Source organism: Acinonyx jubatus, chromosome B1 (assembly GCF_027475565.1).
Source record: "Acinonyx jubatus isolate Ajub_Pintada_27869175 chromosome B1, VMU_Ajub_asm_v1.0, whole genome shotgun sequence".
Lineage (NCBI taxonomy): Eukaryota > Metazoa > Chordata > Mammalia > Carnivora > Felidae > Acinonyx > Acinonyx jubatus.
This window is the reverse complement of record NC_069382.1, coordinates 106,533,705-106,677,883: the sequence shown is the minus strand read 5'-3', so window position 1 is coordinate 106,677,883 and position 144,179 is coordinate 106,533,705. Positions and strand designations below refer to the sequence as shown.

At 37.3% G+C, this 144,179-nt stretch overlaps 1 protein-coding gene across 2 annotated transcripts; it reads left to right on the top strand.

Moving 5' to 3' along the window:
- The first annotated feature begins 48,731 nt into the window (after positions 1 to 48,731).
- UGT8 (UDP glycosyltransferase 8) lies at positions 48,732 to 133,969 on the top strand. Of its 2 annotated transcripts, none has more exons than XM_027063362.2 (6): positions 48,732 to 48,963; positions 78,474 to 79,297; positions 124,558 to 124,700; positions 126,401 to 126,477; positions 129,100 to 129,319; positions 131,310 to 133,969. In XM_027063362.2, exons 2-6 carry the CDS (start codon positions 78,476 to 78,478, stop codon positions 131,671 to 131,673), a joined length of 1,626 nt encoding a protein of 541 aa, XP_026919163.1. In that variant the 5' UTR covers positions 48,732 to 48,963; positions 78,474 to 78,475; the 3' UTR covers positions 131,674 to 133,969. The 2 variants fall into 2 exon arrangements, with proteins under 2 accessions (XP_026919163.1, XP_026919170.1); XM_027063369.2 differs by lacking the exon at positions 48,732 to 48,963 and adding an exon at positions 48,971 to 49,045.
- Positions 133,970 to 144,179: the final 10,210 nt, after the last annotated feature.

Here is a 144,179-nt window from a genome sequence, read left to right as displayed (position 1 = left end):
GAGTTCAAGCCCCCCGTCGGTTTCTGTGCTGACATCTCAGAGCCTGGAGCCTGCTTTGGATTCTGGATCTCCCTCTCTCTTTGCCCCTCCCCTACTCACACTCAGTCTCTCATGCGCTGTCTCAAATATAAATAAACATTTAAAAGAAAAAGAAAAGCTTTTTCTTGAAAAAAATTATCGATTGAAATAGCATTCATATGTTATTGAAAAGGAGACCTACTTCCTAATTAAATACTTAAATGGCGAGGATTTAAAATAATCAAGGAGTATTTGGACTCAAAGGAATAAATTCAGGCCAGTCTCAGTTTTATTTGAATGTTAAAAGCTAGAAGAATTTTTATGCATTTTTGGAAGTTACAATCTTCAGAAATCTGCCTGTTTTGTTTACTCCTGTAACCTTAAAAAACTGGAACAGAGTCTAGCACATAGTAGACAGTAAATATTTTAACAAGTGACTGAATGAATAAATAAAAGTTAGTTGCCCATGATGCATGAAGGCAAAATATTGTTAAAAATTTAATTTTACAATCATGCATCCTTCTTGGACAACAAAAGAAACCTTTAACATGGTACTTTAGCAGATGAAAATATGTACTGTGATTAATATTTTGAGCATTGAGAAGTCATAATATCAAGTCAACCATCAGTGCAGATAGTGGCATGAGGGTTGGGCAAAATCACCACTGTAGACAGCCACACTAGTGAAACCAGAAGTTGGTGGACAGGTTGCTTTCTTCTAGTTGAAATATTGAAGCGAATAATCTAATTGTGAGTTTCTTTCACTTTTTATAAACCTAAACTGTAATTGCCACACACACACACACACACACACACACACACACACACAAATTCTCTTGAACTGACTCAATTGATTTTTTAAAGGAGTCAATTCTGCTATTCCTGGAGAGATGCCACACCCTTTACCCCCTACACACAGAATGGGAACATACCAAATTGTTCTTGCATATAAAATATTTGGGGTGAATTATTTGTATTTTTTGACTGTGTTTTCTGACTTTATTTTATCATGCATTTATATTGAATGATTTTTTTGGAAAAATAAATACAAAATTACCATAGTGGTATGTTGGCCCCTGGTGGTTAAACATCAATGGAATGTGTAAATGAAAATAAGAATTCAGTTTTTGTACTGTTGAAAAAGAATAGACTCTTCATTTGAGAGTCCAGTAAAATACTGAGAAGACAAACGTCTTCTCTTTTATACATGTTATGTTTGATTTTCACAACTGTCTAGTCATATCTGAACAAATTTTCTCTAAGTTGGCTATTAAACTCCTCATTATATCTTTCTGCCAAATCAACAACTCAAATTAGATCTTGACCCTGCATATTAGCTCCTGGTTCCCTGTTTCTTCCCCATGCCTGAAAAAGCCATCACTGACTTTCATAATTCAGGCCACTTTCTAGAGTCTTAACTCGATTCAGCAGATTTGCCTGAGAGGGAATGAAGCGTGGAGATTTAGATGGAACTGTCTAACACAAGAACATGTTATTCTATCATTAATGAGAAAAACTAAGTCATTGGTTCTGCTGTTCCCTGGGTTTCAAAGTCAATTTGGTTTTTCTGAAGGTAACTGGCAAAAGTGAGGAGTCAAATTATTAATTCACAACAGGAGACAGTCGCATGTTATTTGTTACACAATCAGCCTTCGGTGTTCTAAATGATGCACTCAATGAAGATGAACCAAAAGAGGTCACCTTCAGATATATTATTATAATGAAAATTATTGATCTGGGATCAGTGGAACAAGATTATACCAAAGACCCCTTTCTTTTGTGAAATACAATTTTTCAAATATGACAAGAACTACAAAATAAGATTAATGTTTTCTAGAGGAAAGCAGATTCTTCTGATCCACTATTTTGGATTGTTTACCTCTGCATCCATAGGCAGAGTTTTAGCTCTATGTAACAGCAGAAGGATTGAGAGGGCTCTAGGATGTTATTGTAACTAAGTAGTTACTATAGGGGACAGGAAGAAATTCTTTAGCTAGCAGAAAATAATTAGCCACCCAGAGTTTGCATCCAGGTAACAGAGTTATCTGCAAATTTGTTCCAGTACAGAAAAGCTAAAAGAATACAACCAACACCCATAAAGATGGCTACCTATTATGAGAATAATATTGCAAGTTAAAAATAGTTTGGATAGAAGAGAAAATGGTTTCAGAAGTGGTTCATCAACCTCAATGCAAATTTTGCACAAAGAGGAGTGCACTGTTAATCCATCATACTCCACTATTGCCTTTCACTAGACTTTGTTTCACCTTGTCAAGGAAATAGTTAAAAAACATGAAAGACCTTGACTAGGATGCCAGGCTATTAAAGCCATTTTAAAATTATCAAGTTTCCATCGAGTGATTATCAGAGTGAGTGGAAATGGGCCCTTGAGGAACCACATTTCAGTGTCAAATAGTAAAATTCAGTGTTGTGTCCTAATAAACCATTTAAAACCTTTAATAACTTAATGTGATCATTAAGCAGATGAATACACACTTTTATAGTGTAGAAATTAGAAAAAGTGGCCTCTGCTTTGTTGATAATATAGTTCATCTATTTGTTCAATATATATTTGAGTACATATTAAATGCATTGTAAAGTTACCAAGGCACAATGTGACATTTACTTAAGGTCAGATATTAATTAATTAGTTATTAAAGTTTATTTATTTTTGAGAGAGAAAGCACGAGTGCAAGTGGGGTAGGGGCAGAGAGAGAGGGAGCGAAAGAAAATCCCAAGCAGGCCCTGCACTGTCAGTGTGGATCCCGACGTGGGGCTCAAACTCACCAACTGTGAGATCACGACCTAAGCCAAAGTCAGACACTTAACCGACTGACCCACCCAGGTGCCCCTTAAGGTCAAATATTTTAATCAAATGTTGATTTTGTTACTCAGCAATTTTATTTAATGTTATTATCTCTAGTAATTTTTTCATAAATTATTTTGGGTTTTCTTTGCAGAAAATCATAAAATGTGCAAATAATGACAATTTCATTTCTTTATTTCCAATCATTTATTTTACTACTATTCATTGTTTCATTTTACTATAATTTACTTATGAAAATTGACAGATTTCTTTGGCATCAATTTATTCCTTCACTTTTCTTTCTTTTCATTTTTGATATTTTTAATGAAGTATAATACACACATAGAAATGCATGGAACAATGTGTATAACTCAAATTACCACAAATAAAGTATCTGTGTAGCCATCACCCTGATTAAGAAGTAGAACTTTACAAAAATACTGGAAGCTCCCAATAGGCCCTCTCAATTACAACCTCTTCTTTCTCCCAAAAGAGTAATTGATAATCTGACTTTGAACATCATAGTTTTGTTTTCTTGTTTTGAATATTTTGTAAGTGAAGTCAATAGTATGTTTGTCTTCTATTGCTCCATATTATATTCATTATTTATTCTTGTTTTCATTTCTAAGTAATTTTTTCATTTTAAAAACTGTTGTATATAATATTAATATAACATTATATATATATATATATATTTCTGCTGATGGACATTTGGATTGTTTCCAATTTTTACTTATATAAGAAAGACAGCTATATACATGATCACATGTGTCTTTTAGTGCACATGTGCATATATATACATACATATATATGTATGTATGTGTATGTGTGTATATATATATATATATATATATATATATATATATATATATCTTAGCATATGTCTGTAAGTGGAATGAATGGCATTAACAGATACTGATACTCCATTTTCCAAAATGGTTGTACCAATTCATATTTCCATCAGCAGTGTAAAAGAATTCCTATTGCTTCATATTCATGCCAGAACTTGGTATCATCAGTTTTTAAAATTTTGCCATTTTAAAATTTGTATAGTTGTATCTAATTGTTTTAAAAAATTGTTTTCCTGAATATTAATGGGGTTGGTCATCTTTTTGTATCTTCATATGTCAATTAGATATCTTAAAGTTTTATTTTGCCTTTCACATTTAGATCTATAATCCACCTGTAATAGATTTTTATATATAACGTGAAGTAGGGGCAAGATTCTAATTGTTTCAGCACTACATACTTCAGTTCTATCTTTATGTAAATCAAGAATTAATGCCATTAAAGTTATCTTACTATGTTCTGGACTTTTTACATTTCTATATAAGTTTCATAGTCATATGCCATGTAAAAAAATCTTGCTGAGAATCTTGAGATTGCATTGACTCTCTAGGTCAATCTGCAGTGAATTAACAACTTCAAATTTTGATACTTCCAATCCGTGAATATAGTATATTTATCTACTTACTTTATTTTTCTCTTATTTCTCTGAACATTTTGCTTTCTATTTTTTTATTTTCTAAGTATTTTCTTGCACATATTTTTTCCAATCTGTTAAGTCCCTAATAGTTTTCAAATATTGTTAATTTTTAAAATAATTTTCTGTATATGGAAATCATTTTCTGTATATGGAATTAAAAACTGATTTTTGTACATTCATTGACCTTGTATCCAGCAATCTTGCTGGATCATATATTTATTTTACCTTCTCTTGTATTTTTCTAAACTTTTGTCACTTTCTAATTCATTTTCAGTGTTTCATTCTAATTTTTTTTAATGTTTATTTATTTTTGAGAGAGAGACACAGTGTAAGCAGGAGAGGGGCAAAGAGAAAGGGAGACAGAATCAGAAGTAATCTCCAGGCTCTGAGCTGTCAGCAGAGCCTGACACAGGGCTCAGACTCACAGACTGAGACATCATGACCTAAACTGAAGTTGGACACTTAACGACTGAGCCAACCAGGCGACCCTTCAGAGTTTCATTCTAATTTACATTAGAAATTCATAACTTTCTCTCCAGTTGTGTCTAATTGACTGTTAACCCATCCATTGAGTTCCTAATTTTAGTTACTGTATTTTTTAGTTCCTGAATTTGTCCCTAGTCATTTCTTTTATAATTCTAGTTCTTTGCCAAAATTCTCCACACACACACATATATATATATATGCGTATATGTACATATATATGTACGCATACATATATATGTGTATTTATACACACACATATATATACATATATATGTATGCATACATATATATGTGTATTTATATACACACACATATATATAATCTATGAACATATTAAGGATAATTATTTGAAAGTACATTTGCTAATTCAATTATCTGAATTCACTGAGTTTACTTCTTCTTTTTAAAAATTCTGTTAATGTTTATTTTTTAGAGAGAGAGAGATGGGGTGTGAGCAGGAGGGGCAGAGAGAGAGGATGACACAGAATCTGAAGCAGGCTCCAGGCTCCAAGCTATCAGCATAGACCCCAAGGAGGGACTTGAACTCATGAACTGTGAGATCATGACCTGATCCAAAGTCAGATGCTTAACCAAATGAGCCACCCAGGTGCCCCTCACTAAGTTTATTTCTATTGTCTGTTTTATCTCCTTGGTTTTGGCACAGTTTAGCCTCCTGCTTCTTTAATGCCAGAAATTGTGCATTTAATTTATATTTTATATTTAATACCAAATATTTTAAGTAAAGAAAATTATAAAAATATTAGAAGACTTAGAATGAGAACTTAATGCTATCTTCCTCCAGATGTTAACTTCTTCCAGAAATTATCTGTAGTTGTTTTTTCCCCAGGAGGCTAGAACCAATCTCAGACTACCTCAGACCAATTCTGGAACTGAAATTATTATCCTTACCCCTGGAGCTGAACGCTTTTGGATGTATACCAAAACTTGTGAATTTCGTAGTACCATTCTCCCACTGGCAGGCTCTGAACATCAATTGTTTTTAGCCTCAGTCCATTGAAGATGTTGATTTCTTCAGTTTCTCGTCCTCTCAGTTTTCTTTCCCAGGATCTGCATATATCCCTAAGGAAAAATTGGCTGCAATGCCACATTTACTTAGATGCATTTCCTTCTTTCTCCTTCCAGATCTTATTTCCACAATTTCTCATTGTTTCTTTTGTTGCTGTTGTTGTTTCAGTGTTTTCTTTTTATTTTGGGGTTTTTTTTGTTTTTTTAGTTCTGCCAATGGCTTCAAATGTGTTTCTTGTGTTGGTCTACTTTATCCAGTTATTTTCAGTTTAAGTGTGGAGCTTAATTATTTAATGTTACTCTGCTGAAATTTAATATTCTTTCTTTCATTCCTTATTTCTATTCTAGCTCTGAAAGAAAATTATGAGAAATATTCAACAAAAGGGAATATATAGGAACATCTATTGTCTGTTATGTGCCTCACTATCAGCTTATATTTTCATTAATCATCTCCAAATTCTGTGAAATCATTACTTTTTATCTATTTTTCAAGTTTAACAAAGCAAGAAAAACAAAATAACCCCAGGAAACAGTGGCTAGAAATTCCACCCCATGAGTGCTTGTCATATATTAACGGGGATAGGGTTAAATGCGGTGCTTAATTCAGGAGGTCTGGGATATGTCTTGAGACTGTATTTCTTATAAACTTCCGGGCGAGGTTGTTGTTGCAGTTCCATAGATAATTCACTAAGAAGCAAGGGGCACCATCATACCACCAGAATGGTTTTTCATCTTTGCCTATAGAGCCTTATAATTCTTATTAGCCCTCCCCATCTTCCAGAAAGTGTATCATCTCTTTTCCTCTCCAATACTCTCCTCCTTTGTATCCTAAAATGACTGCTCCTTCCCTATACAGTTGACCCTTGAACAATTCAGGGGATCGGGTCACAGCCCCTGCACAGTCAAAATCCATGTATAACTTTGACTCCCCAAAACTTAACTACCAAAAGCATACTGTTGACTAGAAGCCTTACTGATAACATAAACGGTCAACACATTTTTATGTTCTATGCGTCATGTACTGTATTCTTACAATAATCCCTAACTTTTTCTTAAATTTTTTGGTATTTCTAGGCTATACACTTCATTTGCAAATTTCTTCAAATTGTCACAAATCTGAAAAAAATTTCCAGTGTATTTATTGAAAAATACCCACACAGGGCGCCTGGGTAGTTCAGTCGGTTAAGCATCCAACTCTTAATTTTGGCTCAGATCATGATCTCACAGTTCATTAGTTTGAGCCTTGATTGGGGTTTGGCTCTGACAGTTTGGCTCTGACGGTGTGGAACCTGCTTGGGACTTCTCTCTCTCTCCATCTCTCTTTCTGCCTCCTCCACTCATGTGCGCTCTCTCTCTCTCTCTCTCTCTCTCTCTGTCTTCAAAATAAATAAACTTAAAAAGGTAAATAAAAAAAAAAAAGAAAAGAAAATTACCCACGTAAAAGTGGACCCGCACAGTTCAAACTGTATTGTTCAAAGGTCAACTGTATTTACCTGCAGTCATATTCTAACTAGGTACCCTCATTCCTCATTTTAAAAATCATCATTTGAACTTACTCATTCCTGAATCCCACTTCTCACTTCCTGCTGTTCAACCGTTAATCTGCTTCCTTCCCTGCCACACTCTCATTTTTATTCAAAATTTTCATCAGCTGGAATGATTGCAGCCTTACATATAACTTAGTCAACAGCTTTTTAGCTTCATGCTTTCCGGCCTTCAGTTTTTACTTGTGTCTTTCTCTTCATTATTTATTGCTGTCCAGTAAATGGAGATTGAGTATTAACATGCAAAACATAAAAGAGGAAGAGCAGTAATCTTTCTAAGTACAGAAACCAAATAGAAGGAATTCTGAATAGTATTTTCCAAAGTGAGGCTCATAAACTTCCGTGCTCACCCAGGTAGGCTCTTGGTAATAGGGGGAATATTGAAATAGTTGTGCCTATCATAGAAAAAGCCTAAGGAGACTGAACACAGAGAGTAGAAAAAAGGACTACTAGATATTTATTGTAGGGAAGAGTCACTAAATGGGGTTTGTGATAAGGGAAATTACTTATATTACCATCACCTTTAGATTAAGCATGATTTCTTAGTCTTCTTTCTGTCCTATGCTTCCCAACTAAACCCATTCTAAAATGTCTGTTTATTTGAGTCATACAGTAATAAGTGAAAGGAAGAAAATTGTGTCAGAGGAAAAATTAACTTTATATGATCTCATAGCAAATGCTTTCAACATGTAATATCTAACCTTCTCTTCATTTAGCATATAAATAATGGCAAGCTCACTCTCCTGGGGGAAAAATAAGATCGTGTTATTATTATGTAATATTAAGAATACTCATCATTTTATTTTACATAAATTTTAGTTTGAATATTGATTAAATATTTAAGTGATTGTTAAATTTGATGCTAACTTTGCAGGGCTTCAATCATTCCAAGACTTCTAAGACTTGTATGGTGGTTTCTGAAACAAAAGAAACAAATTACCACTGAGTTTACTTGAGAATCTTATCAAAGAACACAAAATCTTTATTAATAAAATTTCTAGCCCACTCAGTTAAAAATACCAAATGTCACTCTTGAAGAGATATATGGGAAGACTGAGAGGATAAATGTGTTAAGGATAGAAAGGATAAAAGATAAAGATTAAAAGATTAATTTTTTTAAGTTTATTTACTTATTGAGAGAGAGAGAGAGAGAGAGAGAGAGAGAGAGAGCGGAATAAGGGAAGAGAGAGAGGAGAGAGAGAAAATCCCAAGCAGGCTCCACAGTGTCAGGGCTCAAACTCAGGAACCATACAGAGATTAACAAACACTTAACTGACTGAGTGACCCAGGTGCCCCAAGGTTAAAAAGTTTTAACCTTTACTTCAGTCCATGTTTTTGTGTAATCCTTTTCTACTAGAAAACTTAGATCTCAGTGAAATGCTACCTAACAAGTTATATATTAGCAACAAGGTCAATTTTACTTTAAAAGCAGTTAATTTTTACTTTATTTTGATTCTATTTTCTGAATTCATACTAATAATATCTGTACTATAAACAGTTGTGTGAGCTTAAATATTTTAGTTGCCTTTCCTTGATTAAAAAATAATGGTGTGGGAGAGGGAGAATAAAGAATGCAATTTAGGAGACAATCAGCCAAACAAATTTAAATATACAGTCACTGACTTTTATTTCTGACTCTAATCTTTATTCAAGTTAATTTTCATTGCTTCCAAATGGCACTGCAACTTTTCTAGTAGAGTAGATTTCTCAGTTTTTAAATGTTTCTCAAATATAGATTCTGATGGCTACTTCTGATTTAAAAAGCATTAAGAGTAGTCATTGGTTTCCTTTGGGCATATGTAGCCCATGATAACAAGTGGTCTATTCATTTATTGGTTGGAAAATGTAGATGTACCTACATCTTAAAAAGGCAATACATATTAAATGTGTGTATAATACATATATATAATAGGATAGGCTGTATATATAGGATAAGAAATAAATTATAGAGTAATAAAATATAAAACCTGTCCACATAAACAAAATGAATAAGCATAAATAGTGTTTTTACAGCCATCTATATATATATATATATATATATATATATATATATATATATTATATATATATATATATATATATATATATATATATATATATATTGCTACTGGCCTACCCAAACTGGAACTTTATGTATCTTCCAACCATCAGTGTTTCAGTGCATTTAAAGGGGATCAAGTGAGAATGTGTTTGGTATAGCAAAGCCACTCCAATGAAAGGGAACACTAGCCAAATAAGCATCTTTATGATGGCGTGTGGTCAAAACCTAGTAATTTAGGAAACCCAGCTAGTCAGTGGGAGTAGTAGAAGCATCATAGGCAGTGCTGAGCGCTTAGAAGGAATAAGTTAGTAGGGAAATACCAGGAAATTCCATGTCGCTGACTCTAAAAAGAAGTGAGTTGGTAGAGATATAAGTCTATCTTCCTCTGTGCTTTTCTCTCCTTCCTTCTTTTGACAGAGTATGAATAAAAATTGGATGGCAGTTTGGACTAAATTCAGAAAGAGACCACGGTTAGCACCCAAACTAGCTGACTTCCAGACCTCTCCAGAAAGCTCCCAGGCATTTTCAGAGTGCAAGAGCTGCTGATTTGGCAAGTTAGCTGAATTTCCTGGTTTGTTTTGTGACCGTCCCTCATCCTTTTCTGAGTCCCTCTCCAAATTGCCCCTTTGAGCCCTTTTACCTCCTCCTCTTTCTTTTCCAGACAGCCAAAGATCAAAAATCACAAAGCCTGCTTTTTCCCTGTTAAATCACCTTTTTTTCAGCAAACAAAATCATAATTAAATGTGAATATAAGGATTTTCAGTATGGTTAAACTGATGAAAATTCACTGTAGGGTATATTCGTCCATTCCTGCCATCCTCAAAGCATATAATCTCTACTCCGCTCCTGTTTCTTCCCACTTGCCTAGTTAACAAGAGATAAATCACCATCAAAGCCAAATAATTTCATTGCTTGTTTTTCTCACTCTTGATAGCTGCAGATCCAAGAATTAAAGCATCGTTATTCAAATAATTTGGAATTTTTTTGGCAATTGTTGTTATATAATATGAAAAGTAAAAAAGAAGATTAGAGCACTCCTAAGAATCTGGTAGATGAAAAATGCTGCCTGAATCTCTAGAACATATTTATTTTAACCAGGGCAGTATTTGCATCATTGTGGCTGTTGGACAATGTCCTGAGTGTTATCAGATATTAGTGACTGCTAAGTCATTCTCTATATGAATGTTAAGACAGGTACTCCAACACTAAATCATACAATACTGTCAAGATAATGTAATTTAAATAATATACCAAACTTTAATGGCATCAGAATGACATTATTATTTGAATAAATTTGAGTCACTATAACCAAGAAGAGATTTTATCCAAGAGAGGTGAAGTCTAGCTGTAGAATGTTGGAAAACAGATGGATGATCAATAATAATAATAATAATATCTGGTTTATTTATTCAGGTGTCACTTTACAAAATAAAAAAAATAGGGTCAAAATGTTGATGGGTCCAACCAATAAACATTATTGACTCAATTGCAAAAAGCATTTCTTAGGTATCTTAGGTTGGAAAGTTTGCTGGTCACATATTGTACCCTTTTGCCAGGCTTACACAACATATTTTATGACTATATGTATTAATCTAGGATGATTTTGGAGTAATTAAAAAAAAATGAAGTTGGTTATAACGGTAGGAATAGGTATTGGTTAATAGAATTGAAAATCCAAAAAGAAGCAGGCTTTCAGCTTGGCTTATCTGGCACTTTTAGAAGGTCATCAAGTCCCAGATTCTTTCTGTGTCTCTGCTGGGACCTCCACTGTCATCTTTTTTCCTGAGATTGATCCCTTACAGGGTCTTAAAATGGCTAACGGTTATATATGAAGATACTTGAATATTTGTTCATGGCAAATGTAAGAGAGATAGTAGCCTCCAGAAGGTCTTCCAGAATAGTGAAGAGAAAATCTCCCATAAACTCCCTACCAATCACTGTTAGCATCTCAATATTGTGAATGCTGCTGATGCCCGTCTCTGAGCTAAAAACAAAAACTGGGCATGTGGCTAGCATTGGAACTACCAGGCCCACTCCTAGAGCTTCCTAGGAGGCACTTAAGCTACACAGCTGAGATGTAGCTAACTAAATAATATTGGAATTCACTTTGGAAGGAGATAGGAGATAATGGATTCTGAGTAGTGAACAGCATGTCCATGATAACATCCCAAACGGGAAAATGTTCATATATTTTTAATGTCAGTGCACATAAGAAAGAAAAAAAGTATTAGCCAGGGGCTCCTGGGTGGCTTAGTCGATTAAGCATCCAACTTAGGCTCAGGCCATTATCTCATGGTTCACAAGTTCGAGCCCTGCGTCAGGCTCTGTGCTGACAGCTCACAGCCTGGAGCCTGCTTCAGATTCTGTGTCTCCCTCTCCCTCTGCCACCCCCCCCCCCACTTGTGCTTTGTCTCTCTCTCAAAAATAAATAAAAATATTTTAAAAAGTATTAGCAAAAGGATAATTTCCACTAACATAATTGATTTTCAGAAGTTGTTGCTGAGGAGTAGATAAGATTCAAGTTCAAAGATAGGCTTGTAAATGGGAATTTCCTGCCTTGCACACCGCAGAGAGACAATCAGAACCTCATTAGCTGTCCTTCAAGTTAGGCCTTCTTTGCCCTCTTGTTCTACAAGAGCCCTGTCCCTTTTTTCAAAGCAGAGTTCTCTCTCTGATGGCATGGCCCAGACAGACTCAAACTTTTAAGTGATTGAATCTTTGAACCAGAAAGCATGTTGTCCCTTTAGCTGGACTCAAGCTCTATAGGTAATTCAATTTTAAAGGAGTTTCGCTTTTAGAACATAGTTACAAAGTTCAGATATCATTGATCAAATCCAATTCAGTTATAGTGCTTATTATGTATATCACTCTAATATGTTTACACATTAAGCAGAAAGTCCTCAAGTTGTATACCTGTATTGTCTGTACATCTTGTTTATAGTGATAAAATGTCTTTTCCTAAAAGACATTGGATCTTGCTTATTTATAACCAACACTCATAAGTACATAAAGTATAAGGCTTCCCCAACTTAATCACTTGAATCATATCTATTTCTAGGAATAAAAAATATCCTACTCTAGGGGAAAAATGCCTCAAATGGATTTATATTAGGTTTCCATTTGTATTAGTTTATGGTGAAGACTACAGCAAAGAGGTCCAAAAATGCAATGGCTCACATGGAGATAGAAGGTTCTCTCTCACATATAAAACTCCAGAGAGGGTAGTTGGACATAACTGCATGACATCACCCAGAGACCCTGGCAAGTAGGGCTGCTCTACCATCCTCTGGGGCATTGTCCTCATCTGCACATTGAAGTCTGGTCACCTCCATGTACAGTTTCTCCCAGCGGGAAGGAGGAGGAGTAGAATGGTACACTCATGTAGTGTGATAACGCATGGCCTGAAGGTGGCATGAATCCTTTCTGCTTGCATATTCCACCAGTGAGAATTCAGTCACATGTTTACTCTGGCTACAAGAGTGGGAGAGAGAGTAGCTCTGGCTGAGTGATCAACTATGGTTTTAATTCTTTGTTCCTATGACAGAACTGATTCCAAAAGACAATAGTTTCTGACACTATTCATACATATTGGTGTTTTGCATTCATTGTGTCATATATTCGAATGTGAGTAATCAATCTAACTTGAACTTTGTAAGTTTGAAAGGAAAAAATTGACATCGGATGATTGTTCATTAATTTATTGATCTTTTCCTTCTTAGCCCTGATAATATTCTTTCATGAACAAAAGTGATTTCTGAGGAAGGACAATAATAATATTTATTAAGAAATGATTCAAAGTTTCCTTTAAGCTGAAAAGTGAAATCAGCTGAGTTATAAGCAGAGTGGAATGAGTAAGCTGTTTAACCGCTCAGATACCCACCGCTACTCCTACCATGAGTGTGGATCCAGTCAGGTGCAGTGATACCTTCAAGGCAAATACTTTGGATGCACAAACCATTTCAATGTTCCTGTTTCTCCCAACAGGAGAATTGCTTTATAATTCCCAGTTCCTCATATATAATTTGGTTTCGAAGTTTAAATTATTGCCCCTGTGAAAAACACATTCTTATTGAATTTATAATTCGAAAGTAAACCACAGCAGATGCTTTTGCTCCACTAAGAAGTGAAACAGAAAGGATGAAATAATAACAAAAGTATACTGAATGGAAAATTCTGAAGAAAAATTTCATTTGAATTCAATTTGATTGGAAGAAGGGACGAGAGAGAGAGAGAGAGAGGAGGAGAGGGTTAGTAGAATCAAGGAGGGTGACAACCACACCCCCTCAAGGTGAATAAGAATATCTTTCTAAGCTATAGCAAATTGATATTCAGCCACCACTATAGCTAGCTGAAACCTTTTCAAACTTAGAGCAAAACTATGTGTGTTTAGAGGGAAGAGTGATAGGAACTCTCTCGCACAGAATTTCCAGAGTTATGTAAATCCAGAGATGATCTCAGGGTATATAGGACTTGTATCAGCAACACTATCTTTTTATATGTAGCTTAAAGCTGTGGAAAAACTAAACACACGTGCATACTATATACTTTTTTCATAATCCTTTACCTCACTAAACTTTGCTAGAGGTGCCTGGGTGGCTCGCTCATTTGAGCGTCGGACTTTAATACGGGTCATGATCTGGGCCACCTGGGTGGCTCAGTTGGTTAAGTGTCCAACTTCAGCTCAGGTCTTGCAGTCCAGGAGTTCGAGCCCCGCTTGGGGCTGTGTGCTGACAGCTCAGAGCCTGGAGCCTACTTTGGATTCTGTGTCGCCCTCTCTCTTTGCCCCTCCCCCACTCACACTCAGTCTCTCTCTCTCTCTCTCTCTCTCTTCCTCAAAAATAAACATTAAAAAGGTTTTTTAAAAAGTACGGGTCATGATCTCACAGTTCGTGGGTTTTTGCATTGGCAGCGTGGAGCCTGCTACGATTCTCTGTCTCTGTCTTTCCGCCCCTCCCCCACTTGTGCGTGCTCTCTTTCCCTCTCTCTCAAAGATAAATAAACATTTAAAAAAATAAAAATAAAAGGGAACTACCCTTCGAGAGGAAGATGACTCCCTATCTTCCTTCTAAGTCATACATTGTTGAATCACAAGGGAAGGAAGCCTAGCCTTTCTCTACCACTAGAGAAATGTTTACATTTCACACCATTCCTATACTGTGAATCCATCTCTTTGTGTTGTAACCACAGTGATGATAATGGTTAGCTGCTGTTTTTCACCTTTATGATACCATCTAAGTACCAAGTCACTGTTCTTAAGCTACCCAGCTTTCTTCAAGAGGAACAATCTCCTTTCATCATGTGATCTCTTACTAACTCATATGAGTGCGTTTGTGGCCACATATATAATAAGCTGTGTGAAGGATATAAGAACCTACAGTATCTTAACTGGCCTTCAAAGAGTACATATTTATTTCAATAATCTATTTAGAAGAGAAATATGATATAGCACCTTTGGACTGGATCCTCAGCAAAGGGAAAAGAGGGCAGTTGCTCCTGGTCTGGCATGGCTTCTGCAAATTCAAGATCTTCCCGGCTGGAAACCTACATCATATGTGTAAGACCAACTTTCAAGTTCCACACAAAACCATAAATCTTGATTGTGCTCCCAGCTGTTCCAGAAACCCTGGGAAACACAGATAGTCCTAAGCCAAGTTTCAAAGTATGAATTGGTATGGCATTTTTTTCTTTCCCCACTCATCTCATTGTCTCTTCCATCATATTTTATACCCCCAGAAACCCTATGTTCCCATCTTAGTTGTCATTTACTCCCCTCATACTATGTCACCTGTCAGAGGCTACTTTGAGTTATCGTATTGTAAAAGGAGTAACAAAGATAGCTAATTTCAAGGACTGTATCATTTGCTCTTACATATTCTAAGGCATATTCATGCTCTTACATATTCTAAATGAACACAGATCTATTGTTTACCTAAAAATGATCAAATTTAGAGGCTGGATTTTAAGCAGAAGTACAAGCAGGTAAAGAAACATCCCAGAGAAGGAGTCCTTTTTCTATAATTTCTAAAATCTAGCCTCATAGAAGGATTCTGACTTCATCTAGGCATGTATTTGACCCTGTCGGGAAAACTACCTGACTTATGGAAGGTGTGCCTCCTATCTCATGTCATCACATGTTATCTAATTTAAGCAAGCTGCAGGCACACATGAATTCCATTAACCTCTGGAACATCTTCCTGAAACTCTGGTCAGAGAAAGGATCCTGTTCCTCAAGAGAAAGCTTTTGGTAAGCCTATGGGAATTTTGACTTAGGGTCATGTTGAAATAGGTAATGGCCAAGGTGGCCAAATCAATTGCGTATTTATGGCTTTATGATTAAGGCACATATTTAGGCGAGTGCTTGAATCATAGATGCATATTCAGGCACCACTCTGAGCATAGAAGGATGTGAATAGATGGCCTGCTTGTAAAGAAAATAAAAAGGTGTTTTACAGATCAAATTCAGAAACAAATAGCTATAACAAAAACGTTCAGGAGACATGGCTTGTCCAAGAAAAAGTAATTTATTAAGTTTTTAATAACACTGGAACCCAAATCACTAAGGGGAGGTTTATATTAAATAGTAGATATGGTCACTATCTGTAAGATAGAAATTTGTAAAATAAGATATATAATAATGTGATGCAAAGACACATGTAAAGCCGATCATAGCGAGATTTAAACTGAAAAGTTCCCAAGAATGGCTTCTAAAAAGTTGCATGAAGTTCATTTCACTATAAGAAATGATGTGATAGATGACAGGTGACTGATAGAGAGAGGGTATCCTGTTTTTAAAAATACCACACTGACATCTGACAATTCAAGTAGCCTAACAGAGACTGTGTGATAACTCCTGTCACTATTTAACTTTCCATGTTGTCAAAATTCCAAGTGTGGCATAACGAAATGGACATGGAAATAGGAATGGGGACTTTTACACTGTAAAGTTATGGCAATTCGCAGTCTCTCTGAATCTCAAGCACAGGACTAGTGCGTGTAAGAACGTTTCAGCTCGTTAATTGTGTGATTTTTGTGAATATGATATACAGGAAAGCATCCCAAAAATACACCAGCCTAAAATCATAGAATTTTAAATGAGTGTTTTATGATAGTATGGTGAAAGTGTAAATTTAAAAACGTGTTTTATTTGTAAGTTTTATTTTCAACTGATAATAATTAGGTAATAATAATAAGAATTAGGTATTTCTTATGATAATTAGGTATTTCTCCTGATATTTTCACTTTCTATCCTTTGTCAAAAGAAAACCAAATATATATTGCTACAAAACTAAGACGTTGTGAATAGATATTTGAGGCAATCTGAGTCTTCAGCCCATTCTGGGGGTTGAGTTGCCTAACAGGGACCTAAATCTCTGACATCAGACAGGATAACGTCTTTATCTGTATGAGCATAAATCCCATGTCAGGAGTCTTGGAATACACGGAAGAAACACAGACATAGTGTCCATTTTTCCACATAGAGATAGATGTCTGTCTTGTTGGGCCTCACCTGGTTCACTCTTCCTAGAATAGAAAGAGCTTTGAGGCTGGAGATCTCAAGCAGCTCAAGAGAACCACTGTAGCCCCTAAAGGATAGAAATGAGTGGAGGAGATGATAAGTGTCATGAGAGCAAACCTTGCCTATCCCCTTAGCGTGTTATGACCATATTAGCAACAACAGGAAGGAACTGGCAGACAACTTGGGGATGAAGTGACTTGCCACATGCATAACATAATTCCAAGATCATCATTTTTACAAATACCATTGAGTTTTTAAAGAGCTCTTTTGGATCTTTTTAAAGATAATGTTTATCAACGTAGTATAGCTTTTTCGATGAGAGTTCAACTCTGATTTCGAGTCACACTGCCTACTGCCTGGCCTCAAAGTGCGCTTTACCATTTACCTTGAGCAAATTATTTAACCTCTCTGTGTGCCAGTTTCCTTATTGGTAAAATGCTGATAAAAACAATATGTACCTCATTGGATGGTGGGATAAAAGGAGTACTTAGCGAGTGCCTATTAGCAGAATAACTAATATTTATTAATCATTATTGTTATTATTATACTTTATGTAAAACCAACTCTTTGCTATAGATTTCTATAACTAAAACCTCAGGCATCTGGTAAATGTGTTCTTAAAATCTGAACTACACTAACATTTCTTCCTTTCTTTTTTTTTTTTTTTTTTTTTTCATTTCCTTCCTTGATAGTCAGAGTAGTTCGGACGTACTATTCCCAAAGTCTTTCAAGATTATGATTTCTCTCAGGGTGTTCATCTTCGTGCTTGTCATTCAATTTCCTGTAATTTCCACTTTCTCTCTCCTACCAGCATTACACAAAGTTGTGAAATGGGTGAAGTTAGTAGATACTAACACTAACCTTATGATCTCATATTCCAATGTTAAGTGTTTGTCCTTGCTGTTTTTGTTGTCTGTGAAGTATCCCACACATGAACTTTCTAGTGGGTTTGTGTGGACTTTTCATTTTATTCTCTCAATTATCATAAGCATTTAGCTAGTAAATATCATAGAAACCTGGAACTCTAATGTTCAAAATTTCAACCACTTTACTTTATAGATGACCAATTAAAGTTCCCAAAGAATTGAGACTGTCTTTCAAATTCTTACATATTTTCTAGCTAGTGCTGTTATGATATAAACTTCAAATTCTGTGATTTTGTTCATTTCTCTTTTTTTTTAATGCACAACCTGTCTTTTGTTCTCTTTCTTGCAGAGTTCTTAGCGGCATTCTCAAGTGAGAAATGATGACATTCGAGTTATGTCTCTTAATAGATACAACATTAGCCTAAAATAATGCATGCTGACTTCAACATGTTGGTAGGCAGAGGAAATAACAGGTTTAGATGCTAGAAGTGTCTCAGGACCATACAAATTATTATATGTAGGCACCACTTTTTCTATCAATGTCTCCAAGCAAATTACCTCTGAGTATAAAATATGTTCCTTATTGAGAGGTCAATTTTGCCTGGCATGGTATTTTACACACACTTTACAATGACTCTGCTAAGATAAGCTAGTTTTAACCTGCCATATGTTTTCACTGTAACTAACTCTCATGAATGATGTTGCTAACAAATACTGTGTTGATAACAAATCATTTTTTTAAATCATTTTAGAATCACTTACACTTTTACATAAGCTTCTATAAAAACAGCACCTGGATTCTTATTTCTCTTTTGCTTAATATCCAGCTAACAGTAAGCAATTACCTGAAAGGAGCAAAAAATGGAATTAGAAATACAATCACTCCTCTGTTCTTCAGAAAGAAGACAAGTATTTTAATAAAACATTTCTCCAGGAACTGTGGTTGGAACTAATGATATACTTTTTGATAAATTATCCTCCTTGTTTTGAGGTAGTATTTTTTTAAGTGTTTATTTATTTATTTGTGGGGGGGGGAGGGCAGAGAGAGAGAGGGAGAGAGAGAATCCCAAGCAGGTTACATGCCCAGCTGAGTGCCTGACACAGGGCTCAATCTCACAATCGTGAGCCAAAATCAGGAGTTGGATGCTCAACTAACTGAGCCACCCAGGTGCCTCTGTGAAGTAGTTTATAACCTATTAAAAGAAAATAGAAAAATCAAAAAATACACATAACCATATGTTGAAAGTACATATAATCATGTAAGAATAAAAGTGCATCCAAGGTACCAGAAGAGTTCAAATAAGGGGTATTGAATCCAGAGTATAGGAACCACAGAAGTTTTCCAGAGCAAGTGACTTTCATTGAATTTGTGTTAGAAATTAGCTAGGCACAAAAAGTGGGATCTTATTCCGGGAGCAGGAAAACAAAACATGAGCACTATCCATGAGGGAAAAAAAATGAGCCCAATGATTCCAGTATCCCGTTAGATGCTCTAAGATGGGTTGGAAGATGAAGAGAGTAGAATGGGGACCAAAGATTCATCAAGCATTCATAGATCCATGAACTGACCGTGTAATAATGAAAAATGAAAGGAGTTGAGCTATGGATCCTTTACACCATCATTGCTGTTCCCTGCCCCCACTCTGCCTCACTTGCCTCCACCTCCATGAGCCTGATAATCTCTCCACAGCTCTTCACTTACTTAAATGTCATCTCTGGTAAAATGTCCTTTAACACTATTAATGGTAGGTACTTTGGAATTATCTCAAGCTATGAAAAGAACCATAATTGACTGATAGGTGATGTAAATTCCCAAGATTTTTACCATATTTTCATTCTCTGCACTGTGTGCATCCTTTATAAATACAGTGTTGGTTCTTGTCATGTTGGAAATGTGAGCCCACTGTGACTAAGTTCATATTTAATACAAACACAACATTTTGTTGGCTCTCCCTAAATGTTTTTTTTTAAGTACATTTTATTTTAGTTTTATTTTAGAAAGAGAGAGAGAGAGCACTAGCAGGGTGGAGGGCCAGAGGGAGAGAGAGAGAGAGAGAGAGAGAGAGAGAGAGAGAATCTTAAGCAGGCCAGACATGGGCTTCAATACTACAACCCTGGGATCATGACCTGAGCCGATCGAGAGTCAGATGCTGAACTGACTGAGCCACCATGGCACCCTGGATCTCCCTAACGTTAAATATTAGTGAAAAGAGATGAAATAGTACAAGAACAAGACAGTAATTAAAACAGATCCAAACTGGGGTGCCAGGGTAGCTCAGTTGGTTGAGCGTGGGACTCTTGATCTCGGCTCAGGTAGTGATTTTGTGGTTTGTGGGTTCAAGCACCACATCGGGCTTCTGCACTGACAGCACGGAACCTGCTTGGGATTCTAGCTCTCTTTCTCTCTCTCTCTCTCTCTCTCTGCCCCCTCCCCCCCCCCCGCTTGTTTTCTCTCTCTCTCTCTCTCTCTCAAAATAAACAAATAAACTTTAAAAAATAAAACAAAATAGATCCCAACTGCTTCCACCTTCATTAGAAACATAAGGGGAAAAAGTGAACACTTCTTAAAATATAAAACAGAAAATATTTCTTGGAAAGCATGAGCTATTTAAAGTCATCAGACACTTTTGAACTGAAATTCCTTTATATACAACAAAAAAGTAGTTTCTGGATGTCCTTACATTCATAATAAGAATCTAAAATATGTTTACCATGTAATTTGGATTTTTAAACATTTTCTCCACAATTCCATTAAAGTACAAAGTTTCGCTCCTCATTGTTTTAGATAATCATTTAGTCAGGTAATGAATATCACATGGTACAGGAAAAACTATATACATATATACATTTTAATTTTAGCTTCTCTGAAACCCCATTGTTCCCTTCAGGCTGCCTTTCTGAGAGCCCTTGCACTAAACGCCTCTGGTTACATTCCATACAAGACAAAGGCATATTTTAGGGATGTACCTCTTACAAAGAGGTATTGATGGACCAGGAATCAGAGTTTGGACAAATGAACATTTCATTATAACACAGCCTAATTGTTAAAGCTCTTCTTTTTGAAAAGAATAAAAATTTCATTAGTCATCACAGTAGCTCAGCACAAACTCCTCCTCCTTTTCCGCACAATGCACAGAAAGAATGGCAGTTCTAAGCTTAAACATCTTGGAACCTTTGGTTCTTCCTTACTTTGGCTCCAAGTGTACTAAGAAGTATTTTACTAACAATGATGAAATAACTCAGTAATATTTTAAGCTAAATTTTAGAGATGGAATTGTTTAAAAAAGAAAGAAATCTCAATGATCCCATGCAAATGTAGTTCAAGTTAAGAGCTGCCTGGAGGGCCTGCTCTTCCATTTGTAGGGCCCCAGCGTGATTTTATGAGACTATTAAGGATTCATAGGGTCATCCTGAGGGTTAAATAAGATAAAGGTAGAAGTGCTTTATAAATTATAACGGTTTTGTAGCTATAAGGAAATAAAATTTGCATTGGTAATCCTTATCTCCACATAGCTTTTAATTTTAGTATCTTCTCAGCCTCTCCAGGAAAGATATGTATTGATTATTGCCCTAAGCATAAAAACTGCCACAGGGAAGGACCAAGATACAATGAAAATCACTAATTTAGAATCAAAAGTCCTGCCATTAATCAGACAATAATATTGAATAAGTCACATATTATGTTGGAAGCTCTGTGTCCCAGTGGTGAAAATGTGAAGGTTAGACTAGATGAGGACCACAAAGCATATGGCACCAGTAGTCCCGCATCTGAGTGAGAATTGCCAATTAATGACAGAAGGGTTTCTGGCTCAGAATCTTTGCCAACATAGCACCTCAGTTAAAGTTGGCTCTCTGAGTTTAAACCTACTTAACCAGTTGGGACTAGATAGTCTTTTTTTTTTTTTTTAAGTTTATTTTAAGAGAAGAGTAGGAGCACTTGGGTGGCTCAGTTGGTTAAGTGTCTGACTCTTGGTCTCAGCTCAGGTCTCTTTTTAAATTTTTTTAAACATAATTTATTGTCAAGTTAGCTAACATACAGTGTATACAGTGTGCTCTTGGCTTCAGGAGTAGATTCCCATGATTCATAGCTTACATATAACACCCAGTGCTTGTCACAACAAGTGCCAACAATGCCCATCACCCATTTCCCCCCCATCAACCCTCAGTTTATTCTCTATATTTAAGAGTCTCTTATGGTTTGCTTCCCTCTCTGTTTGTAACTTATTTTTCCTTCCCTTCCCCCATGGTCTTCTGTTAAGTTTCTCAAATTCCACATATGAATGAAAACATGTGATATCTGTCTTTCTCTGACTGACTTACTTCACTTAGCATAATACCCTCCAGTTCCATCCACATTGTTGCAAATGATCTCAGGGTCGTGAGTTCAAGCCTGCATTGAGCTCCACACTAAGTGTGTGAAGCCTACTTAAAAATAAAATAAAATAAAATAAAATAAAATAAAATAAAATATAAACTGTAATGGAGAGAGAGAGAGCAGGGGAGGAATAGAGAGCAAGGAGAGAGAGAATCCACACTGTCAGCAAACCAGACTGGACTCAGGGCTTGATCTCATGAACTGTGAGATCATGATTGAGTCAAAATCTAGAGTCAGAGGTTTAACCAACTGAGCCACCCACAGGCCCCAGGACTAGATAATCTTGTAAGTTTTCTTTCTTCTAGGTCTAAGAAGCTGTAGTTGTCATCTATGATTGTGGATAAATCACATTCTCTGCTCAAAATTTTCCAGTAGCTCAAATTTGCATTGAGGGTAAAAGCCAAAGTACTTAAATGAGGTACTATTCAATCTCACCTTTATTGCCTCTTCCCCTTCATCTCCCACCTGTCTTTCTCTCTCTCTCTTACACAACCTGGTCCCATCACACTGGCCTACTGCTTGTTTCTAGAACATACCAGGCATTCTCTTACCTCAGAAACTTTGGAGTGACTGTTCCCTCTGCCTAGAATACTCCTGAATATCCATGTGCTCACTCCCTTATCTTCCCCAAGTCTTTACTAATTTCAGCCTTCCATCTGTCTACATAGGAGTTGGCAAACACATTGGCCAAATCTTGTCCCTGCCTGTTTTTGCAAAGTCCACAAGGTAAGAATGGAATTTACATTTTTGGTTGAAAATATATAAATCAAAATTGTACACTGTGACATGTGAAAATTATATGAAATTCAGATTTTGATTTATGAATATAAATAAAATTTTATTGAAATGCAGGCTGCTTTTGTAATAAAATGGCAGAGTTAAATAGTTACAGTAGGGACTTTATGGTCCACAAAGTCTAAAATATTTATTATTTGGCCCTTTACAGAAAAAAGTTTGCTGAACCCTAAGAAAGATTTAGCAATTTGTTAAAAATTGCCAGAGGCACTGGTAATCATGATTCCTTCTCTTTCTTAATTTTTAAAAATGAAATTAATCAAATTATACCATCTTACACAAGTTCCTTATATATTATGTATATTTATTGTCTATTCAGAAGAACACGAATTCCATGTAGTTAAAGAATTTTATTGTTTTGTTCCCTGATATATTCTCAATACCCTGAAAGGTGCTTGCACATAGTAGGTATTCAATAAATACATTTTCAGAATGAATAAATTCTATGGAAGATACCTACATAAAGTACAAATAGATTAGACAGGGAAATCAGGGGAAGATGATATTTGAGGGTTAACAGGTATTAAGGACTCATTTTTCCTAGAAACAGTACTAAACAAAGAAAATTTGTGTAGGGTAGTCTGAAGTAGAGTCCATGAGGTGGAGAAAAGTAGGTTGAACCCAGGTTGTAGATGGCCTGGAATGTCTGATGAAGATGCTTGAGTTCTAATCCTATAAAGTTGCATATTTTAGAAAGATTTGTATGATAATGATACAATATATAGTATGGGATGGAATGGGTAAAATCATCATATAGCTGAGCTGAATCTTCTTTTCAGGAAGAAAGTCCAAAAGAATGAGGGTCATCAACTACATTGTTCCACAATGGTCTGGGAGATTGCCAAGTCTATAGATCACCAGGCATCCCAGTGCCCACTAAACCCAGTAAACCAAGAAGTGATGTTAAGGAAATGGACACTGGCTGATTTGTATGAACTTGTTTAATCTGTTCTCAATAGGCAACATGATTACATCAGATGATCTATTTAAGATACACCTGGATTCAGAAATGAAGTCATTAGGTTATGAATTATCTATTCATCTATTTATTTGTCCAATCAACCTTACCCATTAGCCCATTTATGACATAGTCTTCCTAAACTTTACCACCTATCTCTGTTATTCTTCCTCAACAGTTTATAAATCCTGTTTCATAAAGTTACCTGTGTTTCCTCTTTTATAGGTCAGATTTCTGGTGGATTCTTATTGCAACGTTTTAGTTTGGGTAATGTGAGATCAAACAGCTGATAAGGACTTAACCTGCTGATCCCTGAAGGACAGGGTGTGGTTGAGGATAGCTCAACCAGTAGATTGATAGCTGAAGATAAAATACAAGTGCCAGTAGATAAGATAGCTGAAGACAGATCAAGATCATAACAGAGCACTTATAATAGTACACCAAGTAAGCACTCCTTCAGATGTTTCCATTTACACAACTTGCAGTCTTCTACCCTCTTGCACTTGTCAGGCACCATATATCAAATAATTAATACAAATGGGGTTGATATTTGGGTAAATTGGACCAGAGAAACATTAGAAGATTTAATCTTTTGGAGGCAGTAGTAAAGGGCAGGATGTTTCATGAACATTAAAATGTTCCCTATAATTGTCTTTGATTCTGTCAGTGACAGCAATATTCTGCCATTTACTGATCAAAGGAATGTTTGTTGACGACCTACTCTAATAGCCAATGTGCTGTAGTTATGGATTCAATGTGAAGAAAACAGAGTCCCTGTATCATTGAACTAGGAAAGTTGTACAAGTATAATACAAGTGATAGGAAAACTGTACAGGACAGAGAAGTACCAAACCAGGCTTTGGGTTTCAGAGCTGGTTGTCTTGGAAGAAATATCATCATATAGGCTGAGACACAGATCAAGAGGTAGTAGTGAGTTGATGCAGAAGGAAGAGTCCTCCCACAAAAAAACTTTTTTCAGGAAAGCTGTGGCAGGAGTGTCAGGATTGGGGTCCCTGGATCACTTTCTAATACTTTTTCAATGTGCCCTCTACTTTCCTTACGTAGCACTTAACACAATGTGTGATTCAATATTTATGTGATTTAAAAAATGTCCTATCTTTCCATTGCCTGTTTTGTTCTCCCAGATTTTTGGTACATATTAGGCACTCAGTCGATATTTGTTGAATTAACAAATGTCTGGGAGGTGAAGGGAGGAATAGCAGAAAAGACACTAGATGGGTAGCCAGGAGTCAAACTAAGCAAGACTTTCTTGACCATATTAAGGAGTTCTTACTTCATTCTAAAGATAGTAAGAGAGAAAGTTCTCTGAGCTACATTTTGCATTTTAGAAAGTTAATTTTGACTATAATGTAAAGGAATAGATTGGAAAAGAGCAGAAGTCTGTAACTTACCTGAGCAAACTGGAATTATGCCATTGGGAGTGGACTTGAAGGATAGTTAGGAAGATAGATAAGGCTGGTTTGGTTAAATAAGGAGGGAAGAGTAAAGGAGTTCTCCAAGATGATTCATAGGTTTTGCATTGGGCAGCTAAGTGCATCATGTAGAAAAACTATGTTTTGTCTTTGTTTTGGGTGATGAAGGGACACATGAGAGGTTCATTTTTGAGCATATTAAGTTTAAAATGCCTGTGTTGTCATCTAAGAGATGTCCAGGAGGAAGTTGGATAAATATCTCTGACACTCATGAGAGAAATCTTGGCTGCATATAGAGATTTGTAAGCCAGCAAAATACAGATAATTAAAGTTGTCTTTCGTTGATGTAGCTAAGGACTCTTGTAAAACCTCCTTCCATTGACAAGCTCTTGAAGGTGTCTCTTCAAAGCCGACTCCAACCAGTTCATAAACTGGTAAATAAATCACAGAAGAAGGTTTATAACTTTGGAGAATATCAGGTGGTCTCTGTCAGTATTGTAAAGGCCAAAATGATGCGACAGCCAACAAAGTGACAGCTGGACTCTATAGGCCTCTACTCCCCAGTTCAGAATTTACTCCTTCAGCTCCCTACTGGGTAATAATTCTGGGTTGCTAGTTTATTTTGAAGCTTTTTGAGAAGGGACACACGTACCAGGGGATCGTCTGGGCATTGTTATACTACAATATTGAGTTAATCATGTCATTACACTATTTACACATACAATTGCCTTTCACCTGAAATTTAAATCGCTTTTCTTATTTGCTACTTCTCAACACTGACCTCTCATTTCAGTTATGCTATGATCCATGTAGCAGAAGAGGATGGTATGTGCCTTGGATGTATTTTGTTTGATTCTTTTGTTATACTGACATTTTTAAAGGCAGTTTAACTAGTAGGTGTTATACTTAGTTACAACACAAACACCTAAGCATGCATTGTCTTTCATCCTATTTATCTGGCGTTTATATTAAATGTACACCATCTGCGGTATTTGGTTCATGCCCCTTACCGTACAGTTTTAACATCAACAACAAAAGCATGTGTATAGCATAAAAGTAGAAGAGTAGAGGAGAAGATGAACTAACATGTGTGTCAGGCATTGGTAGGAGGAATACTTTGCCAAAAACCTTCCTGAAGAAGTTTTACAAAAATGGATTTGCTGTTTTTTCCAGGTAGACTTGGCAGGGGAACCACATAATCAAAAGCAAAACATGAACAAATGTTTTCACAAATGTGTAGGCAGTACGGTGTTGATGGTTTTTAATATTTGCAGGCAATAATGGGCCTCAAATGCCATTCAAAGGGTTTTGGAATTACCTTAGACAGTGGGGAGTTAGGAAGGTGTTTGACACAGAGAAGTATAATCCAGCTTTCACTTAAAAAAAAGAGCACCTTGGCAGCATTGCTGATCATGGACTTGAAGGAAGTAAAGAGCGGTTATGTCACTTTTCATGGCATTAGTATCTACACAAATTCAGAATCCACTAAACTACTGAAACCTTGATCTCTGAAATCTTCTAATATAACCTCCTGATCTTTTAAGTCTCCCAGTAAACACAATCCTCATTATTTTTAAGGACCAATAGCTCCTTAATCTATCTTCCTTGCCCAAGCCTAGTGTTCCTTCTTGGCTTCACTTCTGTATCCCTATTCAGCCTGCAATGCATGGATCAGCATTTCAACTGCATACTCACAAACACCTCAGATTCCTTTGCCCTTGACCTGAGCCCAACCTTTTTGCGAATCCTTAGTTCAAGGCACACTCAACCAAATACACTTGTCCTTTGTCTATGAATAATGTTCATGAAAACATATGATTAGATTATCTTTATGCGGAATCCTCACTGTTATCTTCTAATCCTTTTACTCTTTGTTAACTCCTTATCTCTTGTGTTTTCCAGTTTCTGACACCTGGAAGTTATATAAATCTCTCAAGAGCCTTGTTCAAAATTTTGGAACCCCAACTCAGATTGAGAGAAACAGAATCTCCAAGGAAATCTGTATTTTAAATATTTTAAAAAATATTTTCTAATGCTTATTTATTTTGAGAAAGAGAGGGAGAGAGAGAGGCAGAGAGAGAATCCTGGGCAGGCTCTGTGTTGTCAGCTTAGAGCCTGATGTGAGGCTTGATCTCATAAACCATGAGATAATGACTTGAGTGGGAATCAAGGGTTGGATGCTCAACCAACTGAGCCACCCAGGTGCCCTGGAAATCGGCATTTTGAAATAATATTCTGGTTGATCCTTATGATAAATTTAAGAAACAATGCATAGATAATTTCATATTTACATAGCAACTCTTCTGAATATATTTCACAAGTGTAAAGCTGTAGCTCAACTCTTCTTACGATTTTGCCTAAGTTAAACACCAAAATAATGAAACAACTTCATTATTCTTAATTCTCTTATAACATTCCTTTACTCATTTTGTCTTCTTGTCCATCTTCCTTTCAAAGTACGACCCATCTATGTGTGTTCTCTCCCCTACACTCATATGTTGGAGCCTAACCCCCAATTTGACGGTATTTGGAGACAGGACCTTTACAGAAGTAATTAATGTTAAGTGAGGTATTTATAAATAGAGACAACAGATCTCTCTCTCTCTCTCTCCTCTCTCTCTCTCCAATTTTTCTGTGACCTGACATACTTTTCCACCTCCATCTCACATGGGAAAGAACTCTTTCAAACCTACAAGACCAATCTGACAAATCACCCTTTTTGAGAAGCCTTATCTGGCACTCCCATAGCTTATATCCTCTTGAGTCTCCAAAACACTAGGAATAATTGTAATGATGTGTTTATATGTGTTTATATGTTACTAGACAAGTAGTACTCCTGTTTTTTATATCCCCAATGCCAGGTACTTACTTAATATTCACTAAATATGTATTGAATAAATTAATGAAAACAAACTATCTTTTTAATTCAATCTTGTACCATATAATTCTGTGTCCCATTCAGATCAAACTAGCATGAACATTTCTTTCTTAGCACTTCTCTTCATGCTCTTTTCCTCAACCTGAAACATACTGACCATCTCTAACATGCTTGCCTAACTCCAAAGACAGCACCTTCTTTACCCATTAAATTAAATACATATATATATATATATATATATATATATATATATATATATATATTAATGTTTATTTATTTTTGACAGAGAGAGAAAGCATGCAAGCAGGCGAGGGGCAGAGAGAGAGAGACACAGAATCCTAAGCAGGCTACAGGCTCTGAGCTGTCAGCACAAAGCCTGACGCAGGGCTTGAACTCATGAACCACAAGACCATGACCTAAGCCAAAGTGGGACGCTTAACCGACTGAGCCACCCAGGCACCCTAAACACAGTATTTTTGATGTGACAGATAATGCTGTTTTACTGAACCTAAATCACTTAGGTTCACTTAGTATAATCACTATTCTAAGTGTCTTTCATGTGTCACTAATTTAGTCTTCACAACAACCCTATGAAGTAGAAATTATTATCATCATCATTTTACAGATCAGGAAAATAGGAGACAAATGGCCAGTAACTTGTCTAGTAAAACGATCCAGACTCTCAAGAACTAAGATTTGGATCAAGGCATCCTAACTCTAGAACCTGGGCTTCTGACCAGAATGGTTTACTTTATCATTGTTTGCTAAGTCTGTGTAATCAAATCTCATACTCAATCAAACTGACCTGAAGTAATACATCAATGATAATTTAATGAGATATCACTTGATAACTTTATAAGCTCTTATTCATTTAAAGAGAAGTATCAAGATAATTATGAAATCTGTTGGAATGGAGTATCTTATCCAATGATTGCTGAAAGAGGGAACATAAAAATTATTTTTAGCCATATTTATTATTTCATTTATAGGTGTAGTAATTCTGCAAGATGGTTGCATAACACGATAGAGGAAAATTATAGGTAAGATTTCCTGGAATGAGCTATTGTGCTACCATTTAAACTATTTTAAATTGTTTTGCACACAGAAGTGGATCCCAACCAAAAAAATATCAAATTATTGTCAATATGTAGTCTGACTGCTGTGGAGTCTGTCCTACCATGTATTCTACAATGAATCAATTACTCTCCTATTTTCTGTTACTTGAACTACTGCCAAACTTTTCTTGCTGTCGCATCCTGTGCTGATATTTGGCCTTGAATTGATGGGAACACATTTGTGTTTGTGTTCATAGGTTGTCTTCCAAAAGATATAGAATGCACTAAAATTAATTTTAATTTCTCATAGAGTACTCTAGTATACCAAAGAACACATAGCAGCTGAAAAATTGTTGGCTAGATAAAAAAAACAGGCCACTCTTAGAAACACATACTCTGTTCATGAGGTCCTAACATCACAGAGGCTATGGCAGAAGTGAGATATGCAGGAATAAGGAAACAGGGTCAAAAAGAAAGTAAAATGTCTTCATTTTTTAATTTTAAATTTAGTGTAGTTAACATACAGTTTAATGTGAAATCTCCTTATTAAAGGTTACAGCACAGCTTAATACGTTGCTCAAATCTTTTTCTTTCCGACTCAGGCCATACAAGACTCAAGGGAATGGAAAGATAGAAAAGCTATTCAAAGGACACAATAGGAAGACTTTTAACTCTTCCAAATCACAACAAAAGCTCCATGCACTTACACAGTATTAGGTTTGGTTTTTTACATCTTAGAAGTGAATGAGGAGGGCTTAGGCCCCCTTAAATTACTACAGTTTAGAGTATTCAATAATAAGTAGCCTAAAGATGGGTGGCTTGAAGAGAAGACAAACAGTATGGGTTTTTTGTTTGTTTGTTTTGTTTTTTTAAGAGTCCTGGGCTGAGAGTCAGGAAGCATGGAAATCAGGTATTAACCCACTGTGAGACTTGAGGCAAATCGGTGCCATTTATTTGTTCATCAGTTTCCTTTACTTTCAAACAAAACAGTTGGACCAGGACAGAGGTCTCTGTTGTCCAGTTCAGACTTTAGGCCTTATGATCTCTGAGGTGATTGCAGAACATGATGGAGGAAATCATAGTTAAGATTTCCTGGAATCAAGCCACGGTGCTGTGCTAGTATCTGTGTTGTGGGATATCATTAAGATATTTTAGCAAGTAACATTCTATCCTCTTGGATAGGGTTTAAGACATAACCTGTCTGTTCTGCTGTATTCAATGGAACGTACATTGTGTTCCAGTCTGTGCTTTTTGGAAGGTGGAGTGGAACTTTTTCTTCTTGGGAACAAGTTACTCCACTCTGACTTTTAAAGGACTTGATGAAGATGGATTACACATTTAAACCAGGGAAAGCAATTTTAACACTACACCTTAAAAATAATCTATCAGGGAAGTATTATTTCATTACATTAGTAAAGTAGCAGTAAGTCTTTTTAAGGTGGTAACTTGTCATCTGTGTGTTTAGTCTGTATTTCATAAGAGTACAAATCTACAGTGTACATGTATGCATAAGCATGTGTATATTTAATGCAGTTGATGGTGACACAAGCATAAACAATGTAAGAATCATCAATCCCAAATAAAGAGAAACCTACTTTTTTGCACCATGTATTATGAAGTTAGTCAAATGTAGATAGTTCTTTCTTTAAATAACTCCAAATAGCTCCTTGTATATCACATGTAATAACTTCCAAGCTTTGTGTTCAAAAGAATTACCTGGAGCTGTTGCTAAAAAATACTGATTCTTGGTCACCACCCCTGACTTCCAGAATCAATCTCTAGCACAGTCACTCAAACTTTGGTTGCATGCTGAAATCACAGAGCTTTAAAAAAAAGCACTCACATTCATGAAGTAAGTCAGACAGAGAAAGATAAATACTGTATGCTTTCATAAGTATGTGGAATCTAAAAAACAAACCAAAACAACACAACAACCACCCCAGAACAAAAAACATCTATAAAACAGATGGGTGCATGTCAGAGGTGTGCATGGGGATGGGAGAGATAGGTGGCAAGTGGTGGGCAAAATGAGTAAAGGTGGTCAAAAGGTACAAACTTCCACTTATAAAGTAAATATGGGCATGTAATGTGATGTACAGGGTGATGACTATAGTTAATACTATATTGTGTATTTGGAAGTTGCTAAGCCAATAAATCTTAAGTTTGTATCACAAGAAAAAAATTGTAACCGTGTGTGGTGACAGATGTTAACTAGATTTATTGTGGTGATCATTTTGCAATATATACAAATACTGAATCATGTTGTACACCTGAAACTAATATACTGTTATATATCAATTATATCTTGAGAAAAAATTAACACAAAATGAGTTCATGCCCCAGTTGAGCCCTAGAAATTTTGATTCAGTCTGTGGTATGGCTTGGATATCTGGATTTTTCAATGTTCCCTAGGTGATTCTGTGGGGCAGATGAAATTGGGGACCACTACTCTAGGGAATAAAATCAAGAATGAACTGCTTTACAAAGGTTCCCAGGTGATTCCAATCACCAGGAAAGTTCAGAGAACAATGATCTTCAGATGATCATCTTCAGGGACAATGATCATCTTTCCAAGATGTCTTTGGAACCCATATAGATTGAATTTACACTGTGTTTTAGATCCTAACTCCATATCACACCTGTATTCTGATTCACTCTCACTCTGGTGCACCTAGCTAATCTTCAAAGCAATGATTCTGTTGCATTAGAACTTCTCAACCAGTAGTTGCTTTTGAAAGCACAAATTTTTAAGCCACACCCCAGACCTGAAGGTGGAGTTCAGAGATGTGCAATTCTAACAAGCCTCCTGAGTGATTCCTGGCTGGAGCAAAGGTTGCAATCTATAGCATTAAAACTTACCTGGAATGGAGAGCAAGAGAAGACAATGAATGGTAGAAGCTCAAGAGGCAGATATTAATATCCTGCTCTCATTTCCTCCCAATTACAGCACCTTTCATAAAGTCAACTAAGCCATTGTGTATTAATACTGAAGAAACCTTTTGAAAGTGTTCAATTTGTGGATTGAGAGAGCTGTACTTATGAAGGGTGGATATGACTTATGAGTCAGTGAATAATACCCTGGTACTTCAAAAATACAGTTGGCTACCTACAGACATTTAAGTTTGGGGGCATGGGCTAAAATCAGGGAAAGTAAGGTTATCAGCAGATAGTCACTTTGTAGCTCTTTGATCTTGCTGAGTTTTCCATGTAACTCATGAATTTGAGATAATGAATTCATTTTCCAGAAAAGAAAATCTTAAAATTTTGATTACTATAATCCAGGTGTATATTAAAAGGTTTTTTATTTTCATCAAGATCTCCCAACATCTCAGAAATAACTGGCCTAAAATTAAAGGTTAAATACTTTTTATAAAATACCCATTTGCTTAACATATATTTAACATGCTAGACTGTAGAGCAGTGCTGGAACTGGATATTCTGTCTTGTTAGCCACTGTATAACTAGTACTTGGTTCTGCACCTAGCATATAAGTGATTAAAAAAATATTTTATGATCAAATTAAGGCCATATCTGTTGTTAAAAATTCTCCAAATATGGGGGGGCACGTGGATGGCTCAGTCGGTTAAGCATCTGACTTTGGTCATGATCTCACGGTTCGCGAGTTTGAACCCCACCCACATCAGGCTGTCTGCCGTCAGCATGGAGCCCACTTCAGATCTTCTGTTCCCCTTTCTCTCTGCTCCTCCCCTGCTCAGGCTCTCTCTCTCTCTCTAATAAATAAATAAATAAATAAATAAATAAACAAACAAACAAACAAACATTTAAAAATTCTCCAAATATGAAAAGTTGGAGAAAAAACTCACTTATAGTTAGACTCATGTGGAGAACAACAAGAACAGTAGGAGAAACAATCTAGTAACTTCAATCATGGAAATATACAATAAACTTACAGTTCCTATGGCATTTATTCTGTATAGGAAAAATACAGACATTCTAATTATCCATTTTAGATGTGAAAAGTCATGATTCTTGACCCCTTCGTCCAATACCTGAAAGCCCAAATTAGATGCTGGACTAGCTAGTGCTTTTTAGCCTTATGTAAGTTATGTAGTTAATATTAGCTACATAATATAACTCTATCTAGATGGGTTCATAGATGGTAATCCAGCTAGCAAAATATATATCTATCTATGGCTGTATTAGAAGTGAAGATTATTTAAAGACCATGTGATTGCATGACCAACAGATTCCAATATGACAGTTTCTAAGCTTTAAACGTAATCTGATTTTTGTTAATTTATTTCTTTGCTCTTCTTTTATTATTATTATTTGGAAAATGATGACAAGTTAATGAAATTTCATATAGGTTAGCCTGATGATATGAGTATTTCACAGTAGATAAGAGCCTTGCCTGGTAGACTGGCCAACTCTGGTTCTTGATTATCACTTAATAGCTGTATGTATGTATGACTTTATATGGGTCAGGAGAGAGAATACCAGTAGCTTGAATGTTACCTAAGTATAAAGTTGTTATTTAGGTAAATGAAGTAGAATTCTAGATTTCTCAGAAGTTGCAAGTGCAGGATGCAACCCTCATCTCCAATACTGGGAGAACTGAGCTACAGAGTTACTGAAATTTAGAAACTTAGGGGAAAGACCCCGTGGGCAAGGGACCCTCATGCCCCCAGGAGAGGAGCTTAATGAGGCACACTTGATTCTCCTGCATCTAGAGAAAGGACTTCTGCTACTGGAGTAAGGAAACATGCAAGGCTAATTGCCCAGAGCACACAGAAGCAGACACAAAGCCTACTGGGAGCCTGCAGGAAGCAGCCAGGAAAGAGCACACCCCCATCTTCCTCCTCCAGCCTTGCAGTTGCCTTTTCATGTCCCCTCTTGGCAGAGCCTTACATAGGCCCAGCTGGAGAAGCAGAAATGGGGCTTCTCAGCCTCAGAATCAAAATCACAGCAAAGAAAGGTGGTTTGAAGCTTAGAGATAAGGTAATGACTGGGGCAGGGAACACAGTGATAAGTGTAGCATGGCAGATAAGAGCTGGGACTGGTAGGTTGCCCTTATTTAGTTTCTGACCCCATCACTTAATAGCTATGTGACCTTTGGTTACTTATCCTTGATCAAATTAATTTGCCTTAGGTATAAAATTGCAACAGTGTTAACATCTTGAAGTTTTGGAAAGTAAATTCAATATAAAGTAAACTGCTTAGCATATAGCCTGAGATAAATGTATGACAAATGTTAGGTATTAAACATTTTCTTTGTATTATATAGCAAGATAGTACCCTGATTTCTTTTAAGTAAGACTTCTGACTATATTACTGATCAGTGGTTTTCAATTTACATGTCTCCAGTACCAAGGGACACTTAAACTTATAGTCACATACCTGTAAATTAATATGCACATTTCAACCAACAGAATTCTGGAAGTATATCTACTATTATTCTTTGATTCACATTTTTCCCATTATGTACCATGCCCCTGGAATTATAGAACTTATGGTTTAGTGGAGGATAGAGGCAACTAAAGAATTCAATAAAATATTATAAAGACCAGAATAGGAATATAGCAGAGATGGGCAACTAAACTCAACAAGGTCTCAGAAGATGTCTTCCAAGGAGTAGAAACTAAAGACCTGAGTAGGCTAGCCAGGCAAAGTTTGCAGGGAAGACAGGCACTCCACATACTTCATAAAATTAAAATTAAAAATTTACAAGCAAAAGGTGTGACAACTTTTTAGTGACAATGTGAAAGCTAACATCCAAGGAACATATTAAAGATCTTCAGATTGCACAGTGAGAATGTTTAGTCCTATTTCTTGAAAGAGGACAATGTCATCTGTGTTTTTTTGTTGTTGTTGTTTTCAATCCTAGAGAACTCAGTGGAGTTCTGAGTAGATCGTCAAAGCTCAATATAGACTTGTCGGAAAGTAGAGTTCTATAGTTTTATATTATAATAGCTCAGGGTACGCCTGGGTAAGATTAGTATCTATCACATATTGAGGCCCTGAATAATCATGGAGATTATTTACAATTTTTATATCTTCTTGTTGAACTGTTCCCTTTATTATTATGTAGTCTTCTTCTTTATCTCTTGTTATGGTCTTTGTTTCAATGTCTATTTTGTCCAGTATAAGTATTGCTTAGGTGGCAACCTAGTCCATGCATAAGTATCATCCATAGATCTAACCATTTTTTCCTTCCATCTTGCAGGTTTCTTTTGACATCCATTTGCCTGATAAATATTTCTCCACCCCTCACTCTCAATCTACAGATGTCTTTAGGTCTGAAATGAGTCTCTTGTAGGCTGAAGGTAGATGGGTCTTATTTTCTTATCCATTCTGTCATGCTGTGTCTTTTGATTGGAGCATTTAGTCCATTTACATTCAAAGTAATTATTGATAGATATGTATTTATTGCCATTTTGTAACTTGTTTTGTGGCATGGAGATTACAAAATGTGAAAGGAATTGAACTGTGTTCTATTAATCCAGTTAATAACAATCTAGTTTATTTATTTGTATCTATCTCTACATACATATGATATACTTTCAGAATCCTGTATATGAATAGCTGAGCATTCCTGCACACAACAGTTATAGAGTGATGCTTCAAAGGCAGTTGCATCACATTTTTTTCCCTTTTGGACCTTTGTTTTGACTGCTGGAGAGATCAAAGAACTATTGCTGTGAATGTCTTGGCAGAGTTATCATCGTAGTGTGAAATGACTGTAGACATCCCTGATTTCTTTTTACAATTAAAATAACAATTATAAGGGATAGATTTAATTTTTGTATTTAGTTTTCATAAATGGTATTATTTGTTGTATAGAATACCATTGGCCAGGACACCTAGATCTCTTCATTCAATTCCAGACCTGCTTTTAATGATCTCTTATCCTCTGACCTAATAAATCATACTTTGTCCTAGACCATTATTACTTTATAAAATACATATGGTGTTAACAACCACAAAACAAGTAACAAAATGGCATTAAATACATATCTATCAATAATTACTTTGAATGTAAATGGACTAAATGCTCCAATCAAAAGACACAGCATGACAGAATGGATAAGAAAATAAGACCCATCTACCTTCAGCCTACAAGAGACTCATTTCAGACCTAAAGACATCTGTAGATTGAGAGTGAGGGGTGGAGAAATGTTTATCAGACAAATGGATGTCAAAAGAAAACTGGAGAAGCAATACTTATACTGGACAAAATAGACATTAAAACAAAGACCATAACAAGAGATAAAGAAGAACACTACATAATAATAAAAAGAACAATTTAACAAGAAGATATAAAAATCGTAAATATTTATGCACCCAAAATGGAAGCACCCAATACATAAAACAGTTAGTAACAAGCATAAAAGAAATAATCAATAGTAATACAATAATAGAAGGGGACTTTAACACCTCATATTTTATATCAACAGACAGATCATTCAGTCAGAAAATCAACAAGGAAACAGTGACTTTGAGTGACACACAAGACCAGATGGATCTAGCAGAACATTCCACCCTAAAACAGCAGAATACACATTCTTTTATTTTCTTTTTCTTTTTTAACTGGATTTATTTATTTTGAGAGAGAGAGAGAGAGAAAGAGAACACCTGTGAAAGAGGCAGAGAGAGAAAGTGGGGGGGGGGGGTAATACAGGGGTTAGAGAGAGAATCCTAAACAGGCTCCACATGGTAAACATAGAGCCCAATGGGGGTCTTGAACATGAATTGTGAGATCAAGACCTGAGCTGAAATCAAGAGTCAGAAGTTTAACTGACTGAGCCACACAGGTGCCCTACATTCTTTTCAAGTGAACATGGAACATTCTCCAGAATAGATTACATATTAGGCTACAAAACAAATCTCAACAAATTCAAAAAGATCAAAGTCATACTATGCATGTTTTCTGACCACAACACTATGAAACTAGAAATAAACCACAAGAAAAATCTGGAAAGACCACAAATACATGGAGGTTAAATAACATATAACAAACAATGAATGGGTCAACCAAAAAATTAAAGAAGAAATCAAAAAGTACATGGAATCAAATGAAAATGAAAACACAGTGATTCAAAAACTTTGGGATGCAGCAAAAGCAGCTCTAAGAGGGAAGTTTATAGCAATACAGGCCTACCTTCAAAGCAAGAAAAATCTCAAATAAATAACAACCTTACACCTAAAGGAGATAGGAAAAAACCCTACAAATAAAATCCAAAACCAGCAGAAGGAAGAAAATAATTAGAGCAGAAAGAAACTAAAAAAACAAAAACAAAAACAAAAACAAAAAAACAAAAAAAAAAAAAACAAAAATCAAAAACCAAAAAACAATACAGCAGATCAATGAAACCAAAAGCTGGTTTTTAAAAAAGATTTAAAAAAATTGATAAACCTCTAGCCAACTCATCCAGAGAAAAAGAGAAAGGACTCAAAATCACAAAAGTAAGAGGAAAAATAACAATAGCACAGAAATACAAACAATTGTAAGAGAATATTATGAAAATTACATGCCAACAAATTAGACTACCTAGAAGAAATGGATAAATTCCTAGAAAAATAGAATCTACCAAAATGAAGAAGGAAGAAATAGAAAATTTGAACAGACTAATTCCCTGCAAAGGGATTGAATCAATAATCAAAAAACTCCCAACACACAAAAGTCCAGGACCAGATGGCTTCACAGGAGAATTCTACCAAACATTTAAAGAAAAGTTAATACCTGTTCTTCTCAAACTATTCCAAAAAAAAATAAGAGGAAGGAAAACTTCCAAATTCATTCTAAGAGGCCACTATCACCTTGATACCAAACCCAGATAAAAACACCACACACACACACACACACACACACACACACACACACACACACAAGAGCTTTATAGACCAATATCACTGATGAACATAAATGCAAAAATCCTTAACAAAATACTAGCAAACACAATGCAACATTACAATAAAAAAATCATTCACTGGGGTGCCTGAGTGGCTCAGTCAGTTAAGCGTCCGACTTCGGTTCAGGTCATGATCTCACAGTTTGTGAGTTCGAGCCCCACATTGGGCTCTGTGCTTACAGCTCAGAGCCTGGAGCCTGCTTCGGATTCTGTGCCTCATTCTCTCTCTACCCCTCCCCCACATCTGTTCTGTCTCTGTCTCTCAAGAATAAATAAAAATGTAAAAAATAAAAATAAAATCATTCACTGGAGTGCCTGGATGACTCAGTTGGTCATGATCTCCTGGGTCACAAGTTCGAGCCCCACGTCAGGCTCTCTGCTGTCAGCGCACACTTGTTCAGGGGTCAGTTTTTGTGCTTCTGCTAAATGCATCAGGTTATAGTTTTCTTTTGGCACTCACCAAACATTTATGTTTATATGTGTGTGAGGGGAAGTTAGAAGATACGGGGTCAAATAAAAGAATGAAAGATATAGTTCATGTGCACAAGGAACACACATTCTAATAGAAATCTGACATGTATATAAATAATCACAGACCATATCATCAAGGTAAAATTTGGCCAAAGACCTATGGTACATGAAAGAAGGAGAGCATTCAGGAATGCTCACAATGGAGTTTAAATTTCATGATAGTTAGGATTTTTTAAAAATGGAAATGGAGAAGACTATGTTCCATAATTCTCTGTATTTATAATATATTTTCTCCTGCAAAGCATACATCCCTAGCTTGGAGACTGACTGGTTTTGCTCAAGTGATGATCTTACAATGGGATGTAGTCAGTTTGGGCTGTATCTTGAAGGACATAATTGAGCATCTGTAACCAGTTTTCATTTTTCTTCATTCTGTTTTTTTTTTCAACTGACCCAATAAGTTGTTTTATGTGAGTTTTTGTCATATGATATATCTTTTGCTGAATTTAGGTCCAACCTAGCAGACCATGTAAATGTATGTGTTTGTGGGGGAATTTTAGTGGAAGAAGTGAGCCTACTTTTCTCTTTCTTAACATCAGGCTATTTTGGGGAAGTTATTTGTTCTTCGTATCAGACCTTTTCTATTTCCTAAAATTCTTCATGTTCCCCTCCCCTGGAAATTTCAAATCCAAGACTGGAGTCACGTACTTAATCAGCTTGACTCTAGCTGTATTTGAAATTATGTGAACACCAGTGGTGTCACGAGCTGTCACATATATTTAGCTATGGTTCAGCTGCCTAGGGAGTAAATATTTTCATTCAGGGGCTTCTGGTACTAAGCAGCCATTCACTTATCTATTGATTTAACACAAGCATACATTTTAGCATACCTTGAAACAGGTAGTGTTCTAGGTCCTGAAGATGTAACAGTGAATTTAAAAACCAAAGTCCTTCTTCTCATGGAGATTAAATTCTAATGGTAGCTCTGATTAGCTTGAAAATAAACTAGCTATCAAATTCTGCTCAAATGTCATTTTCTCAAGAGAGACTTCTCAGACATTTTTTAGATTCTGTTCCCATATTACTCTGTTAGCTCTACTGTTTTTTTCTCCCTCATAGCAATGATTTGCTCTTCCCTTTGTCTGTCTATCCTTATTTCTCTTCTCCCTGGTCCCCTCAATAAGCTGTGAACTAGAGGGCCAAAGACCAATATCTCACCATCTTTGTATTAAGAGAAAATATATTCAATAGATCTTTATAAGTGAATGAATGAATGCAGTTAATATTTGGTAATCACTGTTTGTGAAAACATTAGGGGCAACCTCACCAAAATGTCTCTCTTGATATGTCATGGAAATTCAGTGTGTATGGATTTCTAACCACATGAACCAAACTTGATATTCCATACACTCCATTCCATGGAGTTTGATGGTACATGTTTAATTAACAATCAGCAGTTAAAAAAATGTCATATCTTGAACTTCTGGGCTATAAAACATGTGTCTTTTAAAATACCATTGTAGAGAAATGTAGGGAATGGCTCCAAATGTTTTGGAAGATCAGCTCACTAAGCTGAGAACTTCCAGAACTTGATGTTAATATGTATTAGCTAACTTTGGTCATGCAACATCATACTTCTCTTTTATTCTACTTTGATACCGTATTCTGCAGAAATGTATACAAGGAAGCTGCTTCCCAGAAATGACATTAAAATTGAGTTGTGGGGTGCCTGGGTGGCTTAGTCTGTTGAGCATCTGACTCTTGATTTTGGCTCAGATCATGATCCCAGGGTTGTGGGATCAAGGCCCCTGTCAGAAGCGTGGAGACTGCTTAAGATTTTCTCTTTCTCTCTGCCCCTCTTCCCCATTCACATGTACACGCTCTCTCAAATAAAACATACCAAAAAAAAGTGAGTTGTAAAGAAAACTGGTAGTTGAACAATCTACTTCACTTTCACCATGTCTAATATATTGGGGGAAAATAACTATTAGAACTTTAGCAACAACCTACAAGACCAGTACTGGCCTCACTTAGAGTCAGCTGTACCCAAGTTCACTGTGTCAAGGCTGTAGTCAGTCTAGGGAAAACTGATTTGACTGCTGAAGATACATGAAAAGTGAACACATTTTGCTTCCATGTTGTATATATATATATAGGGCTTCCTTAGAAAGTGGAAAGTATTACCAAAGATGTCATTTGGTGACTTATACAATACTGGAGACTTTAGAAAATTCTCTTACATCTTACCTCATTTAATCTCTACGACTCTCTAAAAGGTATTTTATTGACATTTTGCAAGTTGGAAAATGATGCATCAATAAGTTGTGTGATATACTTAAGTTCACATGCACCTAGTAAGTGGCAGTACCAGAGTGAAAGTCCAAAGTTCCAAGGTTGCCTCAGCGAGGTCATTTAATATAAAGGGAGGCATTTTAGAGGCCATAGTAAATACCAAATCAGTTCTGACAGTATACTATGCTGATAAACATGCTGGTTGAGACTGTAACTTTTTTGTGTGGAGGTGATTTTCTTCTATGAAACTACCAGCAAGTGGGGTGAAGAAAGGTAGACTGCTTTAAGGAAATAGTTAAGGGGAGGGGATTAAAGAGAAAAGAGGAAGCAAGAAAGAATTTCCTTATCTTTGAGCAATGTAAGCTTCTCATTAACTTTATATACACTGTATTAGTGCTGGCATGGTGCAGAAAAATATTTCAGCAACGAATCTTAATACTATTTAATATTCATGGGGATATTGCAATCCACTCCATTTCTCATTACCATTTCAAGGGTTTTAAAATAAACATTTGTTGTAATTAATATACAATTATTATACTGCTATTGTTCAGTTATAAGTCCAGAATCCAAATCAGGGTGAATTCTAAGATATTTCAAAGAAAATTTTTTAAAGTAGGCTTCATGCCCTACACTTGAATTCACAACCTTCAGATCAAGACCTGAAATGAGAGCAAGAGTTGCATGCTTAACACACTGAGCCACCCAGGTGCCTCTACTTCAAAGAAATTTGTATCCACAATTTATAATAATCATAATTTAATAACTTCTTTCTATTATCTCTAAAAATTATTAGAGCTAGACAAATGCTTACCATCAAAGTGCCTCAAGTTTCCTCATCTATAACATGAAGGAGTGAAAGAAATAATTCTGAAGTCTGGCTGACGATTAAAATAAAATTGGGAGCTTTTGGGGCACCTGGGTGGCTCAGTCGGTTAAGTGTCCGACTTCGGCTCAGCCGAAGTGGATCTCATGATCCATGAGTTCGAGCCCCACGTCGGGCTCTGTGCTGACAGCTCAGAGCCTGGAGCCCGTTTCAGATTCTGTGTCTCCCTCTCTCTCTGCCCCTCCCCTGTTCATGCTCTGTCTCTGTCTCAAAAATAAATGTTAAAAAAAATTTAATAAAAAAAATAATAAAATTGGGAGCTTTTGTTTTCAATAATTAAAAAAAAACCTTTTATATAGTTTTATATTTACAGCAAACTTGACGATACAAGTCGAGAGGCCCCATATCCCCATACCCGTTTCCCCTTATTAACATCATATATTCGTATGGTACATTTGTTATAATTAATGAACCAGTACTAACACATGATTATAAACTACACTCTATACTTTATTCAAGTTTTCTTACTTTATCTTATGTCCTTTTTCTGTTCCAGAGCCCCATCCAGGATACATCATGTTAAGTCATCATGTCTCTCCTTATGCTCCTCTCGGCTGTCATAGATTTTTAGACTTTATCTTTCATGACCTTCATAGTGTTGAGAAATACTGGCCAGGTATTTTGTACAATGTCCCTCTACTGGAGGTTAGCTGATGCTTTTCTTCATAATTAGACTTGAACTCTGAGTTTGGGGGAGGAAGACTGGAGATTTCCTAAAATACACATTTTTGTACTTGTTTCTAATTTGGTGCTTCTGGAGTGGGAATCAAGACTGAAATTTCTCAAAATCTCCTCAGGGTTCAATCATTGATTACATTGTCTCTTCTGGTAGGTGCTATTTGCTATGTCTAAAAACAATCTGACATGAGTTAAGGATTAAGGTTTGAGGATCTAATCTTCAATTCTCAAAAATCTTTAATTATTTATTTCTTTTTGATATTCTAGCCTTTTTTTTCTTCTGAAACTCTGTATGTATCATTGAGTTAATATATTCTCCAGGTCTCTTAACTTTTGCATGCACATGTATGTGTGTGTTTCTCTCCTTCATCCTGAAGGAATTTCTCAGAACAATCAAGATTTACTAATTCCTCTTCACAAATGTGAAGAATTTATTCCTAGAGTGAAGCTTCCACTTTCTTCATGTTCCAACTTTTCTTGAGATAGGTTTTTGTTTCACTATTTCAAAAGGAATTTTTTTTTTTATTTTGACTTTTAATAGATTTATTCCTTCATTAAGTGTGTTTTAAAGCCTTTGTCATATAGCTTCATAAGATTAATTTTATTTACAGGGGCACCTGGGTGGCTCAGTTGGTTAAGCATCTGACTTTGGCCCAGGTCATGATCTCATGGTTCCGGAGTTTGAGCCCCAGGTGGGGCTGTGTGCTGACAGCTCAGAGCCTGGAGCCTGCTTCAGATTCTGTGTCTCCCTCTCTCTCTGTCCCTTCCCTGCTCATGCTCTGTCTCTGTCTTAAAAATAAATGGACATTAAAAAGATCATTTACAAAGAATTCAGGCTTCGGGCCTATGGTTTTAGTTTGCTTTTCTTAACATTAGAGTTTTTTGTGTGTCTTTGGATTTTAGGATACATTTTATTTTAACTGGAGAGGACTTTTTTTCTTGCCTAGTTGTTTTCAGTACCTTTAATTGCCTTCACCTGGCACTCCTAAGCCACCAATCCAGAACCAAGTTTAGTAACAGCATTTTAAGGCTCCTGCTGTAGGTAAATATTGGGGATATCAAAAGTCCAGCCACTAAAGTCAGCTAGCAACTTGACTTGATTCCTAGTTTTGAGTTTTCAGACATCCATACAGCGACTGTTTTCTATGTAGCCAGGTTTCCAGCCTTTTTATTCAGACTTTGCTCACATGTGTGGGAGTCCTGGCCCACTCCTGGTTTCAAGGAGTAAATCTGGCTGATTATCCTCTTCCTGTACAAAGCAATGAATTAGTTACCAATTGCTGTATAACACAGTACCCCAAACTTAGTAGGCTAAAACAACACACATTTACCATCTCACCATTTTGTGGATAACGAGCCTGAGTATGGGTTGCCTGGGTCCTGTGACCAGGGGTTTCTCAAGGCTACATTCTAGGTGTTGGCCAGGCTGCCTTCTGACTGGGCAAGTATATACTTTAAAGCTCATTCAGTTGTTGGCAGAATTCAATTTTCAGCAGCTATATGACTGAAGACCACAACTCCTTGAGGACTTTTGGTTCAAAGCCACACTCAGGTCCTAGAAGCTGCCCGTATTTCTTTGCCATGAGGACTTCCTCAACATGGCTGCTCATTTCATCACACCTGTAAGGAGAGTCTCTCTTTGTAGGGAGGGCCCAGCTCCTCTTTTAAGGGCTTTCCCCTGATATTCTTAAAGTCACACCTACCCAGGATAATCTCCCTTTTGATTAACTCAACATCCCTGAGATTTGAGGTCCTAACATATGAAAATTCTCTTTACCTTTGTCATATTCTAATGGCTAGAAGCAAGACAAAGTCCTACACACACACAAATGGGAGGATATTATAGGAAGCAGGATGCCAGGAGGTGAGAATGATGGGGTTACCCTGGGGTCTGTCTGTTACAAGCACCTTTAGTCCAAAGACCACTAACTGTGTCCAGTTCCAGAAGTCGCAACCCTTGGCCCCAGCTTGGATCTCTGCTTTGCATTTCTGTCCTATTTCTAGTTCAAGAGGATGTTTACCTTGTTTCTTAATTCCTCTATGTCTAATTGGTATGTTTTTCCCTTCTGTATTATATCAGTCATCAATTTTTGTATGAAACAGGGGTTATGTGAAAGTATAAATTTAGAAAGCTATTTTACTCTATCCATGTTTTGATCAGGGTTAGAACAGGTTTCTGAAGCTCTAGATGTGTTTTAATGGTAAGGAAGTATTTAACCAAATTTTTTTGGGAAGAAGGTCTGGTAGACAGGATTATTTATGGTATGAAAGGATAAGTAATTGGTAAATAAAACTAGGCTCATCTAGCCATCACATTAAAAAAAACTAAAGTAGTTTGTGTCTGTTTTACAGTAAGAACCTCAGCTTCTAATGATACCCTGGAAAGACCCATACAATCTTGATATCCTCACATTATAGAAATATGCTGTTGCTGAAGTAGTTTTTTTTCTACCTGGACTGCCCTTTTTATGGGATGTTCCTTCAGACAGTTTATTTTACAACATAGTTTTTTGCTACACAAAAGTAAGGGATACAATGAATGAAAAACAAGGCAAGAGTAGAGATACTCGAAACAGGATTCCAAATATAAAGTAAAATACACACAGGTAACATGGTAAGTCTGAACACTAGGGCCAAAGTCCTTGGTTTTATTGTTTTTCATTGACATAGAAATCTACTTTCTCTATAGACCTTGGGACGGTCAGGCTTAGCGTTGACACTTATAGACAAGCATATGCCTAACAGTTTTATTTGGGAGCCAAAGTCTGAGAAAGTGACTATTGAAGCACTATAATCTCAAGAGAACCACATGAAATGAGTCACGAATAATTGCTTATACCAATCTGCCAAGGCAAGTCCCTTATATCTTTTCTGAAAACAATACAGCTAGTTTTTTATGTTAAGAGGCAGAGGATATAATCCTAAAAAAATAATAATGGATTCTGGGGGTATTTAAGCTTCCTAATAAATGCAAGTTGATTCTGCAGGTTAATTCATGTTTACTTTGGGAAGCACACAGACCATGATACCAGGATGATGGAATATAGGTTAGGAAATTTTGATATTTTAGAATTATGTATGATGGATCTGAGAGCTGCTATAGACAAGTGATAATAAAAAGATATGAATGAAGATTAGCATCTATAAAAGTATAAAGCGGATATGGTAAACATGACCACATTCACCCAGTTCTGGAATATTAGAACTGGTTGGTATTGCATGGAGCTTGCAATGTATTTAGGTCAAATAAATTACGTGCTATAATTGCAATATATTATAAAACTCTTTAGTTCCGGGAGGCATTACAGCCTAAATATAGAAAGGCTGTCATAAGTAACACCTGCAAAATGGGTGGGAAAGGAAGCTGTTGTGGACACAGCCTTACCTTTGATGTCATGCAGCACCACCTTTCTCTCCTTTAAAATCTTGGCTGGATCACTGAAACTCAATATAGGGCTATATAAGAATCCAGTATGGCAAAGTTTCCAGTTCTGAAAGGCCAAAGGCCAAAAAATTTGCTACATCCATAAGTTTTCTACAACTAACTCTGAACAGGGTTCATCATGAAGTTTTGGAAATTAATTTATAAGATTTAGCTTACAGGGTACTAGATTAGATAGCAAAGTTTCATTGATGCCATTTTCTAAGCATGCAAATAAATATTGCTTTAGAAGGACATATAGAATAAGCTAATGATGTCTACTATCATGTAATCAAAATTATTAAAAGTATAAGCTTTTTGGCTTGCCTTTTATATGAGATAGTCTTTTAGACAATTAAAAAAAATATTTTGATGAGAATCTGGAAGTTGTCAGGTGATCTAGACATCTCCGTGATTTCTACAGTTCCAGAAATCCCTCTTTGTTCCTCTGAGCCTTCTTCTGTTACAATTTGAGCCATAGGTTAAGATATTCTAACATAGTCTATAATGCATAATAAAATCAAATTATGATGAAAATGAAAAAAAATATTTTGCACACATTAAAATTATGGAAAACGGAAGAAATTAATTTGCACATATAAAAACATGGAGTATGGCACATAAGTATAGAGCGTTTAATTGAAACTGAAAGCCGGGTGTTTGGAAGGTAATAAGAGATGGACAAAAAGGAAAAAGTGAAGAAGTGATGGTGTGCCTGTTTTTATCTTACGGGCTTTGTGCATGATCTTCATTCTCTGTGCTCTCAGGTTTAGTGTTCCTATAAATACAGCAAATCAGAGTCCACAGGAAACAGGAATTAAAATAATGGCAATAATTTTAAATTGGATATATGGAGAATTACATCCCTCTTATCACAAAGCATCTTTGTACTGTGCTTGCTTATTGAGCAGTTGTTCTGGGGTAAAAGAGGAGACACAGCACAGGGACATAATCCACACACAATCTAGTAATGCATTTTCTTTCCAAAAGTCTGGCAAAATTCTCACCTGATGTTCAGCTTATATGCTTTTATTAAGCAAAGGAATGTGACACAAATTTTAGAAAGTTTTTCATAAATAAAAGTTATAGTTGTTGCTTAATTTCTAAAGAGTTTTTTTTTTGTTTTTTTTTTTACCAAGAGTTTACATGTGTAAGATCAAAACAAAGGCTTGCAATTGCTTGAACAATAGCTTGAAGCTTGACACTTGAGGGAACAGAGCTTTTAAAGTAATGCTCAAGTTCTCTTAATCAGATCATTATCTGTTATGTCTAATGTTTATTATTTTTAGGTTCTTAAAATGCAAGTTAAATAAAAAGCAAATATAGAGGACGGTAATCTCCTTAGGCCAGGTACAAAGACTGAGAACACATTTCTAGTGTTTTTCACAAAATTTCAAATTTCTAGTCTGCAAAGAAAACAGTGCCTTTTTTTTTTTTTTTTTTTTTGGAAATCGGCATTTGAAAAGTCTACATCAGTGAACATTCTTTAGAATATGGACTTTAAATCCTGGACTTATTAAATATAGGAACATTAATAAAATGAGAACAATTATGTTTATTAGCGTTTTTCCCCATTTATCATTAAGTAATAACATACAAAATAAAACAATTTCCGGTTTCTTATCTAAGTGCAGAGTGTCCCAACCTATTTCTGAAATTCGGTTCGGAGGAAGGAAAGAATGTCCTGACATGGCATTTTTTTTTTTATTTTCAGTGTTTAAACGTGTAACGCTTGTGCGCAGTGGCAGCGTGTTAGCTTCTGGAATTTATGCCCAACATGATTTTTGCTTTTCTGAAAGCAGTAACATAAACAACTCTGCTCACGTCGTATATGTATTTATTGAGTACAATGCCAATCAGGCTTAGAGAAAAATCAAACAACACTGTTAGGTTTTCCTGATTCCCAGGAAGCTCACAATCTACCATCAGACTCTTAAAGGTGCTTGGCCTTTCGGGTCTGAGGCACCGCAGGAAGGCTGCTCCAGTAGGCCTGGGTACGCAAAGTTGCTTCCTGGCCGGAACGCCAACTTGGCAAATATCTGCTCCTGGCAAACACAGATTAGTAAGGATAAAGTCTTCACAGACTCAACCAAGCAAAGCATAAATGGCCCTTTCAGCTCGAGCCTGCAAGGAGGGATGTTACTGAGCCCAGAACCCAAATTACTTTTTCCGGGCTCCCCAAACTCCAGTGTTTGTTTTAACGCTTTCGGATTCACGAGGCAGGTGTCTAACTCTCCTCCCTCGATTTCTTTCCCTTATCCCCTCTACCTCCTTGCCCAAGTTCAACTTTTTAATGGGTGCAGAAGTGCAGTGAGCTAGGAGGATAGGAAGGTGAGAGAAGTGGCGCTATCACCACGTAGATTCGTGCTGAGCTAGCGTGATGGGGGGAAGAAAAAGGCGGGCACCGAGAGCAGAGGGGTGGTGGCAGAAAGGGCACAAGGCACGCCTTGCAGGGGGAACAGGAGGCGGGGCCACGTGCCAGTCCCAGGGTTCCCAGCTCAAGCGCGAGCGGAGGGTTCCCGAGCGTTCCAGCTTGCCAGCCGACCGCCACTCCGCAGGCGAGCATCCCTATCCCAGGACCTGCCCCTCGCCCAGCCCGCGAGCGCGTGGCAAGAAGGCGCGTCCGCATCCATGCTCCAGCCCGGGGAGCACAAGGCGTTCGCAGACCCAGGCGTGTGACGAGAGGCTGAGCGCGTGGCACCCGCGTCGTGCCCCGCTGAGCCAGACGCGGGAGGAGAGGGGCGCGCTCCAGCTCTTCCAGCAGTGCGCTGGGCGGGGCGCGGCTGGGTGGGTTGGGGGGGGGGGGCGGCCACCCGCGGGGAGCAGCGGAGGAGCAGGCGCGCTGCGGCCCCGAGGGAGGGCACCGTTAAAGCTTTGCCATCAATTGTGAGCCCAGTGAGTCCGTCCTAAGCTAACACACTAACGCTACAGCCTCCCTCACGCCCCCAAACCACCGAAGGCGGCGACACCTGATCTAGCGCACAAACACGGGTCCCTTCTGTCCCCGGATACAATTACGCGGCAGACACACTCAAACTCACGCGCAGCAGCCAAGAGCCGAGGTAAGTAGAGTGAGCACGCCGTTCCAGCCGGCGGAAGGGGGGCGGGCTAGGAGGAGGAGATGGGCGTCGTTTGCTCCCAGAGGTGAGTGCTGAGCGAATGGCTACGGTCCAGGGTGCGGGGGGGGGGGGGGGGGGGAAGGGGGAGGGTAGGGATTGGAAAGTGCAGATGGGGTTGGGCTGAACAAGATAGGGAATGGGGGAGTGGGGTTGGGGGGTAGGGAGAAAGGTCAAGGTTGTGGGGCTGTGAAAGAGATTGTTCCCAGCTACCCTCGATCGCTCCCCTAGTCTTTTCCTCTCCCATATGGCACCGGTTTGAGGGTCTTTTCGAATTCGTGTGTGAACTCGGAGAGAGGAGGAAATAACTCGGCGCGGATCTGTTCGAGGACCTTGCACTTGACCCTGGAGGGATGGGCATCGGGGAGTCCCAAGGCCCGAGTCGCTGAGGGCAGCGATGGGGTCCAGGAGGTTTTGGACCTCTCCCAACAGTCTTCTACTTTGTCCTCTCCCTAAAGGGGAACTGGATGTGTTGGGGGTGGGGAGTGTCTCGGAGCTGCGCGCGCGCGCGGACACAAGCTCACACGCTCACTCACACTCTTTTTGGACCTTTGAGCTTCTGCGGGATCCCGCGCGACCCCCTAGGAAAGTACAGTGGTGGCAGGGTCGCGCGCGGTTTCCCGCGCGGTTGGGGAAACCGTGCGGCGTGTCCTCGCAGTAGAGAAGCCTGTGCAGGCTGCTAAGGTTAGAGAGGAGTTGAGAGGAGGACGCGCTGCAGGAAGTAGGGCGCCTTCCTCGGGCTGGAGGAGCGGCGAGGGGGCCTGGGATGCGTGATTTGGGTTTGTACGAGGCAAACCGCATCGGCAGGCGCAAATATGTGCAGTGCGACGGGGCAAAAGGACAGGCAGAGGTGGCGAAGGACGTACCCAATCTGTATGTGTAAATTTACTGGTTTAATTTTAGGTGTATAAAGTTGTGTACGGTGAATGTACTACTCTGCAGCACTTCCTTGGGGAGAGAGCCGCGTCTGCACATGTACCGCTGGTTCCCATCACCTTAAAGCATACCAGGGCACGGGGGAGGGAGATGGGGGAGAACGGGATGTCCCGAAGACTGACTCTTCCGAAGTCTAGGTCTTGTTAAGTAGCCTTTCTTAAGGAGAGGGAGAATCAAAAGAGGACGGTGGTGGGCGGCGTTCTCAGCCAGGAGTGACCCCGTGTCACCTCTGTATGAGTCAGTGTTAGTAATAGGGACAGCCTTTTATTTCAGGTGGGTTCCACCTAGAAAAGATCAAACAACAAACAAACAAACAACACTACACCAAAAAGCCTCAGCCCCCTCAGGCTGTCACCTTGTATGATGAATTTTTGCGTGAAGGTGTGGCTGTTTGGCTATATGCCAAACTTTACTTTTTCTGGTAATTTCATGTTCCAAAAAAGGTCTCCACTCAGAATTGCTGTGCTTTATATCTTTGGTGGAGGGGAGGGGGGGAAATGACTGCCATTAGTAGGAAGGATAGAAAGTCCTTTTAAACTGGTTTTCTAATTATATTAGGATTAATCACACTTTGTTCTCTGGAGATTTTTAAATTAATTGAAGAGTCATGCACCTCAATGTTATATGATAAAGGAATCCAGAACTTTGTTCACTGAGTAAAATCATAAGTCAGCATTTTTTTTTTTTTTCCAGTCCCAAAGTGGATTTAGTTTTCTCCTATCTCCTGATGGATAGTTTAAGGTTTTGCTTTAGGAATGGAATTCTGTTCAGCAACTATTCTAGATAATTACAGTGAGAAATAAATACTCTAGTATTGTTTGATTTGCCTGCCACCCGCAAAATAAAATTGACATCTAGCGTTGTGTGATTTATTGCTATAGGATTGTTTAAAAACTACAGTGAAGTGTATTGCCTTGACAGTTGGTAAAAGCTTAATAGTGTATAAGTACCTGGGCATAACTTAGTAGAAACAATACTTCTGACTTGATCTGGCTAATACTACTGAAGACATTTAAACTCTTCTTAAATCTACACTTCCCAGAGCTTTATGCTTGTTATGTTAATACTTGGTGCATTTATTAGGATAAGTAAACCAGTGGAGTAAAGAAAGATATTTACAACAAAATTTATTTTTTTGTAAAATCTATTGTTTGTGTAAAGAGTTTGACAGTTAACATTTAATTTGAATTACTTAAAACATTTCAAGGTACCTTATCAGCTTAATTACCACTTAAATAGTGATAACAAAGGAAGAAAACAACCATATTCCCAATTCTCAAACTCCTTTTCAAAGTTATTTATTTATCAAATAATATTGATTTGATGTTGCTTAATTCACACTAGATTTTCAGAATATACCAGGAGAATAAGAACTTTTTATTGCTTTTGTAATATATAATAATACTTAATTTATTGATATTGTTACCATCTGGGATGTTGCTTATTTAGATAAGCACATTTTCTCCATAGCTGACCTCTCACGTGATTAATTACTGAAACTTAAAAATTAAACTATTAAAACAAAAAAATAATTTCTAAATCTTACACTCAGTTGCTTCCTTGGATTTAAGTTAATTTTTCTGTTGGGTTGTCTTTATGAGCATGAATTCATAAAGAATTGAATAGTGCTATTCGTTGAGGTGTATAGAGCTGTTTTTGTTTATAGTAAATGGTCTTAGTCTGCCCAGTTGAAAAACTAGATTGAAGACAGAAGTACTATTCTTCCTTTTATGGTTTTTCTGGGTCCTCTTTCTGTTATCAGCTATCAACTTTCTACTGTCAGGCTGTGAGCGAGTCTTGCTGCTATATTATCTGTTGTCTTTTTTTCTGTGAAATGATGTGGGCTATTGCCTGAGTATAAAGCCTGTGGACTTTGTGACAGATACTTGCTGTTCTCATGCTTTATTTCTGGGCTCAATCACAAGCTATATGGTGCGGTTCCTAAAAGGATGACTTCTACATAAATGGTTTTAATGTTGTTTTATAGAATATTTTGTGTGTGAGATCTTAAGAAGAAGAGTGACTTAGTTTCAGACAGTTCAGTCTTGTGAAAAATCTTCGCTTTTCTGAGAAATTGAAGTAGCCCTTAAAAAAGTCGGTTGAATATCTGACTCTTGGATTTGGCTCAGGTCATGATATCACGGTTTGTGGGATTGAGCCCCGCCTCAGGTTGTACACTGGCAATGCAGAGCCTACTTGGGATTTTCTCTCTCTGCCCTTCCCTCTTTCTCTGTCAAAATAAATAAATAAACTTAAAAAAAAAGTTTACTGTACGCTACGCCCAGAGTGTCTTTGTTTGAGAATATGAATACAGTGATAGTTTCCATACCACTTCCTGCCACTGAAACCAGCTAGCCATATATAATATCGTTAATATTTTCCTATTCTGGAAGCCACGAGTAAGAAGTGTGGTTTGATAATCTTGTTAACCATACTTGAAGGTAGGTCAATCATTTCAATGTTATTTTGCATACCTACCTATGGAGGAACTAATCAAATTAGTTTGAATAGATTAGTTTAATTTAGTCTTGAAAACAGTAGCAATCAATATCTTCCCAATATAAAGCATTTCACAAACATTCATTCTTCTGTTCAACAAATATTTATTAAAACCACACTGTGCTCTTGTGCTCTGGGGATATACAAACACATAAGAGCCTGGAAGGGCTCTGGGTGTAAGAGGGTTAGTTAGATAGAAAACAAACTAGTTTCAGTACGTGCAAAATAGTGCCATAAGGTCTATGAGTGCTGTGATGAGGATATGCAGAGTGCCCTGAACAGGTATTGGAAGTGATCGGAAGACTAGAGAGGTTTCATAGAGAAGGTGACATAAAAGGCAGGGGCAAGGTCATGAGGGGCTGTTTGCCATCATAAGGAATATGGACCGTTTTCTGTTCAAGTCTGTTTCAAACAAAGGAGTGATTTGATGAAAAGACAGCTCTCACAGCCATCTAGAAGGGTGGATCTGAGGAATATGAGATAAGAACAGCAGTTTAGAAGGTACTAGAGTGATCTTGTTGAGGACCTTATACCATAGTGGTAGCAGTGAGATGAAGAAAAGTGTTTGATCACATAGATGTTAAGGTAGGAGAATCTAGGATTAGGTGAGCGATTAGGTGAGCGATTATATGATGGGTGACATAGGAGGATGGAATAGGGACTTTAAAAGGTTGGAGGAGCAAAGATGATAGAGTTCAGTTTTGGACATGAAGAATATGAACTACCTATAGAAAATCTAGTTCTGGGCAGAGAGGTCTTGGCTGGATAGATCAGGTAGATAAATGGATAGATGGAAGGATGGATGGATAGGTAGGTAGATAAATGCACGGATAGATGGATGGATGAATGCACTGATTTAACAGTTTTCAGTATATGGGTGGTTGTACGAAAAAAAAAAAAAAAAAGAGGAGTCGATAGGTCTTCCAGGGCAGGTACAAAGACTAAGACAGAGATAGAGACCTAGGGAGATCTTAAAGTTTAACAGTTGGGTGAGAATCAGGGAGCCAGAAAAAATGAGAGGTACAGAGTGGAAGGAAGGAGGACAATTAGGGGAGAACAGCTTTTTAGGAGCTGAAGAAATAAGTTCAAGAAGTAAGATCAGGTACTTAAATGGGGGTATCAGACAGTCCTGGTTCTGCCCCTGACTAACTCTGTGACCTTAAACTTAGAATTTAGTTCTCACCTACAAAAAGAGAACCAAAGTGCCTACACCATATGTCTACTGTGAGGATCAAATGAGATGAAGTCTAGCAAGCTCCGTGCCTAGAAGCTTACTGGTTTGTGTTCAATAAATGGCTAGCTGTTTTTATGAAAAGCTGAACTTGGATTTGGTGATAGTTTGTAGGGACTATTGCTTTCAGCAGTACTTGCTCTCAGGGTTTCAGGAGGGTGATTGAAGGTATATTTCGGATGAAAACTTGATCAGATTTACAGCCTTTGGGGAGGAAGCCAGTAGAATAGGGGTAATTGGAAATTTTGAAGGGAGCAGAAAGAGCAGTTTGAAAGCATTGCCTAAGGAGAGGGTGGGAATTGCATCAAGAGCACTGGGAAAGCCCCTGGGATACTCTGGACAAGCCACGCCTTTACCAGCCTGAGGGTCTTGTGCCACACAGGTTTGTTTGGTTTGTTGTTGTTGTTGTTTTATTTTGAGAGACAGAGCAGAGGAGGGGCAGAGAAAGAGAGGGAGAGAGAGAATCCCAGGCAGGCTCCATGCTGTCAGAGCAGAGCCCGATGTGGGGCTTGAACTCACAAACTGTGAGATCATGACCTGAGCCGAAACCAAGAGTCAGACGCTTAACCATCTGAGCCACCCAGGCACCCCGCACACAGGTTGTTTTTTAAAAGCCTCTAGTAATCAAATCATAGACATTTTAAATGTTTTGTTAAACTATTTTTGGTACCATAAGTGAGTTCTAGTTTCTTAGATAATCTAATAAGGATATGGATTATCCATTTTGAAAGAGTCTGAACAAAAACAACAAAAAAGACAAGTGATATTAAAACTGAACAAAATATTTAATATTTGATGATTCAGAAAGCACTTCTATATCTTATGGAATCTGAAAAGGCAACACTATGGGAAGCAGTTATTAAACTTGTATAATGGACTGATGCATTATTTTTTAAAAAATTAGATCTACTGTAATCATATTTAAAAATACCTACTTTTTTTCTTTAGGATTTTCTCTATTTGGATGAAGTAATGCTTTATATTAGTGATAAATATCTAAAATTAGATTTCTACTTTAATATGTGTGTACAATTTCTACCCTGTAATTAGTGGACATTTTGAGGAAATGTTTGCATGTATAAACTGGTTTGGGAACCAATCAACAATTGAACATAATGCATATTATTTACTAATTGGTTGTAAGGTATATTGGTAATAATTGGTTATAAGTAATATTGATTTTTCTTTTTTAGTTCAAATTAGTATATATGTTTCAATACTTACGGTTTCTCATTTGTCATTTGTTTATATACCATTTAGAGTACACATAGTTTTCCAAATTTCTAATAAGTGTTTTTGAGTGAAATGAAATTAGATGATCAGCATGTTTTAATTTTTTATCCTTATCCTTATCCTTATCCTTACTCTTATTCTTATTTTTTTTGAGAGGGGAAGAGGGCAGAGATAGAGAGAGAATCCTAAGCAGGCTCCACACGTGGAGCCCCATGCAGGACTCCCATCTCATCACTGTGAGATCATGACCTGAGCCGAAATCAAAAGTCTGACGCTCAATCCACTAAGCTCCCAAGGCGCCCATAAAGTCAATATTTTTAAGGTGACTCATTATGTGTGTAGTTTTCATGTGTTTTATGTGTGCAGTTTTTAATCTCTGATGATGTTCTTTACTTGAAATTCTCTAGTCACACTTTTTTTTTTTACCAGGATCTCTGTATTTTGGAGTTGAATTTTGGTGCTTTTGGTTCACTGCATTAACTTCCTCACAGTGTATGATCTCGTTCTTGCAAAGCATAGACTGTGTAGTCCCATGTTGTGTATTCACCAACTCAGTTTTAGACTATGTACTGCCCTGCTCAACACTGCCTTAAGATATGACAGATGCCAAGTTGAAATTGATTTGGACATGCGTGCCATGCTTAGGTCAGCATTTCCGAGTGCAGAGCCAGAGAAAAATGGAACCTTTGGATTTATGAATGGCGGGTATCTAGGACAGCATAGGTCAGTTCGTACTCTTTGGCTAGAAATTTGTATAAGTATTAAAACATTTGGAAAGCATGTGTAATTAGGAACATTTCAGAGATACTGTGTGTTTTGCTCTTAGCCTTGTGCTATTTATTTGTATTGTTAATAATCAAAATAATCACTATATTTATTATATTTGCCTTGACTTGAGTTAGATAATAGAAATACATCTGTAGGTATTCCAATTTACTGACAATTTTACATTATAACTGATTTGGTAAATGTTTGCTTGATTTTGGAATATTATTCATACAAAATATGTGTAAAATTATTGTGTACTTTTCAGTTTTTAAAAGAATTAATACTTGAAATATTTTCAAGATGCTGAGTCATATTTTTTTAGCTATTTCATTGGCTATAACTAATTTTAATAAATAATAACTGTAATAACCGTAGGGCTGATTTTCCCCAAAGTGAGGTGTTTTAGTTTAATAATATGTCCTCATGAATTTTTAAAAACTTTTTTAATGTTTATTTATTTTTGAGAGAGAGGCAGGCGTGCAAGTGGGGGAGGGGCAGAGTGAGAGAGGGAGACACAGAACCTGAAGGCTCCAAGAGCCCTCTGAGGGGCTCAGTCTCATGAGCTGTGAGATCGTGACCTGAGCTGAAGTGGGACGCTTAACCGATTGAGCCACCCAGGTGCCCCCTCATGAATTTTTTTTAATGTTTTCCTGTTTGTTTGTTTGTTTGTTTTTCTTAAGTTTATTTATTTTGAGAGAGACAGAGAGCGAGTGTGAGCGGGGACAGAGAGAGAGTTAGAGAATCCCAGGCAGGCTCTGGGCTGTCAGCAGTGTGGGGGCTCAATCCCATGAACCATGAGATCATGATCTGAGCCAAAACCAACAGTCGGCACTCGACTGATTAAGTCACCCAGGTGCCCCTGTCCTTGTATATTTTTAAATTATTTTTTAAAAAGGAAGTAGAATCCAGTGTATTTTTTGTATGTTCCTGAAAAGTTGTGTAAAAATCCAATTTTTATAAACGGACTCATATTTATAGAATTTAAAATAAAGGTGATGGGTATACAGATGTTTGTTAGTCTTTATACTTTTCTGTATGTTTGAAATATTTTACAGTAAAAAATGTGGACAAACGTGGACACTAAGCACATCAGTGTACCCAGAGACTTTGTTATTTAAAGCAAAATTTTATTTTCCATAAAAAGAATCCTATTTTGATTAATCTGTTTTGCAAATTCAAATTCTCCTAATCTACTTAAGGAAACACACACCACCACCACTCTGCCACTAACGTAGGCATTCTTCTGTACCACATTTTTGAATGTAGTCATAGCCACCAGAATTTCTTAAATTTCTAAATTAAGATAAAGGCTTAATGTAATCCTCATCATAAAATCCCTTATTCTTTTTTTTTTTTTTCGAAGTTTATTTACTTATTTTGAGAGAGACCGAGACCGCAAAAGTCGGGGAGGGGCAGAGAGAGACCGAGAGTGTGAGAGAACCCCAAGCAGGCTCTGTGCTGCCAGCTCAGAGCCCGACATGGACTTGAACTCAGGAGACCTTGAGATCATGACTTGAGCTGAAACCAACAGTCCGATGCTTAGCTGACTGAGCCACCCAGGTGCCCCATTATTATCTCTCATTCTAAAGGGGAGGCATCAACAGAAGGATGTTTCCGTTTTTTTACACTAGCAGTGGAATGAATGATTCAGCAGTGTTGCCTTCCTGCTTTGAGAGAGTTGTTCTAAGACTGGGCAGTTAGTGCAGGACCTGCAGGCCCTTCCCTGTGGGTTCTCATACAGAAAGGCCCTTGTGCGTTACATAGCTTTTGCATTTGTGCTGTTGTGCCTGTTGTTCATTTGTACTCAACCAGCCAATCAGGAGAGCAGGGCTTAGAGGAAAACTAGTCAAACAGGTTTTCCCCGTCTATTTAAATGGGGGGAAAAGCAGTGAAATTTGTGGATAAGGTCAAGGGTGAAACTATTTTAAGGAGTATTAATGCTAATCACTGACTCTTATTTTCTCCTGGGTTTTGAAAATACTTTGGGGGCGTATGTGAGAATATATCTTAATGGAGCTAGATTGAGCGTAAGGGAAACAGAAAGAAGTAAATAAGAAATAGGGAATTAGAACAAGGTAGAGAGAGGGAAAGGGAAAACAATAGTGGAGGGAAAAAAACCCAAGAGGAAGAGGACAAGTGTTTCCACGTCCTATCTTGCCTTTGTGTAAGCTTTGATCTGAGAATGAGTTTAATTAAAACAAGCAAACACCTGCAGTCTTCAATATCCAAAATAGGGAACATTCTACTGGGTCAGGGCTGAGGCTTGGTAGGAATATTCGTGGGAAAATGTTGTAGTTGCTATCTCTTAACACTGACTTTATCTTGCAAGTACACAGTTCCTTGAACAATAGTAAAATGTTATATTCGTACAGCATTTTTGTAGTTTGCAAATCCCTTACTCATACACTCTATTGTTTTATCCTCATTCCTCTCCTGAGCATCCAGTAGATAGTCATGTTTTACAAACCATGATCTGGGCTTGCAAAACTCTTAAGTAACTGCTGGTGGTCACTAGGAAAGGCTGTGAGGATTTGGTGTTGGAACACATGCTTCTTTCCTAGAGCTGTGCCCTGGAACCACAGCTGACCACCTGCTGAAATCTGGACCCTATAGAAATGACCTCTAAGTATGTCTTTCTTTAGGCCTCACCAGAGTCTTTTTACCCACCTACTGAGATTTTCTTCCCCTTTACCCTCTGGAATGGTGAGCTAGTCATGCTCATGGATTGGGGTTTTATTACGAATAAGTGATTCACAGATTTGCAAGTCTAGTTCGGACTTCTTAGGTACTCTCTCTTTGTAGAGTCTCCAGGTCTGACACCCTCACTTGCCTGTCTTCAGGCATAGATTTTGGTGTTATTTTGGAGTCCAACCTCTCCTTTTCCGCTTATATCTAGCCTGGTCCCTAATTCCATCACTGTCTTCACAAAGATCTTTCACACATTGATACTTTCCATTCACTTTCTGCTGTCCCTGTCGCTTCCTGACCACATCAGTGCCTCCTTCTCACCATACCCTGGACCTTGTTTTCTCCACTCTCCATTCCTCACTGGGTTGCATTTGCCTTCCACGAGTGCTGTTTGACTGTGCCATTCGTTTTCACATGAGAAATTCCAGCTTTCAGGGTTCTTACTGTCCAGCTGCATTCTGATCATCCTCCAACAGTTTTCCATTTATCAGGTTCCATTTATTCCTGGAGGTATAAATGGATATTCCTCCACCTGATTCTTCTGCTTTTGTTTCTCTCTGTACTTAGCAAAGTTTCATTCTTCACCATGTTGACCCTCAAGTTCCATCTCAGATATTGCTTCCCAGTCTCTTGTGCTTTTCTTTGGATTTCTTTTTTACCTGTGCTGATGACCCTTTAACACTTAATTAGATTAATTCTCCAAGGAGAGTATGAGCTCTTAGAAGGTGGGCTCTCATTCATAGTTGCCTCGTAATGCCGTGGACAAACATACTGATGACAGGATATTCAAATATAATTGAATGGCATCTTTAGTGACTCATAAGGCAGCAAAGAAGGTCCATTCTCCAATTTTCTATATGTATATTGTTGCTTTTGCCCTTTTGTTCTTTCCCAACTGCATTATTCAAACTTGAAATGTTCCATTATTTTATTTTTAAATGAAATATTCTATTCTGCAGAGACCACTGTATCACTTAGTCACAACAGACAAAATAAAGTCTGATCTGTTATTATCTGCTACCTCTATATTATAGGTCCTTTGAACTCTTTATTATAATATAATATTTATTATAGTTTAGTAGGTTTTTCTTTTTGAGTTTACCTGGGGCTTCTAATGGATGGAAGTACATTCACAGCCAGCTCTAGGTAAGGCTAATAAAAGGAAATAAGGACAGAGATAACTAAGTGTATTTAGTTTTTGTTTTGTGTTTATATTTGAATGTAAACACACCTGATATCATGAAACAGTAGGTGGAGAAAAAAAATGATTACACACATGAGAAAGATCTGACTTCAGAGTCATTTGAATGGCTCCCTTCCTCCCCACCCCCCAGATAAGACATTAGATACTAATTAATTCAAAGCACCAGTTCAGGCCAAGTTCTTTTTTCCCTCTTCTGTGGTTATTTCCTCCTTTGGCAATCAGCAGAATTCTCTGGTTTGAAACGTCTCCTTCCCTCTCTCTTTCTGGGTAGGGCAGTAGGAGTGGGAATAGGAATAAGAACATATTTTAAGGAATCTCTTCACTAAAAGAAAAAGAAAATAAGCAGGTTTGGTAATACTATTAATAAGAAATGATGCCTGACTCTGTTATTTGTCCGTTTTAATTTTTTTTTTAATTCTCCAGAGCTATGTTATTTTGATCAATTGGACTTTATCTGAGCATATGCTTTGGAATACTGTTTTTCTTCAAATTTTACAACTATGCAAAAATATACGGATACAGCCTCCTCTGGCTGTCCTGCTCCCTCCTTTTGCTATCTCTCTCTCTTTCTTTCTTCACCAGCCTGCCCTTCTGGAGATAATGTCCCTGTCTTTGATGGGGAATTCAGAAGAGGGATCCTAGTGATTGGGTTACAAATTGGAGGGAGGAATATTGGAGCTGGGGCATAGGGTTCTGCCCATCACTAACATAGGAGGTGGTCATTTTGTTCAAATCACCCTGTATAGGGGTGCCTGGATGGCTCAGTTGGTTAAACATCCCACTTTGGCTCAGGTCATGATCTTGTGGCCCCATGTCAGGCTCTGTGCTGACAGCTGAGGGCCTGGAGGCTGCTTCAAATTCTGTGTCTCCCTCTCTCTCTGCCTCTCCCCTGCTCTCTCCCCTGCTCACTCTCTCTCTCTCTCTCCCTCCCTCCCTCAAAAATAAATACACAGTAAAAAATCTTAAATTTTTTTTAATTAAAAAAAAAAAATCACCCTGTATAGTAGTTATCTAGCCTCTGTATGGGTCCTAAGTGCTTTTTGCTTTCTCATCATTTTTTTTACCAGTAAAAATACTTCAGCTTACAAATTTGATACTGCTTAAATGCATTTCTATTCCTCCTCATACACTTCTGCCCAAATGGTATGACATAGGAGACGTTTTGAATCAGACACGCTGGAGGACTGTATGGTATCTGTAACATACACAAATTCATTCACCCATTCATTCAACAATCAGTCTATTATATGATAGAACTCTTCCACCTTAGAGCCAAAATACATGGTGTTTTTTTAAAAATCTAGTATAAAATTTAAAAGTTTTATGTAGAAAGGTTTAAAAAGATCTTTATTAAGGCTTCTCAGAAACTGCTTTTGATTTGTATATCTCAGAATTTAAGAATAGGTTGGTCGATTATCTGACATATGACAGTGGCAACTTTTGAGAGTCTTTGTATGGTACTGGTAAAGGGTCCTGGATTAGGACTCAAGAAACCTGAGTGCTAGTTCCAACTCAGCCAGTGAGTAACTACAAACTTAGCCAGGGGATGCTAGGCGACCGCCCCCTGGAGACCTTGTCCCTTTCTCTACAGATGAGAGGATTTGAACTTGGTTATCTTTAGTCTTTAAATTGGGACTTTGACATTTTTTAAAGTGAAAATGCATACTTTAAGAATATTTGGTATCATTTCATAACAAATATATTAAGTACCAGTGTTTAAGTATATTTATATTATGTTTGCAAGCCTAATAACAATAGCAATGCTATACAAAAGACTTCTCTGGACTTGATTCATCATGCTGAATATCAGTTACCATTCTGGATGCTAAGAAGGCACAAAATTATGTTTTCACCTGTTAGTAAGAAAGCATCAGAGAAATAAGTTTTGTCTTTTTACAGAACCTACCAAAATCTTCCTCTTCTGGGGAATAATGTAATTTTGCTGTTTTATCTAATACCCTGTAATAACCTGCTCTTAGTGATTATGCTGGCATTTTATAGGACATCATTGGGAAAATTTGTTGTTAGTTAATTCTTCTGGACTTCCAAGGAATTGAACAGGGAAATATCCAGAAGTTGTTTTTTGTTCTGATTTGGTTTTGCTTATATTTGTACAGGCATTTTTGGTTCTAAAACATGTTTAAGATATCACTTGGGAATTTATTCTGTGACTCTTAATCTTAATGTAGATAATGTTAAAATCTGCTTACACTATTGATAGTAGCAAAAGGATATTATTAATAAAGAAGAGAAACAATCTTGTGATATTTTGTGATCCTGGTACATTTCTGCAGCCTTAAGAATGTCTGTATAATGATGTGTTGAAAACCTGTTTCCCTGGGGGGGTGCCTGGCTGCCTCGATGGTAGAATACGTGACTCTTGATCTCCGGGCTTTGAGTTTGAGCCCCAGGTTGGGTATAGAGATTACTTAAAAAAATAATAAAATATTTTTTAAAAACATGTTTCCCCACACGTGAATAAACCTTGAGGTGAGAGAGGATGAAAATTTAATCTAGATTTCCTCCACATTCACTGTGGTGTTCTAAGAATTAAAATCCCAATGAAAGAGAGTTATAAAAATTCCTAACGAAACATTTTAAAACATTAATCAGGCATCAGTTTTCTTTTAAGAAACCATATACCTATAAGAACTTAAAGTCTTATGCAGTCTTATTTATGAAACTTTTCTCATTTGCTTAAAGATGAGATCAGAATAAAAACAAAGAATTTCCTTTTTGTTCACTGAATGTTGATCGCATGATGCAGTTGCCTGGAGATAACTGGTACCGAGCTGGTCTTGAGGAGATGAAGAAAAAGAAACCCACACTTATTCCTGTATGATTTGTGTATATGTATATCATACATACATATTTTTTTAAAACTGGTTATGTGATAAAGATCGAAAGTGTCTTTTTTAAAAAATATTTATTGATTTAGAAAGAGAGAGAGCATGAGCGTGTGAGCTGAGGAGGGACAGAAAGAGAATCCCAAGCAGGTTCTACGCTGTCAACATAGAGCTCAGCTCAACGTGGGGCTCAATCTCACAAACTTTGAGATCATGACTTGGGCCGAAATCAAGAGTCAGACACTTAACTGACTGAGCCACCCAGGTGCCCCAAGATCAAAAGTCTCTTAATGCCACTGTTTTCTTTATTAAAAAAGAATTGCCTTTGTTAAAATTCCAGACTTTTATCTCTGTCAGTGATCCTTAAAATGGTGCCTGAACCAGCAGCATCAGCATCACCTGGGAATTTGTTGGAAATGCAAATTTGGGGCTCATCCCAGATCTATGGAATCAGAAACTGTGAGGACAGGGCCAATAGTCTTTGTTTTACTAGCTTTCCAGGTGGTTCTGATGGCATGCCAAGGTTGGAGAACCACTGATCTCTGATACTAAATATAATCAATTCAGATTTTCTGATCATTTTAGGGACAAAAGAAAAACTAGGTTTAAATTTCAAAATGCTTTCCTCTTACTAATTCCCTGGTTAGTTTTTATAACCTAAACTTAAGCTATTGTGTTTTATTTACAAATTGCTTATTTACGCATATTCAAGTATTCATAGTGCATTTAAAACACACACACACACACTCTCTCTCTCTCTCTCCTCTGTTTATTAAAAACAACAAACAAAATGGGTTGGATTAGTTGTTTACTTTTGTGTATTTTGCTATGATTTTGTGTAAGGGCAGTCCAGTGGTTCTCAATATTATAATTACTTGGAGAGCATTAAATAAAAGCAAAAAAATAAATGCTAAGACCTATGAGGTCTTATCTCCAGAAATTCTGATTTAATTGATAAGTTTAGAGGTAGTAGGCTTTCAGGCATCTCTAGCTTTTCCAAACATCCCAGGTGATTATAACGTATGGTCAGGGTTGAGAGACACTGGCATGTAGCGATATGTTCAAAGATTGGCTTACCTACCACGTAACGGTCCCTTAAAAAATTGTATAGGTAAATTAGTTCCTTTCCTTATTGTAAGCAGATTGTCTTTTGTTTTCCAGTAGGTTACTGTATTGTTGACTGGTTGACCATGTTATTAATCAGGTTTTATTGCTCTTAATTCTAACTCTTGGCTTTACCCCAAATCCTTTCTTACCAAAGTACAGTCCATGTACCTGCGTCTTTGGATAGCACCAGAGAGCTTGTCAGAAGTAAATAATTTGGCACACTAGACATACTGAGTCAGAATTTGCATTCTAACAGTATCCCTGTAAAATTTGTCTTCACACTACAGATTCTTTGTAACATAAAGCTTAAGATTCATTTTCTCAATTTTTTTTTTTCCTTAGCATCTGTTTGGTCTTAACTACTTTTATGAACCAACTCATACCAATGTCATTATACCTATTTTTAAAATTGTTTTTAAGTTTATTTATTTATTTTGAGAGAGACAGAGACAGCACGAGTTGAGGAGGGGCAGTGAGAGAGGGAGAGAGAGAGGTTCCACACTGCTAGCACAGAGCCTGATTTGGGACTCAAACCCAGAAAGCCAAGAGTCAGACACTCAACAGCTGAGCCACCCACGACCTTTTAAACCTATTTTTACATCTATTTTTTTAGTAAGGTCTTTTAATTGTAAGAGATCTCCAGGACCGTCTAATTTCATAGTCTTAATTGGCAGATGAAGAAAATTAGGCACCAAGAAATTAAATGACTTGGCCCAAATTACAAAGGCTGCTGATTTGGGGATCTATAGACACATGCCATACCTATTTTTATTTTTTCTTACATCATAGAGACTTCACTGTAGAGTCACCTAAAATGATGTTATTTTCATAGTATAAGCAACTGGAAATATGAGCTTCCCAAAAAGATAGTCTTAGGTTACCCAAGTGTGACACACAGCCAAAACCCAACATTTTAAATACACGTTGACATTTGTTTAAATTATCTATCTAGTGTGACATTGATTAATACTTTACTAATACTTTAATATTTCAAGTTATCTTATTATAATTTGTGGGATTAAATGATCATGGGAAAGTTGAATATGTGGTATTAAACTGAATGAAAATGAAAAGCTACTGCCGTGTTCTTATAAATTTCCAAAACTGTATTTGTGTGCCTGAGATATTATAGGTACTTTATAAAAGTACATTAAAAACATACACTTTGGGGTTGCTTGTTTGTTTATTCTGAGTTCCTCAAGATCCTGGGCTGGGCATTGTGACTTTTCTGAATACCCAGAACAAGTGAAATTTAACTCGGGTCTTTATATTTCAGATCCACATGCCCTTTGAATCACTTACGTATCTCTTAATGCACATAAGGATTGAGTAGTAGATCCTTGTCTCTCAATCCGGTGGTTGAACTGCATCAAAATCTCCAAATGCTTATTAGAAATGCAGATTTTGGGGGTTCTTTCTCCCCAGACTTCCTAACAGCCTGTGTGATGAAGAAACCATGGAATCTGCATTTTTAAGAAGCACCACAGGTGATTGTTTAGGACAGGAATGTTGGAGAACCATTTCATGAGATTAAATATGTGTGTTTAAAATAATTAAATTTAATCACTGTTATCAAGCATTAATTTGACCCATATTATATCCAAGGTACTAAGTTGCAATGTCTGTTGGTATCCATATTATCCTATTTTTCTTTCCCTTTTTTTGTCTTGTTTTTATCTTACTTCCCCCCACCTGATGATCAGAGAAGGGCCCCAGGAGGGCCTGGGCCAGCTATCACTGATAAGGGAAGAGCATTTGGTTTCTCCTGACAGCTTCACCATCTGTACTAGATGTCTGAATAGATACTGGTAGTGTAGGCAAGTGTTAAGTGTGGCTAACTCGGAGTGCGGGACGACAACAAAGGACAAAAAAACATTCTTCATGACCTCTCCTGCGCCAGGAGGTTTTCGTGCGCTCCTTGGCACTAGTCTAAGTCCCAGGTGCAGGATTAAAAATTTTGAATGGTTTTACTACTGGTTTATTCCTTTCAGTATTTTGTGTGTATGAAGAAAGATCTGCCTGTGTGTTTCTTTTACAAATTTATATTCATCTTGTTTTCTTTAAGGTGACATGAGAGTGTTAGGAATGTGGTGTGAATAATAGACTATTTTCTGTTGTGCCTTTTGATATTATTAGACACAAATAGTATCCAAAAAAGCAAAAATGTGTTAGAAATTTTGGCTAAAAGCTTTTGACAAGTAGCTTTGACTTGTTTTTTGTTTGTTTTGTATTTTTGAGAGAGAGTGCACAACAAGCAGGAGAGGAGCAGAGGGAGAGGGAGAGGGAGAGGGAGAGGGGAGAGGGAGAATCCTAAGCAGGCTCCATGCTGTCAGCTCAGAGCCCTATGTGGAGCTCAATCCCACAAAGTGAGATGATGACCTGAGAGGAAATGAAGAGTCAGGCACTTAACAGACTGAGCCACCTAGGTGCCCCTGGATTTATTTGTTTTTTTAATTTGTGAAATGGAGCCCAATTTCTTTCTTTGCATTTAGCATATTCCAGTTGAATTTTTGTAGTTAAATCGTGCACCTCCATACATACATGTAAGTATCTGTGATTTTTCTCAATGAGTAAAAAGCATTAATTTGGGAAAGTGGTAGTTTCGAAAATCTAAGTTATCTATCTTTATTAACGACTGACAGACAACCTGAGTGGTTCTGTTGGCAGTGTAGGGTTTTTGTTGTTGTTGTTGTTTTCTTTTCCTTTCCTTTCCTTTCCTTTCCTTTCCTTTCCTTTCCTTTCCTTTCCTTTCCTTTCCTTTCCTTTCCTCTTCTCTTTTCTTTTCTTCTCTTTTCTTTTCTTCTCTTTTCCTTTCTTTTCTTTTCTATTTTCCTCTCTATTTTCTTTTCTTTTCTTTTTTCTTTCTTTCTTTTCTTTTTTTTTTTTTAACCCAGATTGCACCCTTACTTAATTAAAAATGCCTATTGCCAGATCAACAGTTTTTGTGAGGTGGGAAGGAATATTAACCAACAATGGGTGGCCTTAATTTTCTAAATTATCTCTCCTCACCCTCCCACACCCAGTCAAGGTGTTCCCATTTCATAGTGTGATTTTAGGGGACTCCTTCCTTTTAGTAGTTTACTTGCAAGAAGACAGTCCTAATTAATTTCAGAACTCAAGATATTGCCTGCATATGAAAGATGAATGCTTAAACCTGGGCTGTTGAATAACTCTATAGCAATAAAATGGAGCCATCCCCGAGTTAGCCCACAGTTACAGTTTTCTTCAGCTTTATTTTCTTCCTCCCTTCCTATGGTGGGATAAAAATAGGTTAAAAATGGATATGAACCTCTGCAGTATGCTACATGTAGATCCTGCTCAAGTTCTTATCCTACTCAGTCTGACTATCCTTGTCTGTAAAATGGGAACAACACTTTTTCTTTGGTATGGTCTCTCAGTGTAAAATGAGATCATGCTCATAAAGCCTGTAATGCAGGGAAGGTACATAGTACAGTGGAGCTCTTTATAAGATATGCTATTTATTGATAGTTTTACATTAGGATATAAGTCACAAACCATAGAGGGACCAGCTCATTCCATTTTGTCCAGATAGAACACTGAAAGTTCCACATCCTGGAAATCTCCTCAGTTCTGGGCAAAGCAGGATGGTTAGTCATCCTAGTATGGGAAACAGAGACTCAAAGTGCCTTTAAGACAGTAGTTTACTTGTGTCACAGAGAATGGCCGTAATGAGCATAAGCAAGGAAAAGGGCTGGTATTCTGCTTCCACAGTGTGGATTCAAGTATTCTTTGTTGTTGCACTATTCCTGGTTTATACTTCTGCCTACGTGGTCAGTCCAGGATGTTAATCATTACCCTGTGCTCATTCCTGCTAGCAGGGAGGTGAAAATTGAAACCTCTCAAGGCATAACTTAGAAACTGCACATATCACTTTTGCTTCTGTCCCATGCACATGTACCAGAACTTACTTATATGGCCCAAACTAGCTCCTAGAGAGGCTAGGAAATGTCTTAGGTCTTTCTGGCTGTGAGCCAAGTAGAAGTAGAGGATTCCATTACTAGAAAAGAAAACTATATGCCACAGCAGTCTCTTGTATGCCTATTATGGCATCCAACAAATTCCAGCTTCTTGTCACATTCTTTTGTTATTTAATATAATGGTCACTTGCAAATTGAATGTGTAAGAAGTTAACAAATAAGATGAAAAAAGACCCCTAGACTTAAGTAAAAACTGAAATGGAACCTATATTTTGATACTTTCTTCCTCCAACTGCAATATCCATTATCCTAGAAACTTTCTCCATTATTGGGATGTGTAACTAATGTCAGTACCTCAGGCAAAAAGCTTTTGATTTAGAATTTTGTTTAGAAATAAGACAATTGATAAAATTACATTTCATTCATTTAAGATTAAAGAAAAAAAAAATGGGACCATTAGTGGCTGTGCCTGTGGTCCAACTACATAGTACCCTGGCTCAAAATCACAATTGCAGTCAATTCATTCAGTAACTATTTATTGAGCACTTACTGCATGGTTAACAATGGAAATAAAATAGTTACCTACTTTTACTAAAATTTCAACCTTTTTGGACCTTAAATTGTGCTAGAGGATACAGAAGTTAGATTTTTTTTTGGCTTTTTTAAATTGGAGTAAAATTAGCATTCAGTGTTATATTAGTTTTAGGTGTACAATAATTAGTTTTAGGTATAAAATAGTGACTGGACAATCCTGTACATTACTCAGTGCTCACCACGATAAGTGTCACTATTTGTCACTGTACAATGTAATTACAGTATTATTGACTGTATTCCCTGTGTTGTACATTTCAATTCCATGACTTGTTTTACAACTTTTGTACCTCTTTGTAGATTGTACCTTTTAACCCCCTTTTATCTATTTCACCCACACCCTCCTCCCTCACTTCCTTCCCTTTGGCGACTGCCAGTTTGTTCTCTGTATTTAAGAGTCTGTTTTTTGTTTGTTCATGTTTATTTTTTAGATTCCATATATAAGGGAAATGATACAGTATTTGTCTTTCTCTGACTTGTTTCACTTAGGATAACACCCTCTAGGTCCATCCATGTTGTTGCAAATGGCAAGAACTCATTCCTTTTTATGGCTGAGTAATACGTTGTGCATATATACTACCTCTTTATCCATTTATCTATCGATGGGCACTTTGGTTGCTTCCATGTCTTGGCTATTGTAAACAATGCTGCAATAAACATAAAGGTGCGGGTATCTTTTCAAATTAAGTGTTTTCATTTTCTCTGGGTAAACACCCAATAGTGGAATTATTATTGGATCATATGATATTTCTGTTTTTAATTTTTGAAGAATCTCTATACTGTTTTCCACTTTGCCTTGCACTAATTTACCTTTCATTAACAGTGCACAAGGTTCCCTTTTCTCTACATCCTCCAGGACACTTATTATCTCTTGTCTTTTTGATACTAGCCATTCTGACTGGTGTGAGGTGATATCCCACTGTGGTTTTAATTTGCATTTCCTTGATGATTAGTGAGGTTTGTGGTGCCTAAATGGGATGTCTCTGAATTGGATGGGAGCCCCTGAGGTGAGGACCTATGGAAGCCCAAGACAAAGGAGGTGAAAGAATTCACCTGAAGCAGAACAAAGGAGCTAAAAATTTATTGAATAAACCACTAGGCAGTAGAGGGCAGGACCGCAGAGAGGCTATCTGTTAGGAGGCAGGAGGGGGCTTCTTTTACTGAGGGAAAGTGAGGAGTATGGGGACCTATGGAATTTTCCCTTTTTTGGTAACTGTGCCTAGTTGTAAGTAGCCCATTGTTTGGTTAGGGCCTGTGGATATTTTGAGATATGGGTGCCTGATGGGCCTGTGTGTATTCAGCCAGGTGGTCTCTGTGGGCCCTTTCTATATTCCGTTGCTCAAGCCTATTTGCCTGAAAGTGGCCTCCAAAATGTTGAACATCTTTCTGTGGGTCTGTTGATCATCTGTATGTCTTTTTTTGGAAAAAAAATGTCTATTAAGGTCCTTTGCCTAATTTTTAAGCAGATTTTTGGGGGGCTTTTCTTTTGGTATTGAGTTGTATAAGGTCTTTGTATATTTTGCAGATAAACCCCTTATTGGATATACCCTTTGCAAATATCTTCTTCCATTCACCGGGTTGCCCTTTTGTTTTGTTTATAGTTCCCTTTGCTGTGCAAAAACTTTGTATTTTTGTGTAGTCCCAGTAGTTTATTTCTTGCTTTTGTTTCCCTTGCCTAAGGAGACATATCTAAAAAAATGTTGTTAAGGCTGATTTCCAAGAGATTACTGTCCATATTTTCTTTTAGGAGTTTTATGGTTTAAGGTCTCACATTTAGGTCTTTAATCCATTTTTACTTTATTTTTGTTGATGGTGTAAGAAAGTGGTCCAGTTTCTTTTGCATGTGGCTGTTCAGTTTTCCCAACACCATTTATTGAAAAGACCATCTTTTCCCCATTGTATGTTCTTGCCTCTTTGTTGTAGGTTACTTGACCACTTGGGTGTGAGTTTATTTCTGGACTCTCTATCCTGTTCTCTTGGTCTATCTCTATGTTTTTGTGACGGTACCATACTGTTTGATTACTATGACTTGTAGTATATCTTGAAATCTGGGATTGTGGTACCTTCAGCTTTGTTCTTCTTTCTCAAGATTGCTTCACTATTTGGGTCTTTTATGGATCCATACAGATTTTAGGATTCTTTGTTCTATTTCTATGAAAAATGCTATTGGCATTTATTTAAAAGCACTAGTAATGATGTCTAATTAGTCTTTATTTTGATGGATTTGATTTTTGTTTATTTTTCTTTATTTTTTCTGGATGGCATTTTCCTAGGTTTACTTATAAAAGGTGCTTTGAAGACAGATGAAATTATTCTAATATTTCATGTAGTACCAAGGTTGACTTCTGGTGGCAGTTATGATTGACATGTTGTTTTCATGTTATTGCAGTCATTATAATTAAATGCCAGAGAAACTTAAAAAGTACTGAGAATTTTAGCTGTTCATTTACCAGACTACATAATCTATTTTTTCTAAATAGTTCAATTCGCCACATACAGACATGATTTTAAATGTCCCATTAGCCTTTTTTTCCTTTAATGCGAAAACACTTTGATTCTTATTTAAAATGACAGTCTATTTTTTTTTTTAAAGTTTTTATCGAAATACCACTTAGTTGGGATGCCTTGGGTGGCTCAGTCAGTTAGGCGTCCGGCTTCGGCTCAGGTCATGATCTCGGGGTCAGTGAGTTCGAGCCCCAAGTCAGGCTCTGTGCTGACAGCTCAGAGCCTGGAGCCTGCTTTGGATTCTGTGTCTCCCTCTCTGTCTGCCCCTCCCCTGCTCACTCTCTGCCTCTGTCTCTGTCTCTGTCTCTCTCAAAAATAAAAATAAAAAAAAAAAGAAAGAAATACCACTTAGTTAACATACAGTGTAACATTAGTTTCAGGTGTACAAGATAGCGATTCAGCACTTCCATACATCACCTGGTTCTTATCACAAGTGCACTCCTTAATCCTCATCACCTATGTCACCCATACCTCCAACCACTTCACCTCTGGTAACCACCAGTTTGTTCTCTAGAGTTAAGAGTCTGTGTTTGGTTTGCCTCTCTCTCTCTCTCTCTCTCATTCTCTCACTCTCTTGTTTTCTCCCTTTGCTCCTGAATTGCTAAGCTGCTAGGCTGGTTGGCTGTCAAAATTTAACTTCTTTCCTGTAGTTTATGTGCTTGCCATTTTTTTTTATATATATAGTTCATCCTCATGTATGCTTTCCAGCTCAGTATTATTCATGGTTTAATCTCAAATAGCAAAAACCAGAGAAATGATTCTTTCATGTGGTAGCCAAAGACCATTCCCCATCTTTCTTTCTTTCTTTCTTTCTTTCTTTCTTTCTTTCTTTCTTTCTTTAATAAGTAGATGGAAATAGCACTTTAAAGTAAGGTTGCTAGAGGTCTAGTAAGGTATTAGACTCTGGTATTTTTTAGACTCCTGTTTGAGAAAATAAGAAAAATCAGGGGTTAATGAAGCCTATTTTTTTTTTTATCTTTAAAAAAGTCTCAGTAGAGTAATGGGGTGTTCTGGTGTCAGATTTCAGCTGAAGTGAACCATTGAGGCTTAGGAACAGGAAAAATACAGCTAATCTATTTTTTTCTGGTGTTCTAAGGGTTTGGTCTTAGAGGGATCACTTTTGCAAATGAGTGTTTTGGATTTGCAGCGTTCAAGTAAAGTGCCACTCTGATATCCTTGTTTTGCTGAATCCATTTACCCCTAAATGTTAAACGGCTTCCCTATGCCCTGAGGTGGGTCCTTTTATTAAAATTGGCATTGTTTCTTGTCTCAAATGCAAGTATATAGATAATTTTTAATTTAAGAAGAAAGGGAGAGCTGAAATGCAAAAGGAAATTTGTTTAGAGTCTTTGAATTCCGGATTTTCTTCAATATTGTGACAGTGGAGTACAAGTAGCAGTGGCATCTCAGAGCCAAGAGAGAATTTGGAGGGGAGAAGGGATTGATCATCAATGTATAGCGTTAGAGAGAAGTCCAATCAGGGAAGTGTTGGGGGAACAAAAGGGCATTTGTGTGCATATTAAGAGGTATTTGGTGCCCTCAACAATGAGTGTTTGGGCAGAGTCGTGGTGGAGACCATGCCAAGCTGTAATCATTTGGGGAGTAAGTGGAGCCCAGCAAATAGACACGGATATTTTTAGACATTGGACTCCAAGAGGAGAGTGGGAGTAAGGCTGCAGCTAAAGAGGCATGGAAATGGAATGAGTGTGTTATAAATATTATCTAGTTTTGGTAGAAAACTTCAAAAGCCTGGAAATATAAAATAGGAGGAGAAAACAAAATTCCTCAATTTGACGATCCAGATTTCTGATTTCTGTTTGTTTGCAGATTTCTGATAAGTTTGTTATCAGATAAGTTATTTTGTCATCGATATAATCATTTAGTGTATATACATAATGCATATAATTTTATTTCTTTATGTTATGAGCATTTTCTCATGTTAAAAATGTTTAAAACTCAGTTTTGATGGTTCTATAATACTCCATTGTAAAATGTACTATGATGTGATTAATCCTCTATTGCTGGATTCCTGGTAGTTTCTGGCTGTTTGCTGTTAGAAGTGAATACAGAACATCTTTGTACATATATGTTGATATACCTGATTTATAGTACTTACATAAATAACTATAAAATGATGGGCCAGTTGTTTTTCAAAACATTTGCACCGATTTATATTTTTACTAACTGCCTAAAACTGTGTTGTCATTCAAAATGATGTACTTGCTAATTTTCACGAAAGTAAAATCTAGTTTGTTTTGTTCAGTCATTCAGCAAATTTAAGCTCCTAGCCTCTAACTGGGAGGTTGAGTTCAAACTGTGTGTATGGATGCGGCATGTTCAGTGACCAGTACTTTCTCTAGGGTGACAGGTAAGGGGCTAAAAGCCACCTCCTGTAAACCAGCATTAAGAGGTTTTACCCTGTTATCAGTTCTCATCACTCTTCGGGCCGCCGATCTGTTCATCTAGGGAACCGATGTGCATTTTTACTTTGGGCAGTACATGCGGCTGCGGCTGCTTTGCGCCCATGGGAGTGAAGAGAAGATGTGATAGGTGGGGGAAACAACTCTATCTCCTCTTTAGAGAGCTCTTCCCCTTGGTTTCTTGCTGCTCCCACCACTCTTGCTCCCAGACTTGTCCACTGAAGCTCTCAGGCATTCTGGAAGCAGTTTTCACCTCTGCTACAGGCTTCTCTGTGTGTTCTGGGTCATGACTTCTTCCATTCACTTTTATTCATCAATAAGCTATTCTTGGCATTTGTTTTCTAGAAATCCATTTCACTGATGACTGTAGCCCTGCCCACACCTCATTTCCTCATAACAATTTTCAGAGATATTAGGTATTCCCTATTATATTCTTGGCTGTCATTTCTAAAGAAGCTTTAGGAAGAAAGGAGTAGAAACACTTATGTTCAGTTAGCCATCTCAGGCTGGAAACCTCTGCTCCAGATGTCTTTTTTTTTTAATTTTTTTTTTAACATTTCTTTATTTTTGAGACAGGGAGAGACAGAGCATGAACGGGGGAGGGGCAGAGAGAGAGGGAGACACAGAATCCGAAGCAGGCTCCAGGCTCTGAGCCATCAGCCCAGAGCCTGACGCGGGGCTTGAACTCATGGACTGCGAGATCGTGACCTGACCCGAAGTCGGCCGCTCAACCGACTGAGCCACCCAGGCGCCCCAGCCAGATGTCTTAAACATTCCCAAAATATTTAATGATTATGTAGTCGAATCTAATGATATCTGTAATGAGGATTTCTTTCTTTGCTTTATGCTCATTTTCCACCTCTTTCCAGTGATCATTTAAAGTGCAACACTTTTATTGGATGTATTAAAAAAAAATTAACACTAGTCTGATTTATCAATTTATAATATGGGAACGATTGACTTTTCTCAAATACCACCTTTCATTAAAGTAGTAGAGTATTTCTAAATACTTAGTATTATTTCCATGTGTATGCCTTTGGAGAAAGGCTTGCCATACTTAGGATAGCAAACAAATATCCTTTTTAGTTAAGTTCAAGGCATTTTATGTACTTTATTATTATAAATGAGATTTTTTTATCACATATTATTTAAAAGCAATGATTATTATTTTTATTAAGAGAAGAGTAACACCTACATGTCCATTGTAGAAAATGTTAAATTAGGGGCGCCTGGGTGGCTCAGTCGGTTGAGCGTCCGACTTCGGCTCAGGTCATGATCTCGCGGTCCGTGAGTTCGAGCCCTGCATCCGGCTCTGGGCTGATGGCTCAGAGCCTGGAGCCTGCTTCCGATTCTGTGTCTCCCTCTCTCTCTGCCCCTCCCCCGTTCATGCTCTGTCTCTCTCTGTCTCAAAAATAAATAAATGTTAAAAAAAATTTATAAAAAATGTTAAATTAAAATCCTTTGTTATTTACACTATTATATGCATATTATAAGTAATATACATTTCACTTAGTAATATGCATTTAAGTTTCTTTCCTTTTAATGGCTTGTAGTCCATATTCTTTTTAGCATTGAGTAACATTCCATTCTACTTTATTTATCCATTTACCTACTAGAAGACGTCTTGGTTCCTTCCAAGTTTTGGCAATTATGAATCAGGCTGCCATACACCTCCATGTGCAGGCTTTTGTGTGCACATAAGCTTTTAGCTCCTTTGGATGAATACCAAGTAGCACAAATGCTGGATCATATGGTAAATGTATATTTAGTTTTGTAAGCGGCCACCAGCCTGTCTCCCAAAGTGGCTGTACCATTTTACATTCCCACCAGCAACAAATGAGGGTTCCTGTTGCCCTGTATTCTCTTCAGCATTTAGCGTTGTCACTGTTCTGGATTTTGGCCATTCTGACAGGTGTGTAGTAGTATCTCATTTTGCTTTTAATTTGCATTTGCTTGATATATGATGTGGAGTGTCTTCTCATGTGCTCATTTGCCATCTGTAGATTTTCTTTGTGAGTTGTCTATTAAGGTGTTTGGCCCTTTTTGAAATCAGGTTGGTTGCTTTCTTCTTGTTGAATTTTAAGAGTTCTTTGTGTATTTTGGAGAACAGTCTTTTATCAGCTGTGTCTTTCTCAATTATTTCCTCCCAGTCTGTGGCTTATCTTCTTATTCTCTTGGCATTATCTTTCTCAGAGCAGAAGTTTTTACTATTAGTGAACTCCAGCTTATCAGTAGACACATCCTGATAAGTCTGGACTAGCAATAGCCTCACCATTTGTTGGTAGTCGTGTTGCTCATTCTGTTTCCCGCCACAACGATGTTAATCAGAGTAAAATGCTGTTGTAGTACTTCATAATTAATTTTATATTTGAACAATTTTATATCTGTAGAAATGATGCTTCTTTGTTGGTCATTAATTTTTTTTTCACAAAGCATCAGTAGACATTGTTTTTAGAAGATATTTTTTCCCACAAATATTGGTATGTTTACATAACTACTTTTAAAATCTATATGTACAGAATGTATGCACTTTTTCTAACCTTATATTAGTACTGTAGCCACTGGTACTAAATTAATTAAGCCACATGTTAAAATTTAAAATTCAGTTCCTCAATCACACTAACTACACTTCAGCTGCTCAATATCGGATAGTCGTGATAGAGAACATTTTCATCTTCACAGAAAACTCTTTTGAACAATGCTGTTCTTGAACATAAGCACTTGTGCGTTAAAAAAGCAACCATTTTCCTCAGTCGATTGGGCATCCGACTTGAGCTGAGGTCATGGTCTCCCGATTCCTGAGTTCGAGCCTGGTGTCAGGCTCTGTACTAACAGCTCAGAACCTGGAGCCTGCTTCAGATTCTGTGTCTCCCTCTCTTTCTGCCCCTTCCTCGCTTGCTATATTTCCCTCTCTCTCTCTCTCTCTGTCTCAAAACTGAATTAACATTAAAAAAAAATCACAGAAAATTATGTCATTTTACTTTGTAGTAATTTCTGAAATAAAATATTAAAATAAAAAAGTAAGATGAGTAAAAAGCTCAGGGAAAGGATTTGTTTCCCTACTATTATTTTTTGTGTTTTGTTTTGTGTCTTATGTGTCTATGATAGATAAACCAGTGGTTTTAACTGTAGCTGAATGAACTGTGTGTTCACTGCTCAGCTAGATGCAAAACACAGTAGACAAAGCCATTCCTACCATTAGTCCATCCGTTGGTATGTCTTCTTGAACATGCAAACCATGACAGGTAGTATTAATCACAGCAGTGGACACTAGCTGCTGAAATAACTGCTTTTGCATAAATCTCATCCCTCGAATTGAGAACGTGTCCACTGAAAATCCTTAATTTTTAATTCCTTGGAATTGGGAGCCTGCACCAGAGAGATACATTAGAGAGATGGTACAGAGGAATGAAGGCCTGGAAAGTTTCCTCCAGAATTGGCTATTTAATTTTTTTTCTTCATTGACCTTGTAATTATAGAATAAACTTACTTCATTGCTATAGAAATAGTGTTTTCTCTAAATTTGTTTTTTTTAAAGCCCTCATTAATTCAAGCAATAGTTAACACAGGCTCTTCTATGCTTATAATGGGCATTACTTCAATTTACTCTTAATGGTACAGTATCAACTCATCTAGAAATAGTTTGAAAATCTCCTTGGAGGGAGAGAAGAGGCACCTGGAATTATAACGTATTTTGTAGTTTAGTCCTTTTTTTAATTAAAAAAATTAGTTTTTATTTTTTCTTGAGAGGGAAAGAGAGAGAGAGTGAGCAGGGGAGGGGCAGAGAGAGAGGGAGACACAGAATCCAAAGCAGGCTCCAGGCTCTGAGCTGTCAGCACAGAGCCCGATGCGGGGCTTGAACCCATGAACTGTGAGATCATGATCTGAGCTGAAATCGGACGCTCAACCAACCAGGCCACCCAGGCGCCCCTATAGTTTAAATCTTGATATGAGAAGAATCTATCATTTGCCCGCTATTGATTTCTTTTTTGTTTTTTGCAGCGTGTTTGAATATTGAGAAGGTATAGTTGCTAAAACTTCATTTAGATGGTGGGAATTTGTACAAGTAGGGTAGTTAATATATGATAATGAATGAAAATGGTTATTGATTTGGTGATGTGCATATAAATCTATTCTAAGTTGTTCCTTGAAGTAAAAATATCCAGTTTGCATAGGTAATTATTATTTAGATGGGTTTTGTTTGTTTGTGTGTTTGTTTGTTTGTTTTCAGTTTGGAGGCTAATTTAGAGTCTAAGTAAAAATTATATTGGGTCGGGTAGGAGGAGTTTGCATACTATATAGACCCCACAGGTAGAACACTTATTTCTAAAAACTGATTGAGGACAACTCTAACTATTGTACATAATCCACTAACATGAAAAGGTAGAAGTGATTGGTATCACCTGTACAACCATGATCTAACTTGCCATTTGCACCTGACTTACAAGTACAACACAGGAAGTGTGGTCTGGCACACACTTGTTAATCAATCATTTCTATAAACATTTACATAGATCTGGTTAACTCCCTTGAACTTTTCTATTAAAAGTTTTTTCTTTTAATGTCCGGAAATGAATTAGCAAATTGCTATAAATTACATAGAGACTGCCAGGATACATAAGTGTATTTAGATAGAGGGGAAATTCACATAAAAGGTAATCTTTCCTGTAGAAAAATGTCCTTTATATAGAACTGTTACTTGAAAGGATTATTTTTTAAAACAATCTTTCTTTGGTATGCTTTGGTCATAATTGGGAATGTAACTGCTGTGATGAAATGATTTAAAGAGACACATACATGCTGATGCACCCAGAAATCAAAAATCTTGGCCCTTCTTCCTGGGATTAACATTAATGTTCAATTAAAAGATAAACAGTGTTGGGACACCTGGGTAGCTCAGTTGGTTAAGCGCCAGCTTCAGCGCAGGTCATGATCTCGCCATTTGTGGGTTCGAGCCCTGGTTGGGCTCTGTGCTGACAGCTCAAACAGAGCCTGGAGCCTGCATTGGATTCTGTGTCTCCATCTCTCTTTCTCCCCGTCCCCCACTCCTGCTCTGTCTCTCTCTCAAAAAATAAATAAACATCAAAAAAATTTAAAGGAAGATAAACAATGTTTCATAGATACCTCATTGTGATTATTCGAAGAAGAGAGATCTTTCATTCAATCTTATAGAAGTTTTATTTCAGATTTCTGAAATCTAGTTCTCAGAAAGTATCTAGTTCTCTCTTACTGATGGAGTTATGTGCTCTGCAACAGATATATTTTAAATGTATTTCAGTTTCTGTCAGCTTTGCTGTCAGTTCTGTACTTTAAAAAATTATCTTTTAAAAATAGAGAGGTAATTAGAACAAATATCAGGATACTTTTGAACAGTGATCCTTAGACAAAATATTGGATCATCAAATACTTTGAAAGAAGTCTTTGTGATTGTTTGTTTTGAATGGTAAGGACTATACTTTGTTTTAAGTCTTTTTCTGGTTGTCATTTCAGCGATGAAGTCTTACACTCCGTATTTCGTGCTCCTGTGGAGTGCGGTTGGGATAGCGAAGGCTGCCAAAATCATCATCGTGCCGCCAATTATGTTTGAAAGCCATATGTACATTTTCAAGACACTAGCCTCAGCCTTGCACGAGAGAGGCCACCGTACAGTGTTTCTTCTCTCTGAAGGCAGAGACATCGCGCCATCTAATCATTACAGCCTCCAGCGCTACCCAGGGATTTTTAACAGTACCACCTCGGATGCTTTCCTGCAGTCCAAAATGCGGAATATTTTCTCTGGGAGATTGACAGCAATCGAACTGTTTGACATACTGGATCACTATACTAAGAACTGTGATATGATGGTTGGCAACCATGCCCTGATTCAGGGTCTAAAAAAGGAAAAGTTTGACCTGCTGCTGGTGGACCCTAATGACATGTGTGGATTTGTGATAGCGCATCTTTTAGGGGTTAAATATGCTGTATTTTCAACTGGCCTCTGGTATCCTGCTGAAGTGGGTGCTCCTGCCCCATTAGCTTACGTCCCGGAGTTTAACTCACTCCTCACAGACCACATGAACTTGCTGCAAAGGATGAAAAATACCGGCGTTTACCTCATTTCCAGATTAGGGGTCAGCTTTCTGGTTCTTCCCAAGTATGAAAGGATAATGCAGAAGTACAACCTGCTGCCGGAGAAGTCCATGTATGACTTGGTCCATGGGTCCAGTCTGTGGATGCTGTGTACAGATGTAGCACTGGAGTTCCCGAGACCCACTCTGCCTAATGTTGTGTATGTAGGAGGAATCCTAACCAAACCGGCCAGCCCACTACCAGAAGTAAGGTTTGCTGAACTCCTTGGTAATCGTTTCTAAATACAGAGGTCAATTTAATCGGTTTTGAGTTTCGGAAGAGATAGGATTGGTTATTGTTGGCTAACCGATGCTGCTCTAAAAAGTAGTTAAGACAATAGATCCCTACCAGGGTCCCTTCTTTTGTGGATGCCATTCCCCTGGAACACGTTCCTGCTTTGATGGAGCATTTCTACACTGCTGAGGGGCCATTCTATATGGTCAATAAAGTGGCTGGGAAATCTATTTTTGATTAAGTAAAACGATAGTGTGTGAGGAGAATGTAGTTATTAGATAGTTAGCTTTAATGAACGTGAGGTTTTTTTTGCTTTTAATTAAACAGAGTTCCCTTTGTTCTTTGCCAGAAGCACGATTACAGGTCTCCACATCTAGATTAGGTTCAGTGAACTCAAATAAATAGGAGACCATGTAAATAGAGGTTCTTCTTTCAGCAATCACAACCACAAGAAAGTCCAACAATGAAAACGAGGTAGTAACTTCCATCAAACTAGGGAGCCAACTAATTTTTAGTAAGCAACTATAACTCTTTTAAAGAAATCCTGTCCCGTTGCAATTTCATTTCAGAGATGGAACTGATTGAACTTGAACAAAGCCTGTCTCATATCTAAGTCAGACCTAAATTCTTTTTTCCTGGTTGAGCTGTCAGTAAATCCCTTGTGTTCTCTTCTCCATCACAGTGTGTTTTCTTAGGTATCTCAAACTTGCAGGAGCCATGCTCACATATCTGTTGTTGTAGGGTTTCCTAACCCCAGATTGGTTCTCTGTATTTAATCTCAGCATCTGATGTCATTTACCAGGAAGCAACGAGTTGTTCTAGGATTTTGTTCTCTACTGAAACTATTTCTACTCTTGAAAATCTGAAAAGAGCCACTCACAACAACTCTGCTAAATTACTCATTTCTAGCTCTCATCACTACGTATCAACAAAAATTTGTTAAGGACTTGATGAAGAGCAAATCCAGACATTTTTATATATGCATCAGATAAGGACAATCACTGGGCAGCATTTTCTCATGGAGAAAGAATGTGATTGGAATATACAGCCAGCCTGTAGGCTTTTCTAATCCATTTATTAGAAGTATATTTAATAAATAACACCTTGATATATTTCGTGTAACATGAAAAAAATAGAACTTGCCAGATTTGTGGCCCATACCACCCTAGCATTTCAATCAGATGTCGCCAATGGAGGCTGTGAGGGCACAATTGTTCTCTCTGCATCCAATATAAAGGATAGGAATTAACCTCAGCTTTTCTCAGCCATTCACAAATTTATCCAAGCCCATTTCGAATCCTTAAGTATTCTCTGCCAGAGTCACTGTGTTATATATTAACTCCTCTTCCTAAAGGTAGCTAAAATCAGATTTAGAAGTAGCTTCTACAAGACTTGATAAGCAAGTCTGTTTTTACTCTGAGTCATTCACAATATTACACAGATGAGCCCTGTTCCCTCCCGGTGTTCATTTTTTTTTTCTCAACCAGAGCACTGTCTTTCTGCCTGCTCCATTTGGTTTCTGTTTTGGTGCTGTCTCCCTTCGGACTGAAAAAGAAATGCATGATGAAAAGGAATGTTCTGATGAATCTTCAGTCCCTGTACATCTGTCTTGAGTTGCAGCAACTTGAGCTACATAAGCACAGAATAATATTTTATGTTTTGTTTTATATCCACTACCCTTCATTAAGATACATACATAGCATGTGAGAATGTTTCTTTTTTTCCTATAACCCAAGCTTATCTTTTCCCCCATGGGTCCCTCTGCCCGTTAGTTTCACTATTTTATTTTAAGGCATCTTTTGAGTGGGTTTGGAGCCTTATATACGATTATTACTCCAGATGTTTTCTGATTTGCATAATTTCTAGGGTGATGCTGGTTTGACCTACTTTGTGGGCTTCCCTGTTCTTTTTTTCTCTTTGGGTGTTTTGTAATGATTCTTTTAAGGATGTGCTTTTTATTTCCAATGGACACTTTGGCTGTGCCAGTTATGGTATGTGCATGTGTTATGTAGATCTAGGTAAATGTATTATTCCCATTGAAAGTGTCTTACTTAGTTCGTAAGTGTGAAGGGCCGTTTTCAGTTCAGTATGCCACTTACGAAGTTTTTCACCAGGGAATATTTTGAAGAATGATGTGTCTTACACTTTCAGATATTTCTTACTCTGGTGAGGTTTTATATGCTTAGGAACACATGTGTTCCTACTGGGATTTCTCTAGTAGATTTCTCTGATATGATAAACTGCACCTCGGGGTTCTACAAGTTAATGAGTTTCTCAAATGCCTGTATTATTTTCAGGTCATGGTTGTGACACTAAAATAGTAGGGCCCAGCAAGTGGCCGTTTAGAACGCATGATTCACTAATAACAGCTTAATTGTTAACTGCCTTGGTATCTTACACTGGGGATGGATTAGGTGTTCCAGATGTCTGGAAATGATTTGACAGTGGGATTTCATTTCAAAACCTGGGATGAAAGGCTACAGAAAATTTCTAAAAGACACTTTTTAGAAGCTTTCATAATGTTTGAGCCTAGGGAAACTCTAGAGAGCATCTAGTTCAGTTCCATTAATTTAGTTTATTTTTCTCCCCTCAAAATAAAGAGAATAGTCCATTCATTTGTCACATAGGAGATTCAGTGAATTTGAGTGTCCCATCCAAGGCCATACAGATGGTTTGTGGCACAGCCAAGTAAAATGTGGATTATTTTGCTGTGATTAGATATTTTGTCAAGATGCCTACATCTCTTGGTACTCATTTTACTCATTTACACATTTGTAGTGTATACAAAACTGTGCAGAGAAGAATATTTCTCCACTATTTGATATCTCAAAGATTGTGAGGAATTAATACGAGAGTCAAATTTTAAGTCATGCATACTCTTACTTATGCTTTAGAGATTTAATAGTAGCAATCAGCCCCATCCAAATGCTTTTGATTACAAGGTGTTTTATTAGCATAGAGTGAAGCAGTTGAGTTCCTTGATAATACAGTTATTTAACAATGCACGTTAGCTATGTGCCTAACTTGCAGTATTATTTACTACCTGACTCCCTAGAGTATGGGTCCTTAAAATGTGTCAATGAAGGAGAAGAGGTCCAGATTAGATTATATCTTACTCTATCATTGCAGGGTGGTAGAGAACATGAATACAGATTTTTTTTAAAAAAGATTTGCCTTGGGCAGGAAAGGGGTGTGGAAATAGATTCCTACTTGATTAGGTCCTTTAAGTATTAAATGTGAATGAAATAATATCTAACAGAGAGTGATTAAAGCTTTTAGCAGTTTTATTAGTGGGAAATCATAATGCCACTAAGGAATCATACATTTACTTAGAGAGTCTATTAATTTTTAATTTTTTTTCAACATTTATTCATTTTTTGAGAGAGACAGAGCATGAGTGGGGAAGGGGCAGAGAGAGAGGGAGACACAGAAGCACAGGCTTCAGGCTCTGAACTGTCAGCACAGAATCCAACACAGGGCTCGAACCCACGAACCATGAGATCATGACCTGAGCCGAAGTCAGATGCTCAACCCACTGAGCCACCTAGGTGCACCCTAGTTTTTAAAATTAACATATTTCAGGTGATAATTTTTAAATGATTTCTCATTGATGAAATGGTCTGACCCTGCCAGGCAGCTGATCTCTGCCACTGTTCTGCTTCTACAGTCCCAAACTGTTTTTGCACTTAATAGATTGTACTTTAAACATTGGTTTTTCACATGGCTTTCTTCGTAACTAGAGTGTGGATGCCTCAAAGGGGGTGGATCCTCTACTTAATTCATCTTTCTCCCCTGAGTACCCAGAAAATGGTAGGCATTCGGTGAATGTTTAAGATTAAATGAACTGCATCAAATAGAAATAGTTGCCAAAAGAAATAGGTTTCAGCTAGTCCAACAATGTTGTTAATAGTATAGGCATTATCTGTTTCTTTCTAATTTATGTCCACATACCATCCCAGCCATTAAGCAAGCAAACATTCCAAGCTAAGTTATTTTAATGAATTAGAATTGCTACATAATGTTATTGATATTGACAAAAGATCATTATACATTACTCAGTTGGTGAACTAAATGGCCTCTACTGTATTCCAAATATGCACGGGAACAGGGTTATTAGAGCGAATCAGCCCAGCTCTTGCTGTCTTGAAAGATGTTTTGGGGTGGGTAAGGTACTCATTTGGCATGCCTCAGAGGTGCTTTATTGACAGGCGAGAAGTATTAAGGGCATCTTCAATTCACCAGTTGTAGAAACATTTTTAATTTAGGGAAACATAGTTCTGGGGAGAGATACAGATAAGAGATAAGCAGAGATAAGAAAGAGCATGAGACCAAGGACAGGGTCGTGAAATACTCACTGCTTGTCATTTTGTTATTTGCCAGAACTCTCTCACAGAGAAACGTTTTGGGGAAAATGAGATATTGAACAACAGATTCATTAGATTAACCACTTGTGAGCAGATCAGGTTATAAGAAGAAGAATAAAACTGAGAAGCAAAACATTGGCTTTCCATTTTCAGTTTCCATTGATTCACCTGTAAGCCATTCCTTACTATTCCATATAGTAATGGAAAGCTGACTTCCCAAATAATGAATGAAGTGTCTAGGCTGAGAAATGGGACCACAGTTGCTGGTGCTAACAAACTTGATCCAAGATTACAGCAGTTGTGGAAAACTCCGGCCATTTTAATACTGTGTTACATATAAATTATATTATCATGAAATATAAAGCTACAGATGGGATTATAACCATTGTACCACATTGATTAAAATGCCCACTTAGGGGCGCCTGGGTGACTCCGTCGGTTAAGCATCCGACTTCAGCTCAGGTCATGATCTCACAGTCTGTGAGTTCAAGCCCTGCGTCGGGCTCTGAGCTGAGCGCTCAGAGCCTGGAGCCTGCTTCCGATTCTGTGTCTCCCTCTTTCTCTGTCCCTCCCCCACTCATGCTCTGTCTCTCTCCTTCTCTCAAAAATAAATAAACGTAACAAAAAAAAAATGCCCACTTAAAAAAAAGTTTTTAATGTTTATTTTATTTTTGAGAGAGAGAGAGCATGCAAGGGAGAGGCAGAGAGAGAGGGAGACAGAATCTGAAGCAGGCTTCAGGCTCTGAGCTGTCAGCACAGAGCCCAACAAGGGGCTCGAACTCATGAACCGTGAGATCATGGCCTCAGCTGAAGTTGGATGCTTAACCGACTGAGCCACCCAGGCTCCCCTAAAATGCCCACTTTTAAATAAGTATCATTTAATCAAATTATATATCCTTTGTTACAGGTTCCTCATTTTGAATGCCATCACTCACAAATGACTTAGTAAAATGTCTTCATCTATATAGTACTATTGTGCTGTTAGCAGCTGTGCGGGGATCAGAAATTGACAACTGTAATGTTGGAAAGAGACTAATGAGGTAGTTCCAATGACTAATTCTGAGCTTAAATATTCACTACCACAGGATAGTTGGGCAGAAGTGATAGATTCGCTTTGGGAACTTATTAATGTAAAATGTTGTTGGAGATACTTATTGCAAAAGTTTTATAGGTTGATCATATATTTTGTCTTTATTTTGTGGTAAGAAACCAGATTACCTTGCTCAATGAATCTATCCAGGAAGTATATCAGGCACTGTTAGAACCATCAGTAACTTATTGTTCAGTTTACTGATATGGTAATTTTCTAAGCTGCACTGTAGTTTTAAATAGCTTATCAGTTGCTTCTGTAAGCATTATGGGTTTACAAAGATTTCCTGATATGATACAAGATCCAAATATAATTGAAGGTACACAGTCTGATAGGATTTTTAAACACCTTCCTTCTTCTGCTATTACGTATTTAAGCTTTAGGATGCCCGATAGAATTGTTTATGTAGATATTAATTCAAACACTGGCCGTGTTAAGGGAAATCTTTTTAACTGATCATCTTTACAAATTCCAGTTTTCGCAATTAAATTGCTGTTGGTACCAAGTTTTTGGTATGATATTCATCTCATTGTAAGCCAAACAGTTCTATTTTTGAAATTAAAATCTCTACTGTCAGTTGAGTTTGCCAGACCTATTCCTGAGTGCAGATTTTGACGGAGAGGATGGAGTGAGCATGAGCTTCTGAAGATTCAGTGTCACTGGAGACAAACTACCTAATTCATACTTTTGTTTATGGAATTTTTTGTACCAACTTTACTGGAGCTTGTGGCAGAAGTAGCAAAGTGGAAAAACATGGGCTTTTTCAGCCAAATGGCCCTGACTTTTAATCTTGGCCTTCACAGGACTCTTGGATGAGCAATTCAGCCTCATTAAAGTGAGGACGGCAGTGCTTACCTCGGAGGGATTGGTGTGCGAGAGCCATGGCAAAGCTGGTGGTGGCAGTTGTTGCATCTATTGTTTTAGTAGCTCCTATTAAGTAGCTCCTATTAAGATGAGCTATAATTGCTGAATCACTATCACTTACTATTTTCCACATGGCAAATAGAATGGTTTCAGGGGCCAAGGGGGGACGTGGAGGAAGTCTCCACATCTTCCCCTCTACTTATTTTAAGGGTTGGCACGTGGTCCTTCTGCTCCTGTCCTGGGGATGTTTATTTCTCTTTCTTTCGTCCTCTTTTCTCATCCTCATTCTCACAGAAATAGAAGGAAAATGACAAGTGAGATAATGTGACATTAGCCCATTTGAGTGTTGTGAGAAATTAGTAGAAGCAGATGGGTACATTTCTCAAGGGTAAGAGAATTAAGGGTGTAGCTTCATGGTACTTGGGAATGCCGGCTTCCTTAGGCTCAATGATACTGTCTGTGGCTTTTCAGACCTTTACATGGAGCAGTTGGGACCCTAACCCCTGTCCTGCTGGCTCTACCCCTGTTCATTTTCCTATGTCTGTGCTTCCCATTCCTAAAAGAGCTTAGGGCGAATAAATGACTGCCTGCCTTCTAACCAGAGACTCTCCCCAGATTCTCCTCCACACTCAGACCCTGTAAACTAGATTATTAGATTGGATAGCCTAGAAACCTAAAAACATAAATAAATTCTAGGTTTTCTTCTAAGATCTAGAATGCAGACTCAGCAACAAACCCCAGTCTTTATCCTGATTTCTTGCAATATCTCTGTATCCTGCCCCAGTTCCTCAGTATTGTTTGGATCAGAATGCCATGACATTCTTGTCAAAACATAGATTGACTGGCCAGTTAGTAAGTCTGGGATGGGCATACTAATTTCTGACAAATTCCTAGCTGATGCTGATGCTTGCTGGTCTGAGGACTAACCATACTTTGCAGACAAGCTGTGTGACCTATAAATTTTAATTGTATTATGTAATATATTTGGCATGAGAATGGAATTTTTTTTTGCGATCATTATAGGTTTTCTCCCTTCTAGACACTTGTTTTCAGCATAAATTGTGTAATGTGTATGTGTGTATTTCAATAACTGGAAGAGCCCTGGTTTCCGTTATACACATGGGGAGTTTATTATCTTACACCTCTGCATTGTGAAATTATGATGCTATTGAATTATCAACCATTGCTTTAAGACACAGTCCTAAACAGAATGTCCGTGTGCAGCCATGTTAATAATAGTTAGTTATTCTTTTCAGAATGAATACCCTCAACTATTTTCCCTATTTCTTCATTCATCTCCACTATTTTCTTTTTCTGTTTTTACAACATTCTGAAAATATTTTATCCCAGGTTAACGTATAATATTTGATCAAAGCAGGCTATGATTTTATTTTTCTAAGTTTTTCTTTATTTATTTTGAGAGAGAGAGAGAGAGGGAGTGCACAGGCAGGGTAGGGGCAGAGAGAGAGAATCCCTAGCAGGTTATGCACTGACAGCACAGAGCCTGATGTGGGGCTTGAACTCATGAAGCATGAGATCATGAGCTGAGCCAAAACCAAGAGTTGGACGCTTAACTGACTGAGTTCCCCAGGGGCCCCAAAGCAGGCTATGATTTTAAAGTCACATTATGTAAATGCCTGTTTTCTAAAATTCTAAGAAGTTATATGCTGAAATCACGTTTTTTTCTTATCTACAGTCTTATATCCAAAATTTAGTAGTGAACAGAATGCCATATATTTTATGTAGCATTCTATAAATGCCAGCTACCCATTATTAACATACTATAAATAAAAAACATGAGAAAGGATTTATTTTTTAGTGTGCAGTCTTTATGTCAGCTTGCTTGCTCAGGAAATATTTTTATGCCATGAGAACCACTTTATTTTTTTAACTTTGAAGGCATCTCTCATAAGTTTGCAAATCCTGAACATGTACTTAAGGAAAATACTGGTTCCTGTCTGATATGCCCAGAGTCAACTTGGGGCAGAGGGTTACTTTGTAATGGGTACTTATAGCAAGAAAATTGGATAAACAGCCAAAGAGAAATAGGCACTGAAGTAATGGGACAGAGTTTTTCAGGCACTTCTTAATCCTGAGTGTGTTCTAATTCCATCTGGAATCAGAGAGGTATAGAAACTCCTCCTAGCACAGTGCCAAAGAAAGATCATTTCACAAAGCACAGGGGAGAGGCAGCAAGGTGCTCGCAGTGCCTGCGATTTGCCTGTACTCGGCAACAGGAACTGGGTGCCAAAATAAAAATGACAAAGCTATGCAGACCAGAACCCTGGGCATTTGTGGAAGGAGGTGTATTTAAACGTTGGACACAAAGCAGTCACAGCCCAAGAGACCCTCCATACAATCAGAAGCAATTGTGCTACCAAATGAGGCACAGAATGGGCCAGAATGGGAAACACGTACCTCCACCATTTTCCTTTGGCTTTCTGTCAAGGTATTTTTTGGGGCGCCTGGGTGGTGCAGTCGGTTAAGCGTCCGACTTCAGCCAGGTCACGATCTCGCGGTCCGTGAGTTCGAGCCCCGCGTCGGGCTCTGGGCTGATGGCTCAGAGCCTGGAGCCTGTTTCCGATTCTGTGTCTCCCTCTCTCTCTGCCCCTCCCCTGTTCATGCTCTGTCTCTCTCTATCCCAAAAATAAATAAATAAAAAAAAAAACGTTGAAAAAAATTAAAAAAAAATATTTTTTGCAAAGCAGCACTTACTGCTGTTACAGGGGACCACTTTTAGTAGAAGACTCAAAAGTTGTGATTCTACCAATATAATTAGACTGTTAACAGGCATTCGTTATAGAAAGTGCTGTAAGATAAAAGTGCTATGAGATATGAAAGAGAGAGAAGAAAAGAAAGAGGGTCACAGAGAGGCATGTGTTCCTTTTTCCTGAAAAGTTTGCTTCAGAGAAGAGTGCTTATTAAAATGGGCATTTACATATAATTAAGATTATTTCATATGGTAGCTTTTTGACAGGATAGCTTCTCGGGACAATTGTCTTCTGATACAAGAGAGGAAACCTTTATGCTATGTTGAGGATGTTATTTCCCTTGATTTGCTTCTGCTTTTTAGATCAAAAATTTTCAAATATATGATATAGTAAAGATAAACTTACCAAAGTAAGCTGACCGGATTTTACACTTCTTTGACTATCACAACCACTTAATAAATGCCTGTTAAATTGTTCTATCCCTAATTCGAGGTAGAGAAAAGTTCTTTTAATCTCAGTTGAAAATATTTAATTTGTGTAGCGCTTTAAGAAGAGCGCTAGGTTCTGGGTTGTTTGGGTGACTCAGTCAGTTGAGCTCAGAGTCTTGATTTCAGCTCAGGTCATGATTCCAGGGTTGTGGTATCGAGCCCTACATCAGGCTCCACACTGAGCTTGGTTCCTACTTAGGATTCTCTCTTTCCCTCTCCCTCAGCCCTCTCCCCTGCTCACATGCATGCTCTCTGTCCAAAATAAAATAAAAATAGAAATAAGAACACTAGGTTCTAAAAAACTGAGCATTTTCAGAAAGAGTAATGGAGGAAGCAAAACTCTTTGAGAGCAGAGGTCCTGGCTCATCTTTTATATCCCACCCACTTCCATACCTCGTGCCACAGCACTCTGCATGTATAGGCCTTAATATATATTTTTTGAATTAATGTAATTTCCAGTTGTAAAAGCCTATGTATTTGCCCAATTTATTTTGCAAAAATGAGATGAAATTATTTTTAAGCTATAGATTTCCAGAGCTTTTATCAGTGCAAAGCAGCTCAAGTAGCAGGACAAATTATTACTAAAAGTTTGAAGCTAAATAAATTCCCTGACTACCAGTTCCAGGCCATCATGAGGTGCAGTGAAACCAGCTTGACATTTTCTTTTTCACTGCAAGGTCCTTTGAGAACTTTTTTTGTGTTGGGGGCAGTGAGAAGCTTTTGCATACCACCAAGGGATGGCCGTTCAGAAAAGGAATAGATAGCCATTTTGTTATGTATTTGGTATGTACTTACTGAGAGCCTAAAATGTACCAGGCACTGAACTAGCAATATTAAGTGCAAGTCCCGGTTTCTTTGTTTGTGCCACTTAGAGTCTGATGGGAGAAATGATTAATAAAGATGTAAATAAATTAATAAGATCCATAATTTCAGCACTAAAGTGTTGTGGAGGAAACCCATCAGGGTGCATTGATGGAGACGAAGATGTCTTCTCAGGAGATAAAGTAGGGCTTCATGAGAGGTTGGAGCCAGCCACGGGAGGGGAACATTCCTGTCAGTGAACACATCATCCCAAGGTGCATTTTGAAGACCTGAGAAAGTTCAGTGAGGCTGAAGAGGAGGAGGCAAGGGGCTAGGGCAAGGTGGCTCAGGTAAACATTGACAGCTGAGCAGAGATCATCTCACAGAAGCCCTTATACACTGTAAGGGGTTCGGATTTTATTCAGTGAGTTAAAAGTGATTGGATTTTCTTTTAGAAAGAATTGCTCTGGTTACTTTGTGGGGAAATCTTGTTAGAAGGAGAGAGAGAAGACATGAGGTCCAATTGAGTGAATGTTGCCATAACTCAGGGAAGTGGTGGGCTGGTGAGAAGAGGGATGTTTCCAAGTATATTTGGGAGGTAGAATTAACTGGGGTGGAGTTGGGTGAAGGGGATTCTAAGAAAACAGCAGGTTTCCTGCAAGAGTAACCAGTCAAAGGCATTTCGTTAAAGGGAAAGACTGAAGGATGAGCGGGTTTTTGAGAGAAAAGACATCGTTCAGTTTGGACATATTAAATCTGAGAAACCAGGGATCTATGAGCACAAATGTCAGACTGACCTTTGAGGATATGAGCATAGAGCTGAGAGGAAAAGTCAGGGCTGGGTATTCAAATGTGGGGGTCATCTTCCAAGAGACTGGACTAAAGCATTAGGAATAAATGAAATTACTTACAGAGAGGTGTGGAAAGAAAGGAGGACTTTGGTCTGAGCCAACAATACTCAACCATGTACAAGCTTTGTAAAGGAAGACGAGACTTCAAGAACTCGGGGAGGTGAGGAAAATCCAGGAAAGAATGGTGTTTTAGAATCTAAGAAATGAGTGTTTTAAGAAGGGAAAGTCCACCAGTTATCACTACTGCTGAATTGGGTGTTTCCACATGTTAGTTGGGGACATATGCAGGGGTCCTACGTCACTGGACAACTTTAGTTGTTTACTGAGTAGATAAGTAAGTAGCAACAAAAAACTAAATTTATGCTCTCCTTTAACATTTTCTTATATCTGCTGCATCGGTCCATTGGTAAAGTTGAAAGAGTGCTCACTGGGAACCAGGAAATTATATATATTCAAGGTCTCAAGGAGGTTCTTGGGAAGATCACTTTACCGTTCTGGGTCCCCATTTCTTTATCATTAAATTGAGGGCAGGTCAGTGGGCGGGATTGGATTAGTTTTTAAGTTTCCTCCACTTCAGTGATGATATGGAATAGAACATTTTAGGCACCATACATAATTAAAATGTAGATTTGTATCCTTAAAACATTTTAATCTCTGGTGTAGTTATGTTGACAGAACTGAAGTCAAGCAGACTTTCTGTGTAGGTATGGTCTAAGTAATAGTTCATGAAGGTGGGGGCTCACAGAGGATGGGCAAGGGATAGCTATAGGAAAGGAATTTTACAATTTATATGTAGCAAAGCTTTGATTTTTTCTAGTAAATCATAAGCAATCATTAGAAATAGTATTAAGGTGAGTAGTTTTGGTCTTATAAGAATTTATGATTAAAAATTCAGGGGCACCTGGGTGGCTTAGTTGGTTAAGCATCTGACTTGGGCTCAGGTCACAATCTTGTGGTCCCTGAGTTCGAACCCCACGTCGGGCTCTGTGCTGACAGCACAGAGCCTGGAGCCTGTTTCAGATTCTGTGTCTCCCTCTCTCTCTGCCTCTCCCCCGTTCATGCTCTGTCTCTCTCTGTCTCAAAAATAAATAAACGTTAATTTTTTTTTTAATTCATGCCATCATTTGGTTTTATTTTGCACAATACAGAAAATTCATTTTCTTCCAGAGAATATAATTGAATTACTACTTTTATTGAACAAGTTTTATTTTTCTTCTTGAACTGTAATCTCAAAGAGAATTTTAGGACACATCACAAGCCATATATATATACATTGGTTTCTTCTCACTTGAAAAATTCTGGTCTTTCAGCTTTTTATGGTAGATAATTTGTGAATAGATTTTGCAAAATGTGTTTCTTCTGAAAGGCAAAAATTGAAATGATAAGAAAATGCTTAAGGCCTTTGCAGATTTAGTTTCATTTTGGTAAAGTACATACTTAGTTGAATATTATAGAGAGAGGTTAAAAGGAGGGATTTTGTCCTCTATGCTGCCAAAGCTTAGGGAGGGGCATAAAAACTTGGCTTAGTCAGAAATACCTATGATTCAGAATAAGCAATCATCTGAGGCACTTAGTACTAACCTGTTTTATATTACTGTGCCTACCAAACAGTGAATTTGGTTTTCTTTTTGCAACTTACAGTTCTTTCATTTAAGCCTTAGGTAATTTGCTTCATAAATAAAACTTCAAATGAGATCTGTTTACAGGATCTTTACCATTTAAAGGGTAGAAATTTATACTGACGCGTGTAATTTGGGTCACTTCTGTTATGGAGATAGAAAAATCTCCACTGGTTTTTAGCTATTTATAGATGTTGGATGTTACCAGAAGAAAGTTAGGAAAGAGTGAGGTTATTTATGTGCTAGATATGTACAACTTTTTTTCAGGTGCATACAGAAAAGTTCCTTTTTTTCAAAAAGTATATGGGTTTTCTTTAATAATGTTTCAAAGTAGATAGCTTATCTCTCTAGACTTACTTAGTAATAAGGTCTTTTTAAAAAATTACGATGATTTAATGGAGATCCATATGTAATGTGTCATACGTGAGCTCAACCAAGTAAGTTCCTTTGGCTTGGCTTATTTTCTTTTAGTCCAAACAGCTTTTCTACAGAGTTGACAAATACTACATCTCTTAGCTTTATCGACATGTTATATATAACTCCAGTTTATATTTATAACTTTGCTTCTTTCAGCTGAATAAGGCCTCGAAAGTTTTGTATCCAGTATTTGAGTACTTTTGTTTTTCTCTTTTAAAAAGTCAGTATTAGGCACTACTGGTTACTACCAGCTGAAGCCTCACACAGCTGTGTATTTAGCATTTAATCATGCTAAGAATTGCTAATTAGAACATCAAACTGGACAAAGCGTACCCAGTGGAGTTGATACAATACCATTTTTGTTTGAAAACCATAAATAAATAATCTTTGCACATTACTGGTTTCATTAATAAGCATTTGTGTTGAGTACGTAAAGCAGGCAGTCTTTAACAAAATGTTTTAACCTGCTAGGAATAATTTAGCAATATCATCCCTTCACCAAATTTCATAATTTCTCTAAAATATGGCCAGCCTTAGTAAAAAATTGCCATAGTTAACATGTGACCTTTTGATTTCTCTTTCTATTCTTCACTTTCTTTATTCGCTCCATTTCAGCAATGGCCCCCACCGGCCTGACTGGCCCCAAGCCCCCACCACCCAGAATCTTTCTAAGGCTCTCTTCCCCTCTGCTTTGCTTTCCCCCTAATCGGAACCCTGGGGCCAGCAACACCTCTGTAGCACCTCAGTCAGCCTTAACTGTGGCTCAGACTGCCTTATGTTCCCAAATCCCCATCTCCTATTCTTTTACTAAAACCACCTTGTTTCAGATGCAGTTAGCAGTAGCAAAAATCAAGTCTAAGAAATTTGTTTAGTGCTGTGTTAATGGCCGACAGCAATTTAATGTATTACCTTTCTAGAAGTAGTGAATATTTTATACTGAAATTGGAGGTCTAGTGACAGTAAGACATAAGTCAGAAGAATCAATAGCAGTAGCATTATTAGTCTGGTTAGTAAAAGGCAGAGGTAATGGTTCCCGGGGATGAAGGGCACACTGTGTATCCTTAATATCAGTTCTTAGTGCTCACTCATATGGGTGGTTATACTCTTAATTTTTTAATTTATTTTTTATTTTTTAAGTTTATTTTTTATTTATTTTGAAAGAGAGAGAGAAGGAGAGAACCAGTGTGGGAGGGTCAGAGAGAGAGAAGAGGACAGAGGATCCGAAGCAGGCTCTGTGCTGACAGCAGAGAGCTGGATACAGAGCTCGAACACATGAACTGTGAGATCATGGCCTGAGCAGAAGTCAGAGACTTAACCAAGTGAGCCAACCAGGTGCCCCTGGGTGGTTATACTCCTAAGGGTTCAAACTTTTTCTAGGGAGGAGGAAATGCAGCATTTTTAGCTTTGTCAGCACTGGATCTCACAGTCATTGTGAGTTCAGAGAGAACAGGAATGTTCCCAGGCCTGACATGGTGGTCATAAAATGTGTGCCTACCACTCTTGTAGACTGGACTTTGCCTTTTTGCTTTGAGAATTAAATGGGCCAGACAAGTAACAATACTACATTGAGAAGCCAAGGTGTGCAGAAAATATTTAAATACATTTTGAGTGTTTAAATGGCACAGATTTTGTTGAAAATGTTTTTTCCTTCAGGAATATGCATTTGGAGAAGTAATAAGGCAATGATTCTCCAAAATTCAACAAGTGCACACTTCTTAGTAGTGTGGTGTTGCTATTAGTAACCTTTGTAGACCACCTCTGCTCCACTAATTCATATAGTCAAACCTGTGTCACTGCAGTGGCAGAAGTGTCCTGGGAGTCAGGAGACTGGAGTGTGAGTCCCCTCTCTGCCACTTACTAGCTTCATCTTCATGAGGCTTGTCCATAAGAATTTCTCAAGTGCAGTTTTCTTAGTCATAAAAGGAGAAGAAGATTTTTGTCTGTATCAAAAATGTTCACTGAAGATCAGTTTATATAACATTTATAGGTATCTATCAATTATAGAGGATTATATAAAAGCAAAGGATTATTGAGGCATTATGTAGGAACTATAGGTGATGAATTTTGAAAGATATATCATTTACCTAAGACAGGCTGCACTTTTAAGAGAACATTTAGTGGAGATCTGAGTTCGGATGCCATTTCTTTCTAACTCCAATTACCGACAGGCTCTTTCTGGCAGTCTTATTCATCTGGATGACAACCAAGAGCTAAAAAAGCAAGTCAAAAGGACATTTGAGAAGCCAAAATCAATGCCAAAATGTCCAGGAACTAAAGTTCATGTACTTGACTCCCAATGGATACCTTTAGGTCTTCTTGACTCAGAGTTCATTCACTCTTAATTATGTACCTTCAAAACAGCTTGGTTATTTTCTTCTCAAGCCCACTAAAAGAAGAAGATTAAGAGATAAATAAGATTAAAAAAGCAAATAAGTTTTGAGATAGGCATGCTGAAAACAGTGAAATGTGGCAATCTGGTAACTTGAGACCCTTCCAGAATAACTGTAGGAAGACTTTAAGTCATTCATACAGCATAGCCCTCTTGGGCCATTTAGTGTTGTAGACCCTCAGGATATCTCTCTCTTATAGTGACACAAAGATAGAATTGGGTTCGTATGTTACATATTCTTTGTGTAATCAGGGACAGAAATGTGTAACGTGCTTTATAAGTATGATACAGTTCACAATAGGCTTCAGGTAGTTGTATCTGTACTGAGGCCAAGGATAGAAATCCTTCATCAAGATAGGCCAAGTTTATTCATTCACAAAACAAAGAGTTTAGGCCATACTAACCTTTAGAACCATAAACCAAAATATGTAACCTCACATATGCCTTCTACCAGATTAATATTATATGTTTCAAAACTCTGCCAGATTTCTTGCAACCAATTTTCCAATAGAATATAAATGATGTAGGTTTAGAATGACATGTGGTACTTGCTTTATTCGCGTGAAAACACCAAAATGCTTTTATCATTATGATCTGACCATAAAATAACACTTAGAAATATTTAGGTCATTTTTCATTTTCTTAACAAATATGCATGGAGCCCTTTCCTAAATCCAGAGACTACATTAGCTCCTGGGACCACAGAGTTTAGCAAAAGCAGTCTTGTGTCCTCAAGGAATTTAAGTCTGGTGGGAAGGACAGATATGAAACTTGTAATCACACTAAATGACATTTGGAAGTACTCCAGAAATGCCAGGCATCTGGAGAGTTTGGCATTAGAACCTAGGGATAAGGAACAGGGTCCAGTAAGTGCTTTTTCCTTTAGAGTCCTAAGGATGTTCCACTGTAGTCTTTCTGGATCTGGGTTATGGAAATGCTTTTTGAGTAAGACCACTGCCTTAGAGCAAGACCCTTTGGAGCATGCCCAGAACCAAAGCTCCATGAGAAGAATTGAAAGGAAACACCCCAGATTAGGCACATTTTGAGGGACAGTCATCTGTTTTTCTCTCCCCACTTTGCTCCCCTCCATCTCTCTTTTCTTTTCCTTTGTCATCATTTCCATAATTTGTTGATAGTCACCATGCATGAGGCACTGTGTGTTCTCCCATTTTAAAACTCATCTCTTTGACAGGGAGCGAGGTCCACCTTCTGCTACCAACTGAGACTCACATTTCAGGTCGTTCTGATCTTTGGTTCATGCTGAATGTTCTCTACTTATTGGAAAGTACTTATTCCCTCCCACAAGCTGTTTATTTGAGCAATGAATTCTCTTTTGCATTTCACGATTTCACTAAATTTTATAGATCGTCTGTCACCAGCACCTCCGTACTCAGGTTCAGCTGTCATTCTTAGATATTGCTTAAACTGCAGAGGATTTTTTAGCTTCCTTCCCATGCTCACTGAGGATTTCTAGGTCTCTCAGACTTTTCTAGTCTTATGAGGATCTTGACTGAGAACAGTACTTCATACTTATAAAAGAAAATGCCCAGTCTGCTTCATACCTATATCTTTGGTTTATTTATTCATTCATTCACTTATTGAGCAATCTGTTGAGTGCCTGCCATGTGCAAGGTAGTCCATTATGTGCTGGGAATGCAGGATAAAACATCATAGTCCATAAAACTGTAAAGGATCTTAAATGCAATCTGTTAGGTTCTATAGCCTGGTGGGATCTAGTGCTAGTTCCAGCTGTGAAAGAAAACTCCCAAGTGGAAATAAAGACCAGCAGTCTCCAGAGCTCTGTCACCCTCTTTATCAGACTCCATTCACTCATTTCATCCATTCATCAATTCTGTCACCGAATAGTTATTGAGGGTTAGGTATTGTTCTTAATGCCATGACCAAATGGAATATTACCCATACCCTCCATCAAAGAACTGGAAGGGCTTGCCATCCCCAAACCTGGTCTTGTGGACATTCTGGTGTCCCTGGATCTTCTGTTTAACTTTCGTTTTCCCGTTATGCCTAGACACACAGTTAAGGCAGAGTCTGAGTGCTCCGAAAGTGGTGCCAGGAAAGGCAGTCTTGCTGGGCTCTAAGTAATTTGGAATAAAGAATCTAAACCCTGTAATCTTCTCCACTTCTTTGCTTTACCTTTTCTTCGTTTATCATTCCTTGACTTTTCCTTTTGGAAACCATCTTTGTTGGAACTGACCTAACTAAGGAGGCCTCCTGGAACAGGAATGGGCACAGACTTTAACACAAGGCAAACCTGTGTTTTAATTACTAGTTTTAGGTTATAGGAGAAGTTATTTAATTTCTCTGAATCTCAACTTCTTTATCCATGAAATAAGAAAAACAATTTTGTTGTAAAACTAAATGAGGTAGGGACACCGGGGTGGCCTAGTTGATTGAGCATCTGACTTTGGCTCAGGTCATGATTTCATGGTTAGTGAGTTTGAGCCCCGTGTTGGGTTCTGTGCTGCCAGCACAGCGCCTGCTTCAGATCCCCCCACTCTTTCTAACCCCCCACTTATGCTGTCTCTCAAAACTAATAAAAATAAAACTTTAAAATATAAAATAGGAGCACCTGGGTGGTTCAGTCAGTTGAGCACCTGACTTTGGCTCAGGTCATGATCTCATGGTTCATGAGTTCGAGCCCCACATCAGGCTCACTGCTGTCAGCACAGAGCCCACCTCAGATCCTCTGACCCCCTCTCTCTGCCTCTCTCCCACTCATGCTCTTTCTCTCTCTCTCTCAAAAAATAAATAATAAATAAATAATAAAATTAAATTAAAAAATGAAAATAAAAACTAAATAAAGTAAATTGTAAGTACATGGCACATGTAGACTTAGTTTCCCTTGGTTGCCTAGTGTTATCTCCCAGAAATAGCTATTGAGAGGAAAAGTGGCTCACAGGTAAACATTGAACTGGAACGGAGATAATGGATGCCTTATTGGATGCATAAAACACAAATTGTTGACTTTCCTTTTGTGTGACCTTTAGTACGTTTTCCCCTTCACTATGATGATCTCATAGATGGATAATTTTCATGTAGAGAGATACTAGAAGAGAAAAGTTCCTAAGAATTTTTCTTAGAAGAGAACATTTACTCAGGTTCCCACTTCTGTAATATTTTTCAAGAAGAATAAAGTTATAGTTGTTGACTCCAGTAAATATTAGCAGCCATCCAAAATAAAAGAGTATTTTAAAAAATAGTATTAGAGTAAAACAAGTATACATGGGTCACGTATTTAAGTAATCTCTAACCCCAACATGGGGCTCAAACTCACAATCCCAAGACTAAGAGTCACATGTCCGACCAACTGAGCCAGGCAGGCACTCCTGTATTGCTGGATTTTATTCATTTTAAAGATCTGTCCTAGAAAATATCACCAAAAGGACAGGATAGCCTCGTCTTAAAATTGTGAAGCCTTGGTTTTCATGACACTTTAATTATTGTTGTCAATCTTAGAGAGATGTCTGTGGAGAAATTCTGGTAAGCTTTGATGTTGCTGTGTTCAAAAACTGACAGGCACAATCTAAATTCAATACCTAAAATTAATAGCCTTTAGAAAGGCTAAGGATGAAGTTTTAATTAATAATTTGTAATTAATCTTTGTCAGCTAATAATCAATTGCTGAAAAAGAACCACACAAGGCCTACTGTTGGTAGAATTGCTATCTTCATAGATAATAATGTTATCTTAAAATACAGTATCATTATTAATTTGTTCCTTCCCTTTCATCCATCCTTCTAAGAGATATGTCCCTCTTTGCTCAATCTCACTTTGTTTTTATTTCCACAAACAAAGCAATACTTGAATTGGATTCTATTAAATTTTGGTCTGGTAACTGTCCTATGACATAATCATAGATTGCAATTCATACAAGTGGTGAGAAAGTTATCTTAGTCATTTATAAAATATTAGGTCTATAAATTTGTCAAAATATAATGTTAGAAAGAAAAGGGGTACCTACATGGCTCAGTCGGTTAAGCATCCAACTCTTGATTTCATCTCAGGTCATGATCCCATGGTCCTGAGACAGAGCCCTGCGTCAGACTCCGTGCTGAGTGTGGAGCCTGCCACAGATTCTCTCTCTCTCTCTCTCTCTCTGCCCCTCCCCTGCTCACGTGTGTGCTCTCTCTCTCAATCTCTTGGGAGGGAGGGAGGGAGGAAGAAAGGAAGGAAGGAAAGAAAGAAGGGAGGGAAGGAAGGAAGGAAAGAAGGAGGGAAAGAGGGAGGGAGAGACAGAAAAGAAAAGGAAAAGGAAAAGAAAAAAAAGAAAAGAAAAGAAAAAAGAAAAAAAGAGAAGAAAAGAGAAAAGAAAAGTTAGTTTGATGTCTACAGATTTTGATGGTTGTTAGACATAGGTTTGTTTATACACATTAACTGATGTTACGATGAAATAAGACCCAAGTATATTGATAGTATTTACTGATTCATAAAAGGAGGGACTAACCATTGAAGTAAATTGATAGAAAAATGAGAGAAAGGTGGAGAAAACAATTGTAAAAAATTTTTTTAAAAGACTTATTTTTTTAGAGCTGTTGTATATTCCACTGCAAAATTGAGTCAAAGGTACAGAGAATGCCCATAGATGCCCTGCCCCTACACATGCATAGCCTCCCCGACTATCAGCATCCCCCACCAGAGTAGTATGTTTGTTACAATTAATGAACTTACATTGATACATTATAATTACACAAAGTCCATAATTTACAGCAGGGTTCATTCTTGGTGTTGCACTTGCTTTGGGTGGACAAATGTATAATGATATGCATCCATCATTATAGTATCATGCAGAATAGTTTCACTGCCCTAAAAACTCTCTGTGCTCTGCCTGTTCATCCCTGCCCCCCAACCCCTGGCAATCACTGATCTATCTATAGTTTTGCCTTTTCCACAATGTCAAATAGTTGGAATTATATTGTATGTAGCTTGTTCAGATTAATGTCTCTGCCTTAGTAATATGCTTTTAAAGTTCTGTGTCTTTTCATAGCTCAGGAGCTCATTTCATTTTAGTGTTGAAAAATATTTAATTGACTGTATGTACCACAGTTCATTTATTCACTTACCTACTCAAGGACATGCTAGTTGCTTCCAAGTTTAGCAATTACGAATAAAGCTGCTATAAACATCCATATGTGTGTTTTTGTGTGGACATAAGTTTTCATTCTCTTGGATCAATGCTAAGCAGTGTGATAGTTGGGTCATATTTTACAAATATGTTTAGTTTGGTAAGAAACCATGAGGTTGTTTGTCTTCAGAGTGCCTGTGCTACTTTGCTCTCCCACCAGCATTAAATAAGTGTTCCTGCTGCTCCAAATCCTTGCTAACATTTGGTGTTGTCATTGTTCCAGATTTTGGCCATTATGATAGGTTGTAGTAGTACCTTCTTGTTATTTAAATTTGTATTTTTCCCTGATGAAATATGATGTGGAACATTTTTTCATATGCTTATTTGTCACCTGTATATCTTCTTTGGTGAGGTGTTGGGTCAGGTCTTTGGCCCATTTTTAAATCAGGATATTTGTTTTCTTGTTGTTGAGTTTTCAAGAGGTCTTTGTATATTTTGGATAACAGTTCTTTTCAGATGTGTCTTTTGCAAATATTTTCTCCTATACTGTGGCTTGTCTTTTCATTCTCTTGAAATTGTCTTTCACAGAAGCTTCAATTTTAATGAAGTCTAGTTTATCCATTCTTTCTTTCATGGATTGTGCTGTTGTCATTGTATCTAAAAAGGCATCACCATCCCCGAGATCATCTAGGTTTTTCCCTCTGTTATCTTCTAGGAGCTTACTGGGTTTGTGTTTTACATTTAGATCTGTGATCCATTTTGAGTTCATTTTTGTGAATGGTCTAATTCTCTATCTAGATTCATTTTTTTGCCTGTGGATGTCCAACTGGTCCAGCACCATTTGTTGAAAAGGCCATCTTTGCTCCATTGTACTGCCTTTGCTCCTTTGTTCTTCAACAAATTGACTATATGGAGATCTACTTCTGGGCTCTCTTTTCTGTTCTATTGACCTATTTGTTCTTTTGTCAGTACCACACTGACTTGATTACTACAGCTTTACAGTAAGTTTTGAAGTCAGGTAGGATCTTCCAGCTTTGTTCCCCTCCTTCAAGATTATGCTGACTATTCTGGGTCTTTTGACTCTCCATATAAATTTTAAAATCACTTGTTGATATCCACAAAATAACTTTCTGGGAATTGATAAAGTTAGAGAAAAACTGATGTCTTGACAATCTTGGTTCTTTTTGCCCATGAACATGGAATATCTCTTTATTTATTTAGCATTTCTTTGATTTCATTCATCCAGAGCTGTGTAGTTGTTCTCATATAGATCTCATATAGATCTCATATAGATCTCATATAGATCTCATATGTTAGATTTATACCTAAGCATTTCATTTTTGGAGATAACAAATTTAAATGGTACTTTAATTACACTTTTTTTTTTTTTTTTTTTGAGAGAGTGTCTGCATGTGGGTGGGTGGTAGGGGGAAGAGGGAGGGGGACAGAGAGAATCTTAAGCTGGTTTCACACAAAGCATGCAGCCTGATGCTGGGCTCGATCTCACAACTGTGAGATCATGACCAGACCTGAAATCTAGAGTTGGATGTTTAACTGACCGAGCCACTCAGGTGCTCCTAGTACTCTCTTTTTAATTTCAAATTCCACTTGTTCATTGCTAGTGTATAGGAAAGTGATTGACTTTGTATATTAACCTTGTATCTTGAAACCTTGATATCACTTAGTTCTAGGAGTTAGTTTGTTGATTATTTTGGATTTTCAGCAGAGATGATTATGTCATCTATGAATAAAGACAGTTTCTTCCTTCCAAATCTATATATTTTAATTTCCTTTCTTGCCTTGTTGCATTAACTAGGACTTGCAGTGCAGTATTGAAAAAGAGTAGAGAGGGACATCCTTGACTTGTACCTGATTTAAGTCAGAAACCTTCTAGTTTCTCACCATTATGTATGATTTTAGTTGTAGGTTTTTTGTAAAAATTGTTTATCAAGTTGAGGTTATACCTCTCGAGTCCTAGTTTACTAAGAGTTTTTATCATGAATGTGTGTTAGATTTTGTCAAGTGTTTTCTCTGCATCTGTGATATGATCGTGTGATTTTTCTATTTTAGCTTATTAATGTGATAGATTATAATAATGTATTTTTGCATGCTAAACCAGCACTGCATGCCTGGGATTTTATTAGATATTTAGAACCTAAAACAGATGCAGTTAAACTTGAAGGAATTATAGATTCTAAATTTCTCCATTGCCTGTATTAGTCATCTCATCTTCACTTAACAATTTGACAGAAAAACAAAAATTTATAATCATTATATATTTTTTTGTTTACCTGTGTACTGAAAGATATTACAACATAACTGATAATTTAAAAAGTGAATTTGAAATGTTATAACAAAAGGAAACTTCATAGTTTAAAAAAATTTTTAATGTTTACTTATTTTTGAGAGAGACAGAAAGCCAGTGGGGGAGGGGCAGAGAGAGAGAGAGACACAGAATCCAAAGCAGTTTCCAGGCTCCAAGATGTCAGCACAGAGCCCTTTGCGGGGCTCAAACTCACAATCAGCGAGATCATGACCTGAGCCGAAGTCGGACACTTAACTGACTGAGCCACCCAGGTGCCCCGCCCCTATAGTTTTTAAGTATATAGAAATTCCTATTAAGGAAAAATAAATAAACATCAATAAGAGGAGGAAGTGGGCTCATTATGGTTTGTAAGATAGTAGATATGGGAGTTAGTGCTATCTATATTCTGGGAAATAGTCTCCTCTTGAAGTTGTTAACATGGGCTTCACATATTTAATACAATTGTAATGTCTGATGCAGCAATGACTGGCAGGAAGATGATGGAGGTTTTTCAACTTACATTAACCTTGGTGAAGTTTTTTTGTTTTTCTTTTGTTATTGCATCTTGTTTGTTTGTTTGTCATTTCTGTCTTTGAAATATTAGGACTCTGAGCCTGCAGTTTTCTCATCTATGTATGGGAAAACTGTCTTATGGTGATGTTTTGCCTTCTAAATGGGATGGTAGAGTGATTAAAGCACATTATTTAATGCCATGACCATATTCTAGATGCTCAGTAATCAGTAGTTATTAGCTTTATCAAGAGAACATGATGTTACAATTTTTTTTAGTTAGAATTTTATTGATATGTTCTTTGAAGTAGGAGATTCTTTAGCTGTTCTTTTTACCAACTCGTTAGGCTCTGACTGTTTCGCTTCCTGAATTCTATTCCTATATTTTCACTTGAATGAGCAGCTGTATAATAAATCACCCAGCCTAGACAGCTGAATAAACTAGCACTCAACAATTCAGTAAATAAAACTTCATTTACGTCACCTTTCTCTTTCATAGCTATTTTAGTTTGTAAGCAATGGGATTTAAGTTTGCTGTTTGACATTTGGTTAGTTTATGAGAAAAATGTATTTATTTCAAAAAACATGTAGTTTTAAAGGCCCATAGATAAGTCATAGAAAAATAAGTAGGGGTGTGGAATTACCTGATTAAAGACACTCTCCTCTTGCATTTTAGGTAATTTTTTTAATGCCAAATACGGTGCTTTTCTTTTGGGAAATATTATCTGTAGGTCTCTGAGATATGTGATCTCTGATAAGTATCATACTTCAATCAAACAAAATTAGAAATAGCTGCTCCTTTAAAGGATTTTTTTTTTCTAAAATGGGAAATCACCATTGGGAGTTTTGAAAGAAAAACAAAAAAACCTTTTAGGTTCTTATTATTTTAATAGTATTTTAGTTTGTATAATTTTGGTTGAAGGGCCCAGGACTTAAGATGCATGGTCACACTTTCTCTGATAGTTTTATATATATTAAGTTGTAAAAACAATGTCTGGATGCAAGGTAATGGCAGTGACATCAAATGCAGTTCTTAGGTGATCGAGCACTTGTGTTCAGGAGGACAGAAAGAAATACGGTCAACCTAAGTTTAAATTTTAATAGTTACAGAGTATTGGTGAATGATGAAGCACCTAAGTAAGCCACTTGAATTATATTTGGGGCAATTAGTCAGAAAAATCCTTGGGAAAAAAAATCGTGCTAAGTCATATGATATCAGGGAGTAGTAGTTTGTGTATTCCACTTGGCGCTGATAAAAAGGAGCTTGTGGGGTTTAGAAAAGATGTTACCATGTTTTCCTGAGTGAGTTACTAATACTCGGCCTTTAAATAGCTTCTTCAGGGCATTATTTTAGAGTAAGGTACTATTTCACAAACAAAATAAATCACTCAAGCTTAATTTCCTTCTGGTGGTACTGAGCTCATTATTTGGCATGTATGTAGTAGGTAGTCTGAATCTCTGTTGGATGCATGTTAGTTTTTATGTTAGCTTTTTTTATGTTAGTTTCTCAGATGGAAACTAACTCTGCCTAATATATAGCAGAGCTATAGAAAGGGAATCTGTTTGACAAACTTAGACATTCTTTTTTAATGTTGTATTGAAAACTCTTGGAAGCCATGGCACATTAAAAATTACATATTTCTTAAACTGTTTGAATGTATCTGTCTTTCTGGCTTCAGCAAATACTGATGGTTCTTCTTTGGAAATGATATTTATCCCTTTCTGTTCCATTTTATTTCCACTCCCACTTTTTGCAATTCATAATGACGTCACGTGTGAACATTGACGGAGCCTGTTGACTTGTTTCCCAGGCTTCACCCTTCAGTCATAGTGCCCCTTTCCTGACTCTGATCTACCCTAAAAGCAATGATAGATTAATTTTCAAGTATTATGGCACCGTGAAATTGTTTCTCTTATGACAAATTCTCTGATTCCCTTACATAAATGATCAAGTTCAAAAACCTGAAACTTGTAGTCAAGCCTACCTACTTGCTTGTATCTAATATTATTTCTTACAGTTTACTCACACTGCATCTGCTACCCATTTTTTTAAATAATTTTTTAAGTTTATTTATGTATTTTAAGGGAGAGAGAGAGAGAGAGGAAGGGTGTGGGGGTGGGGCAGAGAGAGAGAGGGAGACAGAGAATCACAAGCAGGCTCTGTGCTGTCAACGCAGAACCCAACATAGGGCTTTCACCTCAGGAGCACAGCGCAAACCATGAGACCATGACCTGAGCTGAAGTCAGAAGCTTAACCAGATGAGCCACTCAGGCGCCTCTCTGCTCTCTGTTGTTAACATCGCTTCATCTGAAAGGCTTCCCAGACCCTCTTTTTGAATTCCATAATCGATTTCGGCACATTATGTTGCATTGTAATTATTCACCTGTCTTCCCCTATGAGCCTCTTGAGGTAGGCTCCTTATTTCATCTCCATTGTATTCCTGGAGGTGTAATATTGTAGGTCTTCTATACATATGCACCGAATTAATAAGTGCATGCAACTTATAATTTGTGGTCTATATATTTTTAAGTCTTTACCTGCCTAAAATGTCTTATCCTACTTTATTAAAATCCTTGATCTACCTCTTTGTTTTGTTCAGTTAAAGCTTATTGAGTGCTGAGTATCTGCAGGACATTGTACTGGGTGATTAATAGGTCCTGGTGAGTATACTTCTGTGCGTGGTCCTTCTATAGCTAACAGTGGTGTGTTTGCCTCTTATGTTATCATTCTGATGTACTGCTTTGCTGGGACTCATCACATTGCTAGTAATTCATTTAGGTCTAGTTATTTATTTATTTATTTATTTATTTATTTATTTAGAGAAAGAGAGAGAGTGAGAGGGAAGGGGCAGAGAGAAAGAAGAGAGAGCCTGACATGGGGCTGGATCCCATGACCCTGAGATCATGACCTGAACTGAAATCAAGAGTTGATATTACTGACTGAGCCACCCCGGTGCCCCTCATTTAGGTCTTTATGTGTTAATATTCCTGACCTGGATTATTAGCTCATTAAAGTCATGTTCAGTTTCTATTATAATTAAACATGTGTAAAATACCCAGTACATACTACACCAGAGACAACAGGCATCCTCATCATCTTCAAGACTGAAAATAAGGAAACTTTGTGAGAAGGATTAAAGCTGTATTTACAGAGGAGAAAATTTATTGAGCAAATAAATGAACCAGTCTAGAAATTGGTCAAACATTGTTAGGAATGTCATTGTAGATTTTCTTGAATAGGAATAAGGGTTCAAGGGTCCTTGAAAATTGTATCAGTGGCTGTCATTTGGTGCGGACTTATCATGGAGAGGCACGGTGTTGAGTGCTTTACAGGCAGGATTTCATTTTATATAAACTCCTGCTTGTTAATTAACAGAACTGTGGAAGACCTGTTGTGAACACAGGCAGATGTTCCAGCTTATGCATAATGTAGTGTTCTTGCTTACAGTTAAGGTATGTCAATTCAGTGTCTTTTATTTACTAATTGAGGGGGTTGGTTTCTGCCCTGAAGAAACTAAAATTTAATGAATTTGGCCTTTCTTCTAAAGACCTTTGCCTCGGGTGCCTGAGTGGCTCAGTTGGTTGACTCTTGATTTCAGCTCTGGTCATGATCTTGTAGTTTGTGAGTTTGATCCCCTGTGGGCTCTGCACGGAGCCTGCTTGGGATTCTGTCTCTACTCTCTCTCTCTGCCCCTCCCCTGCTCTCTCTGTCTCTGTCTCTCTCTCTCTCTCAAAATAAATAAACATTAAAACAACAACAACAACAACTTTGCCTAGTCAGTACCTGGATGTATATAAGGAAAGATTCCTTGTTTCGACTTGTCTTCACTGTATAAGGCAGAATGCCGTTCCAGAATTTTGAGTGTAGTCTGTTGGTCAGTAAGTGATACCATTTATGTGCTTTATTAATACTCAAAATACATGAGGAATGAAGAGTATGCACTTCTTGCCTATGGTAGGGAAGGAGGATTGTGTCATGAACATGCCACATAATATCATTTATATGTAACCTCAGACACAGCCTATTTTTTATTCGTTTTGTTTGTTTGTTTGTTTGTTTTAAGTCAAACCCAGGGTATTTAAGGGCTGCTATTTAGGCTGTCTGTAGAGAGTTGGGGGAAAGCCATTTTTTTTTAATCTTGCCCTATGATACAAGAATGATATTTGAGATATATGTACTTTTCATTCAATTTTATCACAAATCATAATTAAATGAGAATACATTTATGAGAGAGGAGCAGTTGGCACATTGTTTAAAACTCCATTAGCACTGATTCAGGTGGATTAATACCTATGCACTTAAGAAAGAAAAAAAAATTAAAGGAAATAAAATAACTAAATGAGAAAATAGGAAACAAAATATTTAACACTTGCAAAATTGGTTAACGTTTCTTTATGCATGTCATTGTTTTTCTTTTCCTTCCAAAGCACAGCAAAGAGGAAAGTAAAATGTAGTCTTTGAGAATATAATACAACATCGTATCTTTTCACTGAGCAAGTAAAAAAAAAAAGCATTTTGTGAACTACTTGGATTAATACCCTCAATTTACGTAACATTATCCTTCTGAGGCACTTCACGTAGTTTTTGCATTATCTCCTGTCCATAAATGGCTGGCTTTAGTTTCTTCAGCTGTAGAATAAAGTAGTAGGACAACATGAACTTTAGCTCTTCTTCAAACTTGATGACACCGGGATAATGTTTGATTTTCAGGTGCAACTCCTGGTTACCGGGATTGATCATACAGTACGGGTAGAGTATTCTAGTTTCAGAGCAACCCAAGTGACCCGGAAATTAGTATTATATTAATAATTTGCATTGTTGTACCTGCATGCCACAAAATAATGAATGTGCTCACCTGTGTGATACTGGGATAGCAGTGCACAGTCAACCGTGAGTAATGGACATTTATTGGAAGCCTCCTGTTTTGCATTCTTCATGATTTCATCACTTAGGATTACATTTTAATGTGAATCACATAAAACAAATAAGAAGCTATACACAATGGCAGTGTAGGCAGTGTATTTTTGCATCACATAAAGGAAGTACTAAGATGGGCAGTCGGGACAAGTCAGCAGGGATCCAGCCCTCTGTTCCACTGTCCTGGAATGCAGCTCTCATCCTCACGGTCAAGACGACTGCTGCATTTCAGCCACTGGCAAGTCCACTGCTGCTCACTCATTGTCCAGAGCATTGGCTAGTCACATGTTCGTGCTCAGCTTCCCCTAAGGCCGGCACATGTTGTCTTTACTGGAGCTGCAGTGTGCCTGGCTAAAAGTTGGGGATTGTTCTTCAGGAAGTGGAGGAACCGGGTATTGCTAGGTAAGGAACAAGTTGCTCCTACAATGATACACCTTCGTTTGTTTTATTATAAAAAAATAATATAAACGTTATTCACGAATTGAAATGGGTTAAAGTTAACATTCCAGGATGATATATTTTATGGCTTTATGGTGTCGTTCCTGGCACACTTGCGTGTTTTCCCACTGAGATACACAGATTTACACGTGATTGTTTAAATTCAGTAAACACTGACCGAAATGGTACGTGAACTGTTAATTAAAAGCAGTGTTTTGGACCAGTGGGTTTTCTTTGTTTCATTTGTCTGTTTGTTTTGTTTTGTTTTTTAACTACATTGGATTGGTATGCAGAGATTTTTTTCCTAATTGAGCTCCGGAGGAGATTCTGCATTTGCCCTGAGGACCTGGTGTCAGGATCACTGAGTCCCCTCTTCCCAGGTGTTAAATTCTTTGCAGTGATTCCAGCCTGGTAGTCACACGGTTGCCTTTAGGGTTGTGTTATTTCAAAATGACTGGCAACTGGCCAGTCCTGGAACCCTTTTTCTTACAATCTTACCTGTGTATTCTCTTCCTGGAGTATATCACAGTATTACAAATAGTACTTGTTGGATAATTTTCCCACATTCACATACCTTTTGTGTATGAACTATTTTTAAAAAAAATTTTTTAACGTTTATTTATTTTTGAGACAGAGAGAGACAGAGCATGAACGGGGGAGGGTCAGAGAGAGAGGGAGACACAGAATCTGAAACAGGCTCCAGGCTCTGAGCAGTCAGCACAGAGCCTGACGCGGGGCTCGAACTCACAGACCATGAGATCATGACCTGAGCCGAAGTCAGACGCTCAACCGACTGAGCCACCCAGGTGCCCCTGAACTATTTTTTAAAGGTTCATATGCTTTGAAGCAGGGTGTGTACTACTACTCCATACAAATATATTAAAATTAATTTGTCTATCTTTACTTTAAAATGATCTACATACATTCTGACATTTTTATGAAATACTTATTCCAATATTGTGACTATGATTGCTAGTTCCATTAAAAGAATTTGTTTCTTGGTGATGTCTTTGATGGTTGGTTGTTGGTTTTTAATCTATTTTAAGTATTATTCAGTTTGTCAGAATCAACTGCCGGGTAAGAGGGATCCAGGACGATCTCATACACTCAGGAGATTTTTACTCCTTTTTTGTAGTCTTTGAGCTCTCTGCTATCTACTCTTTAATTGACCATGTTCATTTCTTACTTTTCCATAGAAAAGATTTTTTTCTTCTGTAAATGTGTGAGTTCTCATTCTATTCTGCAACATCTTTCTTATTGCTTTTTTTCCATTGAACATGCCCTTCTCTTTGCCCAAAAAGTCCTTTTTTACTCTTCCATTTCCTGCCTCTAATATAAACTTTTCTACCTGAAACTCATCTCTTCCTTACTTTATTGATCCTGAAATATCTGATCTCTGCTTTACTTAGTGTTTCTTCTGTACTTTTGTTCACACTCTGCCCTGTGTTAGACTCAGATCTTCTGAGCTAAATGAGATATTTGAGATACTTGCTGCAAACATTTTCCTTATACCTCTTAAGGGGGTTGAGGGTGGGGAGTGTTATGTATCTAGTTTTCTAGTTTTTCATACTAGTGGATGATTGTCATGCAAACTTCCCTTTGGAGTCCTAGAGTAAAATAAATCACACATATCCAGAAAACATGTCAAAGAAAAAAGGAATATATGTCAACAGTTTGACTTAAAAGATTTGGCAAGCCTTGATTCTTTCCTTTTCTCCTCAGTTGGGAATAGCTGAAGAATCCTCTTCTTAGAAGTAATACTTAAACCTTTTTCTTCAGCCATGTTTCTTTTTACAATATAAAATTGTCACATATTTTAATTATGTGTGAAATTTAAGACAGTTTTAAGATTTAAAACAAATACTGGTTGGTTTTCCATATATGCATCATTTTTGTTCTCATTCTTACATGCTCTGATAAGGGTTTCTTTCATGCCCCCTCTGCTACCAACTGTGTTATGAAATACAGTTTCATAAACTTTTCAGGGTATTTACTGTTAAACCCATACAGAGAGGTGATTTTTTCGAACAGGTGCAGAAAGTCTGTCAGTCACTGCCCAGAAATGGGAATAGAGAATGTGAATTTGTTGTCTCAAAGTTCCCATCGGAACAGTGTTATTATGCATCACAGCTAGGTTCTTAAGGCCTCTTCCAAATGTCTCTTAATTAATAATTGATCCAAATATACTGAAGTCCCGAAGTACAACTTCAATTATCCCAAATACTATGTATAACAATAACATTTTGTGAAAATGCACATAGATTTCAGAAAAAAGATTTAGAAATGAACCTTTGGAATAAATCCATTTATAAGTTGATGGATGTTTGCATGCGTTTTAGCAAAACAATAATGAAAATTTAATGTAAGTTATTAGATAGACATATATTCAGTGAATGTTTGAGTGTACGTGAATTATGGGCAATACAATGTTTTGGGTGCTTTAATATTCAAGGAATTTGTAGTCTGCTAAAGGAGATAACATATGTATACAAATCATTTTATATTAAATTCAACTATGAACACTACCATAAAAGAGATATAAAGTACTATCAAAAGAGAAATAAGTAATAATTCCTTAAAATTGGCAAGATCAAAGATTGGTGTAGAAGGTGGCATTTGACCTGACCTTGAAGGTGCTATTTGATTTGGATAGATGGAAGTACCATGATGCAAAGGAAGCCAGAGTGAACAAAGTCACCAGTGTGGGCAGGGATGGGACAGGCTATGAGAATGTATAATGATACAGTGTGGTTCAGTGTAGAAAGTGAGAAACAGATTGGCCTTGGATTATTAATGAAAATCATAAGGTTTTTTTTATGGATGAAGTTAAATAAATGGAATTAAGAACTTGAGCATTGGGGCACCTGGGTGGCTCAGTCGGTTAAGCATCCAACTTCTGCTTAGTCATGATCTCACGGTTGGTGAGTTCGAGCTCTGTATCAGGCTCTATGCTGACAGCTCAGAGCCTGGAACCTGCTTCGGATTCTGTGTGTGTCTCTCTCTCTGCCCTTCCCTGCTCATACACTGAGCAAAAATAAAAAATAAACATTCAAAAAATTTTTAAGAAGTTGAGCATTGAGTGGAGAGTACTTGAATAAGTCATTTTTAATATACTGATTTGGATTGGGCAATAAACTTTTTTGGGAGACACTAGGAATTAGAATAAAAAGAAATTAGTGAGAAAGTAAATTTTAGGTGGCTTATTCAAAGATAGACTTCTATTACAGACTTCTTTAGGAGCATAGTGGTTAATTGTATTAATGGAAGAAAGTCATGGTATTGGCGAATTAGAAAGAGCAAATAAATCCAAATTTTAATTCCACAGAGTTGACTTGAGAGTGAATAGTTTGATGGAGTGCTCCTGTAAGAACAGTACCAGGAGGGGGACTGAGAGACAGGACAACCCCAAACAGCTTTATGATGTTTATCCTTCATTTATGTAGCCTTTACTGGGACCAGCTAGGATTTTTACCTTTTTCTGTCTTCCTGTTCTCTGTCCAAGCTGTGGGTGAGATTTGTTTTGTAAATTGTCTTTATATAGGTTAGTACATGAAAGATTACACCATCTGGCAGCACTGTTACCATGGCTCCGCATGTTTCTGCCCCAGGTAGAAATGCTTTCCCTGAGATGACACAGCTCCTCATGCCAGGATCAATGCACCATTGCCCAGACCCTTCTGGGTCATTGGCTTTGTTGCGTAGGAGGCATTGTACTTCCTGAATGGTTGTGGAAAGAGATTATATAAAGGGAAAGTGAGGTTGAGGGGAAAGGGTAGACCAGTTCCTAGTTTTTTAGTCTATGTTGTCACTCACCCCAAGAAGCAGCAGACGTAAACCAAAAACATCTCCTGCCTTCTTCCTGTCCATGTACAGTATTCATGCTCAGCATGGAAAGACACTAGAGTTAATGGAAATATCTGTGAGGTCATAGGATCTGATCATATTGCATATTTGACTTTGTCTAACTTCATACACATTTCTTTAGACATTTGGGAGAAACTGACTCAGGTGCACTCTTATGCTATTATTGACCTGGAAGAATCTAATTGAGGGATTTATCCTGTAATTGACTGGTCTTAACCAATTTCTGCATTTATTAGTCTTCTCTTTATAGGTTTATAATCTAGAAACACCAAATACCAGTATTACAATATTAGAAAAGAGATTTTCTTTACTTTATGAAGGGATTCTTCAGCTGCCAGAGAATTTTTGACATTGTATTTAACTGAACTATTAATGTGTTTCTAACTGATTTTGGAACCATTTGCAGACAACTTTTAATTGCTAGTTGCCATGCTATGGCACTGGAAATTCAACTCTGAAATCAAGAGAAAACTGAACTATAATTTACATTAATGTAAATGTGTTTTTTGAAGTTATATTATTTATTTCCAGGTCTCCATTTCCCCAGCACAGAGGGAAGAAATAGGACAAAGGTAGTATTAATGTGCTGCCAGTAGTGAAGCGTGAACTGGACTATGAACCGTTATCTTACTCTTTTGTATTCTTGGCACCTAGTGCCTGGCACATAGATATTGACCAGTAAAAGTTTAACTGTTATTGAATTATTGAAGAAATGAATATGTCTGCAGATTAATTAAGGAAAGTGTACTCAGTCCTTGGTAGTATCAGTATACTTCAGAAGGGAACAAGGCTATAAGAATTATTTTGGAAAAATACCAGGTAAATACTGCATTTTCTCTATTGAAATATTGAGGAGGACCAAAGGTCCATCGCTAAGAATTAGATTCTTTAGGCCTCAAGTTTATTCATTACCTTATTTTCTTAGAAGAAGCAATTTAGAATAGTTTAAAGTCACAAAGTGAGTATTCAGTGCCTGTAGTTACTTCCTATTCGCTCAGTCTTTTCTGAAAACAAAACAAAACAAAAAAATCTAGGACTTCATGTGGGTCTCTTAGCCTTGTTTTTAAAATCTGTCTGTGACTCTTAAGAAAGGTACCAAATAAAGGTCCATTGGGATGTTTCAGTTACCAGAGCTGTAAAAACAATCTCAGTGGCATTTAAACAATTTCTTATGTCTATAGAATCTGTAGCTGTAGCTGAGGGATTGAGGTAGCATCCAGCAGGAATGACTTGCCTCTGCTTCTCACATGGTCTGAGGCCTCAGCTGAAGACTTGAGAAGTAAAAGAATCGTCTTCAGGCTCATTCAGTCAGATGTTTGACTGTTGATATAAACTATCAGCTGAGACCTTAGTTGTTGTTAGTTAGAACTCTGTGTGTGTGTGTGTGTGTGTGTGTGTGTGTGTGTGTTTGAGAGAGAGAGAGCATATGTGCACTTGTGCAAGTGAGGGAGGGGCAGAGGAGGAGAGAGAGAGAGAGAGAGAGAATCTTAAGCAGGCTCCTTGCTCAGCACAGAGCCCGACACAGGGTTCCATCTCATGACCATGAGATCATGACCTGAGCCAAAATCAAGAATCAGACAATCAACTGAGCCTCCCAAGCGCCCCAGGTTAGCTAGAACTATTATTTGTGGCTTCTCCAGGTGGCATGGATTTGCTCAGAGCTCATAACATGGTGATTGGGCATGAAGGGTGCATGTTCCAAGAGAGAGAGAAACAAGTGGCATCTCTATCCTTTCTGATGACCTAGCTTTTAATGTCACATAGCATTACTTCTACTATATTGATCGAAGAAGACACAAGCCTGCCCAGATTCAAGGGGTGTGGATACAAACAACCTCATTGGTGGGAAGTAGCAAGGTTCTGAAAACACATGTGGGACTGCAGTCATTGCTTTATTGCACACAGTTTCCATGTCTTTTGCTAAAATTTTCACATATGATTAATAATTTATAGCTATCTTGAGTACTTTTACCAAAGAGACTGTCTACCAGTTCCTTGTATCTACTTAAAAAAACATCTACAGTTGGGGCGCCTGGGTGGCTCAGTCAGTTAAGTGTCCGATTTTGGCTCAGTTCATGATCTTAGCGTTCCTGAGTTCTAGCCCTGTGTCAGGCTCTGTGCTGGCAGCTCAGGGCCTGGAGCCCGCTTCAGATTCTGTGTCTCTCTCTCGGCCCCTCCCCTGCTCACACTGTCTCTCTCTCTCTCAAAAATAAACATTAAAAAAAAATCTATAGTTAAATGTGTCAAACAGATGCTGAAATTGATGGAGGGAAGTTTAAATTTAAAAGTGAAAATTCGTAGCTTTATTTGTGTTTCTCAGTGAGGCGTTACACATTTGTTAATATTTGGGAGAGTGAATACTGAGGATTTATAATAAAATGAGATGGTAAAAGGAGTAAGAAGACTACATTCTTCTCTTACACAAGTAAATAATGAATACTCGGCTTCTAGGTAATTTTTTCCAGTTTCTTTTTGCTATATGCTATTTAACTTTTCTATTGCATTTAATTTTAATCTAAGGCATCTTAGTTAACGCAAATAGCAATGGCATACTTTATAGTTCTAAACTATAATATGTGATTGAACAGGAAGTTACAGGAGATATTTTATACAGGAATTGTTGAATTCTAAGAAATACCAAAATTGATATGACTTCCCTTCCCCAAACTTCCTTTTTTGTTGTTTTTTATTCTCTTCTTTTGGGCTAGGTGCTGATTTTGCTTGTCAGGAAGTTCGTTTCTGTCGGAACAGTGCTGAATTTTCAGGGCTATGCTCAGCCACTTCTGCTCAGCTCGAAGGTGGTCTGGAGAATCCTAGCATGGGACTTCCATGCAGATTAAGTTGGACTAGTTCTGGAATTAGGGCAATGGTCATTTTGATACTTTGATTTTGTTTGGGATCCTCCCTAAAGGAACCAGATTGAATAGGGGATGCAATAGATCTTCTGGACCAGAGCTGTATGCATGTACCATCAATTCTTACATTCCAACTAACTGAACTAGTGGATCATGTTTTCAATGGTGCTGGAACAGAAATATAACTAATTTATCCTGCTAATTATTCTAGACCCCGAGTCTCCTTTTTCTCACTCCTCCTTAACAATTAAGGTAATTCCTTTGTCATATTCTCTTTGGAAGAAAGATAATAAAGAGACCACTCATTGCCTGTTGTCCAAAACACTCATGTGTTTCCTCTTGATGTAGTTGAGGCACAAAGCTATATCTGTTGCTCACTTTTCCCTCCCAAGTTTCATATTTCCCACTGCTTTCTAGATAGTTCCACTTAGAACAGAAGTGGAAATCTCAAATTCGTTATATTTAGCTGTAAACTCTTCTTACCCCTCTCAGATCCACTTCTTGGTTAATTCTATAATTATTCCAAGCCAGAAGTCTGACTATCATGCTAACCACCCCCTCTTCTCAAGTTCTCACTAAGTCTTTGGTTCTAATAAACACTTAAAACATACTCATTCCTTACTCTTCTGACCAGCACATCTTGGTTTAGACCCTCATCTTGTCCTCTATCTCCTCATCTCTTCTAAACATCCCATGATAATTTCTCCTTGTATGAATTTCGCTTTAGTACAGCCTCAATCTGCCTCACTCATCTGCCTCAATCCCAGACATGGATTGTGCCTTGTTCATTGTGTCTCTGTGGCATAACAATGTGATTGTCACAACGAAAGTTTTTCCTGGGAGGGAAGAAGACAGACAGATAAACTGGTTGGCACACCTACCTTTATTTTTTTCCAAGCAAGTTACGTAAGTTAGTAGCTAAATTTGAATTTAAAAAATGAGACTTTTTTTTTAAGTTTATTTATTTATTTTGAGAGAGAGCATAAACTGGGTAGAGGCAGAGGGAGGCAGCAGGGGGAGAAAGAGAATCTGCACTAACAGTGCAGAGCTAACGTGGGGTTCAAACTCACAAACTGAGATCATGACCTGAGCTGAAACCAAGATCAGATCCTGAACTGACTGAGCCACCCAGGTGCCCCAAAAATGAGACATTTCTTTAAATACTCACCATTCTCTTTGTTGGCTCAAATTCTAGGGAAAACACAGTCTTATTTACTTAATTACCTGAAAGAAAAAAATAAAGCAATGTATTTATCTTTTTTAGATGTAGATTACTGTTAGCTTTCTTGATTTCTTAAAATAAGTAGTGAGCACCAAAAAGAAAGGAAGTCTTGTATGTAAATTCACAAGTGAGGTGGATTAGTGTCCTGGGAGAGAGCATGTCTCACAGAGGAGATCAACAGAGATCAAAGATATTTACCAAATATATATTTGGTGTTTATATATATGCCATCATAGATATTTACCAAAGTCCTGACAAAGGATCACCTTTATCAGGTAAATATCTGTGATGTAAGGAGGAAATCTCAAGCCCCACAAGGTAGGCTGTATGTGGAAAAATGAAGAGCAGAGAAGGCAACAACACCTGAAGAGAGGTAAGGATAGAAATATGGCCATATTGTTAAGAATGTAAACTCTCTGAAGACAGAAATTTCTGTCCATATATTCTTTGAAATGTCTTGAGTACCAAAAGAATATCAGGTATGGTGCATAGCAGGTGTTCAGTAGTATTTGCTGAATTAATGAATGGACTTTGAAACCCAGCTAACTTATTGGGATACTGTCCGATAGCCATGACTTTTTTTTTTCCCTAACAAAACTTAGAACGGGTAGCTGACAACAGCTTGTTGAGGAAAGAATGTTCCGGGATCACATCCCTATGCTCAGATGCGTAGCGTACTCAGAAAACATGCCTCCTCTTTCTGGATCTTCATTCCTCTCCTCCAATCTCATTCTCTGTTGCAAATAAGCATACTTAAATCTCTCTCATTCTCCCTAAATCTCTGGATTTTTAATTTCCTTTTGTAACAAAGAAAGATATCGATGTCACTTTTTTTGGGGGGCGGATTTTTTTTTCTAGTGAGATTTTCATTGTTTTATACCCAATGGTTACTTGATTTCAAGGTCTTAAGAACCTTGAAAGCTTAACTTTCTTCAAAGTCAAATCAGGGTTTCAAATTTTGCCTACTTTTCATTATAACTGTAAAGGCAAAAATTTAAAGCCTTATGAGAAAGAAAAAAAGATACTGTAGAATCTCAGTGGAAATGAATATGCCTTTCTATAGGTTGTGCATTCTCCTGAATATTGTGTGTTAATAAAAAAAATCATCTGCCGAGGTTTTTAAAAATTCGAACCATCACCTTGACACTTCTCTCCTCACTGTATTGCTTTAGGTAAGCTGTGGCTTAAGCCTCTTGGATAATCTTGGAAATCATTTGAATATTCTGAAAAACTGACGGCTGGATTTGATACTGCATGTAAAACATTTTTTATGTGTGTTACTTCTCATTTGTTTGTACCAGCTTTATCCTGAAGAATCGAAAACATGGTGAATAGAGTATAATGGAGAGGAAATTTCTTGGTGCAGAATGACTTTTTTCTTTCCTTGTCTCAACGTGGCCATTATTTCAGTCCCTATTCAGTCTACTGCTTATCAGACACCCTGTCTGGGGGAAAATAGCGGTAATTTTTATTTAACAAAGCACTTTTATATATTTGATCTCATTTAATCTTTGCAATGTCCTTGTGAACATTATCAGCACTTTTAAAGATGAGAAATCTGGGCTTGAGAGAGAATAGGCAACTTGATTGAGAGCACACAGATAACTGAACAACTGAGGTTTGAACCAAATCCCTGGCTGATCAAATCCGTGAAGACAATGGTTGGGACGTGGCATTGTGAATGGTAGGTAACTTCTGTATTTTCAGTGGTATTTTTTGTTGTCATTTAATAAGTTTTGGCTAACTATTTTAGCAGAAGCCAACAATCAAGTATGATGCCCCACAATGTTTTTTAAGCATTTTATATCAAACTGTTCATTATTATCTTAACTACCGAGTTTTGCAAAATGAGTATTGCAATTCTCTGCAGCCCACCTGACCAAAGCGGAACATTCTTTATGTCAGATACTTTAAAATGGGAAAAGAGGCCTATTGATGTTGGTGTTGGAAACAAGAAAAAAGGTCTCTCTTCTCCCGTCGTCATCTCTGTGTAGGATTCTCTCACAGCCCAGGCATTCTTCATCTCAGAATGGACGAGGCTGACAAAGGATGCAGTGTTACTGCTTTCTCAACAGTGCTGGGCCCCACTCAAGGCTCTTATTTTGTGGGGAGAGAAGAGAGTAGGTTTGGGTCACAGGCTGCCATCAGGACAGATGTAATGTTAATTAACCACAGCAGCACAGTCTGTCCCCAGGTCTCTGAGAGCAGTGAAAGGTCTCCCTCGGGGTCTCCAGATTCTGGTGCCTCAGAATGAAGCCTAGACAGGACAGAGGTGGGCCTGCACTAGCCAGCTTTTAATTAGTTATTCTTCCATTGATTCTGAAGTGATTATCTTTTTAAAATCTGCTTTTAGGGGCGCCTGGGTGGCTCAGTTGGCTGAGCATCTGACTTCGGCTCAGATCAGGATCTCATGTTTCCTGAGTTCGAGTGCCGCGCAGGCTCTGTGCTGACAGCTCAGAGCCTGGAGCCTGCTTCTGATTCTGTGTCTCCCTCTCTCTCTGGCCCTCCCCTGCTCACGCTGTGTCTCTCTCTCTGATATAAAATAAAAACATGAAAAAAATCTGCTTTTGCATATCTGGAATTGGGATGTGTTTTACATTGGCCACAACTAATAGGAAGTTTGCTGTTTGTTTTTGGATAGGGGGCTAAGTATATAAAAAAATGATTGTTTTCTCCAAATGTCTCAAGATCTTCCTTTTTTCTTACTCCTTCTTTTAATATTTTTCTTCTTACTCCTTCTTTTAATTTTTTTCACATCCTTCATTTCTTGGTATTCGTCATGTCAAAGTATTATGTATAATTATTGAAAATGTCACACTGTGGGAGTACTTGCTCCCCCAGCCAAACTCTGGGACTTCTCTTGGTTCCAGTTCCAGCCCATGTCCAGTGTCACAGAGCCAGGCTCCTTCATCCTGGCTTGTCCTGAACAGCTCTCCAGGGAGGGAACAGGGGACGGTGCCTTATTCTCCCTACCACCAAGTCAAGGCACCTGGGGAAACGAAATCAGGCAGTACTAGAAAACTGTGTCCAGGTCAGGATTATAAAAGATAAAGAAAGGAAATACATTAACATGCAGTATTTGATTTTGATAAATATATTATCCATATTTCCTTATTCCACCTTTTCTCATAAAGGACTTAAGACCATTTAACCCTGAAAAAAGATAAAGTGATTATTTTTATTGTGACGTTCTCTTCTCAAAAGCTATGTGTGTGTGTGTGTGTGTGTGTATGTATATAAATATAATTATTTTATAGCAAAATCATAAGTATGTAAATGATTATTTTAATTGTATAGGGATGGAAATATTCATAGTAATATAGTGAGGGAAGCACCTGTGTGTACTACTGATTCTCTGCTTAATGTTTGATCCATTATTGTGATAATTTTGATTTCATTTGCATTTGGAAAATGATAGAGTTCTACCCCTAGACAAGGAGCAGGAAATACCATAGTGATAGACTGTGGGTTTGACCTGTCATGATGGTTGGAAGCCTGGGGAATACTCTTCGGAGACCAGACATCCGTGCTCCGTTTTCGCTATGCCATCTAGTGGAGCAGTGTGCTTGCTACCTGTGTGCCGGCAGAGGACTGAATGCGATTTTTTAACTTACATGGTATGTTTATTCTGTAACATGTATGCACAAATACTGGCAACATACATAAGAAGTGGTACTGCTAGTAAGTGGCAGGTAATGTGTTCAAAGAGTCCTTAAAAAAGCTGCTACATACAAGAATAACTAGTAACATCCCCAGGATGAAAATTAACGAGAGAAATCTAACACTGCAGATACAAACATGTATTATAAAATAACAATAAATAAATCTCATTGGCACTGGCACAGGATCAATAGGACAGGATAGAATTCAGAAATCCACTGAGCAGGTGTCATTTTATGTAAATGAGGACAAGAATAGCTATCCATTGGGTTATAAATAAAGATGGATCCCAGCCTCATTCTTTCCTCCAAAAAGAGAGTCTAGATGATGAAGGGTTGAAAATTCAAGAAATGAAGCTATCAAACTAAAAGAAACTATGGGTATTTAAAAGATAATCTTAATGTGGGAAAACTTTTCTAAATATGTCAATAGGCCCAGAAGCCATTTAGGAAAAGATGTTTTATCCTTAGAGCAAAACAAAAAAGTTGACAGAAAATTATAAAATAATAATGCTTAAAGGTAAATACTGTATTCAATTCATTAAGTCAAAATAAATTAATATGTTGACATCATCTAACAGAGTGCTGTGTAAAGAGGAGAGAGAATAAGAGGTAAAAACAATTTGAATTTGTGTTTCTCTGGCTAGCATGTGAGGCTAAGCATCTTTCCATGTGAATGCCATTTGTTTTCCTTCTGTGAAATGGGTGTTTCCTGATGTTGTTCCTGGAAGTTCTTTTTCTCATTATTTTGTTTTGGATATCAATCTTTTATTATGTATATTTAAACTATTTCTGTATATTATTATTATTATTATTATTCTTTTTTATTTTTTTTTAATTTTTTTTTCAATGTTTATTTATTTTTGGGACAGAGAGAGACAGAGCATGAACGGGGAAGGGGCAGAGAGAGAGGGAGACACAGAATCAGAAACAGGCTCCAGGCTCTGAGCCATCAGCCCAGAGCCTGACACGGGCCTCGAACTCACGGACCGCGAGATCGTGACCTGGCTGAAATCGGATGCTTAACCGACTGTGCCACCCAGGCGCCCCTATTATTCTTTTTTAAAGTGTCCTTTACTCTCTGGAAGTTTTATTATTCTGTATTCAGATCTGTCAGTATTTTCTTTATGACTTCTGGGATTTGTGACTGGACCAGGAAGGCCTTCCTTGCCCAGAATAAAATTATCTTTGGGGGAGTTTTTTTCAAGTGCTTCATATATTTTCATTCAAAATGGCTTTTTAATTCTTCTCTAATTTATATTACTAGAGAGATCTAAACTCATTTTGTCTAAGTCAGCGGTAGAGGACTCTTTTCTGAGGAAAACTGCTCAGTTTCCTCTTTCTGAGGAAACTGCTCAGTCTCTGAGTGCACAGCAGTCTGGCACTGCCTGCCACCCTCATTCCTCGCTCTTCTTCTTAAACCGGACATTTCATCGAGATGGCTCTAAATTCTAGAGTGCATTTTAATATCTACAAGGAAAATTTTCTTTTCCTGTTCTTTTTCAAAACCTTCTTGGCCTTTCTTATACATTTTCTTTTCCAGAATAATTTTGGACTCAGCTCTAGTTTCATAGCAGTCCTCTTGAAATGTAGGCTGAGAATGCAGTGAACTTAAAAAATATCATTTCCCTAATATTGATGTTTCCTTCTTGGCGCATGTCCCATCTCTCCACCTATTCAGTTTTTCTTTTTTGTCCTTCAGTAAATTGTTCTTCATGCACGTCTTGTGCATTTTGTTAGGTTTACTCTACTCTTATGTATGATTTTTGTTGATACAGTAAATGAAGTGTTTTTTATTTTTATTTTTTTACTCTAAGTTTTTAACTTCAGGCGAACATTCTAAAGTACCTTTATTTTAACTGTTAAATTTCTGAAATTGGGTTTTTTTTTTTACATTGAACATATTTATTGTAAAGGTTATTATTTTTTAAAAGAGTTGTTATAAAATCGATTTGCACTTTATAAGTGATGGGGTCTTAAATTCCAGAAAATACTGTATATGTCTATAGAGGCAAGATGCCACCTGGGAACTCTCATCCCTTGAAGAGCCAGGCATACCTTTCATGAAGTTCCAGTTCCAAAGTCTTCACCATGAGCTCAGCAAATTCGGGATCTCTGCAGACTCTGGCTCCTTCAGCTCTTCATGCAGCCTGAATATCACCCTCATTAGCCAAACCCAAAACTCAATTGGTGTTTTGTGGGAACATTTTATGTTTTAGGTTCCCACAAAATATCAGTCACACCAAATGTTCTGTGAATTTAGGCTGAGGATGGGAGATCAAGGGAGGAGCTGGTTATGTCCAGGAGACCAGTGTCAGGCTCACTGTTTCTTGACCTCTGACCTTTCGCTTCCCCTCTTCCTTCAGTCCCCAAGAATAGCAGTTTAGAAGTCACCTTGAGGCCTCAATTCTAAGCCAAGTGGAGTATTATCTTCCAAAAATACTGAGTGCTTTTCCTGCAGGGAACTCGAATAAGTAAAATTTTCTCTGCTCCCTTTCATATCAATGAAAGCTATATACTTGAATTGTAAATGTATTGTAAATGGTTAATGCGTATGGTTAGAAAAAATCTGGAAAAATACATTAATGGATTTTATTTTATATCACATAGAACAAAGAACAAATAACTGAAGTATTTATTGCATAGAGTCCATTGAAACTCAAAGACCTTTTAAGTCCTTGGGAAACAAATTTTAAATAACATTATTACTGTAAGGCTTAGTATATCTGAATGTAAGCTTTTTTTTTTTTTTTAATGGCATTGACCCTGAAATTTTAATCTTTAGAGAATTGGGTAGTAGGTGATAAAGTGCTTGAAGACGAACCATAGGGATAAAACATAGTATTCAAGTCATTCTACTGTGCAGCATTTGTATTTGTTTTAAGTACATCCGGCTTAGGACTGAATCTAAAATGAAAATTTTAAATCAGTTTGCTCTTGTTTCTTACTTTGAATCCACAGATAACACTGTTATATTTTCAGCACATGTGCTGTTCTTGTTAAATGGAGTAGAATACAAGTTGAAAACTTTAATAATTACAGCTTGTTTTAATCAGGAGCTAGAAGGGTGTGCCCCCTTCTGTCTTCATCCCAGTTATCTGGTGACACTATTCACTAACTCATTTTGGGCATAAAATGTGGTCCCCTCTTCCCTGTTAAGAATGAGTACTATAGAGCTGTTAATACAGATATCATTAAGTGATTTTACAAAAAGTGGGGAAAAAAAAGAAAACAAAGAAAAGGAAGACATGTTGGGGCCTGATGTGTCATATAAATATTTTGTTTTGAGCTATGTGGTGATGTCATTGTGATGATACTTCTTCCCTTGCAGTTAACTCCCAGCCGCAAATCAGGGTATACCAGAAAGTGATGTGAAATGCAAAAGGCATGGGCTACACTGTAGTAATTCATTCATCCTGAACGAGAGACCCCCAGGGTCTGGAGATGGAACTGTGATGGCTCACTCTGCACAGTATGAATGCAGAGTGGGTCTGGCCTGTTGTCATGCCTGTATTATGGCAAAGGTGTTGTGTATGGACAACACATTTGTTTTCCTCGTAGTGGAATTATGTGTTCCTCTCAGCGCTGTGGCTCTATCAGTTTTCATATGGGAAAGTGATGCTCGATGTCTTTGACAAAGACTTATTCAAAGGGATAACTTTCCATAAAAACAAGTTTGTGCCTACAGAGCGAAACAAAGCAAGGATAGTATCCCTTAAAACTGACTGCTTTCATTTTCAGTGTAAATCAACCATACTGGCAAAACTTTGTTAATGTGTCCTCCTCCAAAATGAGTGATTCCTACAATGTTAGAATTGTCCCTCCTTAACATTGGATCTGCTATGGCCCGGCATGTGTTGGGTGTTGAAGGACAGGTTTGAGAATTTAGCATTTTCCCACACAACGAGGGAGAATAGCAACCACTGGACATCTCCAGAACCCCTGGATGCCTCACGATAGCACATATATGATCTGTGTTCTGTATGAGTTAGAGAGATATTTAGAGAAATGATAAAATTCATTAGGCCTATGGATCTTTGGAACTATTAGCAGATTCCTTCTTTTTCTTATCATAATACAGTATGAGTCCACAGATGAAAATTACCAAGTGTAGACCAAATGGAGTAGAATATAAATTGAAAGCTTTAATAATTCTTTTACAGTTATTTTACAGCCCACTCCTTTTATTTTTAATGTTAATTTATTTTTGAGAGAGAGAGAAAGCATGAGCAGGGGAGGGGCAGAGAGAGAGGGGGCAGGGGATCCTCAGTGGGCTCTGTGCTGACAGCAGAGAGCACGATGTGGGGCTCGAAATCACGAACCGTGAGATGATGACCTGAGCCGAAGTCAACTGACCGAGCCACCCAGGTGCCCCGAAGTCAGCCCATTCCTAAAATAAAATCTTCCTGGGTGGGGGTGGTCATTAATGTTTTTGTTGTATGTCCAGTCCACATCTTTCACTTGTATCCTTATGCAGATTTATCCCTGACCATGTTTTAAACGTTAGTTTTAATTTTTTGACTGAGATCTGAGGCCATTAGCTGATGATTTGTTGTTTTTATTTGTCTTATCAAATTAACTGTCTGCCCTCTTTATTTCTGTTCGCGTTGTCAGATGAAATATCTGAAACAAAAACAGTTATTTAAAGGAAAGCTTTGTATCCTCTACTTACTAATCGTTTAAGAAGATTACCTGAAGGCTTTTTAAAAACTGGGCTGTTGATGATGTTGATTATGAAATATATTGGCCTTTCAGAAAATTAACTGCTGCCTTTTGATTTATAGGATCTCCAAATGTGGGTAAATGGTGCTAATGAACATGGCTTTGTCCTGGTGTCTTTCGGAGCTGGTGTCAAGTATCTTTCAGAAGACATTGCTAACAAACTGGCTGGAGCTCTGGGGAGATTGCCCCAAAAAGTGATTTGGAGGTAAGGTAATAGCATCAATTGTTTCTTCACTGTGTATTTTTGTTATCCCCTTGCTTAACTTGCAGGGCCCTGTAAAGCTAGCACATTGGTTCCCCAGCAAGATTAGCAGGAGCTTCTCCTAACTTTTCATTTTTGTTTCTTAGTGTATTGAAATCTAGCGACTAATTTATAAGACTCTGTGATGGATAAAGAAAGAGACATCAAGCCTTGGAGCATAGAAAGAAAATATGATGCAAGGGCACCTGGGTGGCTCAGGGGGTTAAGTGTCCGACTCCATTTTGGCTCAGGTCACCATCTCACAGTTTGTGAGAGTGAGCCCCCCACTGGGCCCTGTGCTGACAGCGTGGAGCCTGCTTGGAATTCTCTCTCCTCCCCATCTCTCTGCCTCTCTCTCTCTCTCTCAAAATAAAATTTAAAAACATTAAAAAATCTTCAAGAAAAAAAGAAAATATGATGCAGAATGATTTATCCTTGTGTCAGATGCATTTTTTACGTTACCCTAAGCTTTATATCCTTATTTACCCTAATATTAGTGTCATTTAAAAAGTTGTTTTAATTACATGCATTTCTATATACTTTCTACATACCTGCAAATCAGTGTTGGAATGAGGTAGAAAATGATAGATGAATGCATAAATAGGCAAAATATTTCATGGAACCTTTTGTCCTCTATAAATGCTTTTTATTTCTTTTACCCCCTCCCCCCCAAAAATAGGCCTTAAAACCGCAATAACTTGCCAGTTAATGCTGGTTAAAACAGATCCTTAGATTACCCCACTTCCCAACAAGTGTCTGTGTCAGTCCACCATGTAAAAATCTGACGTGAACACTATTTACCATGTATTTATTTAGTACCTGCCAGTGCCGCTGGGCTCTGGGGATACAGCAGTGAACATCACCCCCCCAGGTCTCAAGCTGTTACAAGTAGGGCCTGAGTAATATGTCTTTTTCCTTTATAACAATGGTGTAAGGATTAGCTCCCACTTTTCCTGGCTGAGCTATGAAGTGGATACATATTTTATTCCAACTGTTTAGGACTTCTTCCTTTGGATGCCAGATCTATTGCATTTCCTCTAAGGGCTTAACCCAGAAAACACCCTTCTGCTTCAATTAGGACAGTTTGTGTCTGCTCAGTTCAGACTCGTGTCGTTCTCTCAGTTGTGAAGTATGTTCATGGTTTATCTTTCATAGATCAAGGCACTAAATGACTTAATTATAAACTCTGCCCCACGGAGTGCCTGTCACTGGGGCCAAGCTGGAGGAGAGTGCTTTCTGGTTTCTTTCAATTCTCCCACCTTCCCGTAGGCTCCACGTGTCAAAGATCGGAGCTATAGACTGCTTAGTGGTGGCCCTCCCAGCTTTTTCATGTTTCTCTTTCTGGGTTCTGCTGGAGAGTGACTTTCTAGCCCAGGTTTATTTACGTGCTTCTCACCTCCAGCCCCCATCTCTGTGATGGGGTGAGAAGAGCCGAAAGAAAATAGATCTCAGTATGAGAGTGTTTTTTATTTCTCTCACAATCAATGAAAATGTGAAAAAGAAACATAATTAAAATTTTGTTGTTAGTAAAGCCTGGTTTCCTTCTTAAGATAGCAATAAAAGATCATTTAACATTTATTTTAAATCTAATAATTTAAGCACAGAGTCCATACCAAGAGTAAAGTTTGGTTTTTGAAAGATTCATTGTCTGATGTACATTTTAGGTTTTCTGGAACCAAACCAAAGAATCTAGGAAACAACACTAAGCTCATAGAATGGTTACCACAAAATGACTTGCTTGGTAAGTCAGTGACACGTGGGTACTTACTTGGCATTTAGATTTTAACTGAGTAAATGTGATTTTTGTATTTGAGCAGTTTATACAATATGTGTGTAGTTTATGGTAGAGTCACTAGAATGCCTAGTATCTCATGTTAGGTTTCAAACCAACAAGTCAGATCTTTCTTTGTTGGAAAATGATTTGTAAAATACAATCATTTTATGTCTGTAAATTAAGGTTTTTAGACCAGTCAGCAATTTTAATTTTCTGGAAAATATGCTTAATAAGGTATATAAACCAGCAGTGGATAAAGTTATACCTGATTAGACTAATCAGCTAAAGGTAATAAAATTAAGTGAAAATGTAGTTTTCACTTAATTAATGAAAATTAAGTGAAAATTGAGTGAAAATGTAGATTTGTGTTATAATTGTATTACAGATGTATCTGACTAACCTGAGAAATTCAAAGTTACTCATATGTTTGAAACTAAAAAGAAGGTCAAGAAAACATTTAATATATCTTATCTTTATTTGTTTCATCTGTTCATTTCCCCTTAAGTCATCAGACATTTTTGAAACACACATTTATTTATGTATTTATTTATTTATTTATTTGAATTCTGATCCTTAACTAAAAATTAAAATAACAGTTATATGAATTTATTTTAAGATATTTGATCGAAGAAATTTAACTCATTTTGTTGTGTTCAATAAGCATTGATAGTAAAACCATAAAGTAATTTCATTAATTTCTAGCAAAACATGATGCTGTATTAACCTTTGAGATATTAAGGAAATTATAAAAATATTATTGATATGGCAATATTGACATCATTTGTTCAACAATACTAAAATCTAACAGCTATATAAGGTGCTTTAAATTTTAAATTACATTATTAAAAATTGGCTTTGAAAAGTATTTTTTAGAAGCTAAAATGGCCATCCTAAAAACCAGCAAATTGAATTTTGCAACTAAAAAACAGTGAGGAATTTTCTTTATATAATTCCTTTTCATCTAGTTCTTCATATATGTTATTCTATAAATGACAAAATTGAATAAGAAACAGGGCAATTTACCTTCTTAATATTTGTATTTTTTTTTTATGTCTTTACTATTATGACTTCAGATTCCATGGAAGGTAGGAAGAAGCAGAGAATTTAAATAAGATAACCTGGACTATCAGCTGTTTCAGTGCAACAGTGTGATGCTGCTCTCTGGGAACACTGAAACTGTTAGCATGGTTTTCTTCTGAGAGCCTCTACGGCAAGGTGTAGCTACTCAGTGGTGCACACCCAATGGCCCTCCTTAAGTTCAGAGCTCTTCTGTGTTCCTCAGAACCTCAGTTCTCTGCCTTTACCAAGATCAGTGTCCTTTTTTATAATTAGGCATGACTTTATGAGTCCACTGTTGGCTTCTAACACTGATCAGAAGATTCCTCCAGGATGAGAAGTAGGAACCCAACCATTATCTTTCCCCTTTCTTCCTTCCATACTATCCCTTGCCCTCCACACACCAGCACTGTCTTATTTTTCACTGCTGGGCTTGGTGGTAAGGTTTTGTTCAGAGAAAAGGTTTTGCTGCAAAAAAAAAAAAAGTTTGAAATGCACTGAGAAAGCAGATCCATTAGGTGGGCTGAGTTGAGAAGCCACTTGTAGGCAAAGGTGACACTGAGTAATTCTAATAGACATGGAGTGGGAGAGTCCCTGCACCCTACTGAGACCAAGGTTCTACATACCATTTTATACCTGGTGTGTGTATATATAAAAGACTTCTATTTCTGCAAGCTGTAATTCCTTTCTGGCCATAGCATACATTTCCTAAGTGCAATGTTTCCTTGTCCTACACTTATACAGGGTTTTCAGTTTCAGTACCTTTTATGAAATATTGGCCACTCACGAGGGGATCTGTGTTTTGAAATACCTCATTAATTTTGATAAATTGTCTTCTTTTATCCCCTTGACAACTCGATGTTACATGATGTTCCATCTCTTACAACTAATTTTTATGTGTCAGTCCCTACTTGTTTATATACCTAAACTGTGAAATTGGACCCTAAAATTGTGAAGCCAGAAGCTGACATGACTTGAATGTTGTAAATACTTTGTACCATACAGTGTTCCTCCTTGGATAAGCACATAAACTCTTCCTGAACTTTAGGAATCTAGCCCCACATTTTAACATATTTTTTTTGTTTTCTTACAAAATGTGTTTTACTTTAAGATAAATGCCTGGGGATCCAGAAGTGGATGTCTGTTTGTAACAGAATGTGGTTGCACCCTGGTATTTTTGGCATTTCTTGCTTTTGTTGACTTCCTATTTAGTATTGGCCTTTTAAATAGATGTTGCTAGCCAGTTGATATTTATGTTTGAGGGAAAGTTGTAATATGCTCTAAAAAGCTATAAATTTTAAATTTATAAATTTAAAAATGACTCTTAATTGATATATACAAATCAATTCACTATTTATATAACAAGTGTTTTAATTGATATAGGGCAGGAATCAGTGAAATTATGCCTTTAAAAATTCTGTATCTAAAATATATATTTAGTATAGTGTTGACTTTTAAGAGATTTCTGGAAAATCTCTTTTTTAGAGTAATATACAATACCCTAAGTTGTTTTCTTTTTTAATCCTTCTTTAGGGCATTCCAATATTAAAGCCTTCCTGAGCCATGGTGGTTTGAATAGTATTTTTGAAACTATGTATCATGGTGTACCTGTAGTGGGAATCCCACTCTTTGGAGACCACTATGATACTATGACCCGGGTCCAGGCAAAAGGCATGGGGATATTGCTAGAATGGAAGACAGTTACTGAAGGAGAGCTATATGAAGCACTGGTGAAAGTTATCAATAATCCCAGGTGAGTTTACAATGAACATGAAAGCAGATGAAATATATATACCAAAGCATATTGTCAATAACCAAGTATTGCCAAGAAGTTGTCAATAAACCAATTATAGGAATATCCTTTACATTCCTGTGTCTAAATCCTTGTGCATGTTTTCTATAATTTTAAAAATAAAAATGGCAAGTATATATATATATATATATAGCCAGCCATGTATGACCTTGAATAATATTCTACCAGGATTTGCCAAATTGAGGGAGAAATTACAGTGGGAACAATCATCAGGTCCCTAAAATGTGTCATATTTTATTTGTTCTTTGTCTCATTTTAATACTCGTAATATCTGCGTATCACTATTTTCACTATTCACATTGTAAAGATGAGACACTTGAAACTCAGAGGGCTTAAGTAATTTGCGCATAGTTGCACTAAGCTATTAGAGTAGATATTTGAACCAGGAATGTCTGATTCCAAAGCTGGTGCTCTTTGTATTGACTGATGCTAGGTTTCCCTAGGACTGAGTATCACTGAAACACAGAGATTTGTTTACATAGTTGCAGAACTAGTCTGAATCTTTAGCTTTTTTAATTTTTATTTCTTGAATGTCCCCAGTTAACCACTGAGTTTCAAATAGTCTAGAGAGCTGGCCTGTGTAGTTTTAAAACAAAGCAGTAGTTTTCCCTATTTTTTCATGACATTTAATTGATCTTGCATTTCAAATGGCAGTAATATTTGGAGGACAATAAGCTTTTTCTATTTTTACCTGGGGCATATGGCTTAACACTTGGATTGGGAAACATTGAGATGTTCTAAGAAACAACCAATAATAGGAAAAATTCTCTCATTTAAAATGATGCAGCTTTCATATAAAAGACTGGGTTCAAGTGCACCGAGGTTCATTGTGCTATCTTACATGGGATCAGAGGCAGCCATCATGCTCTGACCTCTTAAAGGATCCAGTGTCTTGGTCGCAACTCTGGCATTTGGAGCAATATGTTCTCTAAGACGTGGGGTGCTTGAGTATGGGGATCCCTTTGTCTGTTTTATAGCTCTTCTTTTAAAGTTGAGTGTTTTTCAAGTCATGATGTTTTTATGGAAAATGATATATGTCTTTCAGGACTTTTTAGAAAGGTTTGTAGAATGCAGCCCTAAAGCAGAGTTTATGGGGGGATAGTTACAGAGCTACTGAGATTGGATTTGTTCCACAGAGAAAAAGCAAAAGGCTGGATTATCCACATACCGTCATTCTGTCAGTGTTTTTTGAGATATAAACAGGGCGACACTATAGTCGTAGGTCACATTGCAATGAAATCCCAGTTATGCAATCTTCATGTATCCATAAGTACTCTGATTTCAGAATATTGACTATTTTAGAGTATTTTCATTATACATATATACATACATGCATATATATGTACTGCATGTAATGTTATATATGGCTTCATGGTGTTGTTTTTCAACTCCTTGTCCTCTGTTTAATAAGTATAATATTCTCACACCATCCCTTAATCTTATTTTAAATCAGAGGCAGAATTAAATTTTATTGCTAAAAAAAAAAAAGGTATTGAGACAAAGTGCTGCATTTTTCTTCATCTGTCCCTTTTAGAATCCAATAAATGTACTCCTCTTCCTGGTTGAGATTCATTGGTTAATAGAATTTAAAAGCATATGGAGAGAAGAAGTATATGTGGGCAAGAGGTGTGGCATAGTATATAAAAGAGCTAGGGTTCAGAGACAGAAAAACTGGAATCTGAATCTCAACTTTATAATCATAATCAGGTTGCCTAGTCTGTCTAATTTTCATTTCCCTCTTTCAAATTTATTTTATTGCCTTAACATAAGACAATGTGTTTAAAGCATTTACCACAGTGCTTGGCACATATTAGGTACTTAATAAAGAAAAGTGGCTTTTATTATTTTCCTCATTTTAGAGTGAGAAAGTCTAAAATATATTGAACCTTGTATCTCCATGATCATTCTGTGTTCTCCCTCTACTCCGTAGCTACCGTCAGAGGGCCCAGAAGCTTTCAGAAATCCACAAGGATCAACCTGGTCACCCTGTCAATCGGACTGTCTATTGGATAGATTACATTCTTCGTCACAATGGAGCCCATCACCTACGTGCCGCTGTCCATCAAATCTCTTTCTGTCAGTATTTTTTACTGGATATTGCCTTTGTGCTTTTGCTTGGTGCTGCCTTGTTCTATTTCTTCTTGTCCTGGGTGACAAAATTTATCTACAGAAAAATCAAAAGTTTGTGGTCTAGAAATAAGCATAGCACAGTTAATGGACATTACCATAATGGAATCCTCAATGGCAAGTACAAAAGAAATGGCCATATTAAACATGAAAAGAAGGTGAAATGAGCCAACAGCCCACATGATAGTAACCAATCTGTTCAGTCACTGGATTTTCACTGCTATAATTTAGTCTAACAACTACTAAAAGTAAAATGTCAGTAAACAATTCTAACACTCCCTTATTGGATCTTACTAACAGAATTCTGTGGAATTAAGATGGCTGTAAAAAGCACAAACCTAAAATGCAAAAATGTATTTTATTTGAATACTGATATAGAGAGTTTGGGCACTGAACCTTTTAGAAGCCTTAATTATTTAAATCAATTAAGTGACCATGTCAGACCTTAGTTTTGAATCTTGATATGTGTGTGTCCCAGAAGAGGAGTGGTTTCTTTTCTCTTAAAAAGATTTGTTTGTGTGCATGTGTGTATGGGTGTATGTTTCCTACTTAAGGGAATTTTTAGCTGGCTGCTTGATATATTTGTTGAAGGTACAACACATTCAAGAATGAAATAGAAAGACAGGATCCAAATGTTTCTTTTCTAGAATTTAATATATGTGAACTCAGAACACTACCATGAAAGAACACTTTTCCCTCAAAACTGAATGCAGTAGGAGAAAATGAAAAGATAAATGGCACCTTTTTTGTACTTCTTGGTTCATTTGTTTGTGATAGTTTTTTTGTTTTGTTTTGCTTTTTATTTTTGTTTTCCTTTTCTTACAGACCGTGGGCACTTCTGGGGGAAAAATACATGCAATTAAGTACATGTATAAATTGGTTGTCCCATTTTACTTTTATTTTCCCCTTACCAATAATTTGTCTCTAGAAGAATTTTATAGTCCTTTCTATTTCATTTTGGTGAATAACATTATGTGAAATGCATAATTCAGACAAAGCAACAAAGCTCTGACTTTTGTTCAAAGTACTGAAGATTATTGCTTTTATGGCATCTTTAAACAGGGCTGTTTGACTGTTTTTGTAACCGATGGCTTTTTTTATAATGTAACTTTTGAATGTTCAGGTGTTAAGATTTCCAAAGTTTTAACTTTAAAAAACGATCTTCTTCATCCCTTTTGTTGTCTGGGCCACACAATCTATATTTAACATAGGTGCCAACAGTTAATTAAGTGGAGCATTTACAGTTCTCTGTACTGGTACCTACTTTGTCTGAGAAGTTTGAGATCTCGTTAACAAAGCAAACTTTACATATTACGCAGAAGTGACAGAGAAATTGTATCACTTGTTTATGAAAATGAGTTTCTGTTTCCCTCTTCACTTCTTCACCACCCCACCTCACCCCACCTCAGTAGTGTTTTCCAGTCATTGTGGCTGACATGGAACAGTGACAGTATTCATTTGAGGATAGGGATGCAAGTCACACGCATAAAATCAGGACCTCCTGGCTGACCATTCACTAGTTGGCAACTATGAGTTTATTCCATGTCATTCTGTTTACCTAGCATTTGCACTACACATGTTGAGTGTATGCTTTATTTATTCGTAGCTTGAAATCCCATGGCTGACAGCTGAGAGTAGAAATATACATTTACCTAATGACATTCACTAACATGGGAAGAGTTGTGAAAATTCTAGAATGCTGTAAATCCTTGTCATACACTATGACATACAACTTCATTGCACTCCCACCAGGAGCCACTCTCCTGTACTTAGAAATAATGTCACAAGTAGTTTTCTAATGTACAATGCAGACAAACGTACTGCTCTCTGAATACTTGAAGAAATGGTATTATACATATAAGCCTATTAGTTATACCTTTTCACAATCTTATCATTATGTTGCCGTTAAAAGGGAAAAAAGGCACAGGCGATGAATGGTGGGATGGCAACAGGCTTAGAGTGTATGAATGAGTTGATTTTACTTTTTTGGAATTGGATGAAGTTGACAGTAGGCACTCACTGGATGATTAAGCATAAATTAATCTCCACTGTGATAAAAACTTAATAAACATGATTTAAAAATAGAGAAATGTTGTTGGAATAAAATTTTTATTCAGATTTTATTTCACAATATTATGTATATCCATTATAAACATGTTTCTAAGACATGTCTCCCAACTTTTATATGTGTATATGCGTGTAAAAAACAGTATGTTACCTGTGGGAATATTTTTATTATTATTAAACAGAGGGATTTACCTTATAAGTACATCAACATGGATCTTAAAATTATCCCAGAATTAAAAATGTTAAGTGTAGGTATTTACTGATCACTGTTGTTGGTTTTTTGTTTTTTTGTTTTTTTTCTAGAAAGCTTATTGTTAGCCAGTTTTTGGTAAATAGAGTGATTTTAAATTTTCCACATTTGGGCTAGATTCTCTAATAAAGTAAAGTTTTCAAGAAGGTATTTATTCATTTGTTATTTAAAAAGAGCCTCTGCAAATATTTTCATAGCTTGTCATCATCATATCAAACGCAAATGAGACATTGATCCATTTTTCCTCCAGAGCCATAACTTTTAATATCCCTCCACATAGACATAGGGGCAGAATTTGGGTGCCCAGGATTGGAGGGAGCTAATGTTTGGGTGAAAGCAATGGTTTATGATTGAAGGTGAAGCAAGCTAGAGATTCTTTCCTGGGAATATAGAAACCTTGTGTTACAATATGAGGACCTAGTCTCAGACTCCCAAGTACTGCATAGATCATTTTCTGGTAAGGTCTTGTCTGGTGTTTATCAGCTTGGGCTTGTTGGTACTGTCCTCAAAGAATCACCTCTGAATGTTATACAACCGCACGTTCACCCCCAACCCCTACATTTTGATATACAGCACCCCTCTCCGACTGAGCTGGAATCCACCACACTGGGTCCTCAGATGACTGTCCTTCAAAAAAAACCTACTCTGTGATCTGAGATCTATCCCTGCCCTCCTCCTTCCCTGCTAAGTGGTGGTGAGACACTACAGAGTCAAGATGTAGCATTCTGGGTTTTTTTCCCCCACACATTTCCTGCTTCTGCGAAGACTACAAGAATATTTGTGCTTGAATGGTCTGATAGATTCTGATAACCTGCCTCAGAGTCTTGTTTCCAGCTTTGCACTATAATTAGGCATATTAGACATTGTAATTAGATACTATGGAGCATAAAACATGCACTGAAATTAAAAGGAAAGAAGTTCACTTTATTGTGAAAACATTTTACGGGCTATTAATATTTATAAATGGTAAGTATCTTCTCTGAAATACACAACTGTAGTGAATTAAAGAATATATATTTATTCACTAGAAATTAGGAACTGCCATGACCGAATGGCATTCATTCAACATTCGATGGGTGCCCATCACACCCCAGACAATATACCAGATACCAGGGGAATTTACAGATGAGAAGGTCAGTCTCTCTTTCAAGATGCTCATGATCTAGTGGGAGAGATGGACACATAAGTAATTATAATGTAAAGTGCTGAGAGCTATAGCAAGTGTATATGCAGGGTACTGTGGCAGCACTGAGTTCAAGGTGACATTGAACTGCATGCTCACTACTAGTTTTGGGGTTGTTTGTAATCAACTCCCATGGCATTAATTGCTTAATCCAGAACACCCTCATAAATTTTTTTGGTAGATAGTTGTATATTGAACTCAAGTTCTGATTGTCTGAGGGTCCTAACTTTGAAGGTTAACTCAATCATTTACTAATCTTTAACTTTGACATTTCTTATTTGTGTAATGATAATTACCTCATGGGCTTATCATGAATACACACTCACACACACACACTCACTCTGTAATGGCCACTATACTAAATGTTTTAAACACATTGTGTGTAGGTATGTGTATGTGTTTAAAACATTTAGCATAGGGGCTCCTAGGTGGCTCAGTCAGTTAAACGTCCCACTCTTGGTTTTGGCTCAGGTCTTAATCTTGGGGTTTCTGGGTTCAGGCCCCGCATCAGATTCTGCGCCAACAGTGCGGAGCCTGCTTGGGATTCTCTCCTCTCTCTCTCTCTCTCTCTGCTCCTTCCCCAGCTTGCTTTCTCTCTCAAAAATAAATAAATAAACTTAAAAATAAAATAAAACATTTAGCATAATGGCCAGTGTAAAATGAGCGCTCGAATCGGTGGTTGTTTGTCCTGGACACTTGAATAGACTAACCTCTGTCACAGTAGTGCGCTTTCAGTTTTTGAGAGTTGTTTGAAAAAACATGTTTCATTCATTCATTCACCAACCATTTACTGAGTCTTCATTCATCCAGTGGTGCCCTAGATGGTCACAGTTGTCCTGTCTTCTCTCTGCATAGCCCAACTCCTCACCAAATCCCAAAATCCTGCTAAGATTGAAGGGACGCACCGTGAAAAAAAAATTTTTTTTTTTTAGTTTAAAAATGAGAGAAACAAAACAAGGTGACAAAAGTATTTCAAATACAATTCAGTCATCTGTTTTATTGAAAGTATAATCCATTCATTTTCACTTTTGCTTCTAAGTAATTCAGCTGGTTTGTAAATATAAAATCACATTAGAAAATGCTTATTTATAACTGGTTTAATCCAAAACTTTGCAATAGAAAAATTTCAAATTTATATAACAAAGTTTAAGAATTGTATGAATTCTATCAGTGAAAATTCCCAAAATATGCATTAAGGAGCTTTTATCCTCCTTATTTCTGAAAGGATAAGCTTTTTAGCCAGCATTTAAAAAATACATGTTTCATGCAAAAATGTCAGTGAAATTTGTAGATGTCAGCAAAACCATTTTTCTAATGAATTTCAGTTATAAATGCCTCAGAAATCCATGCAATTAAAATACTCAGATTGTCATTTTTCTACAAATTCTGCAAAATGTTTCAAGCTCCCTTACACTTGGGTGTTTGAGTTGTTAAGGTGGGGCCAGGGGAAGGATGGCGTGGATGCTCTTATTTTTCAAAATATAGAAACTAAAAGGCATACAATATAATTATATTATGGAAATTTTTTACTTTTGGGTAAATAAGATATAATTTAAGAGTGAATTCATATAGTCCACAGGATTACTGATACTATGCTTAGTTTATGTAATAAAACCAGCAGAGTTTTTTCAACAGAGCAATATGTAATCCAAGTTGACTGAAAAATAAGAACTACATGTAAAATTATGTTATTCAAATAAAACAATTATAATTGTGTAAATCTACTCCAAGAAGTCTAACACCAACATTAACTATCTCAGGTATTACAAAGCATTTTCATTTATTAAATAATAAAACCTGAAGTCCTCACTGAACTTTATACAACTACACATATTTTATTGCTCTGTTGGTTTCTATCTACAATTAGTTTTTACTCATTTAGTAACCTATTTTGTGCAGTAAGTGATTATTCCTTATTACAGAGGCAGAATTAGCTTGACTTTAATACAGTATTCACACTTTTAAAAGGTAATTTCTACTAAGCCATGGGTTCTTAGTCCTAATACTAAGATCAATTTTCCATTTAGGTCAGAAATAAGTAAAAGATGATGTAACCATGAATAACTTGCTATTGAGATTTTAGATAGATAATTTTGCTATTGAAGGATCTGTTATTCCTTTACTTACCATGGTGCTGCATTAAAATGTCAAATATCTAATGTTTGAAAGGAAGAATTTTTTAAATTTATGCTAATTTTAATTTAGTTACCCTTATGAAATTTTGGCTGAAGTCCATGAGTATAACTTTTAGCAGAAAATCAGAAGTTTTGAGTATAAATACATGAAGTAAATTGCAGGTAATGTTAAATTTCGTTAATGATGATGTGTGGTGTTCTATAGCTTGTTGAGTGCATTTTGTTTACAAATCAAAGGGACTGGCAGTTAGAGACCAGGTGTCTAGAAAAGCCCAAGGCTATGATAGTCATGAAAATCATCAGTTCTGCGTCTGATCTTGATTCTGCCCTTTGGATATAACAAGAAGTTCAACTTTTGAGTAAGTAGACAGTTCTAGAGTGCTTAAAAATGCCAGTGTATGGGACACCTGAGTGGGTCAGTCAGTTAAGCATCTGACTCTTGATTTCACCTCAGGTCATGATCTCAAGGTTCATGAAATCAAGCCCTGCACTGGGCTCTGTGCTGACATCATAGAACCTGCTTGAAATTCTCTCTCTCCCTCTGTCTCTGCCTCTTCCCAACTTGTGCACGTGCTCTCTCTCTCTCTCAAAATAAATCAATAAACATTTTTTTTTTTAAATGCCAGTGCGAAAAAAATTAGTTAAGTTTTGGCCAATAGAAAAAAAGCAAATGTATATACCAAAGTTTTAAAAACATATAAATATATAATGTTAATAGTCTCTTTTGCATGTGTGTGCATGTATGTAGTTAGCATTTAAATTATACTAAACAATGAACTCAAACCAAATATTCCTTCTCTATTTTTTTAAGAAGGGTAGTATTATGGGGGCACCTAGGTGGCTCAGCCGGTTAAGCATCTGGCTTTGGCTCAGGTCATGGTCTCACAGTTGGTGAGTTTGAGCCCCGTGTCGGGCTCTGTGCTGTTAGCTCAGAGCCTGGGGCCTGCTATGGATTCTGTGTCTCTCTCTGCCCCTTCCCCTCTCACACTCTGTCTCTCAAAAATAAATAAACATTAAGAAAACTTTTTTAAAAAAGGAGGGCAGTATTATAGACTTAAAGTCTATTTCAACAAAAATTTCTTTGAAACTGAATAGAGTTCAAAAGAACTAGCAAGTTTTAACAACTAGTTTAAAACATTTCTTGCTAAAATATTGTGAAAGTAAGGTGAAACTGTCATAAAGTCAAGCCATTCCTCTGAATATCTTCTTCTTTCTGGAACTTTCATCTTCTTATTTACTCTGGAAGAAAAATATTTTGAGATTTAGAAGTTTAAGTTACATTTAGATTCTAGTTATGAATTACATTTTCTCTTATGATTTCAGCTGACACATGACAGTTTCCCATTGAGGGGTGTCTCAAAAAGATGAAAGCAAGAAACATTTACTCAGGTACCTCTGGTAAATATAGATCCAAGAGAATGGATAAGTCGATTTTACCATTTGTGAAAACACAATTAACTTTGAGTATGTCAGCCTCTAGTTCCAGATTTCATACTACATACGGTACAAGCTGCTTTCCTCCCTGACCTGGTCTCCCCCACCTACTCACCTCCAAGCTTTCGGTTTCCTCTCCTGGATTTTCCACTGTTCAGTGTTTTTTGAGCTGCCTTACCATTTCCAGGTGCATGGTGCATAGAGTGTGCTAACGTATCTACTGATGCTTTTGTTTTTTAACAGACTATGGAAACACAATTGGAAGTTCAAGGATCCCAAATTACAGAAGGCTAAATTGAGAAAATGTCCAGCTGTGTTAAAATCTCTTTTGTCTACTCTAGTTGAATGCCTTTTAGGATGTGAGGCCCATCAAAAACAATGAATATACAGATGGTGCCTCCTTAGGGGTGTGGGGAGGAAGGCTGTGGCCGGATGAGCACTGCACCCCCTCAGGGCACTGCCGGGCCCTTTGGCTTTGGAACCCCATGAACTGGTTTGTTCACATAGTGATCTCTAAACTGTCAAGTCATGCATACCCCTGCTTAACCCCCACTTGATTAGTCAAAATTCTTAAACAACTGGTGTGTACAAAGAGAGACCTTATCTTCTCCAGTGGAAGCCTGCCTCTTACATTCACTATTGGTGCTCCTAAAAGGATCTGCACCAGGATGTATTTCATCTCTGATTCTCTTGATGCTCACTTATTTAGTAATGTTCCTATCTCTGATATTAACAGAAGATGCTGGAACTGCATCCAGCTGTCTGGTAGGGCCAAAGAAAGGCCCAGGACTGCTACATGGTGGGCATTCGAAAATTTATCTCAACCTGGGATTGCAGCAGGTTCATCTTCCATGTAGCAATAAACAAAAAAGTGTGGGTAGCAAAGCAAGGATGACCTGGAAAGGAGGCCGTGGTTTCAGATAGAAAACTACCTCAGACTGCCTCTTCTGCTTTTCACAATGTATTTTTTATGCAGTTGGTCTATTTCACTGATATTCCAGAGAGGTTTATCTGAATTGGATGGATGGTTTCTCCAACGATGCAATTTGTATTTTGGAATAGTAATCCATCTTCTTAAAAGTTTTATCTATCTATCTGTCTACTATCTATCCATCCATCCCACCAGAGAGAAGGTAGGAAGGAGCAAAATCAAGCAAAGACCTTCAAAGGTCAAATATAGAACCCAGAGAGGTCTATGGGATTTGAAAAATGCAAGACTTTGGCAATATCCAGGTATCTATAGGTATGTGGGCCCTATTATGTCATAGATGTTCTAGCAATGCAGCTTTCAACAGAAAAAGATATGATCCCTGACAATGTAGCTTTACCACTGGGGGAGTAGGTAGAGTCACCTCATGAGTTTACACACATGAAGATGGAAAGGTACAAAACATCTCTGCTGGCTATTGTTTATTTTCTCAAATAAGAGGGAAATGAGAGCAATTTAATAATTTTTAGTCTTCAGTTTTAAAAGTAAATAGATTAGGGGCACCAGGGTGGCTCAGTCAGTTAAGCGTCTGACTCTTAGTTTCGGCTCGGGTCATGATCTCACAGTTCATGAGTTCAAGCCCCTCATTGGGGCTTGAACTGTCAGTGCAGAGCCTACTTGAGTTTCTGTTTCTCTCTCTCTCTCTCTCTCTCTCCTTCTCTCTCTCTCTCTCTCAAATAAATAAACATTAAATTAATTAATTAATGTAAATAGATTAAATTTAGCATTGATTACATGGAATTTCAATTTTATGGCCAAGTGTGTTCTATTGATCTACCAGTTTCAGATATCAGCTCTAGTATTTCTTCAAAAGAATTAAGAGCTAAAAAAAGTTCCCTTATTTTCTATATCAGAATTTTCTCAGTTTCCCAAACACCTCTTCTCCATAGGCATCTATATTTCCATCTCCTATTCCTCACATCACTGGTTAAGAAACTACCCTTAGATATTTATGGTAAATGTTTACAAATTCTTTACATGACAGATTCTTTGAAAATTAAAAAGAAAATAAGCAGATGGGGGAACTAGTACAATTTTAAAAGAGGTTTTAGATTATGATTTAATGCCATCTATATTGCTTTAACTTTTTATTCTATTAAATGAATAGTAGCTTTCTAGTTTCCTTCTACATCATCACTTAATACTATATAGGCTTTAAAGTTTCAGTCTTGGGCACCTGGGTGGCTCATTTGTTAAGCATCCAACTCTTGGTTTCCGCTCTGGTCGTGATCTCATGGTTTTGTGGGTTTGAGCCCCTCACAGCCGTCTTGGGATTCTCTGTCACCCTCTCTTTGCCCCTCCCACACTTGTCTTTGTCTCTGTCAAAAATAAATAAATAAACTTAAAAAGTAAAGTTTTAGTCTTAAGAGTGCCATCCTAAAATCCTTTAAGCAAGTACAGAGAAAGATCATCATGCTTTTTTTTAACCTCCAGAGGACATAAGCTCTATTCACTCAGTTAAACTGAATGATTTATTACTCTATTGTTGTGGATGGCAGGGATGCCTTGTTTTTTTCTTTGCTTTTCAGTTTTTTCTTATATTCTTTGCTTTTGGATCCCAGCTGTAAAGTAAAAATTGTAAGCTGTGGGCTGTTTGTTAGTTTTTGGCCGTAAGAATGAACATTATTCAAGGCTACCTATTTCCTGACCTTCACCGATGTTTCAGTCTGAAGGCCTTACCAGTCAGTCCAAATGCTCTTGTAAGTTCAAGGTAGGAGAACATCTTGTAGTTGTCAGCATCGAACAGCTCCAGTTGCTCTCGTTCTGGTGTTTCTTCTCCTAGAAGACTCTCTATTTCATTACAGGTTAAATATCCATTTGCATTATCAGCACCATAGAAAAAGACTTGAAGATCTATGAAAATGAAAGGCTTCGCTTATTTCAACTCAGATTTTGAATATCAACCCAAACACTTACTACCCTTCTGAACACCACTGTGTTCTCGTTGCAGTTTTTGTTTTGTTTTGTTTTCCTGGTTCTCACACACACCTAGGTCATCATTACCTTCCACTTCACCTTTGCTGTATATCTCTTCAATAAACCAATTTTTCCTTTCCTTTCTTTTAATAGTGTATCCTCTCCATTCTACTCTGAATTATCCAATTATTCATGTTAGTAATTATCCTTCTGTTATCTGTGTCCTCATGGTGTTTTTGTAGTTAACCTTAAATCAGTGTTTTAATTGTTTGATATTTGCTTCATTTATTAATTTAAGCATTTTAATGGAACATTCTAGGTCATGTATACTACAGTCTTTGATACATCTGTTGGATCTTATTTCTCCCCTAAAATGTTACCAGAAACATCCATCTGACTAATTGTAATGGTCTTTTCATTCTAAGTACTTGACTTACCTTGCTTACATTCACTTCTTACCTCCTCTTTGTCTAACATTTCTTAATTTTACATAAAAAAAATGCCTACTCTTTTTGTTATCAATTCTGAACATACTGACATTTCTTATGCCAAGTTGGATGTCATCTGTAAAATTTATTTTACTTTACATATAGTCAAATGTTGTTTCTTCACTTATAACACCACTAAATAACATTCCTTTGTCAGAATTCTTAGTATCTTCTCCGTCTCACTGCTATAAATACTGCCTTTATTAAAACACAGTCAAACATTGTTTTCTGTGTTTCTAAAGTGCCAGGCACTGTATGTGATGCTGAGTATACCAGGATGAAGAAGCCATAGTCCCTGATTTCAAGGAGGCAAAACCAACAAGTAAGCAGTTTCAATAAGCAGTGAAACCTATATTGTAATGTAGGTATGGACAATGTGCCATTGAAGCATAGAGAAAGGTGAGGGAATATTCCACCTGGGGGTTGTTTTAATTGAATTATAAGAAATAAGAGAAGTTCACCAAGCAGAGAAGTGGGTGGAAGTAATTTTTGGAAGGTATGAGCTGTGGTCAAAGGCGTTGAGTTATAGAAAAGTGTAGCATGTTTGGAAACTGCGGGTAGTTTGGTTTGACAGGAGTGTATGTGGTGAAGAACACATGACCACCATACTGAGGAAAAATATTCCTGACATGAGTCTTCCCCTTGGATCTTCATTTTATCTTTGTCAGACACAAGGTGCATTGCCTTAGCTATTCAATAACTTCTCCCAGGTTACTGGTATTTGTAGCTGAGTGCTGAACACCCGGTCATTCAACACAGCTTTCGAAACTGTTGATGTCAGTCTTCTTGCATTGCAGATTATGTGACATAGTGTAAAGGCCCTTCTATCAAGCTAAATTGTAGAGAAAGACCAATGCATAACCCTTTTAAATTTACTTGTGCTTGGCTTAGGGAATCTGCAAAATGCCTGTAATATGTCCATCTTCTTCTACTTAGCTGGTTTGAAGTAAAAGAAATGAGTTGTTTTTTTTTTTTTTTTCATTTTAAACTGTGAAGGAGTATGTTCTGGTAATGAAAGGATTCAGTGGAAGCAACAATTTATACACTTTTTTTTAACTTAACATGGTAAAGAAAATTAAATGCCTAAGAACACTGACAGAGTGCTCAAGAAGAACAGTGACAAAGTAAAGATTGCGATTATCTTGGTGGTCATGGGTTAAATGGGAGTACAGATTTTACAATGTAATGTTGTCTATGGCAGGAAAAGAGAAATTACTATAGTAACAAGAGTAATATAACAGCAATATAATAATTGAATGCCATATAACTTTTAGAGATTTTAAATCTAGCCATGTATACTATCCAGTTGACACTCTTTCTACAGTTTTTGGCTTTGTTTTGCGTTAGCAGGTATTTATTTATTTATTTATTTATTTATAAATCCTCATTTCACAAAAGCATTATTTCAAACACCAACCCAGGGTCCCAAAATCAGATCACCTGGCTTCTAAGCTTCCCAAAAGTGTGAAAGGAAAGGATAGGCCAACCGAACTTCAGGATGGCTTAAGGAACCAAGCGTGGTAAATAAAAGCAATCATGTCATCCAACTAGTAATTCAACTCAGATTCAATGATTTCTCCCTGCCCACGAGTGAAGGGCAGTTAGTCCTAACAGAGCAAGAGGAGAAGCTCCAGGTTTGTGTGTGGAGCCTCTGCATCTTATCTTTTAACCTCTTTCACTCAGGTTTAGATTGTTGTAGCTCTATGGGTCCATTGGAGCTGGCAATAAGCAACACCCTTCTTCCTTGGGGATGATGGGAAGTGAAATGCTTTTCCTTGATCTTGATTTGTTTTTAGAGAGAAAGAAGGGAAAAGAGGCTGGGAAAGTCAGTAGCCTTGAATTTCCTCCCACTAGAGGCTGATAACGGTGTAATCTTCTAACACATTTAAAACTCATAAGCCTAGATATTGATATTTGCAATTATGTTTGGTTCCATATTAAGTCCAGGGCTACATTCATATGAGGGTTAAAAAACTAAGATTCAGCTGTTTGATAAACTGCCAAACCTGGGAGTTTAAGATAACAGAGCTGGCAGCAGTAGCTGGGCCAGGAAAATTGAGATTGGTTTCCTGCATCTTCAATGAAAAGCAATTTAAATGTCAACTCTAAGAGAACTTTAGTTACAACCCCGATTACTCCTCCCTCTAGGAGTTTCGCTCAAGTGATTTGACTGAGAGAGAATCTTAAATTCCTTCTTTCCAAATCCTGTCA

Coding starts and splice junctions, on each gene's coding strand:
- UGT8 (XM_027063362.2), top strand. CDS start 78,476: ATGAAGTCTTACACTCCGTATTTCGTGCTCCTGTGGAGTGCGGTTGGG. Junction 79,298..124,557: donor CGGCCAGCCCACTACCAGAA/GTAAGGTTTGCT, acceptor TTTGATTTATAG/GATCTCCAAATGTGGGTAAA. Junction 129,320..131,309: donor AAAGTTATCAATAATCCCAG/GTGAGTTTACAA, acceptor TCTACTCCGTAG/CTACCGTCAGAGGGCCCAGA.